At 33.4% G+C, this 141,554-nt stretch overlaps 16 protein-coding genes, 2 long non-coding RNA genes, 1 other non-coding gene and 1 pseudogene across 21 annotated transcripts in view; 10 read left to right on the plus strand and 10 right to left on the minus strand.

Moving 5' to 3' along the window:
* The first annotated feature begins 3,726 nt into the window (after nt 1–3,726).
* Nucleotides 3,727–9,107, plus strand: LOC118048500 (chlorophyll synthase, chloroplastic). The gene is made up of 15 exons (XM_035058197.2): nt 3,727–3,997; nt 4,103–4,147; nt 4,276–4,361; nt 5,031–5,118; nt 5,336–5,421; nt 5,520–5,606; nt 5,690–5,755; nt 5,833–5,916; nt 6,092–6,153; nt 6,697–6,772; nt 6,860–6,922; nt 7,041–7,122; nt 7,477–7,553; nt 8,225–8,272; nt 8,693–9,107. Exons 1-15 carry the CDS (start codon nt 3,892–3,894, stop codon nt 8,753–8,755), a joined length of 1,119 nt encoding a protein of 372 aa, XP_034914088.1. The 5' UTR covers nt 3,727–3,891; the 3' UTR covers nt 8,756–9,107.
* Nucleotides 9,108–13,473: 4,366 nt separating this feature from the next.
* LOC118048279 (ERBB-3 BINDING PROTEIN 1) lies at nt 13,474–20,010 on the plus strand. Its single transcript, XM_035057886.2, has 10 exons — nt 13,474–13,690; nt 13,786–13,913; nt 13,998–14,082; nt 14,183–14,332; nt 14,420–14,573; nt 18,693–18,908; nt 19,001–19,137; nt 19,229–19,320; nt 19,429–19,608; nt 19,726–20,010. Exons 2-10 carry the CDS (start codon nt 13,820–13,822, stop codon nt 19,806–19,808), a joined length of 1,191 nt encoding a protein of 396 aa, XP_034913777.1. The 5' UTR covers nt 13,474–13,690; nt 13,786–13,819; the 3' UTR covers nt 19,809–20,010.
* Nucleotides 20,011–22,589: 2,579 nt separating this feature from the next.
* LOC118048424 (pyruvate decarboxylase 2) lies at nt 22,590–25,866 on the plus strand. 2 transcript variants are annotated; one of them, XR_012170239.1, is made up of 7 exons: nt 22,590–23,220; nt 23,300–23,463; nt 23,576–24,226; nt 24,307–24,424; nt 24,627–24,815; nt 24,913–25,191; nt 25,493–25,866. XR_012170239.1 is itself a non-coding variant. In XM_035058085.2 (6 exons), the coding sequence occupies exons 1-6, from the start codon at nt 22,747–22,749 to the stop codon at nt 25,081–25,083; spliced, it is 1,767 nt and encodes a 588-aa protein (XP_034913976.1). In that variant the 5' UTR covers nt 22,590–22,746; the 3' UTR covers nt 25,084–25,301. The 2 variants fall into 2 exon arrangements, 1 of the variants encoding a protein (XP_034913976.1); XM_035058085.2 differs by lacking the exon at nt 25,493–25,866 and having other exon boundaries at nt 24,913–25,301.
* A 2,252-nt stretch (nt 25,867–28,118) lies between these two features.
* LOC118048464 (transcription factor bHLH87) lies at nt 28,119–28,872 on the minus strand. The gene has a single exon (XM_035058150.2). It carries the CDS (start codon nt 28,824–28,826, stop codon nt 28,329–28,331), a length of 498 nt encoding a protein of 165 aa, XP_034914041.1. The 5' UTR covers nt 28,827–28,872; the 3' UTR covers nt 28,119–28,328.
* An 11,569-nt stretch (nt 28,873–40,441) lies between these two features.
* On the plus strand, nt 40,442–43,347 carry LOC118048179 (diaminopimelate epimerase, chloroplastic). Its single transcript, XM_035057759.2, has 6 exons — nt 40,442–40,804; nt 40,882–41,361; nt 41,472–41,556; nt 42,234–42,293; nt 42,404–42,477; nt 42,642–43,347. Exons 1-6 carry the CDS (start codon nt 40,457–40,459, stop codon nt 42,756–42,758), a joined length of 1,164 nt encoding a protein of 387 aa, XP_034913650.1. The 5' UTR covers nt 40,442–40,456; the 3' UTR covers nt 42,759–43,347.
* A 323-nt stretch (nt 43,348–43,670) lies between these two features.
* LOC118048178 (ammonium transporter 2) lies at nt 43,671–47,036 on the minus strand. The gene is made up of 4 exons (XM_035057757.2): nt 46,126–47,036; nt 45,743–46,028; nt 45,556–45,659; nt 43,671–44,281 (listed from the first exon to the last, which is right to left on the minus strand). Exons 1-4 carry the CDS (start codon nt 46,759–46,761, stop codon nt 43,847–43,849), a joined length of 1,461 nt encoding a protein of 486 aa, XP_034913648.1. The 5' UTR covers nt 46,762–47,036; the 3' UTR covers nt 43,671–43,846.
* A 3,242-nt stretch (nt 47,037–50,278) lies between these two features.
* LOC140955694 (uncharacterized) lies at nt 50,279–52,808 on the minus strand. Its single transcript, XR_012170110.1, has 2 exons — nt 52,030–52,808; nt 50,279–50,461 (listed from the first exon to the last, which is right to left on the minus strand). It is a non-coding gene; the product is annotated as an uncharacterized lncRNA (long non-coding RNA).
* A 3,684-nt stretch (nt 52,809–56,492) lies between these two features.
* On the plus strand, nt 56,493–58,701 carry LOC118048177 (gamma-interferon-responsive lysosomal thiol protein). Of its 2 annotated transcripts, XM_035057756.2 has the most exons (6): nt 56,493–56,833; nt 57,279–57,344; nt 57,492–57,632; nt 57,766–57,858; nt 57,928–58,063; nt 58,194–58,701. In XM_035057756.2, exons 1-6 carry the CDS (start codon nt 56,522–56,524, stop codon nt 58,205–58,207), a joined length of 762 nt encoding a protein of 253 aa, XP_034913647.2. In that variant the 5' UTR covers nt 56,493–56,521; the 3' UTR covers nt 58,208–58,701. The 2 variants fall into 2 exon arrangements, with proteins under 2 accessions (XP_034913647.2, XP_034913646.2); XM_035057755.2 differs by having other exon boundaries at nt 57,928–58,700.
* Nucleotides 58,702–64,845: 6,144 nt separating this feature from the next.
* On the minus strand, nt 64,846–65,818 carry LOC140955698 (uncharacterized). The gene is made up of 2 exons (XR_012170117.1): nt 65,447–65,818; nt 64,846–65,162 (listed from the first exon to the last, which is right to left on the minus strand). It is a non-coding gene; the product is annotated as an uncharacterized lncRNA (long non-coding RNA).
* Nucleotides 65,819–71,119: 5,301 nt separating this feature from the next.
* LOC118048175 (probable L-type lectin-domain containing receptor kinase VI.1) lies at nt 71,120–73,366 on the plus strand. Its single transcript, XM_035057754.2, is given in 5 exon segments — nt 71,120–71,887; nt 71,890–72,254; nt 72,256–72,907; nt 72,910–72,974; nt 72,976–73,366. Coding segments are annotated over 5 exon segments (2,022 nt in total). The 5' UTR covers nt 71,120–71,256; the 3' UTR covers nt 73,285–73,366.
* Nucleotides 73,367–74,195: 829 nt separating this feature from the next.
* Nucleotides 74,196–79,429, minus strand: LOC118048174 (importin subunit beta-1-like; annotated as a pseudogene).
* On the minus strand, nt 78,799–79,960 carry LOC118048288 (uncharacterized). The gene is made up of 2 exons (XM_035057893.1): nt 79,943–79,960; nt 78,799–79,431 (listed from the first exon to the last, which is right to left on the minus strand). Exons 1-2 carry the CDS (start codon nt 79,958–79,960, stop codon nt 78,799–78,801), a joined length of 651 nt encoding a protein of 216 aa, XP_034913784.1.
* LOC118048173 (ethylene-overproduction protein 1) lies at nt 79,856–86,370 on the minus strand. Its single transcript, XM_035057753.2, has 5 exons — nt 86,194–86,370; nt 84,062–86,127; nt 82,080–82,371; nt 81,688–81,997; nt 79,856–80,512 (listed from the first exon to the last, which is right to left on the minus strand). Exons 2-5 carry the CDS (start codon nt 86,101–86,103, stop codon nt 80,283–80,285), a joined length of 2,874 nt encoding a protein of 957 aa, XP_034913644.1. The 5' UTR covers nt 86,104–86,127; nt 86,194–86,370; the 3' UTR covers nt 79,856–80,282.
* A 5,506-nt stretch (nt 86,371–91,876) lies between these two features.
* On the plus strand, nt 91,877–93,109 carry LOC118048172 (uncharacterized). Its single transcript, XM_035057752.2, has 2 exons — nt 91,877–92,397; nt 92,630–93,109. The coding sequence occupies exons 1-2, from the start codon at nt 91,959–91,961 to the stop codon at nt 92,689–92,691; spliced, it is 501 nt and encodes a 166-aa protein (XP_034913643.1). The 5' UTR covers nt 91,877–91,958; the 3' UTR covers nt 92,692–93,109.
* A 789-nt stretch (nt 93,110–93,898) lies between these two features.
* LOC118048171 (small ribosomal subunit protein eS4x) lies at nt 93,899–96,309 on the plus strand. The gene is made up of 5 exons (XM_035057751.2): nt 93,899–94,059; nt 94,556–94,633; nt 94,744–94,924; nt 95,416–95,513; nt 95,686–96,309. The coding sequence occupies exons 1-5, from the start codon at nt 94,057–94,059 to the stop codon at nt 96,115–96,117; spliced, it is 792 nt and encodes a 263-aa protein (XP_034913642.1). The 5' UTR covers nt 93,899–94,056; the 3' UTR covers nt 96,118–96,309.
* A 4,553-nt stretch (nt 96,310–100,862) lies between these two features.
* On the minus strand, nt 100,863–103,234 carry LOC118048170 (ferritin, chloroplastic). The gene is made up of 8 exons (XM_035057750.2): nt 102,823–103,234; nt 102,634–102,717; nt 102,462–102,522; nt 102,256–102,343; nt 101,930–101,991; nt 101,735–101,800; nt 101,288–101,351; nt 100,863–101,167 (listed from the first exon to the last, which is right to left on the minus strand). The coding sequence occupies exons 1-8, from the start codon at nt 103,146–103,148 to the stop codon at nt 101,133–101,135; spliced, it is 786 nt and encodes a 261-aa protein (XP_034913641.1). The 5' UTR covers nt 103,149–103,234; the 3' UTR covers nt 100,863–101,132.
* A 3,816-nt stretch (nt 103,235–107,050) lies between these two features.
* On the minus strand, nt 107,051–109,309 carry LOC118048169 (uncharacterized protein At5g01610). The gene is made up of 3 exons (XM_035057749.2): nt 109,081–109,309; nt 108,215–108,269; nt 107,051–107,558 (listed from the first exon to the last, which is right to left on the minus strand). Exons 1-3 carry the CDS (start codon nt 109,165–109,167, stop codon nt 107,188–107,190), a joined length of 513 nt encoding a protein of 170 aa, XP_034913640.1. The 5' UTR covers nt 109,168–109,309; the 3' UTR covers nt 107,051–107,187.
* Nucleotides 109,310–115,363: 6,054 nt separating this feature from the next.
* On the plus strand, nt 115,364–116,491 carry LOC118048168 (abscisic acid receptor PYL4). Its single transcript, XM_035057747.2, has one exon. It carries the CDS (start codon nt 115,618–115,620, stop codon nt 116,281–116,283), a length of 666 nt encoding a protein of 221 aa, XP_034913638.1. The 5' UTR covers nt 115,364–115,617; the 3' UTR covers nt 116,284–116,491.
* A 3,994-nt stretch (nt 116,492–120,485) lies between these two features.
* Nucleotides 120,486–120,566, plus strand: TRNAL-AAG (transfer RNA leucine (anticodon AAG)). Its single transcript has one exon. It is a non-coding gene; the product is annotated as a tRNA-Leu (tRNA).
* A 20,981-nt stretch (nt 120,567–141,547) lies between these two features.
* The window catches only part of LOC118048167 (uncharacterized), a 1,893-nt gene continuing 1,886 nt past the window's right edge, over nt 141,548–141,554 (minus strand). Inside the window, exon 1 of the mRNA XM_035057746.2 lies at nt 141,548–141,554. This exon is cut by the window's right edge and continues 1,886 nt beyond it. The gene's annotated coding sequence lies outside the window, so the exon portion shown is untranslated.

The raw sequence follows: 141,554 nt of genomic DNA on the forward strand, positions 1-141,554 counted from the left end.
CAAATTGGGCTTAAAACCTCAAACTTAGCCTGCTACAGTACTATCCAGAATCCATGTAAATTGCACCTTGTGGAGGCTTGTTCATTCAGGGGAGCTAGGAATTTGAAGTTGAAGGAGCTAAAAACATATTGAGGTGTCAAAATCATTTCTATGCATAAAAAACATATACAAAAACTGTAGATTGTAGATTAAAATGTAACTCTTTTTTTTTAAAAAAAAAAACATTAAAACTTATATGAAATAACTATTGAATTTTAAGGATTGTTTTTAACTTTGAAAGGTCATGGCTTCCCCTTCCACTCCATACTCCAACCTGTGTTCATTTCTTCTTGATGCTAGGAACATGTACGTAATTGAGATTTTACATATTTGGTTTAGGTTGGATTTTTTAGGTTTTGGATTAGGTTGTAAATTGATTTGTATAAACAATTTCTTCTTATTGCAAATGTTTGAAAGTAAATTTCATGTTTAACATCCAATAAAAATAATTTAGATTATGTTCGATATGATTTTTGCAAATTACTTTTACTTGTTTTTAATTTTTGACTCCTAAAAAATCATAAATATATTATGTTAAAAATAATTTTTATTTTAAAAAATATTACAAATTTAAATTTTGATTTAATCAAAAGTTTTAACTTTTAATTTATCAAAAAAATTACTCTAGCCTTCCTATAGTTCGGTCATTTCACTTTATAATTAATTTTTTTAAAATTACACATTACATCCCGACCTTTGAAAGTATGCAACCCTCAGTTGTTATAAAACAATTAATAAAAAAATATTATTTATTAACAAGATTGTTATTATATTTTAAATAATGACCAAAGAGCTCTTCAAGCCTAAAGATAACAAAAATAATACTAAAAGCCATTTCTTTATTTTTGTAAAGAAGAGTTGTTGCTCAATGTTTCAATATTTACATAAATGCGATGAAGTTTAGTTTTTAACAACCAGCTCTGGCTACAATCAACCATTCTTTACAAAGTAAAAAATATAGCAACCTTCCCACCAACAGACATATCCTTTCCTCTTTTCACCATAATTCTATCAAATAAACCTCCACACAACCAATTTTCACCATAACTCGTCAACAACTCTTTTTTTTTTTCATTATAATTCCATCAAATAAACTTGCCAAAATTCTACAAACCACGTAAGCAAAATTCCACAATATAAACTTATTATGAACATTGCATCATCTACATCAAGTGCTAATAACATACAAAGTTGCTACAACTTGGATAAATTAAGATTAAAGAATAGAAAGTGCATGAAATATAGAAGAAGAGTTGTAGTTAAAATATCATAAATAAAAGCTAGTAAGAACAAGTTATTTTATAAATGTGATGGAAAATTATGCGACAAAACCTTTATTGATTTGTGCGAACATATAAATGGAATTGAATTCACTACGAGAGGAGAATAAAATGATAATAATGTTGAGTGAATAGTAGATAAAGTTATGAAAATAAAAAATGAATTACATAAAATCTATATACAAAATCATAATATATAAGATAGCTTAACAAATGTAAAGTCTTACTAGCTAAATTGGTGTGTACAATACTAATGTTTGTATGAGCTATATTGTTTATATTAAAGAAATACAATATAGTAAATGTATTTTATAATATAGTTAAAATGCATACAAATAAATATCAATTATATCAAAAGTATGCAAATAACAATCTTGGACACAATAAGCATCCACAAATACTTAAACATGTCATACTACTTAACATAACAAAGCACAAATACTTAAACACTCACATAATAAACATAATTAATAATTTCATAAAAATCACAATCATCCACGATATAACATCAATTCATATCTATAACAATAATGTAACATTTAAGAATCACTAGTCTTCAAACACGTAGCTTATTTGGATAGATCATTAAGAGAAAGTACCAGCAACACTTATGTGTTGTCTTTTGAAAAACTTTCATAAACCTTGCAAAGTATATTAATAACAATTAGAGAATACATAGAAAAAAAATGCAAGAATCTAGAAAAAAAATTCAGGTTTTAATTGAAATTTACCTACGAGTCTTATTTAAGTTTGAAAAGTTTACAACAACCTATAAATCTTTTTTTTAGGGTTTTAATCAACTTAAATTATTGATATGGTTTAACTTGTATTCAAATACAAAGGTAGCTAGCTATCTTAACATGTAATTTAAATCAAATTAATCAATTACTGGAAAAAACTTGTTCAATATTTGTATGATGATTTGGTCAAGGTAGAAAGTTGCGTTGACTTATATTGAATGTATCAACTACGACTGCCTAATTCAATCCTAAATTCTAAAGACTAAAGCATCATCTTTTTTCTTTACCATATATCATATCTTTTCCGTATTTATTTGTTTAAAGCCTTCTTTTTAGCAATTATATTTCTTACTATACAAAATCTGTGATCAATACATATTCATCTTTAAAAAATCCAATTAATTTGCTTCCCACTCTTTATGCATATTTAGGAGTCTATTTATCGATTGAACAAAAAAATAAAAAGGAAAATATATTTGTTAATCTTTTGTTAAATCAAGGAAACAAAACCTATAATCTAATGATTTAACAATTACTAAACTTACTCCCAACATATTTTGAAATATCAATTCAAGAAAAGAATTGAAACATATCTTTTGTAGTTGAGTTCTATACGAGAAATCAATCCCAACACCAACATACAAGAAAAGAAGAAGGCGTGTAAAGGAAAATTCTTGTTTGATTTTATCTAAAACGATGGATTTGTGTTTGGTTTTTGCTTCTGAAACCCAAGTCTATTAATTATCTTCTGTAAATTCATAATGCATAGCGAATGGAAGACAAGTTTGCGTGCAATTAGATCATGTTGATTCGACGTCGTTATGAGAGTGCTCCTCGTTTCCATTCTCATGTGCTTCAATATTTCATTTCTTTCTGATCAAGAAGTTTTGGGATTAATTCTGGCGCCGTTCTTTTTATATTATTCACGTAATGAAATTAAGAAATAATTATATAACCATTTTATCATGTTAATATTCACAAATTTATAAACTTCACATAAATAAAAAATTAATTACTACTTTGCAGCAACCCTGTGAGCAAATTAGCCGAATTATTTGAAATAACTACAAAAACTAACTTAAATCTACTAAATCTAACAATTTTTTTTGATAATTTCAGTTATGTTTTTTTTTGTTTGATTTATGTTTGGTAAAGCAATCAAACCAAAACAAATAAAAAAACTCATTATAAATTATAAGCTTAATGCACACTAAAGATCCATTAAATAAAGTTAATAAAAAATAGTAAATTAAAAAGTTCATAAAATAAATTTAACTTATTTAATATTTAAAAATATAAAACCAATTAGTATTCAACATAGCTCAATTCAAAATTTTTTAAAGATTTTGATAAAACAAATTTAATTAATTATTATTTTATAAAAAATTAAACAATTTAAACCAATTAGATCTGGATAAATCTCTCATGGATAAAATTTATTTATTTTTTGTATTTTAAAAGCGTTTTTAAGAGAAATAAATTTTTTATTTACTTTAAATTATTTTTTTATTTATAAATTATTTTAATATATTTTTTAAAAATAATAATCACTCTCAAACAAACTCCGAAATCAGAAGCCGACCATCACACAAAACACTGTCCGAGATTCTTTGGTCGAAACAAGATAGGGTCCCGATCAAGCTCAGAAGTCAAGGAATTAAAAAGCACCACATCACAGACAGACTCACTTGAACTACAACCAACAACACTGTAACCAAACTCCCTCCTTGTTCTTCTTTCCTTGAACCAGAGTATTCTCTTTATCAGCAAAAAACTAATCGCACCCACTTCACTTCTCTAAAAGCTAGCCAGCTTTTGTCATCTTCTGGAAAATGGCCTCCGTACTTAACTCTGCTTTGTCCTTGAATTTATCCAATTTTAAAAGTAAACGAGTTCGAACTCACTCACTCGTCTCTCCGTTTTCTCTTCCTCTAACAAGTGAGGGAATTTTACTAGTTGGTCACTTAGCAAAAGATTTTTAAAAATGACCATTCAACTTCCGCCTGGCCTTTTATTTTTCAACTAATTTATGGTGTTTTTCAGGGCGGAGAGTTACGATAAGAGCAGCAGATACGGATACAAATGAAGGTTTTCTTTCTTTCTTTGGTGTTTTTTTTTTTTAGATTTTGTGATTTAATTTAAGCGAGTGAATAGCGTTTCTCTTTTAAAAGAGGAATTTGAATAATTGTTATTAAGTTTGCGTGTAAAAATTGCAGCGAAACCTCAGGCGCCGGTTAGTGGTGGTGCTGGTGGTTCCAGCTTTAACCAGCTTCTTGGCATTAAAGGAGCTGCTCAAGAAACTGTCAGTACTCGATGCTCTTTTTTTAAAAAAAAAAATTATTTATTGCAAGATTGGATACTAAGGACTTGTTTTTGCGGTTGTATAGTGTTTTTGTAAATATTTGAGTTTTTTTTTTTCCTTCAAATTAATTTTTTTTTATGTGTTTTAAAATTGTTTTAGTGCGTTGTTAATTTTTTTTTTAAATAAAAAAAAATATTGTTGCAAGTGAAAATTACTTTGAAAAATAACCACCACCACATTGCCCAATAGGCTCTAATCTTCAAATTAACTTTTGATATCCATTTTTTTAGTGCTTATTTGGTATTTTAATCGGATGTGCATATGTAAACAGATTATATGATGTATTATCATGTGCTAACTAAAAGGTAGGAGATTTTGATCCTGAGAGGATCTAAATTGAGATTTGGCGTAGAGGACATGTAAAGTTAGTTGAATAAATGTTCCCTTTGAGAATTTATAGTTGATCAATAGACATCCAAGTATAGTTGTTGCAATTGGAAGATTGTAATATAAGTTCTGTTCGGAAGATTTTGGGGCTTAAGCCTAGCTTTTGGGATTTCTTGCTCTCTTCCATTGGCTAATTGTATCTGTAGCTTCGAATGATGTTGCATGAGGGAAGAGTGAAAAAGGTATTATGGAATGAGTTGATTTTGTAATTTTATCCTGCAGAATAAATGGAAGATTCGTCTTCAGCTTACAAAACCTGTTACTTGGCCTCCATTGGTTTGGGGAGTAGTTTGTGGAGCTGCTGCATCAGGTACTCCCTTTCAAAGCAGCACACATTCTAGATTTATGGGTATCTCTAAAATTACGTGCTAAGGGTCTCACCCTTTGTATCATGCCTCTATGGGGTATGTGGATGGCGACCTGTAGATTCTAAATGTTAAATGCTTATTTACATCTTTCATTTTATATTTGAGACAATACCAAATTATGCATCCACTCGCATATGATATAATTTTCTTACTCAACAGGAAACTTTAACTGGACTTTGGAGGATGTTGCTAAATCAATTGTTTGCATGCTTATGTCTGGCCCATTTCTTACTGGCTACACACAGGTACCCTTTCATGCACGTGGAATTGGCTTCTGGAGCTTCACTGAATTTAAATATCCAAACTCAATTTTGCTAGGTTTTCTCACGTTTGACTTTCACAGACGATTAATGATTACTATGACCGAGAGATCGATGCAATTAATGAGCCTTATCGTCCAATTCCATCAGGGGCTATTTCTGAGAATGAGGTCTGCAATATAAGAAAAATATACTTTTATGCAAAAAGCAATGGACAATCATTTCTGTATTCTTGTCTTGCAACTCTCTGTAGGTTATTACCCAAATCTGGGTGCTGCTTCTGGGAGGCCTTGGCTTGGCTGGTCTATTGGATGTGTGGGTACGCAATATAAATGCTTGATACTGCTTTTCTGTGTGTAGTATTATACTGGTTTTTGAATTCTTGTTATTTAACAGGCAGGGCATGACTTTCCGGTAGTTTTTTACCTTGCTTTGGGTGGATCCTTGCTGTCATACATATACTCTGCTCCGCCTTTGAAGGTACACTTTTATTTTGCTCTATCATTGATAAAGGATAGCAGAATATTCAATCATGATTCACGTGAACCATGATTGAAGATTCTGCTATCCATATCAGTCATCAACTCAAACCATCAAACATTTATGTTATGCAAGATGTGATTAAGCGCTGACTTGGTTCCAAATATCATTGTAGCTAAAACAAAATGGATGGATTGGGAATTTCGCCCTTGGAGCAAGTTATATCAGTTTGCCATGGTGTGTAATCTTCGTTATACTGTTCCTCGTAAAATTGAAGCGGACATATTCAAATACTGCCTTGTGTTGTTGAAAATTGCCTTTCAATTTACGCATTCATTCAGTTAACATCTGGAACCCATGAAGAAAAAAGTGTAAAGTATTCTGTGGTTGTCCAAATTGTCCAGACGACACACATGAGGCCAGGAAACATTCGGTGGGCTATGAGTTATGACCAGAAGATTCTTTTGTGCTATTACAAATTGAATCAATAGAAAATGATTTATAACCAGCCTTTTCTCATGAGATTTTACCAATTTTATTCATCATAAAGCATCTGTGGAGAGTGATAAATTGGATGTTACCATGTTGCTTGTTAATGTGTTAAGGAGGACATATGTGCTTGCGGTTTTGTGGCTCTCTATGCATCTCACCAATTTGAAGTTGATAGTGAACAACACCCGTGAAAAATTCTGACTTAATTTTTTCGATGTTATTGAAACTAAAACGCCGTTTTATGAACTACACAGTAAGAAAGCTTTGACTTTAATCTCTTATTGATAGGTGGGCTGGTCAAGCTTTGTTTGGGACCCTTACACCTGACATAATTGTCCTGACACTCTTGTACAGCATAGCTGGGGTATGTTTGACTAAAGTGCCAGGATATGTGAAGTGTTATTTCCTATCTAACCATTGCTAATTCACAGTCCTTGTTCAATATTTTCAGCTAGGTATTGCTATTGTAAACGACTTTAAAAGCATTGAAGGAGATCGGGCACTTGGGCTTCAGGTTAATACAGCCTCTCATACATGCTTGTGATGTGAAGCTCTTGCTTCATCAAATGAATTGTTACTCACCATTGGCTGTCTATTTTGCAACCTTTCATGTGGTAATGCAATTTGAGCAGTCACTACCGGTAGCTTTTGGTGCTGAAACTGCAAAATGGATTTGTGTTGGTGCTATTGACATAACTCAGTTATCTATAGCTGGTATGCTGTTGCTTATACTTTCAGATACCATTTACCTATGATACTGGCGATATCTAACTTTAAAACTTAAAATTGTTGATAATTAATGGAACTATTTTTGCTTCAAACTTAAGAGATTGACCACTATGGATCAAACAAGATAAAAGCTGTGAAGTCTCCATGTTTCTTTTATCCACATGAAATAAAAAATGATTATTAAAGAGTTGTTTTTTTCAAAGAACAGAATCACGAATCTAGAAAACCATAGGAATCTCTGTATTCTGTAGTTTTGATGGAAACAGAGTTGATTTTTATGCATTTCAAATTTATCTTTGTGAAGGCATATCTGATTTCAGTCCTCTTTCATAAATGCAGGTTATTTGCTAGGAGATGGTAAACCCTATTATGCTTTAGCCCTAGTCGGTTTGATAATCCCACAGATTGTTTTCCAGGTGAAGAATACTTCTTGAAATATAATGAGCTTATAGTTTACACAAACTGTTTTGGGTTAACACTTTTCTTTCTCATGATTAATGGTGTGGTTTCAGCGACACCCCAAATGGCATCTAATTGTCATACATTTACCTTTATTCTTCCCGGTTGAATTTCTGCTCCCTTAAGCTGCATTTTACTTTATTTTGAATAACTCTTGCTATATCCATCTCATTTTCTACCACGTCATTGCTTTTCTTTCTTCTCAAATAGCCACACTAGCCTTTTATTTGATGTGGGCTGTTATCTGCTCATCCCACCGACATTCCCCAGCCTGTTTCCAATGCAGTTAAATTATTATGTTCTTCTCTGGAGCCAATCTTAGCTATGTTCAAGGATTTTTTTTTTGTTTTTTTGGTGTGGCGGGGTTTTATACCTTCAACAGAGGTTGTGAAACCCCATTAGGAGTACTGCTTGAAAAGTTTCATCTTTCCGCGTGCATTGTATTTAGGTGACCATATATGATACTATCCTCGTAAACATATTCAACATTACGTTTCAATGAGTAATAATATATTTTCTTTTTCCTTCTCCGAATGATATCTGGCATTTCTCAAAAAGAAACAAGAAATGATAGTTTGTACTGAGAATGAACACTGCTAATTCTCTTGCAAAAATTCATGCATTGCAGTTTCAATACTTCCTGAAGGACCCTGTGAAGTACGATGTTAAATATCAGGTACCACAAATTTATCTTCTTCGAAACTTCTGTTCTTTGAGATTTTCATCAGGTGTGAAGTGGAAATTAACTCGAGAACTGCCTAAATGTAAATGTCTTGCACAACATAAATAGGACAAGATGGACTAGTATTACCTGTAATTTACTAAGAAATAATGTCAGGCCCTCGAATCTCAATCATATAGTGGTCGCATTAAATCACAATTTACAGGAAAATCTATGTGACAAATAACAGGAGTATTTATCACTCGTTGTCTTTTTCAACAGGTAGAACACTAGAACATAACACTCGGTATTTTTAAACAACTGTTTAGTATTTATGGCATCAAACAAATCCATGAGTAGTTTAGCTTCCATATCATGGTGAATTTAGCAATTATAATGCATCGTAGTTCTCACGCTCTGGCATTTGTATCTCAGGCCAGCGCGCAACCTTTTCTTGTGCTTGGTCTGTTGGTGACTGCTTTGGCAACTAGTCACTAATTCTCTTAAATGGGACAATCGCCGCGGTGACTCTGGGTGAAGATGAAGCTGCGGAGGTGAACTATCAAATAGGCTCGCTCTTGCTGCAAAATGATGTCAAAGCCAGCACGGTAGATTTCCTTGTGATCCGCTGTCTGTAAAATAATCGATGGCCTTTGCTTAGCCCTGTAAAAAAAGCCAACATGTCATTATCCAAGGCATGGCTCCTTCGCACAAGAATAGGACTGTTCATCTATGGTCTCCTCACCCTTTTGTCTTTTCTCAACTTGGTTTCTTTTGAGAGTTAGGATTTGAACACAAGGCTTTTGTCGTAAATTTTAATGTTTAATTCTGAGGTCGTTCATTCTTGAAATCTCTCTTTTCACTCTGCGAACGTTCAGGAAATTTCCTCAGAGCTCCAAACCTCATAACGTCCCTTAATTAGCTAAGAGAAAAATCTGGATCGAAATAATGAAAGAGATTACAAAATGAATTATGACTTGTATTTATAACAGGTGATATATAAAGAAACGAAAATAAATTTAATATATTATTACACAAGAAGTTATTCAATTCCTTGATTTGCTTCAAGAAATCTCATGATTTATCTCCATAAATTTCTAAGTTGATTTTTTATAATTTTTTAAAAGTACACTTCTAACAACACTCCCCCGAGACGAGTATGGATTATAACGAAATAATTATCTTGCAATTGATTCCATTATGATATTTTTAATCCTTTATTTTTGAAAAAAAAAAAGGTATATTAGGGCTCAAGCATGTTTCTAAATTAATTTATTTTATTTTAATTTTTAGGGAGATAATGGTTGATTTGAGGGTTATTAAATAGGTTTGTTGAGGATTAGAGTATTTTAGAGGTGTTTTTAAGTGAAAAAAATAGTTAAAAATAAGTTTTTTTTTTTATCAAAAGGGTTTAATGGTCGCAGATCCAAATGCTCTTGGTTATGTAATGGCCGCTAGATTCAAAGCTCTTGGGTCTAGTATAGTCACCATTCCTAAGAGCCTATAAAAAATAAAAAAAATAAAAAATTAATTAGAATTTTCTGTTTAGGATATTTAATGATAGTTTAAATGTTTTTTTAATAAAAAAAATTATAAAAATATTATTTAGGACACTTCAAATGATAGTTTTAATATTATTTTTATATAATAATAATAATGATTTCTATTTATAATACTTTTATGATAGTTTGAAATGTTTTTTTTAGAAAAAATAAAAAACATTTATAAAAAAAATTAATTAGAATTTCTGTTTAGAACACTTTGAGAATAATTTCAATGATTTTTTTAGAATAAATAAAAAAAAAATTATAGAAAAAATTAATTAGTATTTATATTTGGGACACTTCAAAAATAGTTTAAATATTTTTATAATAATAATAATAATAATAAGGATTTTTTAAAGATATTTTAAGGATAGTTTAATTTTTTATATAAAAAATAAAAAATAATAATTAGTATTTCAGTTCAGGATACTTAAGATTATTTTAAATATTTTTTATAACAAATAAAAAAAATTAAATAAAATTAATTAGACATATGGGCGGCAAACCCGATACTCTTGAGTATGTAATAGCTACTAGACCCACAACTCCTGGGTCTGGTATAATCCCACACCCAAGAGCCTATAAAAATAAAAATAAAATAATTAGAATTTTTGTTTAAGTTATTTCAAGAATAGTTTAATTTTTTATATATAAAAATAAAAAATATTTATAAAAAAAATTGATTAGAATTTCTATTTAAAATACTTTAAGGATAATTTAAGTTTTTTTTTTTATATATATAAACAATAGAAAAATATTATAAAACAAAAGTGTATGATGCTTCAATGGTAGTTTAAAATATTTTTTTATAAAAAATAAAAAAATTAATTAGTATTTATATTTAGAATATTTTAAAGGTAATTTAAATGTTTTTATATAATACTTCAAGGTTAAGCTATTGAGTCTAGCTTGATCTTTAAATTTAAAAAATTTGGGTCTGGATTGATCTGTAAAACCCAACTATTTTAAGAATATTATTAGCCTGTTATGAGAATAATAATAATATAAAAAAATAACACTTTCTGGCTTCTGTCATATTTCAAATGGGAGCGACTCTTCCCTTTTTATTGTGCATTAACTAAATAATGATATTCTTAATCACCGGATGCTCAAAATAAATATCCATCTCAAAGTATTTATGCGTTAGAAGTCGTCATGTTTTCTTTTTAACAAGATATTATTTTAACAAAAAAAAACCTCTAACACTGAAAAAACAAGGGTTTCTTCTATTACTTTACTATTTATATAATCAGTGAAGTAATTTTTATATATATATATTAGAACAAATTCGAGTCTCACTCGATCAGTTAGTCATGGGAGACAACCTCGAGATCTCATGTTTATTATTTTAAAATTTAAAATATATAAACATACTATAAGATTGTTTGTCAAATTACCTTACCAATTATTTTTTTTTTCCAAATAGAAACAATGATTTCAACTAAAAATATTGTGTTGACTAAAATAAACAAGAGATGTGTTAATAACAAAAAATATCTGATGAAGAAAATATTTTAAAAAATTATATTTTTTAGTTTAATGATAATGTAAAAAAAAATTAAGATCTATATATATTTTTTTATGATTAAAAACATCTGGGTCTCCCAGCAACGTATTGCGAGCATACAAACTAGTCTTGAGCTAAACAATAAAAATCAATCATCCTCGTTTATAAAGTTACTAGCCATGGGCCTGTGCTTCGCTCGCCACGAGTCCATATTATTTTAGTATAAAAGTGACATCTAGGCGTTGCCTGCACATTTCAAAAAATAAGAAAATGAAATGACTCGACTTATAGCTTTGTCCGGGTTAAATAAATCAGTTTTATTTTAATGGGACGATAAAGAAAATTAGCAATGATAATAATAAAAAAAATAGCACGTTAACTTGAGAGGAAAACCTCTAGAAGTATGTAATTTGATAAAAAAAGATAAAAACTAGTTTGAGTAAATATATAATCTGAACAATAAAAAGCAAGTCAATTCGAATTAACTTATAAAACTCATGAATAAAGTAATAAATCATAATAACTCAACAAATTACTATTTTAAAACCTGACTCTGCAATTTGACTCGTGACCTAGGTGATTCAATACCCAGGATGGATTGTGTGTCAACAAAAATAGGGAAAATATACCTAATATGATTCGATAAAAAACTCAGGTTGACCCACAACCCAATTAGTCTACGGAAAACCCATTAAAAGTTGTTGACCTTTTTATTATTTTTTTTCCCTCAAAATGATGTCATCTCTACATTTTTATAAAATAATAAAAAATTAGTTGATTTAGGTTAATCTGGGACAACTCACCTAGCATGTGATACGAGCTCGTGACTCGGGACCTATCCCAAATTGATTCCCGAGTCAAGTTTAAAAACTACGTGATAAATAACTTTTGAAAACCATGACACATGTGAGTAGACCACAAGTATCATATATAAAAAAAATTGAGAAGTTCAACCCTCAACAAATCAAATGCTGAAAAATAAAATGAGAAAAGAAATTACACGAAAGAATCTAAAATAAAAAATAGCAATTAAAAGAATGATGATAAAGATTCAACATAAAAAAATAAATTAGAGGAGCAAAACATTTTTTTTTATAAGAGGGTTAAATTGAAAATAAAAAAAAATTTATCTAAAAGAAAAAAATAAAAAAATAAGGATCAAATTAGAAAAAACAAAACACTACAGAATTAGATTGAAAATAAAATTAAAAACCACCAAAACCTTAATAAAAGAGCTCAAGAAAAAAATTAGAATGTAAAAGACAAAGGATGGCATTGAAAAACATTATATATGAAAGATTAGAATTGATAATTAATTTGGAAAAAAATAAAATTTTAATAAAAACATAAAAAAAAATAAAAAAATAAAGATTAAAATTGAAATACTAAAAAGTTTCTTTTAAATGTATATATAAAAAATCAATTAATGAGAAATCGCTCAACAGCCATCACCGTATGTCACGCTGGGAGGAAGATGATGCAATGCAAATAGCATTTTATATCACTGGGAGGAGAAGCACGAGACGCTTAAAGTGCATTGGTGCCTTCTAAGTGCTGATACATGCATAATACACACCAATAATTTTTTAAAGTTAATTAATACAAAAAGGACACATATGCCCTTGATTACTCTAATAGCTACAAGAAAATCAACGTAAAAAGACCTAAAGCCTCTGATACTATGGTTTAATTTTTTTGACATCACCGGTATCCTTTTCAGTTCTTTGCACAATAGCAATTGAAAAGACTTATTCACCCCTTCTTGGTAGGTTTATAATTTTTTTGATTTTGAGGATAATTATATCATTTTTATTGTGTTAAAAAGACGGAAAATACAACTATACCCCTGAATAATTTTTTTATAATCAATGCACCATATAGAAATGCTAAAATACCCTATAACACATGGATATTTTTTTAAAATAAAGAAATAATCATTTCACTATTGTAGTAAATAAAAACGTGTTCAGTGAAATTTCCTTCCCTTGAGCTTTATTTTTTTTTCTTTATAACTAAAAGTTATAATAATCAAGGCATGAATCTTGTTTTATTAAAAAATAAAAAATAAAAACTGTTAAGATGCACAGTATCTAAGGGCACATTGGTCAATTAATACAAGGCATAATTATAAACGAAAGAAAGGAAGAAAGAAATAACCCAACTGAGAAGCAAGAGTGTGTGTAGAAAATTCCTATATAATGCAAACGCTGCGGTAAAGACCCAAAACCCTAGCTCTTCACGAACCACCTCACACTATCCTCATCCATTTATACATTACTGCTCTTCTCTCTCTTTCTCTCTCTCCCTCTGCTTTCAAACCAAAAACCCTAGTTAGCTTCCTTATCCCCTTCTCTCCGCCGCCGCCAATTTATTTTCACCACCGTGTGTTCTCTCTTCTCTTATCTTATCCAATCAATTTCTCTTATAGCAATAATAATAAATAAATAAATAATACTAGTATTCTTTTTATGCTGTAGAAGTCAGTGATTGACATAAAAAAGCTCCAATACGATGTCGTCAGACGACGAGAGAGAGGAGAGAGAGTTGGATCTCACATCCCCTGAAGTCGTCACCAAATACAAAAGCGCCGCAGAAATTGTCAACAGTAAGTAATCAACCCCTCCCTCCTTGACAATCTGCTAATTATTTAATATTAATTATTTTTGTTTTGTTTTGGTAATTATTGCAGAGGCATTGCAGTTAGTGATATCAGAATGCAAGCCAAAGGCTAAGATTGTTGATATTTGTGAAAAAGGCGATTCGTTTATAAGAGAGTAAGCACTCGCTAATCCCTATTTCTTTAAATTCATAGCTTTTTTAAGAATTAAATTGATAAAAAATAATAGGTTTTGATTTTTATGTTTGAATGTGTAGGCAAACTGGTAACATGTATAAAAATGTGAAGAAGAAGATTGAAAGGGGAGTTGCTTTTCCAACTTGTGTTTCTGTCAACAACACTATTTGCCATTTTTCTCCACTTGCTAGTGATGAATTGGTCTTGGAAGAAGGAGATATTGTCAAGATGTAAGTTTTCAATCTATGTGAGGCTATCACGTGGTTTGTTTTTTGTATGTTTTATGTTAATGGGTTTTGGCTTTTATTGGCGTGTAGTGATTTGGGCTGTCATATAGATGGATTCATTGCTGTTGTTGGACATACCCATGCTCTTCAGTCAGGGCCAATTACAGGCAGGGCAGCTGATGTTATTGCAGCTGCAAATACTGCTGCTGAAGTTGCCTTGAGGCTTGTAAGGCCTGGAAAGAAGGTAATTTGTTTGTTTGTATCGTGTTAGCTTTTTCTATGTATTTCTTGCATTCCATTCATATGCTGATTGTTCTGTGATGTTTACTTGAGATGGTTATTTGTTTATATAGTGAAATTGAATTGCAAATTTTTAATATGCACTAGCTTTTTCTAAATCATGAAGCAACTTTTAATCTCATCAGTTCTTGATGACTTTTTTTGTTTTGCAATCATATCTTCCTCACATATTGAGGTGACTTATATTGTCACTTGAACAGTTTTTTCTTTCATGCCACTGTGTAATAGCCCTTCTTTTCATGGAGGCTATTCCCTAATGATGAACTGTTTTGATAAGCTATGGACCCACGTCCAGATGAAGCTTTTGTCATAGTTACTCTGACAGGGATGTCTTTTTGTGAACCCAGGATGTGTTATTTTTGTTGCATGGACAATTCATCCTAGAAAGTATTAGGGAAGGCGATTTTATAGTGCTGTGATCATCTTTTATTTGTTCTTTGTATGTTGTGCTAGACAGTGTTGCAAATGGTTTGGCTGCTTCTGTAGTTGCTGCTCATTAGTCTTCAGTAAGGGAGTTGACAAATTCAAAATAGAATGGCTAGAGCATCTGTAAAATTAAGAACTGGAAATATAGGCAACTTTGCCGAGGTGATCATTTGCAAGATGATTTCCTCTTTTCCATGTTGCTGATATTATCATTATTATATGTGGACTGCTTTAGTTTCATGCTTTTGGATAATACCTCATTCTTGCACAGACTAAATTTTACTCTCTTGCAAGTTGATTTCCTCTTTTCCCTTTTAATGACATCATCATGACTGTAATTAGACTGCTTTAGTTTAATGCTTTTGCATCTCACCTCTTACTTGTACAGATTAAATCTTTACTCTTATCTTTACACATTATTTTAGTAGCGTTGTTAGCCTTTGCTTGAGCAAAAATGGAACTTGTAAATTATAAGTAGTTTATCCGTGAAAAATGAAACAAAAACTGGCAACTTTGCCGAGGTGATCGTTTGCTTGTTGATTTCCTCTTTTCCCTGTTGCCTATATTATCACGGCTGTACTTGACTACTTAAGGTTGATGTAATTAGATCATACCTGATTCTTGTATGGACCAACATCTGTACACTCTCAAACACGTTATTTGAGTAGTGCTGTTAGTTTAGCTTAAGCTAAAATGGAACTTGGTATTTGTTTAAATATTATTTTGGTAGTGTTGTTAGCCTTTGCTTGAGCAAAAATGGAACTTGTAAATTATAAGTAGTTTATCCATGAAAAATGAAATAAAAACTGGCAACTTTGCCGAGGTGATCGTTTGCTTGTTGATTTCCTCTTTTCCCTGTTGCCTATAGTATCGCGGCTGTACTTGACTACTTAAGGTTGATATAATTAGATGATACCTGATTCTTGTATGGACCAACATCTGTACACTCTCAAACATGTTATTTGAGTAGTGCTGTTAGTTTAGTTAAGCTAAAATGGAACTTGGTATTTGTATAAACAATATTTTAGTAGCGTTGTTAGCCTTTGCTTGAGCATAAATGGAACTTGTAAATTATAAGTAGTTTATCCGTGAAGAATGAAATAAAAACTGGCAACTTTGCCGAGGTGATCGTTTGCTTGTTGATTTCCTCTTTTCCCTGTTGCCTATAGTATCACGGCTGTACTTGACTACTTAAGGGTGATATAATTAGATCATACCTGATTCTTGTATGGACCAACATCTGTACACTTCAAACACGTTATTTGAGTAGTGCTGCTAGTTTAGCTTAAGCTAAAATGGAACTTGGTATTTGTATAAATATTATTTTAGTAGTGTTGTTAGCCTTTGCTTGAGCAAAAATGGAACTTGTAAATTATAAGTAGTTTATCCGTGAAAAATGAAATAAAAACTGGCAACTTTGCCGAGGTGATCGTTTGCTTGTTGATTTCCTCTTTTCCCTGTTGCCTATAGTATCATGGCTGTACTTGACTACTTAAGGTTGATGTAATTAGATCATACCTGATTCTTGTATGGACCAACATCTGTACACTCTCAAACACGTTATTTAAGTAGTGCTGTTAGTTTAGCTTAAGCTAAAATGGAACTTGGTATTTGTTTAAATATTATTTTAGTAGCGTTGTTAGCCTTTGCTTGAGCAAAAATGGAACTTGTAAATTATAAGTAGTTTATCCATGAAAAATGAAATAAAAACTGGCAACTTTGCCGAGGTGATCGTTTGCTTGTTGATTTCCTCTTTTCCCTGTTGCCTATAGTATCGCGGCTGTACTTGACTACTTAAGGTTGATATAATTAGATGATACCTGATTCTTGTATGGACCAACATCTGTACACTCTTAAACACATTATTTGAGTAGTGTGTTAGTTTAGCTTAAGCTAAAATGGAACTTGGTATTTGTATAAGATTATTAATTAGCAACTTGCTCGTGAAAATAATAAAAGCTGGCAACTTTGCAGAGGTGATCAATTGCCTGTTGATTTCTTCTTTTCCCTGTTAGTCTAGCTTAAAAAAAAAATGGAACATGGTATTTGTACAAAATTATTAATTAGCAACTTGCTCATGAAAATTATAAAAAGCTGGCAACTCTGCCGAGATGATCAATCGCCTATTGAATTCCTCTTTTCCCTGTTGCTGATATGATTCATGGTCCTACTTGATGATTTTTGGATGATCTATGTAGATTATACCCATAACTTGTAATGGACTGCATCCTACTTTTGGTCGGCCCTATATAAGTAGCATTTTTAATAATAATATGGTGCTGGTTCATACTGATTTTTTTGTCAAGTATCTAAACCTCTTGAAATTACCACATTCAGTAGCATTTTTTGCCCAATTGTTTCTTGGTTCTGCAGTTCTTTTTTGATGCGAGTTTTTGGTAAGTAAACACTTCTAGTACTATCCTTCTGTTGATGATCTCTACATGATGAAAACTATAATCAGCTAAGGATTAAGGTCCAATGAAGCATCTTATAGTCATAGTTACACTGATAGAGCATTGTTTTGTTCTTTCTTACTTGAAAAAAAGAGTGCTCATGCACGACTGCTAGTGAACAATTGTGGTGTATCTGCATAACAGTCTGATTAGGAATTACTTGTTCTTTCATTGTTTTTTTTTTTTTTTCAATTTTCTTTACCCTTTTATTACTGTTTTCTTGAAAAATGTCAATTGTCCCTAAATGATGAATAATTTTCAAAAGCTATAGACCAACATTCAAGTGAGGCTTTAGTTGTCATAGTTGCTCTTATAGGGCAACCTTATTTTCCTTTTGTTATTTGTAGTTGTTTTGCATTTAGGCTTTACTTCAAATGGTGAAATAGTGGAGCGGTAGGGCTGGGATCGGGGTCGTCTACAGATTTCATTTGGGTAGAAAAAAACATACATGGACTTTGCTTCATTTATCTGTCATCTAGATTCATGATTAAGGGAAATTGTGCCTTGGTGGCTATGTTGATTGAAATCAATATGAGCTTTGCAAGGCAACTTCGTCGAGTTTATTGATGCTAAATATCAATATACTGCTTTTCCTGTTGCCCATATTGAATATGGTTCCTATTGATTGCATTGGACCTGTTTATTTATTGTCAGTTTACGTTTATCATCTTTAGCCTATATCTTCGCGTGTGTAAGATATCTACCATTGTGGAAATGCACCAGGTTCAACGTGTACAGCTGATTTTTTTAGTCTATCTACCATTGTGGAAATGCACAAGGTTCAACTTGTACAGCTGATTTTTTTAGTCTACTTTTCTTTTGACTGTGGAATATGTTGTTTCCTAATTTTTTCCTTCATAAATTGTAGTGAGATCGTTTTTCTTTTTTTCCTTCTCCTCTGCAATTTTGAGGTTCTTGCTTCATTGTCTCCTCACGTGTTTGGAAAACAGTGTTACATATTCAATGTGATCTGTCTGGATTTTCATTTTTTTTCAAAATTTTAATATAATTTTGATGTAAATATAAAAAGACAGATAATAAAACTGAATTGGATGGGTGAGTTGTGTGGTCAATATCTGCTTCTTATTATTGATTTTGCTGCTGTTGTCACTGTTACTATGTTCTTAATTTTTTCAGCAGCTTTTATTCTATATTTTTGTTCATCGAACTTCCTTTTTCTTCAGAATAAAGATGTAACAGAAGCTATCCAGAAGGTTGCTGCTGCTTATGACTGCAAAATTGTTGAAGGTGTTCTCAGCCACCAATTGAAGCAGTTTGTGATAGATGGAAACAAGGTAATTCTGAGTGTCTCTAATCCCGACACAAGAGTTGATGATGCAGAATTTGAGGAAAACGAAGTGTATGCTGTGGATATTGTCACAAGTACAGGGGATGGCAAGGTAATAATTGAGTGACATGTGAATCAATTTATATGCCATTGTTATTAATTTTGTGCTCTTATATGCTCATTTCTGTTGCTTTGATTTTGCAGCCAAAGCTGTTGGATGAGAAGAATACTACTATATACAAGAGAGCTGTGGACAAGAATTATCACTTGAAAATGAAATCTTCGAGATTTATTTTCAGTGAAATTAATCAGAAATTTCCAATCATGCCATTCACTGCAAGGTTTATATCTTATGTTGTAACTCAACTGTTTGGGAGTCCTTTTTCTCTTTGCCTTTAATTTAGATTCTTGTTTAAATTTTCTTTGTGATAGAGCTCTCGAAGATAAAAGGGCTCGGCTGGGTTTAGTAGAATGTGTGAATCACGATCTTCTGCAGCCCTATCCTGTTCTTCATGAGAAGCCTGGTAAGAGGTGCCTTGTATCTCATTTGTTTCATTGCATCGTGTTTTTTTTTCCTAGTGATTCCTTATTGCTATAATATTTATTTGAGGCTTTGGTTGGTAACATTGCAGGTGATTATGTTGCTCATATCAAGTTTACAGTACTGCTAATGCCAAATGGATCAGATCGGATCACTTCACATTCACTGCAAGAATTGCAGCCTAGCAAGACGATAGATGATCCTGAAATCAAGGCCTGGTTAGCTTTGGGTACAAAGACAAAGAAGAAGGGTGGTGGGAAGAAGAAGAAAGGTAAAATGGGTGAATTAACATTAAAAAAAAAAGCCTTTGGGCACATGAAACTTATCATTTTATCTGCAGAGCATGGTTATTATTGATGTGTGATCTCTGCATTCTTGAATGTTGCAGCTAAGAAGTCTGGTGAAAAAGCTGAGTCAACAGAAGCTGAACCCGTCGATGCAACAACAAATGGGGCTGCTGCGCAAGAATGAATCTTCATATAGATTTTGCCCATTTGTCAAGTTTTGGAACTCTATTCACCTTCTTGTATCTGGTTGGTTGAGAAATTTTTTAATATAGTGTCCAGACATTGATCCTAATTGGATTTTCCTTGCATACGCGTTCTCATGACGATCCATATCCTGTACCTTCCCCCATTTTAAAAGTTCAGACGGCAAAAGGTTTTCTTCATTATACTATGTCTAGTATTAAACTAGTTTGCATGCCCATGTTTCCAAAATTTGTTCGAATTTTAAAGAGATGTTTCATTTTAAAAAATGATTGTTTTAAAAATTCTGTGAAGGTAATTTTTCATTTCCAAAAAAAAAAAAATCGTTTTGGGGAGAATTGGGTCGATAAATATAGTCACTTATCTGAATCAATGAAGATATATTATCTTTTTTTCAATTTTTGTTGTCTAATTATTGAATAATAGTTGTTTTTAGTTTTATTTTATGATTGTTAACGTTAACAAAATTATAAATGTGACTATTGTTTTCAAAATTATTTGAAAGTGTTAAAAACAAAAAACTATTTCAATCTAATTTTTATAAAAAAATTATTATTAGTATTATTACTTTCTTATCATGGTAATGAAAAAAGAATTATTAAAATTTAAATAAAAATTATAATATTAATTAAAAATGAAGTCAACTAAAAAGCGAATGAATTGCAGGATATATATATATATATATATATATATATATTTTTTTTTTTTAAGTGTCAAATAAAGTGCAAGTGGGTCTAAATACAAGGCCGGCACATTATACCTTGCTTTAATTTTTTTTTATTCCTTTTTTTTTTTAAATAAATTAAATCAGATCACATATTCCTTTACCGTAGAAGAATGACATGTTTATTTTATTTTTTTGCAGTCAAAATAGATGAAATGGGATAGAAAAGAGATTTTTTTTTTATTATTTTTATTTTTCTAACAACTTATTTTCAACCAGTTTTGATCAAAAACATATGAAAAACACCCAATAAATATCAATAAATCAAAAAGTCAAATTGAGATTACAATTTTTTTCAAGCCTTAATCTTTTATTTTTGTTTGCAATATAAGGATAAAAAACTATCACCATCAAATTCTTATTGTCGAATGAAATATTTTGACACAAAACTTAACATTTTGGTTGTTAGAATTGTGAAAACCAAATACTCTCTTTGTCAGGAATGGTGCTTGTTTTTTTTAATTGTAATTTTCAAAATAGACTGATTTCAGCAGTAATATTGTATTTTTTAAGATCTTGGTGACTTGTAGTAAGAAAATGAGATGCTGAGTATTTAAATCCTACATGAGAAATGCTAGAAGTCTGAACATTATTATCTTTGGCCTGACTTCCATTTTTGTGTCTAGTCAAATGTGGTGAAGCTGTTCTCGGTTTATGTTGCATATGAAACATGAATATTAATTATGCAATTGTCACGTGTTCTCTCGTGATCTGCCATGCATGAAGCAAGTGAATTCTTGAGTGTGGGTTTGTAATATCTGGCGTGATGCGTTGATTTTTATTAGATTGCAAAACTTTCAAGTGGACTGTTGAAGAGGTGGCAGAAAGTCAGGGAAAGAAAGAGGAGACTAAAGATGCTGCCGATGCTGCAGGACTCCTTGAGAAGTTGAGTGCTGGGGATGGTAGAACCGAAGAAAAAGAAAAGCAAGCCAAAGAGGTTAGCCAAACCGTAGCTGATAAAGCAAAGGAAGATGGAGAGAAGGAGGACGAGCCTGCTGCATCTCCATAGCGCGTTCACATGCACTTGGGTCTTTTCAAGTTATTGGTCCAAGTTTTTGCCCCACAGGTTTAGACGATAATTAATAGATTTTTAGTCTTAGGACCCTTTTTGTTGGAAAAAGCCTTGGTACATAGTCTGAACGACACAGTGAGTGCTTCATCTGTGGCCTCTCTTGTTTCACTTCTCTAAATTGAGTTTTCATCTATGTTTTCTGATGTTTAAATTTAGAGGTCCTACCTATATAAACTGATGCTTGTATTTGACCTTGCTATTTTGCGGGTCAGATTATTTTTCTTAATGCAAAAGGAATATATAGGCATTGCTAACTTGACTAATATTGGATGCTGGTTTTTGAAATATTGACACATGGATTTCTTTCTGAAATATTGGATTAATTTTTTTTGGATGAATTTTTTTTTTGAAATATTGGATGATTTTTTTTTGAAATATTAAAATGATAATATAAAAAATTGACTTAAATTAATTTTTGTTAATTAATTAAACTCTTGATTCAGGCTATAAAATTATAATAATTTTATAAAAAATAAATTGAAATAAATTATATTTTTAATTATGTGTGCGTGGTGGTTTTTTTTTTTTTTTTTTTTGTATCAAATAACAATTTTTTTCATTAAATAACAAAAAAAGGTTAGGCACTTGAGACTAAAATAAAAAATAAAAGAAGCAAGCTTAATTTTTTAAATTAAGGAGTTATTTAAATAACAAATGATGAATTATTATTATTATTATTATTTAAGTTTAAAGGACTAAAAATGCATAAAAAAACAAGTTAGGTACATGGGACTGAAATAATAAAAGCATGGTTAAATACTTAAATTTGTTGTCAGTTAAATAAAAAAAATAAAGGAAAGTCCAGGGGAAAATTCATTGAAAACCAGAAAGACGAAAAGGTAAGGTGCTTGGGCCTCCCAGCGAAGACCCAACGTTTAGGCCTCAATAGAAAAAAGCCCAGGCCCCAGTTCTTGGGTATTCTTTCAACAGAAACACCGAACTTCATTCAAAACAAATTTTGACTTTAAATTCTTCAAACAAAAAAAACTTCATGTTGTTTCTTCTTCCTTCAGACACTTGTCTATTTATTTCTCTCCCACTATGCCATTGTAATTCCACCAAAAACAGAAACGAGTGGACACCAAGATAGGATCTCTTAACACTTGCAAACCAACAAGCGACGACATGATCAACCCAACTAACGCCACCGTATCAACCGTCCGAAACTCAGTCTCATCCACCATTATCAACCCATCCCAGTCAACACTGGGTCGCCACCTCGCTCGCCGACTCGTCCAAATCGGTGTCACTGACGTTTTCTCTGTCCCTGGTGACTTCAATCTCACCCTCCTTGATCACTTGATCGCCGAGCCTGGGCTCAACCTTATCGGTTGCTGTAACGAGCTCAACGCGGGCTATGCTGCTGATGGATACGCACGGTCGCGTGGTGTTGGCGCGTGTGTTGTCACGTTCACTGTTGGTGGACTCAGTGTGCTAAATGCTATTGCTGGTGCTAATAGTGAGAATTTGCCTGTCATATGCATTGTTGGCGGGCCCAACTCGAATGATTATGGGACTAACAGGATTTTACACCATACCATTGGCTTGCCTGATTTTAGCCAGGAACTAAGATGTTTCCAGACCGTTACTTGCTATCAGGTGATTGGAAATTGCTATTGGTTTTTTCTATTAACAAGTTAATTATATCGATTAATGGTATGTGGGGGTTTGTTGATAGGCCGTGGTGAATAACTTGGAGGACGCACATGAGCAGATAGATACTGCTATTTCAACTGCTTTGAAAGAAAACAAGCCTGTTTACATCAGTGTTAGCTGTAACTTGTCAGCAATCCCTCATCCTACTTTTAGTCGCGAGCCAGTTCCATTTTCGCTCTCCCCCAAGTACTTTTTTTTTTTTTTTGGATTCTTGATTGATCCTTGCTTTTAAATTTCTTTGGTCATTAGCCAAAATCATGGTGATTAGACACTTGTTCTATTAATTTTTCTTGTACAGAATGAGTAATGAATTGGGCTTAGAGGCTGCGGTGGAAGCGGCTGCCGAGTTCTTGAACAAGGCAGTGAAACCTGTTTTGGTGGGTGGCCCTAAACTAAGACCTGCACATGCAAGTGAGGCATTTGTGGAGTTAGCTGATGCATGTGGTTATGCGCTCGCTATTATGCCATCGGCTAAGGGGCTTGTGCCAGAGCATCATCCACGTTTCGTTGGGACTTATTGGGGTGCAGTGAGCTCTGCATTCTGTGCTGAGATTGTGGAGTCCGCGGATGCTTACTTGTTTGCCGGGCCTATTTTCAATGATTATAGCTCCGTTGGGTATTCTCTTCTTCTCAAGAAGGAGAAGGCGATTATCGTGCAGCCTGATCTTGTGGTGATTGCAAATGGACCTGCATTTGGCTGTGTTCTGATGAAAGATTTCTTCGTGGCTCTTGCGAAGAAGATCAAGCCCAACACCACTGCTTATGATAATTACCGAAGAATATTTGTTCCTGAGGGGGAACCATTGAGAAATGCACCCCAAGAACCTTTGAGGGTTAATGTTCTGTTCCAACATATACAGAAGATGCTGTCTAGTGAAACTGCTGTGATTGCTGAGACTGGAGACTCATGGTTTAACTGCCAGAAGCTGAAATTGCCAAGGGGATGCGGGTAAGCAATTGAGAGTTTGATATACGATGTCATGGCTGTTTAATTTGAGTTGAAAGATATAATATTGTTTGGATTTGTAGGTATGAGTTCCAAATGCAGTATGGATCAATTGGTTGGTCAGTTGGTGCTACTCTTGGGTATGCTCAGGCTGTGCCAGAGAAGCGTGTGATTGCTTGCATAGGTGATGGTAGCTTTCAGGTAGACAACCAGTTACACTACACTGAACTTTGTGTTCTACTCCATGGCTGACATTTCAGATTTTGACATATTCAAGTCCTCATCTATCCATGAAATCATTATTTGTAGTTTGTGAAAAAAAAATGGTTATGAATTACATATGCTTTTTTCTTCTGAAATTTTATATTTAATCCATTACTTATGCTCTTTGAATTTCTTACAGGTAACTGCTCAAGATGTGTCTACAATGCTACGATGTAGACAGAAGACCATCATCTTCCTCATCAACAATGGTGGATACACAATTGAAGTCGAGATCCATGACGGTCCTTATAATGTGATTAAGAACTGGAACTACACTAGCTTGGTTGATGCCATCCACAATGGTGAAGGCAAGTGCTGGACAGCCAAGGTGAGCTTGTAACTAAGTAGTTCATTTGCTTCAATGCATGAATATCAATGTAGTAAAATCAAGCATCTGACATCATTTTCTGAACTTGACATTTCAGGTGTTCTGTGAGGAAGAGCTGGTTGAAGCGATTGAGACAGCAACAGGACCGGAGAAGGATAGCTTGTGCTTCATTGAGGTTATTGTTCACAAGGATGATACCAGTAAAGAACTGTTGGAATGGGGCTCTAGGGTCTCTGCTGCCAATAGCCGCCAACCAAACCCTCAGTAGACTTTGAACCTGTTTGGGAATGCAACCAATTCCCAAACGAAGCCTTCAGCCACAATGGCAAATATGTGATGCTATGGCGTGATGTTTATTGTTTCCTTGAGTACTAGAGTTTGTGATCTTTATCTACTCTGTTGATTTCGGTGTTTATTCTCTTTCAATTAAACTGTCTATTACAGCATCTAATGCCTCATTTCTATTTAATGTTTTCCTTTTGACAAGTTCTCTCCTTTTCATCTTTCTTGTCTCTATGTGATTGCCTTGACAAGTTAGAGAGAGAGAGAGGGAGAGAAAGCAAGAGGCATGAAATAAACATAAATGAACATGCCCTGCACCTTTCAGAAACTGTAGATTGTGGATCGTGGACCATACACCTTGCCCGCTGCTGATGCAAACACCCTCTAAAATGCAGGTGATGATGGAACTTAGAACTTGAAAGGATCATATTTACAACCCTTCATTTTTACCAGTTGTTGGTCTCACTGCAGCAGAGATGGAGTAACTCAGAAGGGATTTTCTTTTTCCTGGCCTGGGTTGAAAGGGGACTTCTGAAAGCATCGTGATGCAACGTATCCTGGACAGAACTTGGCCTGTCAAAATTGAAGTCGGAGATGACAAGTTCTTTTGCTACTTTGTTAGTAATCTTGGTCAAAGTTGTATCATTTTTACTAGTGAAATGGTTTCCCGATCAGGCAACATATGCCCCCAATCCGCTATCTGATAGAATCATCCATGTTCATTAGCAATATCATAATAATGAGTAATGTTGCTTTAGAACATCTTAAATTCCCTCGAAATTCTTTGACGGAGTGAACGAGTGATTTTATCACTGGACCAACACTATGTTGTGATAAAATCAACATTTTTGCGAAAATACTAAAATCCAAACGCTCAATTCTGAGGCGAGGAGTGTCTCCCGTCCGAGGAATGCAATTTTTTTCCTCAACAATTCGGCCTGTCAGGATGGATATCTGATCCACGTTAGTGGGCAGAAGAAAGTGGCATCAGCAAAACCTAATTCCGGTACCCTCCGTGGATATTATTGGTCAAATTTCAAGTTACTTTGCCAGAATTAAGAATACTAAATCTCCTAGTCGTAGTATGAACTAATCTAAAATTTTCATTGGATCATAAATATAACTTAAAAAATCACTTTGGTATCTGAAGTTTTACACTTTTACTTTTCAATCTACAAATATCATTTTCGTCATATTTCAATATTTGTGTTATGAAGATGAGAGAGGAAGACACTTGAAAATAGAAGGAAAGAGAGAATTCATCAGGCCATAAAAAAAATTAATCTTAATATTAATGAGTTCAACTTAGAGCAGAGAGTCTTGTGATAGTAATTTTGCCCATCAACCATGTAAAAAAAATGAACCCACTCATAAAGCTTTTTTAAATTTGATATGATTTATAGTTTTTAGGATGATTTTAGGGTTAGAAATGGAGTAATTTAGGCTTTAAGATATTTTAAAGGTGTTTTCTATGCAAAATAAATTAAAAATTCAGCTTTGATTGAAAAATTATTGCAACAGATAATATTTGTCTTAATCTTTTTAAATATTGAGCGAATGACCAATATAACAAAAATAGAAGTGCTTGGTAAGCAGGCTTGACATTCTAGGCATAAAAAACTTTGTTTTTAGAATTTGCAATGAAGTTATATTTAAATTAATAATTGCAATTCTATTAAAAAATTATTCGATTATGTCATTTAAAAAAAAAACAAGATTAAAGCTTTTATGGTTATTTTTTATGGCCTGATATATAATTGGGCCATGCTGACCCCATAGAGTTGAGTCTTGCTGCTTAGCATGACCCAATAGTATTGAGTTCGGCTGCTCAACCAAATCCAGTAGCTTTTGGATTTCTTGGTTGTCAAACCCAATAATATTGGTTCTGGTTTGGCAATTAGACTCAAAACTCTTAAGTCTGACTTAACCGTTAGATTCAATACTATTGGGTTGGTCTTTGCAACTAGACCTAATATTATTTTGGGTTTGACTTGGCCACCAGATCCAATAGTATTGAGTTTGACATTACTGTTAGACTCATGACATTTAATATATTCTCTATATTTTTATTATATTTTAAAAAAAATTATTATTAACCCATTATGAAACAAGGACCAATATGCTAATACCATATAAATTATTAATACAAGGTAATTATATTTATTTATTAATTTGGTTCGACAATAAAGGTAATTTTTTTTAATTAGCTTGCATGTCAACTAAGATTAAATCTCTGTCTGGACAATGTTAAATATAAACTTCGAGAAATTTAATATTTTTCTATATGCTAACCCTAAAATTTAAACCAATGTATTTAAAAAATTATTTTGAGCCAAGAAAGAAAGTAAATATTCTTAGCTATCAGGTTAACTTATTAAAGTTATTAGAATATTATTTTATATTGTTTGTTGGTGCTAATCAATCTTGTCTAAAAAGTTACTAGTAAATATTAAGACTAGTTTATCTTCTTTGATCAGCTAATTAAAGTGGGCATCACAAACCTTATTTAGTTATTAGTTAATGGGTAAATTTTAAATCTGTCTCTCTCAAGTTTCAAGTTTACATGTTTTCTCAATTTTATCCAAAACTTTTGATTTTTCTCAACCAGCCCTCATATTTTTATTTCAATCAGATCTTACATCTTTTATTTTTACTCCAGTTTTTTTTTCTCCATCCGTTTCCAAGCAACAGAAAACATGTTCAAGTTTCAATGCCATCCCTGAAGTTTATGAAATATCTCAATATCAGCTAAAAAGTAAAGAAAAAAAGAGAGCTGAGATTGACAAAAATAAAAACAGAAAATTAATTGGAAAAGCATTTTTCTAGTAAAATAAATACTGTAAAACCTGAGAAGATTGGTTACTCAAGAAACATCCTAATCCTACCATCTTTAATTTCAATTTATTCATTTTTACTTTTTGGATTATATTGATATATTTCATTAATGTTAGGGATTAAATTGAACACACATTTTTCATTTCTACTCTAATAAAAACGTACGAAAATGAAAAGTCGAACAAATATTAAAGTTAGGGGATCTAATTGAAACGAATAAAAGATTTTAGATAAAATCGAAACTACACATAAATTAAATTCACGAAGAACAGTACAGCAAGTAACCCTGGACTAATTACTGCGACTAATACTTGAAGGTCAATGATACCACCAGCAAGCCAGCCCATCTGCGCCACAACTCAAGCGTGCTTTTAACCAAATAGACACAGAGAAGCACTAAAAGTAATAATTCTTACTATCAAATGCATCATAATGCGTGTAATTTTCATCAGCTTGGAAGTAAGAATCTGGGCATGGCAGTGAAGACGAAGGATGCACTACGGATGCGAGGTTGCTGTCCAAGTATGAAGGTTGCTCAGGAGGAAGAGAAGCAGAACCAGCAGGAAGATGATAATCAAGAGATTGTTCATCATCCACAGAGTTCATTATAGTTTGGTGAAGCAATATTTGATTCTTTAAGAACTTAACATAATTAATGGCCTCCTCTAACATGGAAACCGTGTCCATCTTTGTCCCACCAGGAACCAAGCTTTGCAAAATCTTGAACCTGTCACTAATACGATGCCTCCTTTCCCTCGCAGCCACACTTTGAGGGTCAGTTGATAACTTCACCCCGCCATTGCTTTTCTTGCCACCCGTCCTTTTCTCTCTGCCATTCTTGGGTGCAGAAGACGACCCAGATGAGCTAGGGTTTGTAGTGGAATGGTAGTCCATAGTATAGCTAGCTAGATCTAACTTATTACATATGGAAGCAATGAAGTCTTGTTTTGGACATGGTAGGGAGGCTTTGAACATGGAACATATTTATAGAGGGAGCAGCATGTGGTCCGTACCATTTCAAATAATTAAAATAAAGAAGGTGTCGTCATGTGAATCAGCTAATCTTTGGCGCAGGATACGGGTGTCCACACTGCAACCAGGACCCGAGTCCACGCAAAAGGTAATATTTGCTTCACCTTTTTCTTAGTACCTTGTCTGCTTAAGCCATGGTACCTTTGTATTTGCATATTAATTTACATTTTAATCGCCATATAATCAGATCTAGTTATAGTTTCACTGGTCACTCATAAAACCCATTGATGATCTGAAATTGCTCTCGTTAGATGCTCTTGTTCACCGGCTAAGCGACCGGAAAAGTATTGTATCTCGTATTATAATGTATCCGTATATGTCCTGTAACGTATTGCATTTCAAGTATCTGTGGACAGAAACTATATATTTTTTAAGAGATTTATACAGAAAATGCACGATCATCAGTAGGAGTTTCTCTACGAGATCTGTGGCCCAGGGACCCCCCATAAGACAATCACAAGTTGAGTGGGCAACCGAGAGAGAAAGAGGGAGAATTGTCTATGGGACTGGGTCAGGTGTGAAGAGAGGGGCTAAAAAGAAAGGAAGGAGGTGGGGGTCCTGCATCTGAAATCGAAGTGGACTTATCATGGTAGCATGGTGGGTCTTCATAATGTACGAACGATGCCATTTTTTCCCAAGGTTTCACACTGTTCATTCAGAGAGAACAGCTATTCATGCTCTCTTGAATCGGTACTTTTTTATAAGAAAAGAAAAGATCAGCTTGGGCTCTTCTTTTCTAGAGAATTTTGGAACAAAGTTGTTTCAAACGGGTACTAAGATTCAAGTAGATCCATCTTAAAAGCATCGTTGAGATCCCACCCTCTGGGAATAGTAAGTCTAATAGAAAAGGAAAAGGTTCAATTTGTTGAGGGGGTGCGCTCTTCGTAGGCACCCCACCACCAAAATGTTGAGATAAACTGTGCGTGTATCTAAATTTTTGTATATAAATGCTAGCTATCACTTCCTTTTCTATCAATTAGAGCGAAAACAAAGAAAATAGTGAGCAGAGTCCTGTAGAACAAACACAAATGTAGATCCCACTAGATTAGATTTGCGCTATGTCGTGGGCCGACAGTGTTTTGAAAAAAGTAAGGAGAACTCATACTTAGTTCATTAACTTGACTATACGCAATAAGATCGATTAATTTAATAATCTAATTTAAATTAAAAGCAATAATAGAAAACATGCAGTAAAAGAACACCTGACAATATTAAACAAAAAAAAATGTCTTCGATATCATATATACCTATAAAGAGAAGAAAGAAAAGATCGCTAGAGGCTTGCCACAACTCGATTGTGAACATTGCCCACAACCAAAAGAGCTTGTTGGGTTAGTTCAAACTTCACAGCAAAAGGATGCAAGAGGACATTAAAAGAAGTTGCATGGTTTGCTAGAGCAATGCCATGTAAAAGCAAAGTGAACAAAACACAATGAAGTAAGTATATATATGTCTATATTCAATCAATATATTCTATTTGATTAAAGAAAAAATATTTTGAGAAAATATATCTAACAAAGAACAAAACATAAAAAGACCCTAGATAACCCAACAAAAAAAAATACAAAGGATGTAGAAAGCATATAAAAAAACTTAATCTTTGATAAACTAAATATTTAAGGTTGAAATAAGAAAAAAAAATTGCTTAAAAGAATGATAAAAAGAAAAGGCAACCCTAGCGAACATCCTTAAGTTGGGTTAATTTTCCAAACTAGAATCCATGAAATTTCAAAATGGAGTTAACCAAGAAACCTAAATTCAAATCAACTTAACGTTGAAGAATGAAATTGAGTGTAAAAAAACACAAAACTAAAAAATTTAGCAAAGCAAAAAAAAAGAAAAAAGAATAAGGAAAAAATTTGATAGGAAAAAAAAATGATCGAAGGTGAAATCATCAAATGACATAAATAGAAATTAAAAGAAAAGGGATTAAATAAAACAAATTTTAAAAAGTCAAATGAGGATGAAATTGAAAAAAAAAATTCAATTTTCATGAGTTATTTCAAATAAAAAAAAATATCAGCCAAAAGATCATGGACTAAATAAAAAATAAAGAAAAATAAAAAAAAATCAAATGAGGATGAAATTGAACCAAATTTTGATTTTCATAAGTTATTTGAAATAAAATAGATATCAACCAAAAGATTAAGGATGAAATTGAAAACAAAAAGAAGCTAAGGGGTTGATTTAAGAAATTGCAGGGCAGGGTGCAAGAATCAAGGGGCAGAGAAGGAAAAAAAAAGGAAAAAAATGAAATGGCAACTGAAGTCAAACTAGAGCTCTATTTTCTAGACATGCCACTTCTACATGGAGGAGACACCAAGATGACTTTAATGATGCCACAAAATGGCATTTTTGGTTGCCAAAATCAACCATGCATGTCGTCCATAGACAACAGAGTGGTTAACGTGTGTCCAACACTAGCCAATGTTTTTTAAAAATTCCTTTAATTTATTAAAAGACAAAACTAACCCTCACTTCATTCAATAAAAACAAAAAAATAATAGTACAATAACCAAAATACCCTCATATCATAGGTATAAAAAATTAAAACCCAAGGGCAAAAAGGTATTTTTACAATAAAAATAAAAAAGGATAAGATGAAAACACCCCTCCTAGCCAACCAAACTATTTTTGTATATAATGTTAAATTGATTATTTTATTGAGCACTTTATAAATAAAAATAAAAATCCACCTCTTAATGTAACCAAATGATGTATTAATCTTAAAGGTATTTATAATAATTTACTGTGCAATTTTAAAGTAAATACCCATCTTGCTCCCGGTTAATTTAGAAATACCAAAATATCCCCATTGAAAAGACATTCATGCCCTCAACCTCTAACTAAAAGGTTTTTTTAAGGGTAAAGTGGTAACGCTAATATTATCCATGGTAAATTGTGTTTAGGTGAACAATGAATTCATCATATCTTAGAGTTTTTTTTTTTAAAAAATTTGGTTTCGAGCTCTCTCTCTCTCTATATATATATATTAAATAAACAATTCTTATTAATTGTTTCTTAATGTCATGTTTAAGTTGTAATTATACAAGTTTTCATTGTTACTTTCTTTATATAACAAGTAACTATTTTATTGTTGCTATTGATTTAGCATTCAAGTTATTTACTTGTTATTAAATAAATATGAAGTGAATTGTGATTTTATATCAATTAATTTATGGAAAAATTTATTAAGAAAACCAAACCCATTATACAATTCATTTTCTAATAAAAAAAAATGTTATAATCATGCTCAACAATTTTTTTTTAAAATATCCTTATGGATTTAAATTTGATTTATTAAGAATAATTAATATAATTCTCAAAAAAAATTTATCACTTATAACTTGTCTAAAAAAATTTCTTGACGACACCATTTTGTATGCTTTCTACATGATAATGTTAAAATGTATGGATAAAATAGAAAATTAGCACACAAAATTAAAATAAATGGCAAAACGACACAAAAGCAAAAAGTCTTGGCAAAAAAGTAAAATTTTGGATATAGCAATTCCAAACCATGACATCTTAATTTTTCAAGAAATACATAAGATTATATCATGAGATGACAAATAATTGCTTAATTTCTAGCCCCATGATTCCTTGATTCTAGTTTTGGAACAAAAGCTTTTCTTTTTATCTGTGTGCTATCAGTGTAGAAAGAGAAGCATATAATCTAACATGAAAACATACATTATGCAAAGTCAATTATTTTTGATCCTTTTTAATCATTGAGAAAATAACATACATGGTACAAAGTCAATTATTTCTGCTTCTCTTTAATCATAAAAAAATAAAGTCTTTCATGGAAAATTAATAGCTACCGCGGTTTGGAGCCGTGACATCAATTAAAATTATGTCATTATTCCTAATCGCGACACAAATTAAATGTTATAATTTCCAAGTGCAACATCTAAAAATATATTATTTCACCAAAATTTTTTATTTTTATGTCATTTCTCTATTTATTTTAATTTTGTGTACTAATTTTCCAATTTATCCAAAATTTCTACACTATGTAAGTGCACACAAACTTTTGATTACATAAAAAAAAAAGATGAAATAGTTTATTGGTTGAAATAATTAAATTGTTGGTCATAAAAATAATCTCCAATCTGATGAGGCTGGAAAAATTCTCAATAGAGATTGTGTGTGTTTTCTATAGGTTGATAAAACTAGATCAGGAGAATTTAGTGAGTCCAACGATACCTTCTAAAAAAACACTCTAAAGCTTAAACTAATACAGTATTAACAAATATTTTATAGGCTTAAATGTTTCTTAAACCTTGTTTAAATCTTATATTGGACTTGGAAATTTTTTAGACATATGTTATGAGAGATAGAGTATAGAGAAATGAGATTTGATAGACTTTTATTTAGATAGATAAAACTTTGTTTATATAGATTTTTTTAATATAAATATTTTAAGAAATATCTAAAATATTTAATAATTAATATAAATATCTTATAAATATCTTGGAATATTTATAAAGAGATTTACAAAGAATTGTATATTATATAAAATATCTATTTATTTTTTTCATGCATCTTCACAATCCATTTGCAAGAGTGAAGCTAGGTAGTCTCCCCTGTGATGGTCAAGTACAGATTATAAGCTGAAATTTAATGAAGAAGCAATCAGTGTGACCTATTTTGTTGGCAAACAAGGAGAGAACCTTTTTTACTCGACACATAGTTCAGTTTGTTACGAAGATGAAACTGAACTGTCCTGATGAAATTCCATGGAAAGGGCAAAAAAAGCTGAAAATGAGCTAATCCAAAGAGATGGTGATGGCGAAAGAAGACAAGAAGAAGCAGCAAAAGCACGTTTGAGGGTAGGTAGGTAGATAGATAGAAAACCCTATACTTCCTATACTTGTTATTATGATTCTTACTTGTCCACTGAAATAACCTCTGCTGGCAGCTAGCCCTCCCTGTCCACTCAAAATCTTCACTTTGCTTTTGTCAACCCCTACATCAGTCTTAACACTGATATAACACTGCATTGTGATGGATCATAGCCATAAATTAGCACAAATAAAGGAGTTTACGACAGCTTTTGACTAGACTGATTGCCCTCAGCAGTCAGCACACAGAGAAATAATCATTCGAGGTTTCACGTTCCAGTTCTGCCATTAATTCTTTTGAAGAGCAAGCGTATCTTTGTTCGTCTAACTTTACTTTTAGAAGAAGTATTCTGAGCTTGAAGTCTGATATAAATGTACTGAGATAGAACCCTTTGGACAAGCGTCGACATAAGAGATGCAATAATAATAATAATAATGTTCACCGTAAAATGTACGAGCAGACGATGAACAGAAATGAAAAACAAATACAGAGACTTGACTGATTGACAGTAGAATCATATCAAAAGAAGATAAAACTAGAACAAGTCCCAGCACTGTGTGTTGCGATAGGATTAGGTTACTTTTGAAAGAAACTATATAATTTGACTTGACGTAAAGATTCACGGCCAGGCCCCGCGGCCACGGATGGTGGAAAAAACATGGCCTGTAGCAAGGAAATGAACAAATGTCCATGTTTTCGTCCTTTTTTGTTGTTGAAAGGCAATGTTTCAGTCAAGTTAACGCATCCATGTTCTATAAAGCACCACAGGCTGGCCTGGTGGTAAGGAGTGATTGAGATTGCGGCTCGATTGTGTTTTTAAATTAACTTGAATTTTGTTTAGTTTTAACTTAATTTTTTACTTTTAAATTGCTTTAACATACTAAATAAAAAAGTATTTTAAAAAAGTAATATTTAATATATTTTCAAAACACAAATAGTATGTTTTTGCGTTCAAAAAATTTACTTGAATATTAAATATAAATAAAAAAAAAAAACTATTCTAATTCTTTACTGTGTACACAGGGGTAGCTGTTGTCGCAGTTTCTGAATAACAGAAACGTTACGAAACACGCATGTGATTGTTTTTGTTTCAGCGGTTCATGCCCCAGTTTATGTATACCAACTACCAAGAGGTTAAAGACCACTTTCCTCTCCCTCTTGTAAATAAAATAAATTAAAAAAAAGGGGGGAAGAATTTGTGCTTATTGTGCCTTTTGAGCGAACATTTATCTAGTTCGGTCCATCGGATCCAATGTTTAGACTCTATCTGGTTTTTTATTTATTTATTGGAACTTAAACTAACTACAGTTGTAGTGACTTCTTGTATATAATATAATATTAATAGCGTATTCAGAAATTTTTCTAAATGGGATCAATGAACAAGTGTAGACCAGATTTTTGTCGCGGGTCTCCATTATTTACTTAATATCAAGGAAATTATAAATTCCTTGTTTTTCCTTCAAATTTTGTATGCATTCATAACTATAAAGATCAATAAAATCTCGCATATCCTACAATATATAATCAATTTGAAGGAAATATTCCTCCCTTTTCTTTTCTTGGTATCTAAAGGCCGACACCAACATTAAGGAAAAATGAACAATTAATTTTCTTAGTTGCTTAATTTCCCACTTGTCCAACATTTGTTTATGCTTGTTGATAACATAATTTCAATGTAAATTAAACAATTCAAGCAATAATTCTTTAAATTCCTAATTTTCTTTATGAACCAATTATGTTTACCTACTCAACATATTCAATTTACATCAATTGATTAAAAAACAAGGGTTATTACCTTATAATATGAAGGATTAAAAAAAAATAAAAATGAGAAGGAATGCTTAGTTTTTTCCCTCCTTTCCTTTCCCCTTCACTTTTTCGGGGTGAGCATTTCTGGTTTAGTCCGGTTTTGGACTAAAATAATTAACCAAACCGAACCAAAAACCTGTTCGAATCGACCATATTCGGTTCGATTTTTTTCCCTTCCAAACTAATTTAAACCGAAATTATTTCAATTGAGTTTTTATTCTAAGTTTTTTTATTGACCATATTTTTCAGGAATTCTATCTTCGTCTTGTTTTTAATTTCATAGATCTGGGCTTATTTTATGAGAAATCTTGGCTTTCTCAACATGGTTTTTTCTTAAAATGATTGGGCACGCATGACAAAACAAAAGGAAAGAACAAAGGTCATTTGACCAAAAAATAATAATAAAAAAAAAGATCAAAAGATAGTTTACATAGATCCTCATTTGTTCATTATCCATCGAGTGCCAAACTTGATTTTGAATTGTTATCCTCACAATACCAACATCAAGGAGAGCATAGAAAAACCTTTTACTGGTTCAATATAATAATCTTTTTTGGTTACATGTGCATGGAAAATTATATAATAATTATACGATTATGTGAGAAATAAAAAGAAGAAGGATAACAAAATTAAAAGAAAAAATAAAGAGGGGTATTTATTTTATAGGAGGAAAAAAACAATTAAAAGTAAAAATTGCAAAAGTAAAAAGGGTGGCATGCCTTTGATAGGAGTATGGAGCAAAGCTTAACAAATAACAGGAGCATGAAGGAGAATAAAAAAGTAAAGATACATGGAGTAAAGGGAGAGGAGATATGGAGGGATGCAGGAGCAAGGAAGAGGGCGGCTAGTTTTGTTTTTAGAAGAAAGCTAATTTAAGTTTAGGGTTAGGAAGACATCCTATTTATACCTGTTTCTTTTTTTAAGTGAAGGCTTGGTTGAATCGGTTCAGTTCGATTCGGTTCAATCGATTTTAGACTTTAGAAATCGAAACCAAACCGAATCAGAATTTTTTTGTAAGTTTTTAATTGGTTAATTTGGTATTTTTTTGGTTTTTTTTTCATTTAAATAATAATTGGTCCTTATTAAATGCTTGAATGGCCCTCGATGAACCTCGCAATAACAAAAAACCTGAGTGAAAAGACCAAAAAGTCCTTGGATGCATGACTTATTTTTTCTATTTAAAGGCTAAACTTTTCATTTTACTGTACTTAAAATAAACATAAATACCCCTATGTGATAGTTTTTTTTTTAAATTGATTTGACAAGTATTGAGTCATTTTTAATGTTCTTGAAAAAATAGAAAAGACATTTATTCCTCTGGTCAATTCTTTAATGACTAATAAGCCATGAAAAAAGATTGAAATAACCCTAAAATCAAGGCATTTTATTTTTCTTGTAAGGAAAAAAGAGTAATTACAATGTAGCAATGAATAGTAAAATGTGTCTAAGGCTATAATAAATTTGTCTTTTGTTTTAGCTTTTTCGTTATTTCATATTTTCATTGCCACTATAGTTTTAAACATAAATTATACAAATACTCACATTTCAATTATGATTTGGATACTAAAATATAAGTTATAAAGAAAATAAATTTGATATAATTAACAATTAAATTTATATAAGGAGTAAAAGTAAATGAAAATAGTTGACAATATATATATATATATATATATATATATATATAGAGAGAGAGAGAGAGAGAGAGAGAGTTAACAATAGACATAATTGATGATAAATAAAAATAATATAGTTTTATTATTTTGATAAAAAGAATGACTGATATGTTAAAATGATGTTTACAAGTACAAATGTATTCAATTAAAATAAATAAAGTTAAGAAAGTACATAATTATGGTAAGATTATTTTTTTACCTTGTCTATTAATAAGGAGAAAAATTTGAAATAAAATTGTACTACTGTTTTTATTTCCATAAAAAATATTAAAACAGTAGATATTGTGAGATATTTTAATTAAAAAGCACTCAAATGATTTATGTGAGTTTCATAATAATCTGTTAGCAGGGTCAACTCAGTAAGAGTCTTTTTATGTTTTTATGAAAACAATTGAGTAATTTATTTCTTAACTTATATTCCAGAAATAATTCAAATTTCAGTGGTGTCAGGTTCTTGGGAGCATCTCAGGGTATTGCTACTTTTCAGGATTATGACACTATGATCTATGATGATAGATTTGAAGCAAAGATAGATGTTTGGGCTCTATATTTTAATGACTTGCGCCAATGAAGTCCAACTGATGCATCTCTTGACTGGTTTCCTTGGATTATATATTTATCTCAACGATTCTGAGCTCGGTTGGCAGAATAATATGATATATATATATAATAAGGTGCCTCTTCGTTTTACATCTCTGAACACTCTACATATCCTGATTGCTACTATATTGCTTGAGCCCATAAAGATTGGAACTTAGTTAGATGGTTCAAATTACTTTATTTATGCTGCTAAAATCGACTCTCAGCATCATCCAGACATGGAATCTATTTTCTATTACATAAATGATTTTTCAGCTTTCCTTTGCCAGGATGCTATCGAAGAGTTAATCACACTGATGACTGGTCTAGTGATACCGATGCTGATAAAGTGAAAATTATTGGGCTTGAATATTATATAATAAAAAATTATAAAATAAAATTATTTGAGAATTTCTAGGATTTTGTTAAATAAATCTATAATTATTCAGAGATTTATTATCTGAAAATTTGATTTTCTTTCGGCTTTGAATAATTCATTAAAAGTTGGGTTGTTGCAAACTACATGCTATCTAATTGTTTGGACTCCAATTATAATAATCCATACAAACCACCTGCAAGAAATGAAAGATTGCTATGCCTATAATGTTAGCTTTAAATTATGTTTACGTAATTTTTACAAGTGTAAAGAATAAATGATTAATTTAACACTGTAATGTTAATTTTTTTTTGATACCCTCTAGTTTATATTTTATTTTTATTCTCGGACTTTTGATGCCCTTATTCTTTTCAATTATAATTGTTTTTATTATAGTTTTTTTTTTAGTTTTATTTTCAACATTTGATTTGTTAGAGATTGAATTTTGTTGTTTTTTCCACTTATCAAGCTTCCGATCTAATGGTCGACACGGGTTACGAGTTTTAAGAGTTATACAATTAGGAATTCCTTTTTTCTTCATTTGCTGTTACCATCTTATCAATCTGCATTATTTTTCTTAAAAAAAAGATTGGTTTTGTGGTTATTTTTTTTTTCTATCGGTTTATCCTTGTATTTTTTTAATAGAGTTTTTTTTAAAAAAGAATGTTATTTTATATTTAATTTTTGAATGCTTTTTTTTTTTTTTAATGGTGATAAGCTTTATTTTATAAAATAATAATTATTTTGAAATAATATTTCTGGTATGTACACCTTTCATATATTTTTTTCTTTTATTTTATCAATTCAAGTTTCATTTGTGTTTTTATTTCTATTATTCCTTTATTGATTTTAATAAATACATTTGATTGACACAAATAGATAAATATTTTATTTTACGAGATTAAATATTTAGATATTTATCTATATTTTATCTTTTTCAGTTTTTTTTAGTTGTTGTTAATAACTTTTATGTTTATTTACATTAATAGTTATTGATTTATTTCATTATATGTTTAGATATAGGCTTTTTAATTTACACCCTGAATTTTTAATGTAAAACATATGTTAAAATAACCTATATAACAAAGGTTTTTTTTTTTTTTTAAGTTACAGCCCATGAAAAATCACGCGGGTGGAGTATCTATTTTATATTTAATCACATAATTTATTAACTCAATTGATATAATTTATACATAATTAACATAATTTATAACTAATTGATCTTAAAAAACTAAATCCTAACGTAATCCTCAAAACACAAGAAATTTCACAAAATTGGGTGACAAATATAGTGCTGACCTTAAATTATTGAAGTGGAGGTGACGGATTTTCCAGAGGTGGAGGTGGTGGCAGTGGTGGGTGAATGAGAAAAGGGCGATGTTGTGGTGGAATGGGGTGCAAGTAAGTGGAAGGAGGGAGGGAAAACGAAGGGTGAGGAGGCCATGGAAGAGAAAACCTTGACACAAAGATGGGGAAAAAGCTATTCTGATGATGGAGAAGGAGAAGCAAAACAAGAGAAATAAGGGGGAAAGGAGCTGTTTGTATTTTAGCTCGGAAGGTTGCGCTTTTAGAAGGAGCACAACATTTGAAATTTTAAAGGTTTAGCTACTTCTAGTTGTGTCACAAAAAATAAAATATGTGAATAAAAAAAATTACATCTAAAAATATATTTTTTACTCCAAAAGATAAATTATAAAATTATTATAAATATTTATTTTAATTATTACAAACTATATAAAAATAGGTTTTGGCGAGGGCCTTGTGGCATCTCTCGGGCAAAACACTAGTATATAACTATAAAGAATCTTATTTTGATATAATCTTATTTTATTCAATATTACTCTCTGATTATTAAAATTTAAAATCAATTCAAATAAGACTATAAATATATAAGAATTCAAGTTTCAAAATTTTAATTATTCTATTGTATGTCTTGGAATAAATATTTTATTGATAAATAATATTTAAAAATAAAAAAATAGTTTTGAACAAAAATATTTTATTTGTTTTTACACTTAACTTGTTAATTAAAACAGGACTTTACTTCTTTGTAAAGGACTTTACTTAAACCTCCTTTAAAAAACAAAAAACAATCAAGGGTTAAGATTACAATGAAAAATATTCAACAGTTGTTAATCCACGGTTGAAAATCATTAAGCTGAAAAATTCACCGCCCCCACCAAAGGAAAAAAAAAAATGACATTGAAATGGCAGACAGAGAAAACATCGTCCGTAACTCCTCTCTTTTGTCCCCAAGAACTACTGCAGCCATGGCCGACACTATTGCAGCCGCCACCGTTTCCCTATTTCTAAAACCCTCAACTCGCTACTCCCAACTCTTCCTCACTCTCACCACTTCTCTTCCTGTTCTTCGATTCAACTCTCTAAAGAACCCGAAGTTCCGGCCGTTAGTAGTTTCCTCGTCAATGAGCATCGAATCAGCAGCAGCCCCCCAGGAAACTTCATCAAAATCACCCTCCTTTCTTGATCACAGAGAAGGCAGCAGATTCCTTCACTTTGTCAAATACCACGGCCTCGGCAATGACTTCATTGTGGTAATCCCTTTTTTCATATGATTTATTATTTTTATTTATTTTTCATTTTTTAAAGCTTCTTCATTTGTTTGAATTAGTTTGATAATAGGGACTCTAGCGAGCCCAAGATAAGACCAGAGCAAGCAGTGAAGTTATGTGATAGGAATTTTGGGATTGGGGCAGATGGGGTGATTTTTGCTTTGCCTGGGGTTAATGGAACTGATTATACAATGAGGATATTTAATTCCGATGGGAGCGAGCCGGAGATGTGTGGCAATGGGGTGCGGTGTTTTGCCAGGTTTATTGCCGAGTTGGAGAATTTTCATGGGAAGAGACAGAGTTTTACTGTGCATACTGGTGCTGGTTTGATTGTTCCTGAGATTCAAGAAGATGGGCAAGTTAAGGTTGATATGGGGGAGCCGGTGCTTAAAGCAGCTAACGTGCCAACGAAATTGGCTTCGAATAAGAATGATGCTGTTGTTAAGTCGGAATTGGTTGTGGATGGAGTGACTTGGAATGTGACTTGTGTTAGCATGGGAAATCCTCATTGTGTAACTTTCGGTACCAAAGGAGGGGAGGTATGCATTTTGGATTAAAGCACTGGCATTTGCGTGTTGTCTAATTAGTAAATGATTAATAAGACTGGTATTTCTTTGTTGGTTATTGATGCTCCTCCTTGTAATTACAGGATTTGCAGGTTGATGCATTAAATCTGGCTCAAATGGGTCCTAAGTTTGAACATCATGATGTGTTCCCAGCTCGAACTAACACTGGTTAGTTCGTATTTTGTGATGATTTTTGGACATTTACAAGTTCCAGAGCTTGACTTTGTTTTCTGCTCATGGTTGTTGCAATTTATTCTCATGTTGCTTTGGCGTTGTTATATGGAAGTAGTGCCCAATATGACATAGGATTTTGATTTGAACTTTGGAGTTTTTAGTCTCATACATTCTTTGGATTGTACTGAACCACGCCATTGTGTGCAAACATGACCATGTCTATGTTGTCCTTGAGGATTTCTACAAATTCAAATTCATTTTAGCCTGCATGTACCGAACAACGCCATTGTGTGCAAGCATGACCATGTCTATGTGCCTGACAAGGCAGGCATACCTGATATTGATGCCTCCATCCTCGAACAATAATACTTGTCCGGTGAACTTATTAATGCCTTATTTTGTGCTTTTACATCACTACTACTTTTACTGTCTGTCTAGCTCTTGATAAATTACTAGGAAACTTGGAATTTTTATATGATAGGCGGTGGCAGAAGGGATGGTATTAGAGACTTCAAATGTTATAAATGCAGTGCTATTTAAAATAGCCTAGTAAAGATTCAGCACCCACAACTAATTGGAACTGTACTACTCTTTCGAACATTCTCTGTGGAATGCCATCTCACATAAGTATTGATGTCATGTTTTGATTTTATATTTAACATGACTTGCAGAGTTTGTGCAAGTTTATTCACCTTCACATCTCAAAATGCGTGTCTGGGAGCGTGGGGCAGGTGAGTTTCTATTGCCATGGACATCTCCATGTATCTTGCTACCTTGTGGTTGTGTATCAAATAATCCTTATTCCTTGACTGGAAAACTCACCATTGTTCTGTGACTGTAGGAGCAACACTGGCCTGCGGAACGGGCGCTTGTGCAACAGTGGTTGCAGCAGTTCTTGAGGGTCGTGCTGGGAGGGTAAGTTTCAGATTGGAAGTTTAACAGTGCCTATGGAATGTATAGCAAGCCTTTTAACACCTTTCATTTCCAAATGAATATCATTTGTTGCAAGTTTAGAGTTTTCCCACTAAATGTCCAATCGGTTAATCTTCTTATGCCTCACCAATGTTATTGTGAAACAGAATTGCACGGTTGACCTACCTGGAGGTCCACTGGAGATTGAGTGGAGGGAGGAAGACAACCATGTGTACATGACTGGCCCAGCTGAAGTGGTGTTTTATGGATCAGTTCGCCTATGATATCTCCTAGAATGAAGATCCATTATATAGAGCCCGTTAGCAGAGATATAATTAGAGTTTCTTGAATTTTTATTTTTTTATTTTTTTTATTTTTGTATCGTGTTTATATAAAAACTAAATTTTAAAAAATAAAAAAAATAATAAATTAATGCATTTCCAAATAAAAATATTATAAAAAAACTACCCTACTACTATATCAAATACCCTCTAGTTTCTCTTACCTGAAGTTAACTGTCAGAATAATGTTTTTGTTTCCTACTGGATCACTAACTTGTACGAATGCCCAATTGTGTTTCTGGTAACTGATACGAGTATTGAGTTAGGCCCGAGGTGCACTCGTTATTCGAAGTTAACCAGCTAAAGCGTTTCATCACAAAAAGTCAATTGTACCCCTGTTGGTCCTCCTTCTGAAGGTCTATGGCAAACTATTTCAGCTGCTGTTGTGCTTGGACACGAAAGCTGCACTTGGCCCTGTTTATGTGAGATTGCTGTGTTATGGACTCTTTTTCAGGATACTGTTTCACATTAATATTTCTATCTGTGTTTTGGTTGTCTAATGATCCATTGCCGTTTTGACGCTCTGCATGTATTTTCTCTGCCTCTCTACATCTCATCTCTGGATCAATTTCATTGTTTTTCTTCCCTAAATACAGCGCCCTTTGGTCCATGACCATGACCATGAAACATGCTTATGTTTTATTATTGAAAAAATTAAAAAGATAATTATACTCATAATTAATTCTTTAATGACTAATGAGTCATGTAAAGAGATACCTCTAATCCAAGGCTTTTGATATTTTTTTTACATGGATAAAAGCATTACTGCACTGTAGTGCTGAATAAAAAAAATGTGTCCGTAGCTATAATAATTATGCCTTCATTTTAGTTATTTTGCTATTCTCTTCTCAAATCAGGAAGAACAATTTATAATTCAATATTACATGCGTCAAGATTCTACTTACAAATCAAACTATGTGGCTATGTGCTAATTAATATATATCAAGAAATCAAAAACTGCTATAATTATGCGCGCGCGCGCGCGCGCAGTCATCTAGCTTTCAAAATGATGGTTTTTGTTTCTGCATTGCTTACAAATTGATGGTGACACCTCTTGCACCATTAACATACGGAGACTGTGCTATTTCCTCTCCATACATTGAGGTGTTCCGACCGTGCTTAGTCGGGTCGTATTTTTCTCCATCACCCCATAAAGCATAAGCTTCCTCTCCATGAACTGCATCATCTCCGATAGCAAGTTGCTCCTCAGGCATCCTCAATGGTATAAACAGCCTTATAAACAGAAGGATTATGGTTGTGGACACCACGTTCCAACCTATAACAAAAAGGGCTGCCACCACTTGCTTCAGGAATTGCACCCCACCACTTCCACCATAAAACGCACCCCTTGTATTCACCGGCAGTATAAGGTCACACAGTTCCGGCTCCGCTAAAAGTCCGGTCAGAAGTCCACCCAAGAGCCCAGCCACTGCATGTGTGTGAAAGACACCCAGTGTATCATCCACCTGTTTTACCACACAAAAGAAAAACACACACCTGGTATTTAGTCTACTATATATTATCCTTGCTACCTTAACAATCAAACATAAAAAAAAACAGACATGAATTGCTTTTTCTACTTATTTATAGCTAAAGAGTGTTCAATGTCATGCTCTCATCTTTGACTGTAATTAATTTTAATGGAGAGTACTAGGGGAGTTTTAATGGTGGGACTTGCTCGCCTGATCATAAGGGTAGATAGTTCAGGATGAATAATAAAATCCAAAACAACGGGGATGGGAAATTAATCAAGTGACTTGTTGAAGTATGGTAGTGGCAGGCATTCATGACTTGATGGAAAGGTTTAGAGATATGATTTGATATGTTTTAGTGGCTGAGCACCCCGTTTTGATGGTGAAAACACAAGCATTATAAAGTAAAATATACTGGACAAAGAAGATAAGGATAGAAAAATAGTATTTGATGAAGACTGCTAAGTTCCTTGTCTGAAAAAAGCTCCATGTTTTAAGACAGTGTTTGGGCCTGGGATGAGGACATGGTCATGGAGTAGTCATCATCCTCGAAAAAACCTATGGAGAAAACAAAAATTGTTTTCTGAAAAAAAAGATTTTTTTTTATTGGTCCAATTACTATGAGCAAGATGGATAAAACCAAAATTCAATTTATCTCGTATTTCTATAATTTCTTATGCATACATCTTCCACTGATCTTTCATGAAGTTCTCACTGGTTTTGTTATTGGCCTCGTTCTTTCTTGAAATGGGCAGCTAGCCCCTCATTCAATCATTTTCTTTCCTAGCTTCATATTAGATCTTTTGAAAACGCGTTTGAAACAACATTTCATTAAAATTTAATTATTTTTGTTTAAAATTAATTTTTTTTAATGTTTTTATTAAATATAATTTTTAAAAAATTAAAATATATTATTTTAATATATTTCTAAATAAAAATACTTTAAATCACGACAACTTTGAACCTTCACATTCTCGAACCTTCACTAAGTCTTGATTTTTGGCCGATAAATCCGAGCAACTTGCTATTATATACGACGCAAAACTTGATAGTCTACTCTTGCGTGCTACTGGAGAACTACCTAACATCTTTATTATTATTATTATTATTATTATTTTAATCTTTCCTTAAGTCTCGTCTTAGATGGGCCAGAACCACAAAGCTTTCATTAGATTGGAGGTGGGAGAGGTTGTAAAGATGGATTAGCAATTTGTCAAGACTTCAATTTTTAAGGACTCGTGCATATCCAGGAGAAGCAAAAGAAATACCTTTTGAAGCAGGGCAGATTTCTTATGCAGTATCATCATAGACACCCATGGAATGCTGCCAGAAAGTATTCCCATCACTATAGCCGCCCAAGATTGAACCAGTCCTGCAAGCATTAAGACCATCCATAGTTTTAACAGCTAAAATAATGCTAATATCACTGGAACACAGAACCAGAAACACACTAACCTGCTCCTGGAGTGATGCAAACTAGGCCAGTCATCATGCCCTGAACAGCTCCTATCACTGATGGTTTACCAAAGTATACAACATCCAGAGATGTCCATACAAGCAGACTTGTTGCTGCGCAAACATTAGTGTTCAGCACCGCAATCGAAGCGTCGATATTTGCTGCGTAGGGTGCTCCTCCATTGAATCCTGACCAGCCCATCCACAACAGACCAGCACCCGCAAGCATTAGCAACACATTGTTAGGGGGGAATCTCTCCCTGTCACTTTTTAGCCTTGGTCCAACCTGTGTCACTTTTAACAAGTGAGCATCATGGCAGCAAGAGTGAAACACAGAATCTAATAAAAACCAGAATTTGGTTAAAAGGACTTGATTTACGCACCCAATAAGCTGCTGTCAACCCAGCAATTCCTGAGGAGAGGTGAATGACATAGCCACCAGAGTAATCGATGACACCCCAATGATAAAGAAATCCGCCTCCCCATAGGCTAAAAGCACCAACAGTGTAGGAGAATATGAGCCACAGAGGCACAAAAGCCATCCAAGCTTTAATATTCATCCGGCCAAGAACAGAACCAGCAAGCAAAATAAGGGTAATAGCAGCGAAAGTAAATTGAAAGTACACAAGCGAGGCCATTGGATACCAAGGCTCAACAGTTTCCCTAGTGCCATCTTCGAGTGTATGCGTACTTTCAGGGACCCTCGCTCTGGTTAAAAGGTACTTTTGGCCTAAAGCCGGTGCACCCTTTCCCCAAAAGGGAAGGAGTTCATCGCCAAAAGCCATGCGGTAGCCTAAAAGCACCCAGCAAATGAGGACAGCAGCAAAGGCATAGAGGGCCATGAAGGCAGAGTTTACAGCCCATTTCTTCTTGACTATGCTGGCGTAGAGTATGACAAGCCCTGGCATGCTCTGGAGGGCAACCAGAGTTGACGCTGTCATTTGCCATGCATTGTCTCCTTTGTTTAGCCACGAAGGGACTGCCGGTGAAACCTGTTCATAAGCTGTTGAGGCATTCATTGCTGCAGCAAGCTCTTAATTCCCTGTAAGATATATTTAAATCTCTTAGCCTCTCTGTGTTTCTGTCAACACGTGTGTGTGTTTGGCTCGGAAGTACGATGGTTTTTCTTCAAAAAAACACAACCACATCTCTAAAACCTAAACATACATGGTTTTTGTATATGGTTTGGTCAAGCAATGTGAAGTCATTGTTTTTCACTGTTACAGCAGCAGCGCCTACTTTTGTGAAAAGCGAATGGCATTTGGCCGAATTTTCACTTGTTTAGGTTACGCATTCACATGTATAGTAATTGAACTTGATATATAAATTCAGATTCTTATGATACTGTGTAAAATTTAACATGTCTCTTTCTTAGACAATCATCCTCACCTTGAAGTTGCTATGAACTTGCCGTGCTTGCCCGGTCAAGATGTGGGGCACTTGGTATAGATAGTAGGTGAAAGATTGACTAATATACGGTTTCTTTTTTCCTAAAAACGAGAATTGTGTGGTGACCATGTCTGATGATTAAATCAACGCAGATTCATACCTTAGTTATTCAAATAGGAACATATATGTTGACCATCTCTGATGGCTTCATCAAGGTATTTATTTATAGGATAAAAGAAGGTGCTTAATTAAAATGAGATGAATCCAACGAGAAAACGAGACGAATTTTCTTCGAAATTAGCTGTGTAATGTATCCGTACACGGTGGGTGGTGGGTTTTGAATAAAGTCTTCTCTGGTTGCATTGCATGTTAAGAAGAATTCCATCAAATTAATCGCAAGGATACATTTTGATTGCCTAGATTGAACGATTGATCATATATACTGGTCCAAGTCTTGTGTGTTTGAGCAAAAACTTGGAAGAGCAATTATAAGCATTCAAGGTGGTCGGTCAGTCTCTTGGTGATGGAGATCCTGAGAATGACGCGGAAGGAAGAATCATAGCAACCATTAAATTAAAAATAATAATCTGGAACGTGTTAGGCACTTGCAATGTGGACCGGAAAGAATGCTCCTATTATCTTGCCCTTCAAAGGGGGGGAAAAAAAAACCCTCAAAGGTTACAACTTGAGAGTACAATTGTCTTTGCATTAGGACAACTTAGGCATTCTAAAATTGACCGACCATTCTATAGTTCTTATCCTCCATGCTTTAAGAAAATAAAATTTATATACTATAGTTTGTTGCGTGAGTGACCATTTATATCCTAAATCATTCTATGGTTTAATTTATTTTATACTCACTAAGAATATAAATTGTAATTTTTCAAAACACAACACAAAGATTAAGTGCAAAACCAACTAAATTATAGAATAATTAGGATAATTTTTTCTTTTAAAACATTTATTACACTTAAAAGTAAAAATATTATAAGGGAAAGGTTTTTTTTCATATATTTCATTAAAAGTGCATAGTAAAATAACTTTTTTAGTCTTTAAATAAAAAAAACCTTTAACTTGCAATGAGTGGTGTTTTTGTCTTTTTAGTTTCAAACTCATAGTAAAAAGGCTTGATTGCCCTTAAACTTTAGATTTTGATACCTTGAGTCTGAGAGCATTCTTGTTATTTTTTTTGTTATTATCAGGTTCAGTTAGGGGCAATTTACTAATTTGATAAATGAAAAATATTAAAAAATATAGCAAACATGTGCATTGCATGCTATGCATGCGACTGATTCTGGTTGACAAAAATATGGTTTCGGGGTGGCGTCTAATTCATCTTAATGACCCTTTATGATTTGGCGACGCATAGAACCAAAAAACCTTTGGTGTGGAGCCAATGACTGTTTCCTTTTTTGCCCCATTCTTTTCTTTTTTCTTTTTATTTTTGCACCCAACCTACCAATGTTTTAGATTAGCCGTTCAATTTTTCTATCTAGCTTTGAGAGATTCATTTGATTTTGCTTGAGTTTTTTTAAATCTTTTTAAGCTATATTTTTTTAATTTTATCATTTAATATTTATTTTATTTGAAATTGAGCTTTGTTTTTCTTTATATACTTTCTACATCCTTTGTTTTATTTTATTTTTTTTAAATTGGGTTATCTTGAGTCTTTTTATTTATCGTTCTTTTTTAAATTTATTTGTTTTGAAATAAATTTTATTCTTTAATTATATAGAATTAATTGATTGAATATAGACATGAGATGCTCATTTCATGATTTTTGTTTTGTTTGCTTTTTGGGTTGGTGCTTTAGCGGGCTATGCAATTTTTTTCGGTATTGTCGTGCAACCTTTTGTATGGTAGGGTTTGAACCATTTAGGCAAACTCTTCTGGTGGTGGGCAGTGTCAACATTGGAGTGATGAAAAGTCTCCAATAGGTTTTTCTTTCTTCTTCTTCCGGGTATGATATTGACTGCTTATTTTTTATAGTTAATTATTGTCAAATTTTTATTTTTTTACGATTCGTCTGCTATCATTGTTTGTTTTTAAATCTAATTATTAAATTATCCAATTTTATTGAATTCAATCAATTTAATAATCCGAGTAATGATTTTTTTTCTTTTTAAAAAATACTATCATTTCATCACTTTTTAATATTAAAGAAAATTTAGACCGGCCCACGGCATGACATGGCCATGAACCTAGTAAAGGTCTAAATCAAGAGGGAAAACATTACTGTTTATACCTGGGAAATAAAAGTCTCTAAGTTGGCAACAACTTGAACAAGATGAGGATCCAAGCCTATCTCTTCCAAGACTTCTCTTGATGCAGTTGTCGAGTCATCTACATCTCCTTCCATCTTAATTTTCCACCTGGCAACGCTGCATCTTCTGCTTCTTCCAAGTAATAATAATTGAGGACTCCATTACTTTTTTTTTTACCAAAAATAAAATCTAGATAATGTTCTTGGAACTTCAGGCTATAATTTTAGAGCCTGTTTCAGAAACCTATGAAAAAAAAAAGAGAGTCAAAGGAGGGCAAAGAGGCAGTGCATTATGTCTAGAGTACTCCCGGTAAGGAGACGGGGTGGGTTTGCAATGCATGGGGCATGAACCTATGATCAGGTTTATATGAACATTTCTTCATTTCTCTTTTGCTGAAATGTTTTGTTGGGCTCGTATGTTTAATTATTAGGTTCATTAGCCATTTTCCAGTTTGCTATTTTGTAGCTTTTTTATCGTCTGGTTCTGTTCTACTAATTAATTATTCATAGAAATAAAAATAAACAGAATTCATATATTAATATATTCTGGAATCTTAATTTTTCTTCTTCTCAAATCGTTGTGTTGGAGCAAATAAGTAAGTACCTTATATATAATTTTGGTGTTGATTAACACTTCCCTGCCGGTCGTGATACTTAATCACTAGCCATGCAAAATTATGTTAATTATTTTATATATGAAATACTCTCCCTCCTATAATCCTTTCCCCCCTAGCAATTGAATTGTTCTATTGTGTTGAATCCTCTTGTGAAGGGACACACCCGATGTGATTAGAATCCCACCAATAATTAGACAGCATAATTAAATTCTGTCAATTTCCAATCTTTATCTTTGAATATACCATGTCAATATTATAAACAAAACGTAAAAAGTAATTTGAAGATTTTCTTAACGTAAAAAAAAAAAAGAACAAAGAAAGAAACTCTATTTGCCCCCAATCTATTACAGTTGAGAACATCGATGTGAAAAAATAATTGCCAACAAAAGCTGCCAAGTGCTTTGCTGATATTTTACAGATGTCTTCAATTCGTTCTACACATTTCATTACCTGGACGAGAAAGATTAATAGATCTCTTAGTAAAAACTATACATTTGTGATGATGAAAACTTAATTTGAGATAAAATTAAAGGGGAGAAGGTGTTGTTTTCTACCAAAAAAGTAAAGAAAAAGAAATGGAGGAGGAGGAAAGAAGGTGTCGTATAATAGGTTACTTCAATATTATTGAAGGATTCACTAATAAATATTAATCACGATTATATTTTATCTGTAATACTGATGATATTTTTACCAATAATATTTTTTATAAGAAATTATCATATCTCAATATTTGTTCAGTTTTCTCTTTTTAACTTTACCCACTTTATTATCACACAACATTTGTCTTGAAATTCATATATTTTATAACGAGCATCTTGTTAAAGAAAAAAAAAACTTTAAATAAACTCACGATTATGGAGAAAAATAAAGAAATTGTAATCATATCTTTTATCATAATAATTTGTGGTTTTCTTTTATTGGATGATAAATGATATTTTTATACCAATTTTCATGTCGAACAAAACTGTGTTTCGCTTCCTATAATAATTTAATACATTCAGAAAAATTTGATAAAATCTTCTCAATATTAACCTCAATATTTGACTACTTTGGGTAAGTTGAGGTAATATTGGTGCTATTAGGAAGAGAACAACCGAATCAAAACCGATGATTTTTATATTGATGATTTGTTTTTGTTGTGAACACCGACATAAACAATGACATTATTATATATTGTTAAATATCACTTGTAATTTTATTGATGATATTTTTTTGTTGGTATTTCTTTTTGTATTTAAAAATTTTCTAATATTGTATTTTTTTCTACTTATTTTAAATACACTACCAATACAAAATATTTTGATAAAAAACTCATATATTAAAAAATAATAATTTGTTTAATAAAAAATATTTTTTAAATTTATATCATAGCTTTTTGTATAATATCTATTTTAATTATAAGAAAGTCCAAGTAATAATAAAATTTGAAAACCATCCCTCGACATCGTGGGGTAAGTGCATAGTTCATAAAGGAATCTTACTTTATTGGTGGAAGCTGCTTAATTACAATCATTAGACTTCACCTAATTATGTCGATCTAGCTGCACAGTAGATTTCTATAACATGCCAATACCTCTCTTGGTTAAAGAGAGAGAGGATATGTCACAGGAAGCAGGAGCAAAGCTAGAAAGGGCAAAATTAGAGAGAAAAAATCTAAAGGAGGTCTAAATTTAAGATTTTTAATTTATTCAAGGACGGGGCTGAAAAATTTTTTCCTCGCAGGTCTGCCAGCCTTCCCAATTCCACCCCTGATAGTAAGACTTTTGATTAAGGAGAAAAAATCTTGACATGTATATTTCCCATGAAAAACACAGGTGTTGAAAAGAAAAGGAGTGGTTGTAGATTAAATTAGGAAGAACATAAATTTCTGATCTGTTGACATCGATTTGATGAAAAACTTCATTATATGAACTTGGATCATGCGTATCAATCAAATTACGAGAATCCATCGCAACCAAATCAAGAACTACTCATAAAATATACTAGAGAACTGGAAATTGTAAAGAGAAGATACGTACATTCATATATATGGATTGTATTGCAGCAGTTTGAAAGTTATTCTGAACATAAATATAGAATCAAGCTGATAGCTCCGTCATCTCCTTGGCCGTCATCAGGGAAAAAACATTTCAGGCGCCGTGCTAGCCGTCTCCCTATTTGCCTCTCATAATTTGAAATGAGACCAGGCATATTTTATGCACGATGCAGATGCAGTGTCCCTATGTATTTCTACGCTGGTTGCTGGGTTGTCTTGGACTCCATAGATTGATGCATCAAGTGCCCTTCTGATCTAATCTGACCCTTGAAATTGGAAAACGTAAAATTCCTCGGCGAAATAAGCTCCGATTGGGTGACTCTTGAGGCATCCTTTAACCGCTTTGCACACACAAGGTAGAGGATAAACAGAAAAAATAAAGTGAAAAGCAAGAGCAGAACTAGCATCATAATCTCACCGTGGACAGCGAAGTTACGGTCACCGGATAAAAGAAGCTCATCGTTATCAGGGGCCAATGTGACTGGTGGTAAATCACTAACATTAGCCATAGAAATGACTGGTGACTTGTTTCTTGCTAGCTTAGCTAAAAGTTGCAAAGGTCGGCTAGAGAAAGGTTCCAGTGTTTCAATTTACTTGGATGGTGCCAAGAAAACGAGGAGTTACTTGTTATGGGTTCGATGGTGACAACAGGATTGAGCGGCCAGTAATTTTTATATATATAAATGTGCTCCTTCAAAAATATTTTACATAAATTAAAGAAAATTAAATTATTTTTTTATATTATAATATCATTTTAATAAGTTGTCAAAAATAAATTTTAAAAATTAAAAAAATATTTAAATAAAAAATATTTTAAAATTAACGTTTTCTTCAACCGTAGATAAGCATCTTCTCTCAATAAAAAAAAAAAAAGACAATGAGCAGGTCTTTTTCATGTTTGGCAAAGCTTAATTATTTGTCATTTCAACAAGGGAATTACGCAAGATTTGGATGTCCTTTGTTTTTTTTAATAAGATGCGAGCCGAAGAATGCCCCACTCCTTCGAAATTAGGCTTGCTTTGTCGTTCTCAAGAATTGATACAAGAAATTGTCCCTTCTGCATTATTCCAATCTCTGATCTCGCAAGATCCCTTGTTCTCCTTTCAAGTTACTCATCCTTATCTAGTCAAATAGTAAGCCCAGGGCTCCATGTTCTATGAACCCAGACCATTTGATTGAATAAAATAGTGCATTAAGCTGTTCACAAGGGCCGGCTTCATCCCTCTCTCGCCGGAATCTCAGATATGGAAACCTCTTACAGAGCCGCCAGCTCCGACTATCATCCATGTATGAAGAGAACTGGATTGAGGTGGCCCAGAAAGAATCACAAGAATTAACACATGAAACATTCTAAAACTCTTGTAGCATCACATGTTTACAGAAGAGCTTAAACCACCATTAATCAATGAAGGAATGGGCAACGTTAATATACCTCGTTGATTGAAAATTCGCATCTGTTAATAAAAGGGAGGAAACCCTCGATAAAAAGGAGGGATATCAGAAAAAAAATGCATGATCAAATAGCTTTACACAAATATCTATATCCTCCTATAATATAAAAAGGATCTAGTCCAAATTGGATATCTTTATTACAACAAATCTAGAAAAAAATGAACTCTAGATTTGCAAAACAAAACAAAAGAGCAAAAGATATAAAAGGAAAAATTATTAAAAATTAAGTTGTGCATCTTTTTACCTGGAAACTTAAGTTTTAACTTATTTTCACAAAAACAGAACACCTGAAGAAACTCTTATAACCTCAAGAAATTAATTCCCTAACTCAAAATTCCCTCAAATCTATTAAAAAATACAAAATCAAATTATAAAAAAGTCTTTCCAAACTCTTATCTATTTTTTCAAGTGATATGAAAGTCTCAGAATACCTTAACGACACTCGTCTTATCAAGAGTCTTTGACATGAAATACGGCTATTTTTATCAATAGAATCAAACCAATTGACCTCTTTAGCTCCTTTTTTATTGTTTTCTAAGAACTTCTTTTCTCCTCTTTCACGCTTAAAGAGTAAAAATAAAATAAAGTCTTAAACTAAATTGTATGATTTTCAAAACTAAAAGGATCAAAATAAAAATTGGACTAGATATTAAGGCTAATTTTTAAAAAAATAATATTGACACCAATTTTTTTCATAAAGAAAGACCAAACTTCTAATTTTGATCCATTTATTTTTAATTTTTTGCAAACAATCATTTTTTCTTTGTTTTTTTTTTTTTGCAAAGTCAAGAACTCATCTAATATTAAAAAGTTTTTGAAAACCGCAATAACTTAAAAAAAATGATGATAAATAAAACATCAAGCCAAATCATAAATAAATATAACATACAAGGATGAAATTAAAAAAATTAGATGATTGGAGTAAAAAACAAAGTAAAGACCAAGAAAGAAATTGTTTTTTTTTTTTAATAAAAGGCAGCCATTTCACCTTACATTCAATTTTAATCCTTTTATTTTTATTTTTTTGCAAATAATTAAACCAAATTTTTGTTTTAGCAAAATCAAGAATCAACTTAATGCTCATAATTTTCTTGACACCATGAAAAGCTAAAAGAAAGCTATAAGAAACAAATTATAAAATTCATTCATCAATCATGAAAATGTGAAAAAAAAATTCAACAACCAAAGTAAAAATAAAGTTGAAGGAAATAAAAATAAAAAAATTATGCGAAATCATAATGTTTTCCCTCACAGTCTATGCTAAAACATTAAGACATTTTAGTTTTTCTTTTAATTTATCAAAAAAATACATATCGATCATTGTGATAATATTATTATAAATTTCAGTTAACTCTACCTCCACCTTCTTCTTACACTTTTATCCTCTTCATATTTGTTTCATTCCGTTTCAACTTCTCTGTATACTCAATTGATGACAAGATGCTTCATATTTTCGTCCTCACAATCACATTCTTGTAGCCTCCTTTTTTTTTTTTTTTTTTTCTTTTGAAAATGTAGTTGCGGTTTTTTTTTAAGTATTTTTTATATTATAATACATCAAAATAATATTTTTTTTATTTTTTAAAAAAATATTTTTGAGATCAAAGCTTTAAAATGATTCAAAATATTAAAAAAAAAATTTAATTTTTAGTTAACAAAAATAAAATTTAAAATTTTTTAAGAAACACGGGTTGACCTGTGTTTCCAAACACTCTCAAAGTATGCATCTCTCTCCATTGTTAATTCAATTTCTTCTTTGTATCCAACATTTTGAGTAGCGTTTAGCTTGCTCAATGAGCTTGGCAAAGTAAACGAAGTTTTCATGATCTTTGAATGAATCTATGGCTATTGTTGATCTCTCTCCTAATTTTAGATATCAAAATCAAATTCGGATGACTATTTCAAAAAGCTATGAATTTTTTAGATTTCTTTATCTTTTTCTATAGAAAATCACACACAAACATAATATATTTCTCTCAAGATATCAAAGAGAGAATGATTTGTTATGTTTGTTTATTTTTTATTTTTCCTTACAGATGATACAAAAGACTTAAAAAAACCAGACAATAATAGAGGAAAATCAGGGGACTCAAGGATTTCAAAAACCTGACATTGATACCATGTTTTCAAAATAGAAAGAAAATACTCTCTTGATTTTCTTATTGAAAGAATGAGAAAGGTATAGTATGATACAATACTAATTATGCTTGCTCAAGAACTAATTATATTAAAAAAAATAGGGAAATAATTATTAAAAGAAACTGCTCTAAATTTGGAAACCATACAACCTATAAAATCTCCAAGAAATCTCAATATTCAAGAAAGTCAAGATTCTTATTTACCTTCAGTAGCTTTTGTAGAAAGTTCAAAGCACGCGGTTCATAACTGCTGCAGTTATTATTCGACTTGAAATGCAGTGCACAGAGAGCCTCATCACAGAGATGTCCTGTCCTTCGACTCTTGTCATTTTAGTCATAAAGTCTTGTGCGCCTCATCTGCTACAATTTGCAAGAGGTTACTGTGCCTGTACGATATTGTGTTGGGAAACAAAATTATGGAAAATAATGTGATCAATGAGTAATGTTTTGTTTGCTTTAGGTCATCTTGCTACTCCTCGAAACATTCTTTATACGTAGCAGTGGACTCCAAGTCCTTCCACTTCGAAGATTGATGAGAAAGAAAAGAAACCATAGCTTTAGATCAGAAAGTCGAAGGAAAACAAACCTGCAGAATTCATTAAATCATGAAATCCGTTGGCCCCAGAAGCTCATTTTATACAAGCTAAAATGATTATAAGCTAATAGCATTAATTATTAGTATTCCTTGTCCCTGTCAAGTTCATTTGTAATTCGAAAAGGATAGGGAAAATACAAAGATCGTAAACATTAAAATTGATGGTCATTTGTCTTTTACGAAAGCATGGATATGAGTGTAATTAAGGGCGTTGTTGTCGGTTTACCATCGTCAAAATTACCACCCTTTTATAAGTTGACACGCTGTGGAAAAGCATCTATATACGTGCTATGCTTACAAAAATGGCTTCTGGGAAACTAGTCTTCTCGTTCATCATTACTCTCATGTTGATCTTCCTTCTACCTCCATCTCATGTTGTTTCTCATTCAAATCCTGGTGATATCAAGGATTCATCATCTATCAATCCTCAAAAGGTTAACCTCTCGGTTTATTATGAAGCTTTATGCCCATCCTGTGCAAACTTCATTGTCAAAAGTCTTGGTAGGGTCTTCAACGATGATCTCATCAACATCATCAATCTCAGGATGGTACCATGGGGTAATGCTCATTTCAACAAAACTGACAGCACCATCATCTGTCAGGTGACATCCATCTTCTACATCTTCATTTGCTTTTGAATTGCCATCTGCCCTTACCACACACACACACACACACACACACACCCACGAAAGAGCCAAAAGCTGCTAGATCATGCACTAAAAACGAGGGTCCATTTTCTCTTTTTCCAGTGTTAAGTATCTGATCTTGTCGAGTCTATAATTAACAAAGAATACTCGCTTAACTCTGTATTAGATATGATCTTTTAAGTTTTCGATTGTGTGTTTTTTATCTGCTTTAGGCCTTCATATTGTTCCATTGAAGAACGGCAACCGGTAATTCCAGGCTAGCTAATGTCAGAGTGATATTGACAAAGATGTGCCACTACCATACAAGTTTTCAACTCTCTTCTTTTCTAGTAGAGTATTTTGTTTTTTTTTGTTTTTTTTTTTTTGTCTTATGCAACCATGAATTTTCCAAAATTTTCAGAATGGTCTTGATGAATGTGTTCTGAATACAATACAAGCCTGCGCCATCAATGTCTGGCATGATGTGGTAGGACCTCCTTTTTATTCTTCCATAAGCTATAATCAATCACCGTGTGCATATATTCATATTAACTAGAAGCAAAATTATTGTTATATGTTTTTATAATAAATTATTTTAAAATAGACATATTCATCTATATATTCTGTAATGCAGAACAAATATTATGCACTGATTTACTGCATTGAGTTCCTCGCTATTGAGGGAAGGCATTCAAATTGGCAATCTTGTTTCAGCTCACTTGGATTGCCTGAAAAACCTATTTTGGACTGTTACAACAATGGAACGGGAGCGAAGGTAGCACCAAAATACTTTTTAACTTTCTGATTTCCCAGTTCTAACATTTCTTCTATAGTATTCCGTAATTCGACACTATCAATTGTTCTTTGCTTTGATTATAGCTTAACATTTGAACCAAATTCATATGCAGCTTCAAGCTCTATATGGTTATGAAACTGCACATCTTAGCCCGCCTCAGACGTTTGTGCCTTGGGTTGTCGTGGATAGCAAACAACTCGGAAATGTTAGTCCCTAATCCTTGGTTTCTATCGTCTTTTCTCGTGTGCTAGTGATAACCGTGCTTTCAATGCAGGACTATGAAAAATTTACCACCTACATCTGCAATGCATACAAAAGCAATGTCATACCAAATGCCTGCAAATCACTTCCACCGAATAATGTCAGCTCAAGTAAGGAGGAAAATCCTATCCATCCAGTTTGCTACCGAGGTGAAGCTAAGAACATGACATCTCTGGCACCAATAAAGAGAATTCTAGTGCATTTTGGCTAGCTGACTGTGGTATTAATATGCGAACACTTTCCTAGCTTATACTTGATGGTGCTATTGAAATGTTGCAGTTTTCAATGCCTGAGTTTTGCAATGTTGGACTGTTGGCTCTTTTTATGTCACATTAATCTGGCATTGGCAATCATTCTGATTGTGAGCTCCAAAACCAGCATTGACACGGATGGCCTTCCAGTGTAAAGGGGAGAAATTGGGATAAGATGTTATAAATCTGATGGTGTTAGTGTCCATTATTCAATCAATTTACTCAATCCTTTTATTCCGATAGTGCAAATTTAGGCCTAGAGGGGCATTTAGGAGTGTTAGCTGCCTTAAACTTGGCCTGCCAACCCCTCGAACTTGTCCTAAAAGCTCTGTAGGACTCTGAAGATGATTATAGAATTAGAAAAGGGAATCAGCTTCCCGCTGAAATACAGCTTCAGCTCCAAGCTTTATAATCTCATACCGTGATTATGTCATTCTAAAATTATACCGTTTTCAAACTCTACTGCTTATTTCTGTAACATAATTATAGATCAAGAAAATGATCTGTGTAAACCTTGCTTCCAAAAATTCATCATTAGTGGCAGCAAATATTTTCTGAAGTTTTCGGTCGCATTCACACTACGCCAGCACCAATAATTAAATACTTAACGCGATTCCAGGTTGGAATCACTTTACCTTAAACATCTTTTTTTTACGGATAGACTTAATGTTGAAAGGAACAATTTCCAGGATTTGGCATTCATATTAGAGGATAATTTACATGTTCCTGGTGTCACCACAAATTTGTCATCTTCTTAAATGGGTCAGACATTGAGCTTCATAAAGTTCATCCAGCTAATTTCTGTATCGAAGTACAAGAAAGTTGTTTCCAAAATGGATGGAAGTTAGATTCCTTTGTCATGGTTCTTACATTAACATGGCAGGCCTTCCTCTCAAAAAACTAGGGTTCCTGTGGAATAAATTTCAGGATATTATCCTCCATTGTTCTCATCATTTCCTTGCTTTTCATGTTCATATCCTCATCGCAATCATATGATATCCATTACAGTGAAAAGCTTAATGCATCTATCTATTAGGAAACACTATGCCCAGCTTCTGCTGATTTAATTGTAAATGAACTACGACACGCGTGCTTCTCAACAAGTCTCTCATCAGCATAGTCAACCTCAGGATTTAATTGTAATTTTTATCACAATAAGTTTCTTCTCTGAGTTTATTTTAATTATCACTGCAACATTTTGCAGCATGGTCCTCATGAAATCTTCTTCAACACGATACATGCCTGTGCTATCAAGTCCTATGGTTGTTCTGTCCTGGTAAATATTTCAAGTTTTATTCACTTTATATGATAAAAAAAATAATTAAGAAAAAGTACAAGAGAGATGATAGAAGTGAGCTTTCTTTTCGAGCTATTTAAACGATTAGGGATGATATTTAAACTATAGAAAACTTTTTTTTTAATTCACGTGGGGGTGTTTGGGTCAGTTTGCGAACACCTTGACTAATCCTCATTTGTCATGAAGTTAACAATTTAGGTAAGTCTCTAATAACCATCAATATTAACAAGTTCAGGGCTTGAACCTAAGATTAAAAAGAGAGCAAACTCCTTGATCCCAAACTCATACCACTTGGTCACCCACTAGATAGTTCTATAGAAAACTTTTAAATTATAGTGATCAAGGTGTAAAATTATTGAATCTATAAGGATAAAAATAAATTTTACCTTAAAATCCCAATTCTGAGTTAAAAGTAAGAAATTTTAAACCAAAATAAAAGAGAAGATCAAGGAAAAGACTATGAATAAAGCTGATAAAAAAAGATTTTTTTTTTTATTATCTAGTAGGTGGTCCAATAATAAAAGCTTAGAACTAAGAGATTTACTTCTTTATGATCTCAAGTTTGAACCCTGTTATTAATAATATGATAACCACTAGATATTTATATGATCGTTAATTTTAGGACCGTGAAATTAATCAATGTATGCACAAATTGATCCGGATACCTATGTTAAATAAAAAAATAAGAAGATAAGGGGGGGAAGGGGTGGATAAAATAAACGAGAATTTGCTTGAGCTGGGGAATGTTGACAAATGAATTCTGTCGCCTACATTTCTCGATTTTTCTTAATTAAATATATAAAATAAAATAAAATAACAAATGATAGGGAAAAGCCGCTGAGGAGCTGGCCTCTGGGTTGGAGCGAGGCACTGGTTTATCATTTATGCATACAGTGCGGTACCAAACATACTTTTTATTATGGATTTTGGAAGAGCTTTCGACTGTGACTTCAATGTGCATATAGTTATGCTGGCGACGGGTCTGTTTTCTAACACAACAAGAGGATAGGTACCATGGAATGTGCTGTTGTCTGTGTTCTGACTTCTAAGGATTTTTTGAATATCGTGTGCTTTGATCAATTCTATCTGACTGGTTTTGAAGTTGACCAAGTCTTAACAACTGAAGCAAACGACTACTTGTCTTTCACCCTACAATTTACAGCCGTATTTATCACTCATGTAGGCCACGGACTGGTCACTCCCCACTCAAAGCAGCAATGCTTGCCGCTGATTTCTGCTCTCTTAACATTCTCTCCCAGGGAAAAATTGCAAATGAATCCTTCCGTCCTTATCCAACCCAGCCTCCGTTTTCCTTTCTCTTTCTTACCTTCCACTGCTCCCACTTTCCTCGTAGCAGAGCTGAGGGAGACAGACACCACTGTTTCTCACATTCTCCCTGTCTCTATCGTTTCCTGTCTGGGATTGACAGGAGAGTAAATGTACTAGGTTATTATGGTAAACTCATGAAGACTTGAAGACCATTCACTTTTTCAATCTCTAACTTGTGCTGAACCATTAAGAATGGCTTGACATACCATAAACTCAATGGATGAAATCACTTTCATGGCATCACCACCAGCCATTGAATGCAAAAGGGGACACTTAAATGTTGATCATTTGCTCATCTCTAGTTTGCTTAGCACGACATTCCATTGTTGATTTCATCAAATGATTTGGCAAGGCTTTTACCTCAAATGATAGAATATCAGGTTGGTCGGTGGCTAAAGTATTTGCGGACATTAATCCCATGTCAAAACTCTGAACTTTCTATCAACTGCCTGCAGGTCCTTAAGGAATGCTTGATGTCTCCGTTTTACTAAAGCTGATAAAAATGAAGAGGAGAAATCAAAACATACAAAGAACTTTTTAAAAACCACGAATGAGTCGTTAATGCTTCAATAAATCAAGCCCATTTGAGGGGTATCAGATTATTATGCTCGAGTAGTTAAGCCACATTAGAGCTGTTAAAAAGGAAAAATATTAGATGGGTTTCAACAACTACTAACAGAACATTAAGGGTAGGCATTATGTGTCCCATTTCTGACAGGGACAGAAATATTATTGATCACTTGCCACACCTATAAATACCCCACACGACATTGAAGCTTCAATGTACTAAACTATAAAAAAAGAAACGGTTTCTTCTCCATTACTCTCTTTCCTTGTTCTCCCTTCTCTGCTATTCTTGTTTGTCACCCCCTCCGATTCTTCTGAGTATTGTATTCCTAAGTCACCAGATCCTCCTGTTAGGTCCAGGAGAATTTCCCGCAATTCTGAGAAAGTCACAATGTCTCTGTGTTATGAATTTCTGTGTCCATATTGCAACAGTTTCATAGCAGACCCTCTAGCTCAGGTCCTGGAGACTGATCTCTTGACCATTCTCAATCTCAGACTGGTTCCCTTGGGAAAAGCTATTCTAGATTCTAACAATACCATAGAGTGTCAAGTTGCATTTCCATCTTCAGATTTTGTTTCTTTTTTCTTCTTTAAGAATGTTCTTTCAAAGTTTCGATGTGATCACCTTTTACTTTGGTTTTTTGGGAGCATGGGGAAGAGGAATGCTATCTGAATATCATCCATGCTTGCAGCATCAACCTCAAAGTTACAAGATTCAAGATTCGCAAAGAGACGATGAATATCATTGCATTTAAATTTGTGAAACTAATTGAGATCAAACACAAAAAGGAGGCTAGAATTCTGAATAAACTGTATATTATGAATGCATAGTCTTAACCTAATTACAAATAAAGTATATATAGGTTAAACTGAAAGTACTATTCTACCCTTAATAAATAAGACAACATAAATATTATTTAACATCTCCCCTCAAACTCACGATGCGGCAGCTACAAGCATCGAGAGTTTGCCAACTAGAAAACGAAAACGAGATATGGAATGCGCCTTGGTAAAGAAATCTGCAATCTGCAATGAAGAAGGAACAAAGGGCAAAGTAATGGTTCCATGCTTGAGATGATGACGAGTAAGATGACAATCGATTTCAATGTGCTTAGTCCGCTCATGAAAAACCGAGTTGTGAGCAATCTGAATAGAACTCTGGTTGTCACAATACATAGGAGTAGGATGGGAAAAGGAAACTCCCATATCAGCAAGTAACCAACGTAACCAAATAATCTCTTTGGTAGTAGATGCCATGGCACGATATTCTGCTTCGGTGGATGATTGAGAAACAATAGATTGTTTCTTACTCTTCCAAGAAATAAGAGAATCACCTAAAAAGATACAAAACCCGGTAACAGACTTGCGATCTGTGGGATCACTACCATGATCAGCATCAGAGTATGCACGTAACTCCAAGGAAGAGGTGGATGAAAGTAAAAGACTTTGAAAAACTGTACCCCGAAGATATCGCAAAATACGAAGAACAGCTGCCCAATGAACAGTAGTAGGAGAAGCAACAAACTGACTAACAACATGAACAGCATATGCAATATCTGGACGAGTAATGGTGAGATATACCAAACTCCCAACAATAGTGCGGTATAAAGTAGGATCTATCAAAGGTAAACCATCAGAAGAAGAGTACCTTGCGTTAACCTCAATAGGAGTATCCACAGTCTTGTTATCAGTAAGTCTAGCCCGCTCAAGAATATCTGCAACATATTTCGACTGAGAAAGAAGGTAACCTCTAGGTGAGTACGCTACCTCAATACCCAGGAAATATCGAAGATAACCCAAATCCTTCATCTCAAATCGTCTAGCCAACTCTGTCTTCAAAACTGAAATACCATCAATGTCATCACCAGTAATAATCATGTCATCAACATATAAAGACAGAATGATACGACCTGCATCAGTGCACTTAATAAAAAGAGCAGAATCATGACTGCTAGAAACAAAGCCAAGTGACGAGATCACAATAGAGAATTTCTCAAACCAAGCACGGGGTGCTTGTTTGAGACCATATAATGCTTTCTTAAGCTTACAAACATATCCAGAGTCATGTGAAATACCAGGAGGGGGTGCCATATAAACTTCTTCTTGAAGATCTCCATTCAAGAAGGCATTTTTAACATCAAGTTGAGAAATATGCCATTGACGAATCGAAGCTACGGCAATAAGAGTACGAATAGTAGTCATTTTTGCAACCGGAGCAAATGTCTCCTCATAGTCCATACCATACTGTTGAGAGTATCCTTTGGCAACCAACCTAGCTTTATATCGCTCAATAGACCCATCAGAATTAGTCTTGATCTTATACACCCAACGACAACCAACAACACTCTTACCAGGAGGTAGAGGAACCAGATCCCAAGTATCTGTCTTATGCAATGTAGAAAGTTCCTCATCCATAGCTTGCTGCCAAAGCGGATCAAGAATTGCCTCTTTATAGGAAGAGGGCTCAACAAGACAATGAATAGAGGCTAAAAAGGAAGTAAATGATGAAGAATAACAAGAATAAGCAAAATCTGGTAGTTTTGTGGACTTACGAATACGGATGGACTGACGTGGAGGTGGATCCACAATCTCAGATGAAGCTTGAGGGGCTGTAGATGAGAATGGAGCTTCAGGTGTGCCAGAGAGTAAAGTACCAGTACCTGCAGAGTTATGAGTACAAATTGATCGAACATGGGGAGAGCTATCATTACCAGAATCCTCAGAAAATGGATCTATACTAATAAGATCAGATTTAGTCAGGTTATGAGTAGTGGATGGAATAGAAAAGAAAGGTATATGCTCAAGGAAGACAACATGACGAGACACATAAAGTTTCTGAGTGATTGGATCAAAACAACGATAACCCTTTTTACCTTCACCATAGCCCAAGAAGACACAAATAGCGGATCGAGAGGATAGCTTACTTCGTTCTACATGAGGACGAAGAACGAAACAAGTACAACCAAAGACTCTAAATGAGGAATAATCAGGGACATACCCATATAACTTTTCAAAAGGAGATAGACCCGAACTATGAGAAGATGGAATTGTATTAATCAAGCTTACAGCAGTAAGAACAGCTTCTCCCCAAAACTCACTAAGAACAAAAGCAGACAACAAGAGAGAACGAGCAGTTTCGACAATGTGCCTATGTTTTCTTTCAGCAACACCATTTTGCTCAGGAGTATCTGTACATGAAGTTTGGTGGATGGTTCCATCTAGGGCAAGCAATTGGCAAAATTTATTAGAAGTGTATTCCCCACCTAAATCACACCTAAAGCATTTGATCACAGTAGAATATTGAGTTTTGATAAGAGCTCGAAAAGCTGCATATATCTCAAAGAATTCAGAACGATGTTTCATTAAATAAACCCAACAATAACGAGTATGATCATCAATAAAAGAGACATAATATCGAGACCCTCCTTTTGTGGCAACAGGAGAAGGTCCCCATACATCAGAATGAATCAAATCAAACGGTGAAAAAGAAACAGAAATACTTCGATTAAAAGGTAAGGCGGAAAATTTTGCCAATTTACATCCACTACAATCAGAAATGTCACAAGTTTTCAAATTTCCTAAAGCTCCTGTGGATGCCAAAAATCTCAAACGAGAAGACGAAACATGACCTAGACGGGAATGCCATAAATAAAAACTAGAAGATGAAATACTCAAACGAAAGGAAGACAAATCAACTGTAGTAGTAGCAGCGGCAGCAGCAGCAACTGGCACTTTTAACTCATCCAAAATATATAGTCCATTCTCCCTACGGCCTGTCCCAATCAGCTTCTGAGACTGCAGATCCTGTATACAACAAAAGGAACCAGAAAACATGACTAAATAATCACCAGAATCACATATTTGACCAATAGACGCAAGATTCAATTTGAGTTGTGGAATAAGATAAACATTAGGGAGAGACATGTGAGGTGTGACAACAGAACCAACACCTGCTAAGGGCATTTGAGTGCCATCAGCAGTCATAACAGGAATGGAGGATAAAGGGGATACAGAGGTAAAAGATGAGGAATCTGGAGACATATGATGAGAAGCACCAGAATCCAAGACCCATTCAGAATGTGACATACCTGAGGAACTATGAGGCAACTGACCTATGGAAGAAGAAGCGGACATTGCTTGTGGCTGCAAGGAGAGAAACTTCTGAAATTGCTCAGCCAAAATATTAGGATCGGTAATAGAACTCGAGGAAGCTACTGCTGCAGTATTGTGGTGTTGTGGTTTATAACCCTGAGGTGGTCTATGAGCATTAGATTGTGACTGATTTCCAGGCTTCCAAGCTTGATTCTGATGTCTCAACTTAGGACACTGAGCCTTCCAATGACCTTTCTGCTTACAGAAGCTGCACTCATCGAAGCCAACCCTTGTGTGAGACTTATTCTGATGATTAGAGAATGACCTAGAAGGTACTGCTAGTACTGAAGGATTTGAAGCAGAAAGAATTCCTTTTCAGAATAAGACTGAAAACGTATTTCTTCAGCCAATAACTCACTGACAACAGAGTCAACAGAAGGCAGTGGAGAACGATGCAGAATTGAACCTCTAAGTCCTTCGAAATCACTGCGAAGTGCTGTTAAAAACTGTACCAATCTTTGCTGCTCTCTACGCTCAATATAGGCACCACATGCCTTTAATTCTGTCGATTCAGTAAGAGCCAATTGATCCCAAAGATCTGTCATAGCAGAATAAAACTCCTGAATACTCATATTCTTCTGATGAAGAGCTCGTATGTCATTCTCTAATTGATACTGTTTTGCAAAATTTGATTGTGTGAATAACCTTTGCAGGTGATCCCAAACCTCTTTTGCTGTCTCATATTTCGCCAACTGCGTACCTATTGAATGCTCAACAGAATTGTTGATCCAAGTAATGATCTTTGCATTATTTGCTTCCCATGTATCTATCAAACCAGCATCCCCCTCCTCAATATTCTTAGGTATCACATAAGTTCCACTAACATACCCCCACATCTTCTTACCCTTAAGGAAATTTCTCATTACATAACTCCAATATGAATAGTTCTTCCCATCCAACCTCACACTCACAGACTGAAGCGAATCATCTCTTTCAGTAGCCATAATCAACAATCACAAAATAACCAGAATGCAAAAGCAGCGGAAGACAAAATACTCAATTGCAGAAACTAAACAAATATCTTCTCGAAATTATACGATTACTCCCAAAACACAAAACAAATTTGCAAAAACTGAACGCAGATACCAAATTACAGAAGCTGAAGGGAAGACGAAATACCAAAATAATTGCAGAAACTGTCGAAATACCAAAATAATTGCAGAGACTGTCGAAATACCTAATTTTGCAGAAGCGGAAGACAAAATATCACTCCAAAAAAAAATTGTCTTAACCCCCAGCCAACTCACCGCAGAGTTGGATCCGCGAAGCTGTATTTGGGATTAAGCTTCGTTCCATAAAACCAGCTCTGATACCATGTGAAACTAATTGAGATCAAACACAAAAAGGAGGCTAGAATTCTGAATAAACTGTATATTATGAATGCATAGTCTTAACCTAATTACAAATAAAGTATATATAGGTTAAACTGAAAGTACTATTCTACCCTTAATAAATAAGACAACATAAATATTATTTAACAAAATTGACCATATCCAAGACATGTAAATCTTTCATAAAGATCATATCTTCAATCTCTATTCCACAATCTATATACACATACTCCATAATGCTAACTCATCTAAAGGAGTGGAGATTAAAAAGAAGGATCCTACCAGAGTTGGTTGTCTATCTAATATCATAAAAAAATATGAGGACACAAACAAATGAATTGCACTCTAATCAAACAAGACTTTTTGTTTCAAAAGAGCAAATAGAAAAATTACTTGAAACAACTATATTGGATACTTAAGCGTTCTATTGAGTTAAGGCAAAGATTTTAACATGCCTTTAGCCTTGTTGTATCTAGCCTCTATCACCTGCACCTCGTCCTCTTTAACCATAACCACCAAAATCTCTATCATCATGATCCACAGACCAGCTTGTTGATAATGTCTGAAAGGAGGTTGAATTGAAGTAGATGCTCTTGAAGCTGACATCCAACTCCTAGGGCACTCGTGAATCTTATGACCTATTTGGGCACAACTGAAACAAGCATTGGTCCTCCTATAGCATTCTATGCTAGTATGGCCTCCTTTACAGTTTTAATATGAAGAACTGTCTCCAAATAAAACAAAAGAGTTGCAATTTAAACTAAACTCTAATTATAGCTTTGACCACTACTACTGCCACTATAACTTGAGTCATTGACTAAAGATCTCTATCTAAACCTACTCGGATGCTACAAACTTATTCTCGAGTTGGATGTGTTGGGATGGTGGTGTAGGTTTGTCCACAAATATCTTAGACCTATCCACAAGATGAGGTGATATTAATCCTGACCCCTACACGGATGCTATAGACTCGTCTCGAGTTAGATAAGTTAGGATGGTGCTTCAAACCTTTCCACAATCTAAGGTGATTATTAGATGTAGTTGCTTTATATTTTATGAGAATTATAAAAATATAAGTATATATAATTATTTTAATTTTAATAAAATGTTACGTTATATTGATCATTTAAATAATTATATTAATTATAACTAAAGTTATATGTTAGTTATGTGAATTGTGTTTTAAGATTGGAAAAACTAGTTATTTGAATTGTGAATTTTTCTTTATTTTTTTTAGAGTTAATGGTTGGAAAAATCTTCTCATTAAATGTTTTTTTAATCAAATCATAGATGTTATCTGCAACTTACTTGCTATACATGTTAAGTGCAACACGAGAATCATAGACAAAACATATAATTCAAACAATATGTTAGAACCCTAAGTAATTTTTGGGTTGTGCTATTTTACCCTTTTTTTTTTTTTTTTTACTATGTTAGGGTTCATTATTATTATGTATTGCATATGCCAAATTTATTTTTGAAATGGTTTTTGTCCACTAATGGGCCTAACACTAAGTTGTGTATTGCTATATCCCGAACCGAGGGAAATATTATGTTTCAAAATGACAAATATAAAGCCTAGCCTTGGCCCTTGGATCTAGCCAAAGTGTATACGCGTTTCAGGGTTGTTAATAGCTCAACATTTTCTTGGTTAAGGTCAACGTCTAATAATGATGCTGACATGATAATAATAATAATAATAATAATAATAATAATAATACTAAATTAAAGGCTAGTATAGTATTATTGTAATGATTGTTTTTATATTGTTTTGTATAAATTATATTAAAATAATATATTTTTTATTTTTTAAAATGAATGTATTAAAATAATCTAAAAACACATAAAAATAATTTAAAATAAATAAAAATTTGAATTTTAAAAAAAATAAAAACACAAAACAAAGAGAATCTAAAGAAAAAAATATACAATATTTTAAGAAAAAATTCAACATAATTAGGCTTAATTCAATTTTGATTTATCATAATTCAACGCTGTACGACATCATTCTCATCAAATTTATTGCTAGGAATTGATTCTATTGGGACCACAAATAAATAAATAAAAAACTAAGAAAAAACTACAAAACCTTATTCAATTTTGATTTATCATAATTCAACGCTGTACGACATCATTCTCATCAAATTTATTGCTAGGAATTGATTCTATTGGGACCACAAATAAATAAATAAAAAACTAAGAAAAACTACAAAACCTTTCAGAAGTCAAAGATAGGAGGATGATTGTACAACCAGCTAGGAAACGTAGCCCGACAATGCTAGTCGATGAAAGGGAAGCATGTGATCGCTAAGCGATGAATAATATCTATGCATTAGCGGTCAAATAGGCTCACATAAACATATTTATTTCCTACAAAGACTTTATGTTGTGGCTTATATGTAAAGCCTATATAATAACAAATCCTAAAACAGTTCACATTTTATTGTGATTCCCACATTAAAATTACTAATTTGTCTTTGGTTTGCCAATTTATTTAACTTTGTTTTAGGGTATAGAGGTATTTTACAACGACGTGCCAGTCATTACAATAATAAACAAGTTAAATAATTTTTTTATATTTTTTTTTTCTTATAGTTCAATTACTTTGTTATTATTGAAAACAAGAAGGTTTGGACAACACATGTGGTGTTGTCTGATACCTAGAATCTTACTTTGAGGACATCGGTTGAAGCGTCTCAATCTTCTTTTTAATTTCATGAACAAGTTGTGTGTGTGGTATAATTGTTGTTGATTTAGCATATGTGGCATTTTTTTTTCTCCTCTCTCCTACTCGATTTTCTTGCTGGCCTTTAAAAAAATCAAATCAACCTCCGAGGTTTGTTCTCCTTAAGATTTTTTGTTTATTCTCTTTATTACAATTTTTTTTTTAATTTTATGAAATTAAGGTTTTTTTTATTCATCCCCAATAGATTTTTATTATGTCAGATTTAGTTTCTATTATTTTAATTACTATTTGTTTTATTTAAGATGGGGTTTTAATTTTTTTTATACAATTTGATCCTTCTTGAGTTTTTTCCCTACCTTTTTTATTATTGTTATTTTTTCATCTTGCAAGATTCTTTTAGAATTATTTTTTATTATTTAATCCTATAATATTGTGTTTTTTGGTTTCCTGGTCATTGCTCTAACAGCAAATTAATGTGACCTTTTTTGGTTACCACATTCTTAGATTTTTCGTATTCCTTTTCAAACGTTGATATCGCATGAGCATCTTTTTTTATATTGGCAAGAATTAACCTTACCCACAGCGTGGCGCGAACCAATTATCTAGTCATAACTCTAGAAAGAATCGTATTTATTAAACTCGGTTTGGGGTTAACCCAAGAAAGTGGCCAGGTCTCGAGTCACACGAGTTGACTCAGATCAACCCGGAAAAATAGAAAAGAAATTATGTTTGATGTTTTAATATTTCACATGAAAAGATTTTGAAATAATTCATGTGAATGTAGGTTATAAAAAAATAAAATTAAGTCATGAAGTGTAGTATATAGTTATATTATATTAAAAAGTTAAGAAACAATCTATGTGAATATAAGCTATAAAAAAATAAATGAAGCATGAAGTAGTATATGAATTATAGTATAGATATCTCACGTCAAAAAGTTATAAAACAGTCCATATAAACGTAAACTAGAATATATAATATAGTTATCATAAGTTAAAATGTTAAGAAACAATTCATGAGTTGTAGTTGATAAAAATAAAATGTGAGGCTAAGTATTTATAAATTAATAATATATTTTTAGAATTTATTAAAAAATGAAAATATATATATGTTAAAAAAAAAATAAATTAATACACCCGGATTGGATTACCTGGGTTTCAAGTTATTCGATCGAATCATCCAGATTTGATCAACCAGTTACATCTTCTAGTTTTTTCGGATTCATATCTCTGAAAAGGATGATTGATTTTTCCTGTACGCAAGGAAAGGGAAAAAAAAGTCAAAATTACGGGCATCTAGAAACCATGCGTACTGGGCAATAAATTAAGCATCAAGTCCACAACATTATATTCTTTGGTGTAATATTAGCGAGTCAACCAACCGTGTAAAGCTTTTTATAGAGTATCTTCACAGGTCTCAGCATCACTATGCATTTCCTACACTACCTCGCCTGTCCTAATTAAGATTGACTTTGACAATTTCAAGTCTTTCCATGAATAATTTTCTTTGGGGTTTATACATTGCATCATCTTGTTTAGGCATATATAAGACTTGTTTTCATTCCTTGCACTTGCTACGCCACATGCTCTTGAGATAAGATAGAATTGAAAACTTTTTAGCCTTTCTAGCCAAACTTCTTGGGGGTTTTACGTCCCATCTCTTTGTTTAAGCAATATACTTGTTTAAGCTAATTATTTTCGAGTTGCAAGTTCTTAGCTCTCAAAATTCCATGGCCTCGACGATCTATTTAGTTTTGTTGTTCTTATTCTTTTGTATGGTTGCTGAGGCTCAAGATGTAGAATTCCTCTTCAATGGATTCAATGGAAGTGAAGCAAACTTCACACTTGATAAAGTTTCCATTACCAAGCCTAGTGGTTTACTAAGGCTCACCAACAAAACGCAAAATGCTGTAGGACATGCATTTTATTCCGAAAAAGTACGGATGCTTAACAGAAGTTCATCTTCGTCTATGAATGCTTCTTCCTTCAGCACAGCTTTTGTCTTTCAGATTATCTCTCCATCCAAAGGTGAGGGAGGATTCGGCTTTGCTTTCACCTTATCTCCCTCCGATCGGCTTCCTGAGGCTGAGGCAGGGCATTACCTTGGTCTTTTCAACTCTACAAACGATGGTTTCTCCTCCAACTATATTTTTGCTGTTGAATTCGACACAGTTAATGGATTCAACAAGAGTACAGACTCTGTAGGCAATCATGTCGGAATCAACATCAACAGCGTGGATTCAAAAGCAGGAAAACCAGCTGCTTATAACGACGACGTAAACCGGCTTGATTCATCTGAAGAATTGATGTTGGACAGTGGTAAACCTATTCAAGCTTGGGTCGAATATAATGGTGTGACTAACGTATTAACGTAACAATAGCTCCCATGGACCATGACAAACCGATTCAACCACTCATTTCCTTCCAACAAGATCTAAGCACTTATGTTAAGGAGGATATGTATGTTGGTTTCTCCGCCTCTACTGGAAATAAGGCGAGCTCTCATTACATACTGGGATGGAGTTTTTCCACCAAGGGAGAAGCCCCTCTACTAAATCTTTCTCGGCTTCCTATCGCACTGCAGGAGAAAAATTCATCGTCTTTCCGACCCTCAGTGATTGTTATTATCGCATCTTTATGCGGTGTGACCACTCTTCTGTTTGTACTACTGTTCTTTCTTACGGTGTATAAAATAAAGTGGCGGCAATCTGAGGCTCTTGAAGACTGGGGAATTGGAGTGTCCGCACAGGTTTCGCTATCAAGATCTTTATACAGCAACTCAGGGTTTTAAAAAGAGTGAGATCATCGGAGTTGGTGGGTTTGGCGCAGTGTACAAAGGTAGATTGCCTACAAATGGAAATGAAGTTGCTGTTAAGAAGATCAATCACAACTCAATCCAGGGTTTGAGAGAATTCACTGCAGAGATTGAAAGCCTGGGACGTTTACGGCACAAGAACTTGGTGAATCTCCAAGGATGGTGCAAGACAAAAAATGACCTCCTCCTAGTTTATGAGTTCATCCCAAATGGAAGCCTGGCCGGTCTCCTCTTCAGTCGGAGAAACAACTTTGTATTGAGCTGGGAGCAAAGATTGAATATTGTTAAAGGCGTTGCAGCAGGGCTTTTGTATTTGCATGAGGAATGGGAGCAAGTGGTGATTCACAGAGATGTCAAGTCAGGCAATGTCTTGATAGATGCAGAAATGAACGGGCAGCTAGGAGACTTTGGTCTAGCCAGGTTGTATGATCATGGCACGATGTCGCACACCACAAATATTGTTGGCACGATAGGGTATCTTGCACCTGAACTGACACGCACCGGTCAGTCTTCTACCGGCTCCGATGTGTATGCATACGGTATTTTGCTTCTTGAAGTGGCTTGTGGCAGAAACCCGTTGAAACTAGCAACTTCATTCTGATAGATTCAGTGATTGAATACCATCGAATGGGTTAGAATTATCGATGCAGCTGATCCAAAGCTGAACTCTGCATTCGTGGTCAAAGAAATGGAGTTGGTGCTGGGGTTGGGTCTTCTTTGCTCTCATCGCAAACCTAAAGCCAGGCCAACCATGAGACAAGTTATACGGTATCTTAACTGGGAAGATAAGCTTCCTGTATTTGATGATTTGGGCTCTCCTGATTCTCTGCGTGGGAGCACAAAATCTATGGAAGTTTCGGTTTCCAGTAACACGATCACAGGATCATTTCCTTCATCTTCTATCGGTCACATGACTTCTAGTTTTATAGATGCCGGCAGGTAGCGGAATCCATCTTCCTTTTATAGATCGGCTTTTTTAGCTTATAGTTTGTAGTTCCATACTAGCAGCTTATAGTTCTAGTTCTATTCTAGAAAGTATATTTATTTTATGTTTTTGGATAGTTTTGATGTATTAATATTAAAATTAATTTTTTAAAAAATAAAAAAAATTATTTTAATATACTTTTAAATTAAAAACCATTTTGAATTATTATTGTTACCCCCAACCAAAGTAGATAATGTACACTGAAAAGGGTTATTTAATTTTCTTTCTTTTCCCAATCGTGCAGAACAGGAAATTGATTCTTGACTGTGTTATGCATCAATCTCATGATTTTTGTTCTCAACTGAACTTGCAAGGCTTTACCAAAAGTGCTAGATGTGGTTATCTCATAGTTTGATTTTTAAAATAACTGTCCACCCGTGAATTGTGTGTGTGTGTAGAAAAAAATACAAAATATAACGTCACTTAAAATAATATCACTTAAACTTGCCCTACCACATAAATTAATAACAATAAATGAGTGTTTGAACTATTTTATAAAAAATTTAGAAATTTTTTTATTTAAAATAAAATTTTATTTTATATTTTTAAATCATTTTGATATATTAATGTTAAAAATAATTTTTAAAAAATAAAAAAATTATTTTAATATATTTCTAAATAAAAAAAAAACATTCTAAATCACTAGTAAAACCCAATCAAACCCTAACGTTCTAAAAGAAGCCTTAGCTCCATAATTTTAATTTATCCCATTTGATTCTGCCCTACCATATACTGCACTGGTCTATGTTGTGAATTATTCACTGTTTTAGAATCACTGAAAACCCAACATATATATGTTCACCAAATCAAATTTCAATTTGAAAATAACCCTAAAATCTCAATTTTAAGTAATTTTTAGAGATTGCTGAAACCCACAACACCACGTTGATTCAAACTCGGAGTGCATTGCATACAAGAATGAAGCAATTAGAGAATGATTCGTGAGCATGTAGCTGGAGAAAAAGGACTTTAAAATGACTCAATAGACCACCGATTAGTGGATACATTAAAGGAACCAGAGTTCTACCATGCTTGCACATGGGTAGATGACGTAATTTCTTTCTGGGATCCCTCACAGCCTACCAAAACTAGAAGAGGAGAGAGCGGGGAAAAAAGGTGCCTATTCTCTAGATGAAGCAATCAATGACCGTAAACAACTTCAGCTCCATCTCATGAAACAACACGAGCAATCATCACTTGGGTCCAATTTGCAGTCTCTTTGAGATGTTCATCTTCAGATTGGAGACACTCGCCGAGGAATTGAACGCAGAATGCTTTGTCTTTAAACAGTATTTTCGTGTTTGGACCAAGAGCATCTGCCAGATCACCCATAACCGCAACTGCTGCTTTTGTAACACTCTCATCCCTGCACAACAAGGAACAGAATATTAGATGTGAACAAATAAATGCAGTGTCTGTGTGTGTGTGTGTGTGAGAGAGAGAGAGAGAGTGAAGGGGAAGGAAGCAGCGGAAGCAAAGAAATGAAAGAAGACAAGATACCTATATTTCTCTCTGAAAACCAATTCTATGAACTGGAAAAGGTGACCAGCATGCGGCAGCATCAACTCAGGCTTGGAATCTTTGAATCCCTGAAGAATACCAGAATAAGCTTCAAATATGCTACGCTTAAGCTGGTTGCCATAATCCATCAACTCCTCATCACTATTATCCATCTGAGCACAGACCTCAGCAGCACTTCGCATCATTGCTACTGTAGGCTCAATGTACTTAGAGAATTGCTCGCCTATAGCAAGAGCAATGTCCCCAAAGCAGGAGAAAATGGGAGGCTTGACCGACCGGTTGAGTTCAGCACTCTGGAGATTGCAGACAAGGTGGTTCATGATCCCATCACAGTATGGTAAAACTTTGTCCTCCAGTGCACGGCAAATGTCACCAATCACCCCAACTGTGATGGCACAAACCTCGTACTCCTCAAAATTCTGTAGCCCCATCTCTAGGTATTTGTATAACTCAGGCATATACTTCTCGAATTCTGGACCAGAGGCGTGAGCCAGTGCACCGATTGCAAGCATTGCTTCCTCATGCACAGTAGAGCTGCGGCAAGCAAAAACCCTGAGGAACAGAAACATAATTGGATCTGCTGCCTGAAGTATACTGGGCTTGGTCTCATCAGTGCTGCTAAGCTTTTGGATGATCACCTGGATAACAGCACAAAGGGAAGCTTGCAAGTCCCCTTGCTTCTCTCTATCATCTGATGAGACAATTTGAAGCTCTAGTGTCTGCCCCAACTTATGCAAGATGCTTTTGAGCAGCTCCAAAATAATTAGTGATGTTTCCACAACATTGGAAGACCTAACAACCTCGTTCAATGTCTCATAAGCAGAAGTCCTGAGCTTAAAGTCGCTCCCATCTGTCCGCTCAGCAGTTTTGAGAAGTTCAGAGATTATCCTAGGGATGTGTTGAGTTAGATGCGAGGAACTTGTTCCAGCATCTTCATATCCCTGTGCAAGGTAATAGATTGCCCCACAAACCTTTTCAGCTACATTTGGAGCATCATTAATACTCTCCAGCAAGACAGCTACAATTCTTTCCAGCTTCTCCTGGGAAATCACAGAAAAATCCACTGGCAGACAGTGCAAAAAACTCAAATATACGACTAAGCGTCCAGGCAGTTGTGTCCTTGACATTATTATTTTCATCCCTCATTGCATTAAGCAGAAAATCCAAGCCATTAGTAACAAGTGGACGCAATGTTTCAACGCTAGGGCCTTCTAGAATTGAGCCAAATGCATATGTGGCTGCCTCGCGACAATGCCAATCTGGCTTAAGAATATTACCCTCGACAAAGGGCATTACAAGTTTCACAATAGAATCCCCAACAGTTCTAGCAACAAGACCAAGACAGGTGCCCCCCGCCATGGATACATTCCAAATGCTATCATCCTGATCCTGATCCTCCTGTTTCAACATAGTATCCAACAACAAAGGAACAAGATATGGGAGGGCCTTTTCTATGAAGCGTGAATGAGCAGACCCAGAATCTCCACCTTCAACAGTCCCATATTCTTGAAGCTCTATCTCTTCATCGCAGATGGAGCCTCCAGAATTCAATTGCTTGGAGGGCAACACTCTCTTCATCCCCTTTTACAGCATTGATGTTAGCTGGAAGAGGGTCTGCATATAAGGTTCAAGCACCTCATAGTATGTTTGATGCTATAGAAACAAGACACTCGAAAGCAGCCTGCCTGATATCCGCCTCTTTGGAAATTGCAGTTTCACATACCACCTTCATGATGTAATTGCGCTCCATTTCATTGTCAAAGTTGGTCTGGGCAAAATCTAAGCATTATACAAGGCCTTTGTTGCTGCAAGACGTACTTCATGACTGTTGTTCAGCAAGGTTCATGCCTTGGACAACAGCAGTGAGAACAGAGTTAAACTTCATCCTGCACAAGATCCTGATGCGATTATCACCTCACAAACATATCCAAGAGTTTCCAGGGTCGCCTGTTTCAAAGCTGCAGCGACTATCTTGCTGGTCATATTATTAAGTAATGATCCGATGAGCTCAGGCCACTGCTTCCGTGGAATCTCAATGGAAGCAACTTTTGCCAATTACTTGGGCAGAAGTGTGTCTTGCTTCCGATGCAGATGACCCAAGCGTTCTCAAGAAGTGAGTCTTTGATTTGTGATTTGATAGAAATTTCAATTAGTCATCCATTGTTGAACAAGATGTTCCTTTCTCACAGAATCTTTAGCATCTAAAGAGTTTTTAAGAACAAATACCAGCCAATCTACGTGATTCTAAAGGCTTTACATTGTTTGCAAGCTCCACTGCCAAGGATAGAAGGAAAAAGGGGCAAGTTCTGCTCTTGAACTGCCTAAGACTGCCTCTGCCTGAGTACGGATATTTGCATCCGGTGATTGGGCAGCCAATAGAAACTGAGTGATCTCCAATGCCATTGCTTTCAACACTGCAAGAGAAAACAACACAAAGTCCTATCAGTGAAAGTAGTAACAATAAATCAAACAGCAGCAAAATGAATAATTGAAGAACTTGGTAAACAACAGAATGGAATGAGAAAAGAAAGATAAAAACATTAAATACAATCAAACCCTGAGAGTCATAAAAACGGGTGAAACCAAATTATTGTATACCATGACAGTATATGCACATGGTAGAATCTATATCAATAAACATCAACGGATCCATCAACAAGATAACACATTCAGTTCCATCTATATGATACCATAATAATTTCAATAACTTATAAATTATATTGAAAATCGAGCTAATAAACAGATAAAATCATAACCAGAATCAAACCATAAACAAATGAAATGTTTAGAAGAGATTTAGAGAAACAGATTGAAAAAACATTAATTACAGGAATGCCCCATAACCTGTAAAAAACAAAGCAGTACAAAATCCTAAATCCATTACAAAATATGCACGCATTCATTACATATAAAATATGATTGTAGATCCTGCATATCTAAATATCAACAAGATTAATCAAGCAGTCCCAACAATATCTTACTTCAATTACCACAAAAAAAAAAAAATATATATATATATATATAGATTCTACCAGATTTAGGTAAGTAATCATGACAGTCCAGATGAACTGATTTGGCAAAATCAGATCAAATAACAGAAAGTCACAGCCTTCTTCAACCATATACAAATTCATAAACTGGGTTTTTATTTTAAAAAAAAAATGCGAAATCGACAATCTTCTTCGAAGAGCAAATGCTTGATCAAATAATAAAATTACTCAACAAAAAAAACTCTTAACTACTTTTTTAATCTCAGTCATTCAATTAAAACACTAAATATGAAACAACATTGATTTCTCCAAAATTACACACTCAAATACTGCAAAAAAAAATGCACGAAACAAGAAAAAATGTACAGTCGACTAAAGAAAAACAGAAAAGGAGCCCTCACAGTAACACCATAAAAAATCCCTTACAGAAGAACTAGTGATTAGAATAAAAACAGAAACAAAAATAAAGTACCTTAAATCAGAGGGAAACCGTCGGCACTAAAAAAGCGTGACCTGCTCTTTCGTTGTTGAAGATGGAGAGAAGTGTAAACAGAGAGAGGGAAGGGAGAGACGGACTTCAATGAAGAAACTGTTCGATTGATTGATTTCAGGGTTTTGGAAGAAATGTTATTGCTGTTGTCGTTGTTATTTTCGAATGGAATGAAGAAGCGGGAGCCAGGAGGTAAATGAATTAGCGTGGAAAAAGGAAAAAACACAACGGGCAGGGGTTTTTTGGATGCCCCACTGCTGCCCGACTTCAAAAACCCTAGCTTTTTTAATTCTCTCATGTGTGAGTCATGTCGCACGCGTGTCAACGTTTAAATTCAATGGGCTTGATTGGGCTTTCCTTTTGGGGATGGAAAGTGGCCACCTCATGAACTGCTTAACATTTTTTTTGGGGTTTCTGTTTGATTTGGAGATTTTTTCTTTCTTTCTTTTCTGGGTTAGTACCCTTTCTATTTTATTTTGTAGAACAATACTGAGGATGAACTTTTGGTGAGACCTGTCTCAAGAAACTCTTTACACCACAGAGCTTGTGCTCCATGCACCATGGGAGTAGAACTTCTAGGCCACAGCCTTTATGTGAAGGATATGATCGTCCGACTGTTCTTGAAACGTACTCCTCTGAATAATTGTATGGATAGGGAAGCTTCTTATCAGAATTATTCAACGCGCAAAGCGCAGATGATGCAGCTAATGCAGTGATATCTGGAAGAAACCGCTCCATCGTGAAATTTAGAGACCGGTTTTCAGCTGAGTCCACACTCTCTAAATTTAGCCTGTCTAATCCGTGCCCTTCCACAGATTTCTGTGCAATATCTATTGCTTCTGTCGATGATAATAGCATTTGAAAACACATCAACCTCTCCACCATCATCGCCGTCATCAACATCAGCATCACATCCATCATCACGATCATCAAGTTGACGATACAACTGTGATCACCGTTTTTTGCTGCTGCCTTTTGTAGATGACAACTGCATGGTGGGAGCGTCCGCAGAGGAGTTTCTGCTTCCTGGATATCATCTCTATCCCTATCCCTGGGGTTGCCAGGAGATTGTTCCCAACAAAATCGGATCCTATCACTCGTATCCTGCAAAGCAGCTTGTGAATTTGTTGCACAATAAATTTCTCCATTACTAGTGTGACCGCCTAGTCGATAAGAGTGGCAGGTTTAAGTTCAGCTTTCTGGGACGATTAACATCAACACGTTGCTCCCTCATCTCCACCTTATGAAATGCTCACAGGCAAAAGGTAGGAAAGATCCTTTCTCGCCAAGTGATTAAAGTAGTAGTTCAGCACCATTTGTGTTAATTTCAACAATTAGGGATCCTAACTGGCATAGCAAACTTTATGGCTACTGAGTTTTGAGAAACAATTTATCTAGCAATGATTTCTAGATGTTCTAGAGTCTAAAATCTGATATATGCCATGAAAAGTACAAAGAAAAAGGAAGTAAACAAGTCCTGAAACAGAGACGTGGAAAATTGGGTATGAATTTTATGACAAAATTGTGAAGCACAAAGAACAATAGACACTACAGTATGAATTCAGCAAAAATCAGTCAAAATCAGTTAATCTGTAAGCCTCTTAACAAGGCAGACCTCAGCATAAGCTGCCATTCATACACATGTTTCTTTCAACAATGATACATTCATTTCAATCTTTGCTGAAGTGAAATATAGGGCAGTGGCAGGATATCACATACATTTACAAGCTATCCCACTTTTTGTACAATCCCTTTCTTGTCAAATTCAAATTATCCCTTTCTCCCTCTGAAATTCCTTTCACGAAAAGGCCACCAGGATGTCTGCGTCACTATGGAGAAAATCCAAAAAAAAATTCCTAGGAAAACTGGCCTTTCTAGTACCAAATATAAGAAAATGTGGTGGCAATGATGTGATTGCCCAGATACTAAAGATAACAAGCATGGACTTCTGGTTCTCATTTTTCTTGTTCATTACCCTGCCGTATTCTCTTATAGAGCTCGATGGTACCTTTGTGGTTGGGATCAAGACAGAGAGCTGCTTCACAGTCTCGAAGGGTGGAGCCATTATCACCCATTGAATCATAAAATGCTGCTCGAAGATGCAGCAGCTGTAAGTCTGGCTTGAAAGCTATGACCCTTGTAAGCTCTTTTATGGCTTCCACTTCTTTGTGGTCATCCATTAAAACTGAAATGGCACAGAATTAGTCTTAGTATTTTAAAATTAAATGTGTATTCACTCACATAATCCACACTGAATTCCAACTACACAAAATGCAATGATAATCCCAATAGTTTAATATAGAAGTGTTTTTCAGTTAGATCATTAGCCTGAAGCCAAAATATGACCAGCTGAACTTTAAAGTCAACAGAAAACATGTATTCTGAAAGAAGAAGAAACAAAAACCAAACTAACTTTCTTCTAATAACTTTGAAGCAAAAATCAAGTGCTTTTCATCTGATTATGCTAATATTAATCAAGACGACCTGAAAATGTAGCATGGAATAAACAAAAAACAAGGAACGTGGCCATGCATACTTCAGAAGCATATCAGAGCAGCAGTCAAGAGCATGCATTCTTCAATACAAACAAATAGTGTACTTCCTTTGCCTAGAAGAAGTCCATCATTCAATTAATCTGACGTTTAACTATAGATGTAATCTCATCTAATGAGACAACTTTGAACCCCGGTCATTCTAGTCAAACACCCTGCAGTTAGATCAATAAGCACAATTTATGCAGGAGGATGTCAGGGGTGCTTTGAAGCCAACCATTTATTAAAGCTCAGAGTAGGAGACTGGATTTTAAATAATTAAGGAGCCACAAAGGTCTATTTATATGACAAGATCATAGATAAAACAAATGTCTCAACAAGGTGAAAACAGTTTTTTAGTTGAAAAGGCTCTTTAATAAGGATCTCGAGATGCAGATCTCTTCAAACAAAAATTGAGAGCTATTAAACCTCTAGCAAACTACACAAGCAACTGATCTTTTATCAAATGCCGACATATTTCTCCAACGAAATCAGCCTAACAGTGGTGACTATTTCTCTGTTCTTTCTTCTTCTTTTTTAATGAAAACTAGTTTCAAGATGACCAGAGGGAATACTTCAACAGGAGGCTGAAAGGTTACCATGAAGACCACTCTATCAGGCAAAGAATCTCTAACAGGACTACATTCAGTCCTCCAGTCAATGATGTTTAACAATTTTCAGTTAAGAATTAGAATATCTCTGCAACTTCAACACCCAAAGTTTCATAGTTTCAGTGGTTAGTTCACATTTCCAAGATTTATAGCATAATCATTGATGAATGATTGTGAATAACAATCTCAAAGAAAGTAGATGTTGTCATGGAGCTTACCTGCTGCCCTGTGCCTGTATGGATATGTTCTTAGTGGATCTAGTTGTGTTGCCATGCTAAGATCACTTTTTGCCATGTCACGATCACAATACTCTGAACGCTTCTCATAAGCTGAAGCATTATTCCTAGCTTTTTCTATCAGTTTTGTCATCTCATCATATGCTGCTTTCCTTTGATTTTTTAGATGATGTACACGTGCCAGACCCTGATGTGCTCTTGTATGCTTGATCTCAAGTGCACTCATGTAACAGTCAGCAGCAAGATCCAACTTCTCACAATCAACATATACACTCCCAAGATTGTTCAGTGCCTGGAGGATGGCAAAATTACCCAACTTAAACAATATTGAGGTGCATTCAGAGCAATAGAATTGCATCAAAGTTGTTACTCACTTGTCCTTTCCGAAGGCCATCTGAAGGGCACCTAAGAGCTTCCTCCAAAAGTTGAATAACATACTTTGAGGACTCAGGATCAAGACTTGAATCTGCTAAAGCATATGCTTTAAGGAAAAAAGCTTCAAACGATCTCTGAATTGAAATAGACTCCCCGGCCTTGGATAGTGCTTCTTCATGATTTCCAGTGTCATACAAGATCCATCCTTCATAGACAAGTCTTTCATGGTCGGAAGTAGAATAATTTCTAGCCAACCGCAAACTACGCATTGCAGCCTTTTGACAATTTAGCCTATACCATTGAGAAACAAAAGGTTCCATTAATATAGATATAATAAAATATTTAGAATGGTCCAAAAAGAATAAGGTTTGGGGGATAAGAAACTCTTCTGTATCCTAGACTCAGTTATCCACATTAATAGCAATTGTGAATATATCACAGAGACATTGTCTTTTATATTTCCTTTTTTCCTAGATACTTAGCATCCATGACAAAGGGACCAGGAGATGGAAAAAAGTGACAAAGCAAAAGGACCAGAAGAGCACTCAATGCTTGAATACGAAAACATTAACTTGTAACCAAACCATTAATATATACTAGCATGAAAACCTTACTCATAAAAAGTAATGATTAATGCTTTAGATGTCAAGAGAAAGGAAAAGTTTCCATCACATTGTTACAGGTTCTAAACTCTGACGATAGATCTTATTCCAACCTTTCATGACAAAGAAATACTTCTTTCCATAAATCTTCTGTCTTTGCTTTTGCAGTTTCAGCAAAAATTTGGAATCCTTTCCTAGCTTCTAACTGAGGTCAGTGGTCCAGGACCGCTTCATTAAAAACAGATAAGGATTTCAATAATGAAATTATGAAAATATTGATTTGATTTTGGAAGGTATGCAGGAGTAGAGCATTTTCACTTCTCTTTTCTCTAGGTTGCCTTTTCTTGTTTTTCCTTCACTACAGCACTTCAGATATTGTTCTTGTTCATAGGGAATCAGAATAGCCACCAATTTCCCTTCTTTTTTCTCTATAATTAGCCTCTAAACTCGTCCCATCATTAAATCAGTGTTAACCTATATTCCTACATATTTTTCGAACTCTTTCCATGCTAATTAAACCATTTAAGGAAAACCTTGATCTCTGTGTTAAGCTGCTGCCCAGAAATTCCAATAATGTTATTACCGTCCAGACCCCTTTCTCTTATGAACTCTGAGCTCCAGAATCCTACACTTTTTAAACGTTGGCTCATCACAAAGTGCTTCTTTGAATAGAAATTCAATCTTCCCTACATCAACACAGACAACTGAGTGCACATCATAAGATGATAGAATAAAATATTAAGCAAGAGCTTCCAGTAGCAACCACTATTGCATTAGCTGTATCCTCCTCCATGACCATAATTACTTGTAAACATTATCTTGTTTTTTTTTCTTCATTGCTTTTCCACCTTATATACACCTACTTTATGTTATGTTGGACTGTAGGGGAGTCATGGAAGGAAAGCAGGTATGGAGGAGATGGGACAGTGGTTGATGTTTTGAATTACATCTACCAATTATATCATCACAGTTCCATGCATGACCATTGGAGTCCATTCTATGGATATGAATGCTAGACCACCTTGATGCTTGTGTGTAAAGTTTGCAGTACAATGTTTCAATTATTTAATTAAAAAAAATGTTGCATCAAACAATTTAAGTCAATATAAGTTATGCACATAACATATGCAATAGAAGTCTACCAACAATTTCTGTAATTGCAAGATTGAATACAAGTATTATGGAAATATAAGATGGAATTAAGTTCAAGGCCAGTGCATTGACATGAACTTGTAGCTAGAATGATGACAGTACATGATGTCAATTAGAAAACTTCAAATAGCATGTCTTACTAGGGCACAAAATGCATTATGAACAGAAAGAATTAGAACTGATTAATACAGTTAAGCAAAGCATTGGTAAGATTTATGAATTATCACCGTAAGAGGAGGAGAGATTGTCGGAACCGTAGAAGGCTCTTCCAGGGGCCATTTGACAGCATTTGGTGTACGACAGCTAGGGAGCCTATATCATCAACAGAGGACCATCTATCATGCAGTTGCATCCAGCAGTCTGCCTGACTGTATTGCTGAACAAGGGGACGGAGGAGTTCTACTAGTTGGTCACCATGCTTCTTCCCATAAAACATCATGTGATTTGGATCCATAGTCAAAAGTGCCCGGACATCTCTGAGAGCCCCTTCAAAATCCTCCAATGCCATAGAAATCCAGGCCCGTAATTCAAGGCAATCAGGAGAGACCTTGAAACCAATAATTTTATTGAGTTCTGAGATGGCTGATTCAAGTTTGTTCTCCTGCACCAACAAAACAGCCCGACACTTGTATGGGAATGGAAGTGTTGGATCCAATTCAGTTGCTGTGTTCAAATCCATCAATTTTTCCTTCCCAGTACAATACAAAGACCTCTCTTGATACATCCAACCAACTGGTGAATGAACAGATATCAGCGAGTTCATCATCTTGTATGCTGAATACTTGTGGCCTCGATGGTATTTAGCCCTTGCAACACCCACCGACGAGTATATATGACCTGCTTCAACTGCTTCTTCAAACCAGTTCTGGGCATCTTTGTACTCTTTTCTTTCGAGCATAACAACACCTAAGAGGTGATAGGCAAGCTGTTTCTGCCAATCTTCGGTTGCACACTCTCCCAGTCTCTCCAAAAGCATCACAGTGTTGTTAGATTTCATCTCTTCCTCCATAGCAATCTGGCTCAGAAAATAATACAACAAAAATGAAGAATGGCCAACCGAAGCCAATCTCTCCCTACCCTCAGATCCACACAACAGTCGCATCACATAAGGATTGTTCATTGAAAATGGAAGCTCTCTCAAAAACAACTGTAAACAAGCTGCCACCAAAAGGTTTGCACCCTCCTCCAATCCATACTCAATTAGAATCACGGCACTCTCCATATCACAAACCAAGGATGCCAAATGAGCATCGCAAGCTGACTTCAATTCCTCACAGCAAAACCTGTTTGCCAAAGAAAGAAGCTCCAAAACAATCTTTGGATCAAACGTGCCCAATCTTTTCGTCTGGCTAAACACCATCGCCCCTCTCATTCCCTCTGCCGATATCCCATTCTGCGTAAAATTTATCTTCTCCCTCCAGGATTCCTTAAACTCCCCATACAACATTGCTCTAAAAGGTCTAGAAAGTGATGCCACATTATATCTTACACACCTAATTTCATCATCACCAATGCAAAATGACATATCACATTCATCATCACCACCACCATCCTCATCAGCATCAAAAGTCAAGTATTCTTCATCCCCCATCGAAACATCCTCCTCCGGCTGCCATCTCAAACACACGCAAGGATCCTTCACTGAGTCGGGATCATATCCCGACATCAAACAGGCCCTAGGACATTCTAAATTTCTTCCACAGCAATCCATAGCCGACAAACCAATCAATTCATCCTCCCTCCTCTCAAACTTCAACCACGAAGCCAAAACAACCTTGGAATGCACATCCACAGCATGCTGCCTCGCACTCCTTAGACTATTCCGAAACAATTTCGGATCAGACAAGCCCTTAAACACCGCACATTGCTCAAGAAATCTGTCTGATTTCTCCAGTTGCGAAGAATTCTCGACTTTTGTATAGACATCAGCTAATGATTCGACGAAATCCACAGATTTAAGACAAGGCTCAATCTTTGGCTCGATGAGATCAACGGTCGGAAGACCACCTGGCAATAAACTTTCGGCAGAGACATTTGTTCTTGTCGTTTGGTTATGGTTAGTCGGTGGATGGGAATTTCGACTCGATTTCGTCCGAATTGAATTAGCTCTTAGATCTTGTAGATGTTGTAAGAACTTCCCTCCGACTTTACCGCCATAACCACCGCCATCGGCTTCTCCGCCGGTTGGATTGAAAGCATAAACTTGAGTTGCTTTACATCCTTCCGAGAGTTTTAAGCTACGCATTGTTGTGAATATATTGTGTTGCATTTTTATAAAAAATTCACCATAAAACTGCCAAGAATATCAGAAATAAATAAAAGATGAGGGAATTTAAGAGCAAAATTGTATCTAGATTACCTCGTTTTAGCCTGCAAAACCACCGTATATACAGAAAATGGATGCCCAAAAAATGTGAAAAAAGGAGAGATGATGGAAGATGCAGGCTAATGGGATTTGATTTTCCCAATAAAGTGGAATTAGAACCCAAAAAAAAAAAATTGTGTAATTGAATTGGATTTTCTTTTTCTTTTTTGTGCTCTTCTATATGATAATAGTGTTGGCGGCCTACCAGATTTTGATGAGGTGGAGGAAACGGTCACTCTCTATTTTTTTTATTTTTATTTTTTTTGTATTCAATGTGCAAAACTGTGTGTTTTAACTTTTACGTTGTTTGCTAGTGCCACGTGTTTTTTTTTTTTTTTCTAATTTTGTACTTGTTATTTTATCTTGACCCCGAGAATGGCAGGAAGAGAGTACTGGCCTTGTTTGGCTTGGGTCTTCTTTTTGTCATCACCGTTGATGGTTGTGTCCTCAAATCAATTTTAGTATAACGAGATTAAATTTCCCATCTTAATACAGTTGAATCAAGTCGATGATTTTTACTTCTAAAAAACAATTCTTTAAAGTATTAATATCTGAAAAAATAAAAATTAAAAAATAAACCATTTAGTAAATTTAACTAGCCTGCTTGTTTAATTCATCTTTTTTAACTAATAGTTTTAATTATTATGTATTTTTATAGTGTCTCAAAAATATTACCGGAATTTATCTTTAAGTTTTTTTTATATTTGATATAAATAAATTATGATATATTTATAAAAATAAAAATTATTTATTCTTGATAAGAAAAATAACCTCTAAGATAAAATAAAAATAAAAATGTATAAACTAAAAAGAAAATTTGAGATTAAGTATTTGCATACTTATTGATGTATTTTTAGAAAAAAAGGTTATCTTTTCATTTAGTATTTAATTAGTAATAATAACTTTTTTCTTTATTTATTGATTCATGTATTTTTTTTAATTTATTTTATTAAAAGTAAACAGCATCTTTGTGTTTCCTATTAAAAATATTATGACATAATAAAACACATTTATAATATTGATATATTTTTTATTGCATTAAAAATCATATACATGGCCTAGTGCGTATTACAAGGCTAGTTAAAAATTAAATTAAAAAAAAATTATTAGATAAATATAAATCAAGATATATTATTTCATATCTAGTAGAGCTATTTAATTTTTTTATTTAATTATATAATGATAAATTTTATATAAGAAAAATAATATTTAAATTCTATAAAAATTAGTTTTCTATTATATTTCTCATTTATTAATTTATTTTTCTCGACCTATTTTTTAAACATTTCCCATTAACTTTTTTACCGATTACTATCGCTAAAATGAACTTTTTGCTAAAGAAAACCTATAAATGAATGAATGAATGAACAAAAGAATTCCAGCAGAAGAGTCCTCCTATGTTCAATCTCCAGCCATGGGTAAAATAAACTCCATATTTATAGTTATTAAATTGTTGTTATCACGTCCACCGTATTTATAGTCAAGCTACAGCTCCCGAATTGCAAGGTTCTTTCAAAAAATCAATATGCATCAGCTAAGCTTTTAATTTTTTAATTAATTATATGTTTAGAGACCTGGTTAAAATTGTATTTAAAAAAATTAAAAATATTTTTTTTAAAAAATTAATTTTGTTTTATATTTTTAAATTATTTTAATATGATAATATCAAAAACAATTTAAAAAAAAATAAAAAAATATATTTTTTAATATATTTTTAAACAAAATATACTTTAAAACGCAACATCTATCATATTTTTAAATATATTTTATTTCATTAAACAAAGTTTTCTAAGTAAATCAACATCACAATAGTATCATCACAAGAGCCTCGTGAAACAGAGAGATTATCGGGCTTTTTATTTTAAAATGGTGTTTATATTAAGTCAGTAAAAACCCTAATCCTTTTTCTAGGCAGGATTTATTTAGGTTATCTCAGCTAGTGAAATTGCTTTAATGACTTCATATAAACACCATTTTATTTGGAAGAGTAAATATTCCTAGTCAATACATTAGCTCAAAACTTAATTCTAATCATTTTTTTATAATTATTTTTATTGCGATTATAATTATTTTTTAAAGTGATTTTCATTCATAAATTTATTAAAAATAATATTTTTTATTTTTAAAAATTATTTTTGATATCAACACATCAAAATAATTTTAAAACACCAAAAACATATTAATTTATAATAAAAAAAAACTTTAAATTTTTTAAAAATACTTTTAAAATATAGAAATAAACAAAAAATTTGTGACAAGCTCAACTATTGCTCACTGTTTAAGATAAACCAAGAAACTAATGAAAAAGAAATGAGAGAAAAAAAAAAAAAAAGACAAAACTAATGTTAAAGAGTCTTTTGTTCTTTTCTACATAACTAGCTAAAGATGACACAAAAATATGTGCAATAAAAAGTAGAGAATCACTTATTAAATGCAAAAAAAGTACTGAAAATAAGGATAACGACAACCGCATACAATTGAGTAGAAAGTCTTAGATGTGCATCTACAATCTCTTGTCACTGCCATCATTATGATTCAGTTGTCTACCGCTACTATATTCCATTCGTTTAAGATGTTGTAAATTCATATTCTATAGAAATTTGATGGAAGTTTTATAAATATATAAATTTCTTATATAATGGATAATGAGTTGAGTATAAATATTAAAAAATCTGACTTATGAGTATTTATTTTAATCCCTACTTGATATTTAATTTCAATTTATTTTTATATCAAATTTTATTATTATTTTTTATTACTCTTTGTGTTGTTTTAATTTCTTTTTTTATTTTATTTTTTCAATTTTATTACTCAATGTTTTGTAATTGAGATTTTACTTCATTAATTTTTGGAGTTTGGCCACAATGGAGTTAGTATTTGGCTCATAACTAGGTTCACCGGTTTTGAATATTAACATGAATTTACTTCAATATTGTTTTTGTTAATTATTTATTAAATTTTAATTTTTTTCAATCTCATTTTTTCAATGTTTGATTATTGAGAATTGATCTTTGTATTTTTTTTTATATTTTTCTTTTTATAAAGTTATTCCAATCATATGCTCATTACGGGGTTAATGGATTAACCTAGTTTGACTAAAATCTCTTTTTCATTGCTTTTTAATTATTATTTTTCTAGTTTCCCATTCAACCTTGGGTTATTGAGCTTTCATTTTTTTTTTTTATTCCAATCATATGCCTATGCAATTTTTGCATATTAATCTGGATTGGCTCAAGTCGTTCTTTTATCTCTTTTTATTTTTCATTTTTTTTACTTTTATATTTATACTATCAAAATTGTGTAAGCTTGTTAAATCGGATCAAGTCAATAATTTGAGTCTTAATTTTGTTTTTATTTTTTTTATCTCTTTGTGAATATTTGCTCCTCCATTTTTATAATGAAAAAAAATTAGGTCAGCTTACGATGTAGCGCAAGCCACCCATTTCGTATTCAACCATCTAGAAAATTTATGATTTATGGACATGATATATTCTATTTCATTGGTAATCCTTGCTTCTATCCTAATATTTTATTGTATTGAGACTAGAAGCAATTGAGTGCCTTTCTTTTTATCAACAAGATATTTTCAATGCCATTATTACTATTATTCCTCTTAATTATTATTTTTTTTGTTTACAAGAGACTTGAACTCAAGTCTCTCAAGGAATGATGCAATGGGTATGAGACTATGTATTGGAGGGTTTTTCTCCCCTCTAATTACAAAGGATTTGGACTTAAAATCAGTTTTTTTCGAGAGATGATTGATTGAGCTACAAATTCATTTACCGTCCGTTGATAACATTTTCATCGTTGTTTTTCGTGAGATGATTGATTGAGCTACAAATTCATTGATAGGAAATATAGGTGAGAAAAAAATTGCTAAATGAGTTACTGTAACGACAAATAATTTATCTCAGTGATTTAACTATATATAATGCCACATCCATCTCATTGATGCAATGGGCACGAGACCATGTCTCGCTTGTTTGCTTTGGGGATAAATATTTTTAGTTTGGTTTGGATTTTATTAAAAAAAATAATTAGATTAATTTTTTTTTAAAAAATAAAATTAGTTCAAACTGATTAGTTTTCATTCTGTTTTTTTAGAACAAAAACCAATTTAAACTGATTTGGTTTAGTTTTTCTAATTTGGCTCGAACCAAACTGTAAAATGGTTGGACAAACGAGATAATCTTCTTCTTGTTTTTTTTTTTTTTTTTTGAGATGAGGGTAAAGAAATTACAACTTATTTGCCCAGCAAGTAATTAACATAATATCAATATACTATGAAACACGGTGTTAAAATATTTTAAAATCAAAATTTATAGTTTTAATAAAATAAAATAAAAAATACAACAACTAAATCGAAATTGATATCCTTGCAACTAACTACATCAACAAACACTATTTATATCCTTCTTTTCTAACCTCCATTTCCTTTCTCTTAACATCCAAAATCTTCAACCCTGAAATCTCATCAAGTTTTTCAAGTTTTTTCTCTCTCTCTAATTAAAATGGCTTCAATTAGCTTTAACAATTGAGTATATTTATTTTTATATTTCAAAAATGTTTTTGATTTTTTTTAATTTTTATGTTTGTTTCAAGTTAATATGTTTTGATATTTTCATATTGTTTTGATATGCCGATATAAAAAATAAATTTTAAAAAATAAAAAATATATCATTTCGATATATTTTCAAATAAAAAATACTTTAAAAAAACAACAACTATTACAATACCAAACAATATCAGTAACTTCTTTATAATTGGTTCAAGAAACCCCCAAATGCTCTCCCTTTCATTAATTGTCTTTCTGTAATCTCCTTCAATGACAGCAACAAAACCCCAAATTTATTTTCCCTGTTGAATGTGTTTAAGATTGTAATAGTGATGGCGGTTTAAAGTATTTTTCATTTAAAAATATATTAAAATAAAAATTTTTTATTTTTAAAAAAATTAATTTTGATATCAGTACATCAAAATGATTTAAAAATATAAAAAATAAATTATTTTAAATAAAACAAATAAAATTTTAAAAAACACAGTTTGCACGTCCCAAACACACCCTTAAGTGTCAAACCCATTTAGAAAACCCAAAATACCCGACCTGGATCCAACCGAAGAAAATCTGGTTACCACACACAAATGCTTGACCTTTTATTTGGATTTTGGAATATGAGAACATGCCATGTTACCGTCACACCACATAAGTCGAAAAGATCCTACACAAAGACTCCATTTTCAAAAAGAAAGAAAACCCCATAAGAAATTGAGGAGAAGGAGAAATGGTGGGCTAAGTTTTGGGCCAGCCCGGCTGTTAAGTTTATGAACAGAGCCCATCAAATTTCTGATAAAATTAATGAAATGGAATCGAAACCGAATTCGATTCCGTATCGATTGGAAGATCGGAAATCTTGGCAGGCATTGTACAGAAGTCATAGATATGTGTAAACTTAAATTTTACGGAAGGCAAAAGCTGCGAAACCGAAAACAGGGGATTATTTCCCACCGGCGACCGACCTAGTGTACAGAAATCAACTAGAAAAACACCTGGTAAGGCTACAAGAGGTGCCACTTGTTTGCTACCAATTGGAGACAAGCTTCATCAGACAACAGCTTCGAAGTACGTGTAAAGTAACCATAGCTTCTTTATTAAACAACTCCCCAAAGCCTGTACATAAATCAGTCGGTTGGAACTTGTAATGGAGCTGAACTGAAAGGGAGTCGAGCGACCACTTGAAACAAAAAAAAGAAAAATTATGGAAGATGGTGTGCCAGAAGCTGAAAGCTTGTTGCATCCTAAAGAGGGAGATGATGATGATGAGAAAGATAATCATCAAGAAAGTGGAGAAGAAAGGCCAAGTGGGTCGTTCATAAACCATATCTTCTCTAACTTGGTCTCTAGAGGAGAAGCTGAACACCGTGAAGAAGAAGGTAAAGAAGAAGAGAATGAAGAGAAGGGAGGTGGACTGCTGGACAGTATCATCCCCAACTTGATCTCTCCTTTGAGTAAAAAAGAAGAACAAAATGAAGCTTTCCAAGTTAGAGATGGTGAAGGAACAAGTGAAGATCAAGTTAAAAAGAAACAGAAGGTAACAACAGGAGTTGATGAAGCAAATGAACGAGCAAAGGCTGAAGAGGAGGGCGGTGGAGGTATCATCGATCACATTGTTTCCCACTTTCCTACATCGCTTCCAGGTATACATGTTCTTTACTTTCACCTCCCCAGAATTTGATGGCTCCCTTGTCCTTCCCTTCCGTTTTTTCTTCTTTTTTCTTCTTTTTCTTCTTAATCTCCGCCTAGTTTTTAATGAATTTGATGTCTCTACACTCGTGTTGTTTAGGAGAATTAAGAAACGAGCGTTTTCAAGCTCTGTGAATACTGATTAAATAGCCTTTTATACATTATATATGTGCTTTTTATAAACAGATGATGCTGTTCCAACAACTGACGAAGCAGCCATCCTCATTCACTCCATCATCCATGATTAAGGAGAGTGAGCTTATTATAATCAAGGATTTGCAGGGGGGGGTCTGTCACTTGATATATTTCCTAGTGATTTTTTTTTCCTTTAGCTTTTCTCATTGTATAATGTGTTTTCTGCTTGTTCATTTATTGACTTGGAATTCCAATGTTTAAAACTACAGAGGTTGTTCCTCTTTTTTCTTTCTTCAGAAATGGAACAGTGTGCCTTTTATATGAAAGATTGAAGGTAGGCTTGCTGAAGGGATGTGGTATTCTTTAATGAGAAATTACTCTGAGACATTTGTTCGTGTGCGGTGATATAATGGAAACAAATAAAGAATACAATCAGTTGGCTTAAAGTGTGATTTATTATTTATTTGTTCCACATATATACAATATAGAAGATATAGCTAAACTATTTAAAACTTTAAATAAATAAGAAAAAAAAGAAGGAGAATACGTTGTTTTTTATGGTTTCTCTTTGGTTAATAACAAGTCTATATAAACCTAAAATATTTTTAATAAAACTACAATAATAATAACACAATTATATTTTGAATTAAATTAAATAATTAATATTTAATTTTATCTCAATAATTATAAATATATAAAAAATTAAAAATAAAAAAAATAATTTTTTTCAAAAAAAAAAGAGATACAATTTAACTAGAATCAATAACGTGGTTTGGCATGTTAGCTCAGATTAATTATTCAGTTTATAGATTTGACAAGTTCACTTACTAGTTGTATATTTTTTTTTTGTTGGCTTTTTAAATTTTTTAATATTTTTTCTTGATTTGATTTTATTATGATTAAGAAATAAACTGGGAATATAATTTTAAATTTTTTTAAAAAAATATTATTAAATTTAATAAAATTTAAGAAATAAAATGTTTGAGAACTGAGATTGAGTTAATTTGTTATTTTCTCAATAATGTTTTTTTAAAAAAAATTATCTTGAATTTATTTTAAAAGCTAAATGATATTTTTAACTTATAAAATTAATTAATTTAATTCAGATTAGTTTCCACTTAATTTAGTTAAAAACTTAATTTAAATAAAGAGATAAATTACAAGTTTTTTAAAAATTTATTTTAATCCGCGCGCGTATCAATTAACTAGTAATAATTAAAAAAGAACTTTTAGGACAAGTAGTGGATAAATAGTTGGGCCCAAACCGTAGTCCATAACCCAATAAAATGACCCCGACCCGGTTAAATTAGGGATCCAATAATAATAATACTAAGAAGAAGAACCCTAATACTATAGTACTGTTTTTTCATCTCTCTCAACCAGTGTAGGCTTTGAAGCTCGCAACAGAGGAGGAGACTCAAGAGAGGCTCAGCTCAGCTCAGCAGAGTTACTTGCCTCTTGATCTTTACGTTTATAAAATGGTTAGATTTTTTTTTTTTGTATCTTGAGTTATGTGCCTTTTTGGTTTTGGATTGGGTAGCTCATAGGATGTGAGCTTGTCTCAGTGATGCTTAATTGTGTTGTGTAGTTGATGCTTTACAAGAAAAAATGGGCTTACATTTTTTCTTGTTGGTTTTGATATTGTGGGATATAAATGTTTCTTTGTTTTGTAGAATGGAGTGAAAGTTGATTAAGTGTTCTCATTCTGTTGGTTTTGACGATTGCTAACCTTAGCCCATGTTTTTGTTTGTTTTGTGTAAGATCTGTGATTGATTTTTGTTACGTTGGATTTTGAAATAATGGCATTTCCTGATTTATTACACCTTTATGCCTTTGTTCATTTGTTTTCCTTATTTTTCTTCTTGTTGTTTTATTCTGTGGATGATATGACGATAGCATTGATATTTTTCTAGAATTTTTAGATGTTTTTCTTCGTACTCTGGCTTAACTGATCTCTGCTTTTATGTTGCATTACAGGCTAGAGGGTTGAAGAAACACTTGAAGAGGCTCAATGCTCCTAAACATTGGATGCTTGACAAACTTGGTGGTGCATTTGTATGTTTGCAATCTCTGACTATATGCTGCAATGTCAATGCATTCCTTGTACTAGCTTCTTTCCTGGTATTCTTCGTTGAATGTAATTAGTTTTATCTTGTGTTGTGAAGGCACCCAAACCCTCATCTGGACCCCACAAATCAAGGGAATGCTTGCCTCTGATTCTCATTCTGCGAAACAGGCTGAAGTATGCTTTGACGTACCGTGAAGTGATTGCTATTTTGATGCAGAGACATGTTCTGGTTGATGGGAAGGTTAGGACAGATAAAACTTACCCATCTGGTTTCATGGGTACGTGTAATTCTTTCTTTACCCCTACAAGTTTTAAGATTTTTTCATGTGCATCTTCTGGATGGGAGTGGGATATTTTTTTTCCAATGCTTTAGTATTGGTTCCAGATGGGTCAGTAGATGTTTTCATCATTATTATATCTGGATGAAAGTAATGGATGAACTTGCTATTATTTTGATTTTTCACCTGTTGGTGGGCATGGTATGATTAAGAAACAGCAAAATAGGTGGTGGAAAGTGATCATATGTGTGATATAGGTTATAAGAGCCCTTCTCTGCCAGAAGTTAATGCTTGTTTTAAGTTGTCACTGTGTAATGAGATCTTTTTCCTGCTAGCTTACTGTCATGCTTGATTGGAAGCGTTTATTATGTGTGATAATCTATTAGAGTTTCTGCTCTTTTTCACTTATATGATCATTTCCTTTTCATTGTTCTCCCGCAAATTCTATAATTTCATTCAGGCTGCTCACTTTGTTTTGCTTTCTGTTAAAGATGTTGTGTCAATCCCAAAGACAAATGAGAGCTTCCGTCTGCTCTATGACACCAAAGGTCGCTTCCGGCTTCACTCCCTTAGAGATGACGAGGCCAAGGTTTGTGATACATTTGGCTATGTGGTTTTGTTGCTTTTATTTTTGATATTTTTTTGTTTTTCTGGACTATGCACTAATTTGATAGGTCAATGAGTTGTGTTTGTGTAATTTCATATCTTTGAATGGAATCAGTGCAGCTATTGATTTCATTTGTTGTTTAATGCTTTTGCAGTTTAAGCTTTGCAAAGTTCGGTCTATTCAGTTTGGGCAGAAAGGGATCCCTTACCTGAACACCTATGATGGACGCACCATCCGCTACCCAGATCCCCTGATTAAGGCCAATGACACCATCAAGCTGGACCTAGAGAGCAACAAAATAGTTGACTTCATCAAGTTTGATGTGGGAAATGTTGTCATGGTCACTGGAGGAAGGAACAGAGGCCGAGTTGGAGTAATTAAGAACAGGGAGAAGCATAAGGGAAGCTTTGAGACGATCCACGTTCAAGATGCCACTGGCCATGAGTTCGCAACTCGTTTGGGCAATGTGTTCACAATTGGAAAGGGCTCCAAGCCATGGATTTCACTTCCCAAGGGCAAGGGTATTAAATTGTCTATCATTGAGGAGGCTAGAAAGAGGCAGGCAGCATCCCAAACTGCTGCATGAAGCTCATGATTTTTCCTTGAATACTGGGTTTAGTCTTTAGTTTTGCTGATGCTATAATGGATGTTTGTTTGTGTAATTTAGTGCACAATTTTGAGCATTGTTTTTACATTTCAATTTTAACTTTTGCGATATGCATTGACAAAGGAGGCACGAGATTTTTCGGTAGCCAATTTCAGAACTCATTCTGAGTAATCTTTTTTGCCTGTTTGGTCAAGAAAAAATTCTATTAATATTGTTACGCTCCTTTGGGAAATGCTTTCAAAACTCTATGAAAGTGTTCTTTGTTTGGCTTGTAGAAGTGATGGAGTGCAATGAATTTCAGCCTTGCTTGTCCTCGCAATATCCCTAGGTGTTTACCAGCATGATCTCGAGTGGGCAGCTATAGGCAATCTTGATCATCTTGAAAGGTTTCATCCTTTCAGATTACTTGTGTGTACTCTTTTGAGTTTTGACCCGCGTCCTTGTAGTTCCCGTGCATTTACCAGCAGGTGACCTCTCTAGGTTTTGATTTAGTTAGTCCGATGAATATTTGGTATTGAAAGCATGCATGGCCTAAGCCAAACTTGAGAGAAACAAACCCTGAAATAAAGCCGTTTTCAGGTTCAATTCCGTACGAACACAGAACATCTGATAGATGTGGTGATGTCTCGGACTAGTTTACCAAGTGTTGCACTGAGAAAATAAAGAAAAATTATTTTTGGAGTGTACGATACACAAGAGAATAAGTTTGGTTAGAGGAATAGAGTTGATAAAATGTAAATGAAGACATTGTGACTGGTAGATTAAAACTCTTTACATTGAAAGTGATTCAAATTGTTGAAAAGAAGAAAATAAAAAACAAGAAGAAAGCGATGCAAAGAGAACCCATTAATAATCAAAGCATATCCTAAAGTGGTGTCTTGTGTTTGCCTGCTTCACTGTTTCAGGGGCTGGATTTTGTGTATTTAGTAAGCACCAAACTTGGTTAAAATGGCAAGTCTTGAAGGAATAAGCGAGCAAAGCCTTGCTTTAGCCAAACTTGAGAAAAACAGAATAAAAAGAAAGTACGATTATAAGCTGCTAGAGAAACCAATCCATGCAGCAATTTCCAGGCCATGCTCGGTCCCTTGAGCTTAGGAGATAGGATACAGGTGAAGATCTTTTGGAATGTACTTGTCTATCTGAAAAGAAAGAAAGAAAAAGAAAAAAATTCGCTTCTGTAGTGAAACAATACACAAGATAACAAGTTTGGGTAGAGGAATAGAGTTGGTAACATGTCAATGAAGGCAGTTAGGGACTACACTGCCGGGAACGGTTGCAAAGCACATGCATGCTTCAGTATTCTTACTGGTATGCGGTGAGGAAGAAAGGTCCCCAGTAGTCGGTAGATTAAGCTTAACATTGAAAGCTATACAAAGAGAACCCAATAACACCAAGCACAATCTTCCAAGTACGTTCTTTCCATCAGAATTCTTTGGATACTCAAAACTTCATTAATATTCTAATAGATTCAGTAATGGACAGTGCTTTCCTGTCTCTGTGTGTGTGGGAAAGAGAGAGGGACGTGTGCAGACACGACACAAAGGAACTGAAGGAAACACCAACCAACCGTTTGACCAGGGCCCCATCACTGCCTCACTTCATTACAATAGAAATAAGAATCTTGGATGAGAGGAAAAGTGGATCGGGAAACTCCAAAATTTGTCCATTTCTTCCCAGTAAGTTCTTTCATCTCTACCACATCATCATCATCATTGTTCTGCATTAGAGGGGTTAAGAATGCCAATTTTGTAGATGAGAAGTATTGCTTCATATCAAAGGCTGCCTTTTCATCCACGTTTTAGCTCTAGCTTGATTAATATCATTCGCCTAATTCCTAGATAATAAGCTATGTGATGTTGATCTTGATGGGATAAACATCATCAAGTGAAGTACTTGAGAGCAGTTGAATCAAGCTTTAAAGTAAAATAATGCAAAACACAGTATTATTTAAAAGAACCAAGAAAAGTTAGTAACCATTAGAAAAACATAACTACTACAGAGAGGCCCTCATGTCTTTACAAATGTTGCTTCGTGATGTGTCGGATTCATTTCTTTGCTTCCCTCGATTTAAATTATTAGTAAGAGAGAGTAGGGACAAAAAAGTAGATATAAAATAGAAGTCAAGAATAAGCAGAACCCAAGTGAAGATGGAGAAGTGGAGGAGCTGGCTGTGGTTCAAACAAACATTTGTCTTCTCTCCGAAGTGTATTCTTTTGAAGCTTGCTTCAAGCTTAAGACACAAAACCAGAGGTAAGATTGAGTTCATTAGAATCTACCCCTTTGTCAAATGGAAGACATTTGTGCTCAGCAATCACATGGGAAGAATGATTTTGGTTTTATCTGGTTTTCTTATATTCATATGATGGCAGGAAACGATCATGGGCTCATGAATCTGTACAAGGACATGGAAAGTTGTGGAGAGTATACAGACATACAAGTGATGTGGAAGATGGTTCATTCTTGTCATCCAATTGCTCAAAACACTAGAAGGAAGAGACCTTGCAGGAATTTCTGTTTCAGGCCAATTTGAATCATGTCAATCCTCCAAACTATAAACTTGATGCAGCAGTAATCTTTAAGTTTTGATGTTGGTACTGTGTATTTGACAAGTACTAGTCTTTTCGTCTAGCCTATCGCGTGTAGACATCCATGATGAACTTGCTGGTTTCTCTTCAAACTATTACATCCTGAATAAGGGGAAAAAATTGACTAGAAAACGACTTTTATATATGCGAATTCAAAAGACAAAAAGCATCCATTACTTAATGTTTTCTAAGAGTCCTGTTGGAGATGATGGTGTGTTAATGAATCATTGCATTACCTTGAATCTAAAACTTGCATTAAGAATACATTGCATTTGGCCTCCTACTTCAACACCAACTAATAGGTTTCTGTTCTGCACTGCTGACATTTCTCAGAGCCATACGCTCAAAATTAGCTATAAAGGTGGTAACATCTCTCTCCCTGCCAAATAATTGCATCGTTTCACATTCACATTGAGAGGGGGGGGGGTGGATTTCAATGAAGTAGCTGATAAACCTCATGCTGTTTGCGTACCTTTCCCATCTCAGGGTCACACAACCCCGATGCTAAAGCTATCTAAACTCCTACATTTTAAAGGCTTCCAAATAACCTTTGTCAACACTGAGTATAGCCACAAACGACTACTCAAATCCAGAGGTTCCGACTCTCTGGATGGCTTGCCGGACTTCCAGTTTGAAGCTATACCTGATGGTCTCCTACAGACAGAATATTCTGATGCCACTCGGGACATTGCTTCTGTCTGTGAATCCATTCCGCAATTTACTTCACTGGCTCAATGACAGTACTTTTGTCTTCCAAAGTCCCACTGGAGACCTGTGTTGTTTCTGATGGTGGTATGTCCTTTACACTTCTGCCAAAGAATCTGAAATTCCTGAAGTATTGTTTCATACTCATAGTGCCTGTGGTTGTTTAGGCTACACATAGTTCCAGCCTTCCAGGTTCTTGTTGAAGAAGGCTTTAACACCTAGCAAAAGGTTTAAAAACTCCTTCATATTCAAAATTTAAGATTCATCTTGTGAGATCAGAACCGCACTAATTTTCTATGATTTGCAGATGCCTATCTAACATTTGGGTACCTAGAAACTACAATAGATTAGATTCCAAGTATGAAAAATATTTTCCTGAAGGATCTCCCAACTTTCATTAGAACTACGTACCCCAACGATATCATGGTCAGCTACCTCACAAGGGAAATCAAGAGCTTCTGCTATCGTTTTGAAAATATTTACTCCTTCGTACTGGAGGTTTTGGATGCTCTTTCAACAATGTTTCCTCCTATTTCCTATCCACTTGCTTGCTAATAATCATATAACAGATAATAAACTGAACTATATGGGTTCAAATCCATGGAAAGAACAATCAGACTTCACTGATTGACTTGATTTGAAAGAACCAAATTCTGTGGTGTATGTAAATTTTGGAAGCATCACTGTGCAAACACCACAGCAAATGCTACAATTTGCTTGGGGTCTAGCTAACAGCAAGAACCTTTCTTATGGATAATAAGGCCTGCTAATGGTGGTTGCGAGTCGACAATTTTGCCACCTAAATTCCTTGTAGAAACTAAGGATAGAGGCCATTTAGCAAGTTGGTGTCCGCAAGAGCAGATTTTAAAGCACCCTTCAACAGGAGGTTTTGCAAGTCACATGGGATGGAATTCGATGCTTGAAATCGTTAGTTGTGGAGTTCCATTTCTTTGTTGACCATTTTTTGTGGAGCAGCAAACCAACTGTTGGTTTGCTAGCAGCAATTGGGTTATTGGCATGGAGATAAATAGTGATGTAAAGAGAGAGATCAAGTTGAGAAGCTTGTTAGAGAGTTAATGGAGGGAGAAAGGGCAAAAGAAGGCGATGGAATGGAAGAAAAGGCATAAGAAGCTGCCTGCCCGGTGGTTCTTGTAGCCGGAACCTCGAAATATTGCCAGTAGACATTCTTCAGGTGCAAAAAAGAACGAAATTTGAGAACGGTAATTACGATACTAGTTTCGCCAGAATGCTTGTATCAAAGAAATAAATCAATGAAATGTTTTTTTTTCCTTAACAAGAAATCAATGGAATGATCGTTATTTAACAAATAAAATTAGCTCTATCTAATATGATTTAACTAGGTCAACCATCTTCATATTTATAGATAAATCAATAGAAGTGGTTCTGCACTCAAATAGCACCTGGCCCGAAAGCTGGTCAAAAGGAAATACTACTACATTCCACCTCCAAGTCAATCATAAGGCAAATTTGTGCATCAAATCATAAGAGTCAATATCTGTTCTTAAATTGTTGCCTCGTTTTATTGAAAGCAAAGTAGCTACCAGCCTTTCACTACATTAATTCATCTACACTGACAATTTATTATCCTCAACAGCTCCAGAGAGGATAGCCTCGACCTGCGATAGCGACGGACTTGAACCAAGAACAGGTGCAGATTGTATTTCCACATCATGCAGCATGACCCTAATTGAGGAGCATCTGATCAAAGTGCCATACTCCTGCAAGACCATAAACACTAGTCTTAAAACCCAAAATTATAAATATGTGGAGAATCAAAGAGTAAGTTGGCTAGCTTAGTGAAAGTAACAAGATACTGAAAATGTGAGTTATATGCATACCATGGCCTTTCCCAACCATCCGCAGTTGAGCGACATATTCTGCTATCTTCTTAATGGATTCAACCTGATGAAAAAAAAAGTTGTATTAATCACAAAATGAGGCAAAAAGTACTACAAGTTTAACAAAGAATGTTACCAATTACGATATGATACTTCTTCTCCCTGTTAAATTTATAGATTTTGTCTCAGTTTTGGACAGAACAAATGTGTAACAGGTTAAAGACAGCAGGAAAAAGGTAAAATGTGGCATCCACATCTTTTTCTGGACATCAATGAATAATTATTCAAACTGTTCTTCATCAGAATTATTGGCACTTCATAAAACTCAATGCGTTTAGACGCGTAATCTGAAAATCTTAATTTGTACATCACAGGATTAGATCATACAAGAGTTCAAAGTCTTGTGTCAAATCCAGGGGAAAGAAATAAAATTTATTTCGAGCTCACCTGTTCGGTTAAAAATTCGCTCTCGACGAAATCTGCCATTTGTGGATCATTGTTCTCGTCTGCCACCTAATATTTATCAAGAACATAGCATAGCTCATGAGCACAATTGAAAAAACCATTGACAATTCCAGTTATTCATTGCAAGAAAGTGCTTACTATTTCCTATTTACAAAAGGAAAAACTAGGAAACATCACCTTGTGCAAGCTCAGCAGTTTCTCATTTGTCAACTTCTCCAAAGACAATGCTAATTCCATTGCTGGATCAAAGGATCAAAGACAGCCCAAGTTAATTATCTCAAAAGAACTGCAATCATCATCCATTACAGAAGCATGCCTTGACACCTCTATATAACGGAAAGCATAACAAAGATCCCAGAAGTAGAAGAAATGACAAACAAGATTGTACTCTTACAATGTCATTTGTCACTACATTAAAATATGGATGGAATTGTAGGCAAAGTCCAAAAAAAAAAAAAAAGTAAAAGCAATTTCTAACAATGAACATGAGTCTAGACACACACCATATAATGCATCTCCTTTCTCAACATGCTCAAATTCAGAAGGGGGTGTCAGTATAGAGTGAAGTACTACTTTCCCTCCTCGTATATTCTGATTACATATAAATGGAGAATGATTAGACAAAATAATAAAAAAAAATACCCAAAATGAAAGAGATAAACCAAGATATTTTAATCAGGGCATATTTGAGTTTCAAAGTAAGTGGTGCCTGATATTCCATGAGCTTTTCAGCATGTTCTCTTTCTTCTTCACTTGACTCCTTGAAGAATCTGGTTACAAGTCACAACATGACCATACCATACCTCAGTTCATATAATTCAAAACTTAAAAGAAAGAAAAGAAAATACTCAAGAATAAACGTATGGATTTTGTTTGGTTACTTGGCTAGGCCTTTGAGAGCAATGTTATCCCTGTCAAAATAGGCAAACATGGCATGGTATACATAGGAAGCTGTGTACTCCACACTGTTAACACAGAGAAAAAAAAACATATCAATAACACTAATCTGCAATGAGTCCACAAGATTCTATCTTTTATGAAAAAATGGAAAGAGAAAAGTTATCACTGACTTGATCTGCTCATTAATGGCAGCTTCACAGTCATCCACAAAGTACTGACGAGCAAGAGAAACTTGAGGAGAATTAGGTACAACAAAGACCTCCTTCTTCACCTCTTCAAATGGCTGGAAAACAACACCAGTAAGAGTTTCTCCAGTGGCAGAAACTACAAGACTGGTGTTTCTTTTCTTTCTTGAAGCCGAAGGAAAGGCTGAAACAGAAGAACAAGAAATGCCATGCCCATCACTAGTAGGACTAGTGATTAGGACACGAGCAGTATCCCCTTGCTTTGCTGCAAGAGACAAGGCTGGAACAGGGCTCAAAAACGTTGCTGCCATAGCCTTAATAAGAGAAAAATAGAGATGGGTTTCAGAATTCAGAGAGGTTTTTTGCAATGGAAATGGAGAATGGTGGCTGCTGAAGTTGGAGTTGCAGAGGATAGTTAAATACAGAGAGGAGGGTGTTCCAGGCTGGATGGGCTTTTTGTATACCGTTGGATTAAGTTGGACATGGAGGGTTTAGATTTAGCCACGGGTTTAGGGCGTGTGGAAGGCTCGTGGTCTATCCAGTGTGAATGGTATCTAACCTAATAATTCGTCCCACGTTGCCAACTTACAATCCTCAAAAAGTTATCTTTTCTTTACACTCGCTCGACTGTATTATTTGATTCTACTCGCGGTCTGAGATCGAGAATGGTATGAATTTTGACTTTCCCTTTAGATTTGAAAACTCGAGTAGTCTCGTGTCCTAACAAGAGAGGTCTGAGAGAGTAGGTTATTGTTCTCGCACACTGCCCCGAAACTTTGAATTTGGACGTGTTTCGTTGCCCTTTAGTGCCGGCAACTCTTTTTGGGAGAAATCCCCCAATTTAGCTCCTATGTTTGTGACAATGCTTCAACAAAGCCCCTGAAAACATCATTTGATCAATTTCACCCTTAATCGTCACATTTTGTCAATTCACCGAATTGAAAACATTTGATAGTTTAAACTCCACCGAATTGGAAACATGGATTCGAAGGCGAACACAGCATACACACATTACGTGGGCTGTGTAAAGAAACTTTTTTTAACATAACATATACAATGGCTAAATTTGTCCACACAGACTGAAGTAAAAAACTCCCGTTGGATATATTTTTCAAAAAGTAATAACTAAATTTGGCAGTGGAGATAATAAGATATTTTTGCTCCTGTTTTTTTTTTTTCACAAGTGAAATAATTAAAATATCGTTAAAGCCAAAAAAAAAAATTAAACGGAAATTCAAATGGTTGTTTGGATTTTTTATTTACAAACTTAATTATCTTTGATTTTAAATTTTCTTAAGCTTATGTAGGTTTCTTTGATCTTTTCGTTATTATTTTTTTTGCAATTTTGCAGTTGAACTACTATCAATTTGATATTTCAACAAAGATAAGATATTATTAAATATTAAAAAATAGAGTATGTACTTTTTGAACAGCACAGGTAAAATCGTGTGTTGACCAAATATATGATTTTATTGTGGCGTTTCAATCTCCACGGCAGCCCCTCTATCATTGGGCAACACTTGTGACCAAATTCCCTTTAGGTTTGTGCCGATGATTTTTTTTTTTCGTTTTCTTTTCTCTTTCCCTCCTTAATTTTCATGCATGTTCCTACAAAATTTTAAAATTACCCTATGATTTTTATTACTATGTGTTTTATTCTAAATAATTCATGGAACTTGAATTTTCTTTCAATTTCATTTTTTTTTTATTTTTTTTAATTGTTTTTTTTTTATTATTTTCTTGATTGAATTTGTTTGCATTATCAAAGTTTTTTTTTTGTTTTAGATCATTTTTAATTGAAATTTTTTTTTTCAATTTCATCACTTAGTAATTTATTGATCAAGAATTTGGCTTCATGATTTCTTCATGTTTGTCTTTTATGGGATAATTGTGACCTCATGGCCTGGGTTATAAGTCTGAAAGGTTGGCTTGAGTTGACCAATGTTTTTTTAGATTATTTTTTTAAAAAAAATTTTATTTCATCCTTTTATGGGGTTATCTCAATATTTTGTATCGAGTCATTAGTTTCGTGACATAACCCAACTTGACTCGAGTCAAGTTTGTTTTGTTTGATTTATCCGTTGTTGTTTAAGGCCAAGTTTATTTAATTTAAGATGGTTTTATATAGCCTCAATGCAAAGAACTAACAAACAACTTTAGCAGGCACATATATCGGGGAATAAGGTCTTTTATTTGTATGTTCAAATAAAGATAATTCTTTCTTTTGTCAAGGTTTGCACAAAGTTTATTTCATCATTATAATCTATATGCTAATCAGCTACACTCAAATGAGTCAACCATTTTGGTTATTTTCTAGTAGAAATATATGAGGCAATATGAGGATGAACCATCTCTAATCGCGTTCACATGTCCTTACAAGCTATCCAATAATAGATGAAGTTTTAAGAAACTATCAAGTAGTATCGCTTAAAGAGATAAGTGTTATGTTGGAAAAGTTTTAATATAGTTGTCTTTCTAAACACCCTAATTTCATATCCTCTATGTTTGACATCCAACATGTCATAGATTTTGAGCAGCCTCTTGAGGTTCTCGATTCCTCGTCTTCTATACTCAACATCCAACATATCATAGATTTTGAGTATACTAAGTTTTATGAATCCTTACCTCTTATTTGTAATAAAGAAGGTAAGGATAATTCTAATTTACTAGGTTATGTTCGATCTACATCAAATCAAGTTTTGAATTGTGTTTGTTTCATTCTACACCCTCATTCATATAATGTTTATGATCATAAACCTAAAATGCATGTAGATCTTTTTCTTGTGTCTGCTCACGCTCAAATATCCAAGTTAGCTGAGTTTTTTATATATAGAGTTTCTGATTTAAATGTTGAGATTATAAAATGAATTCTAACAAATAATAAACAATACAAACTTCAAGCTAATTTATATAAGTACTATGATGCATTTAATATTGGAGATTATTTCATAATATAGATTAGACTTCAATAATATCCTTTGGAAACCAATCAAAAATTACATGTGACTAGTTCTAAAACATCTAAAATGTTGCAAATGATTGAGTCAAATATTTATGTCATTAACCTACCATCAAACTTTAGTATTGGCTCTACTAATATAAAGAACTTGGTTATATATAAATGACAACTTCATGATGATCTTTTTAAAACCTCAATCCCGTCACCTTTTTCATTTGCACAAAAAGAATATAATAATGTTATTTTGAATATATAAGTTATTTTCACTAGAGGATGAGGTTTTGCAGATCTAATTTTGTGAGCGGAATGATATGCTTGAAACTATAGTTTGATTACTAGAAAAAACATCACAACAGCTTAAATCTTTGAGAGTATTATTGAAATTGTCTTGAACTCTACTCGACGAGATCAAGTTCTTCCCAATTTCAGGAGAGTTGATGAAGACACTTCCAGTATGAGTGTAGTTTAAGATGACAACCCCTATTTGTTTGAATTTATTTACTAAGCAATGTTTTTCAGTGGCAATTTCAATGAGTCTTGCCACTCGATGTACAGATTCAGGCCACCAGAATGCTCTGCGGAGAGGCAATTGAACTATAAGTTTTGCCTAGGTCAGGTCCGGATGCTGGCCATCCATACGAATCACGAATGCAAGTTGCGCAGCCCATCATGCATGATTTGTACCGATGGTTAGAATCCGTGGTTACATGCAGCTGCAGTAGTCTGTAGCAAACCTCTTACAATATCTAGCTGTGTGAGCGACACGAGTGGCAGGTTTGTGAACTGTAACATCTGCCTTGACTGTTCGAGGAATTTTTTATTCTTCTTTCATTACCACTATCGTGTCAATGCTGCCAGATGATAAGCTTTTAGCTTTAGACAATAACAGCTCATTTTTCTAAAACAGAAACATTCAACTCAAAATTTATAGAATATCGAATGTGCAAAACAGACAATTCACATACCCTATAGCCTCTCGCACCCCCTGTTTTGGAAAATATCTCCATACGCATGGCTCCAAGCCTAATTTCAGCATATGATACGCCATGACTAGTATCTTAGCTCAAGGGCTGCAACTCCATATTACAATAAACGAGCAATTATTGGATTTACCATTCTGAAAGCGACATTTTTAGTTTTGACGACAGCAATTCCTTCTCAAACCTTTCTTTCATCAAGGAAGGAATACATAAAAGGTAAGGGTGGCTACGATTAATCAATCATAGAACAAAGAAAATTCACGCATCACATCCATGACCAAAGGAAGCACATGAAATTTAATCCAACCCGTCATTGTAATTACAGTAGATGAAGGCAAGGGGGGTCTAGCAGCAATGACAAAGGAGTAACAGCTCATAAAAGTATAATACCTTAGAAGTATTATGACCACTTCAGAACTTATCTATGCCCACTCCATCTCGAAGAACCTCATAAGCCCCTCTATCTCTGGTTTTCTTCATCCCAGCTGTGAAGTTGAGCTTTGATCCAGTAGATGCAATACAGGTCACTTTAACCCAAATCATCACTTTAGTCTTCATCCCCTCTATATCAGCTATTTTTCCTTTCTCCAGGTACCCAGTTACGGTGGTCGAAAAGCGCACAACAGATGAGTCCTTGTAGCCGACTTCACAGATTGAGGGAATAAAGACAGTAAGCTTTCTCGTCTCTTCATTGAACTCATAGTTGGTGGCATCACGAGGGAAGATTCCTATTGGCAGGTCATACTCCTTAAGCAAATCTGGTAACGGCTTTTGCATTTTTCCTATATAAATAGTGGCATAATGATCAAAGTAGCAGATAAAGATGCATTTAAGAGTTCTAAGTAGGAGATTGCTGCAAAAATAGAACTTTCAACAAAAGGGATCTTCAGAATATCATAATTTAGATAACAATGGCTCTGCATGATGATGGGATCTAGATTGGAAACTTCCTGGACATCTACTCAATTTAATCAACTGACTCATTCCGAATTCCAGCAGATTAAAGCAACATCACAGCAGAATTTTAACTTAGCCTTCAATCAGTAGCAAATAATTCATATTAAACAGAACAGTCGCAAATTTACTTACATTCAAGTTATAGATGTGTCATTTTAATGAGCTTCTAAATTCTAGTCAAGCTATTAAATCAGAGTTTTTCTCGTTGCATTAATTGGCCTCCAACTTCAAGGTCCCAAATAGTTAGAAAACTTCAGAACTTCCCAAAAGGGAATTGGATTTAAATCTATGGGAACATTTTTGACATGGGAATCTTGAGAGAAACTTGGAGCTATAGTGCATTTGTTTGAGCACAAATGCACTACAGAACTGCAGAATCATTAGGAATGTGGGAAAGAAATACGAACAAAATAAACAAACTAACTACAAAACACCATGTGGCAAAACAGGAAAAATAAAGCAAATGAACAAGTCAACAAACCTTTGAGTTTGTTTACCAACCATTTGGTTCCACCTTCAATGCTCGTTGACAATGACTGGTTAAGAAGAGAAGGATATCAGCACGCAAAATGTGTTAGTAACTGAGGTAATGACAGCAGAGTTCAGAGGAAAGCAGAACGCACAAAAGCAATAAGCTCATATGAATCAATGATTGTTATGAAGGATAAACTTAATTAGATTACGGTCCCACCTAGGAGTACAAAGAAAAATCATTTCCAGTATGTCTAACTAAAACCTGATAAAAACCCATATTCCATTTCATTCTGCGAAATATTATAAACATACAAGATCATTTAACACTTCATAAAGTCCAGCTTCTACTCATGAACTCTAGTCAATATTCCAGCTCTAGTAACTTTGAGAATCGCAAGGATACAAGTCATGCTGTCAATTGCTAAGTAAAAATGTGATAAGATTAGACATATTTGCCTAGACTAGTTCTTTGATCTTTAATTCAGCAACATCATTGAGAATCCCACATACCCGATCATTCCTTTAGCTGCTAATCAAAACATTAAGAGCAATTATGAGTAATCTCAAGCATTATAAAAACAGGAACCAAACCAACTCAGCCATCTTCAATTTCCATCAAAAGCTACCATCTTAATCTGCTCTAGTAAAAATCAAAACCCTTTATTTCTTCTATTAATATATTTCCAAACAAACCCTAAATTCTTTTTTTATGTTTCTGATAATTAATTGCAACAATCATTATCTTAATTCCATTCTCACACCTGGAAATTATAATTAATCTTCAAATCATAACCTAATCAACAAAGGAAGCAACTTGGACGAACTTGTTAATCATCAAAATGAATTTAAGAAAACAAGAGGGAAAACGTATACGTTGAAGTCGTCGCCAACAGAATTGAACTCCTTGCTAGCTTTCTGACCGAGCCAATAAGAGCCAACCTTGTTCAATACCGCATCCATTTGTGCTTTATCTGTTCTTAGGATCTCACACTGTTTTACGATATCTATTAGAGACCGTAGCCAAGACTTCTCCCCCCCTCTCTCTCTCTGAAAAGCGGGAATTTTTCTAGAGAGAGCAGGAATTAAAGAGAGAGACGTGCTGTTATCGTTGTTGCGAAGTAATCTATTATCTTTTAGCCGCTAAGAGTTTGCCACGTCAACATCGTGCCATTCTTCCAACTGCCTAGTTTTGTCAAAGTATTTTACCACATCGCCGTTTGATTTAGGCCTTATCTGTTTTTCGGAAAATAGTTTTTGAAAAATCATTTTTTAAATTTTCTTGTGTTTGTTTGTCATTAAAAAAGTTAGTCAACGGAAAACAATTTCCGGTCAGCGAAAAACACTTTCCAGTCAATTTTAGTCCAAAAAAAAAATTGACTTGGTTTTCAGGAAAGTGTTTTCCTTTTAGCTGTGTTTGTTTTCTGAAAAGTGGTTTCCGGGAAAGCATTTTCCAAACTTTCTTGTGTTTGTTTGCCAGTAGAAAAGTTGGTCAATGGAAAACACTTTCCAGTAAATTTGGCTTGGTTTTCAGGAAAGTGTTTTCCTGAAAAATTTGAGGGGAAAACACTTTCCAGAAGTTGTGAAAAATTTAGAAATGTCATTATTTGCTGATTATATCAAATTTGATTCTCAAACTTTTGATTGCTATATATATTTTGTTTTGAATATTTATTTTTCAATTTCATCTCTTAAAATTTTATTTTTATATTAACTTTGGTCCTTATTTTTATAATTGCTATTTGCTTTTTTCTTATCATTTTTTTATTGAAATTTTTTATTTATCAAATTTGATCCTCATTCTTTTGATTGTTACTTATTTTACTTGAAATAATTTATGAAATGTTGATTATTATTATTTTAATTTCTTTATTTTTCATTTTTTAAAATTTTTTAAATTTGATCCCTATTATTTTGATTATTATTTGTTTTATTTGAGATAATTTATGAAATTATATTTTTTTTTCAATTTCATTCTCATTCAACTTTTTAATTTGTAAGATTTGTTCCTCATTATTTTAATAAACTTGAGAAAAATAAAATATTAATAAATTATTTTCCAGCTCATTTTCCATGACATAACCAAACACTGGAAAGTGTTTTCCAGTTCATTTTCCATAACACTACCAAACATCAAAATATACTTTCCCGGAATTCACTTTCCAAAAGAAATTCACTTTCCTGCAAACAAACGGAGCCTTAGGGTAATTGATTTCACTGTTTAACCGTGTTTTTTTAAAAATTAATTTTTTATATTTTGCATTATTTTTATATGCAAATATTAAAAAATATATTTTAATATATTTTTAAATAAAAAATAATTCTCAATGTTGCCTTATTAAAAAAGAAAAATTTGAATGGATCAAAACGGTACAAGGTAAATTACTACATAATAATTGTAAAACCGCCATAAAGTAGCCATTTGCCTAAGCCTTACTTATTGATTCCTTCAACTTAATATCTGATCACACAAAAACTAAAAACAACAAATTAAACTCAATTTAAAATAAATTCATTTTGAATCTAAAAAAATCCAGATATAAAGAAATTGTAGGTTTAATTATGATATCATGGAGTTAATATAAAAAAAAATCACAAAATTAAACATAATAAATAACTGTACCATGCTTTAAAAGAAATATTGCATTTTAATCTTCTTAAAATATCAACAACCAAACATAGATTGAGAAAAAAGCCAAATAAATTTAAATCGTACAAGGACGAGTGTTTGTAAAGAAAATTAATTTTTGTTTTCGCTAAAAGAAAATGCAGCCTTCATATAATGAAAAGGATGGATAATATAGAAAAGATGTCCTCCAAGCCAAAGAATAAAAATAGAGAGATTGGAATGGAGAACTTAATATACGATCTATGATGCGGAATTTAATATATAAGTTCTATGATGTGAAATAAACATGTTTATAATAGAACCATAAAGTTTGATAACAATACAATAATATTTCTAATTATTGATTTTCCTTACATATTTGTGCTCTCTTTGATATATATTTAGCACTTTTAAATTTTACTCACTCTATATAGATAGTGTAAAAGTTAAATTAAGTAACACTTTTCTAGCCACCAAAGCTTCTATCAAGCTTTCATGCTTATGTGTTCCACATATTTAGTATATCATAGGATGGTTACAATTTTAAAGTGTACTACTTTAAGAGTTCATTGGTATAAAGATTATAATCTTTGAGTGGATCACTTTAAGAGCTTATAAATATAAAAATTATAAATTTTAGGTAACCTATTTTAAGAGTTTATGAGTATGAAAGTTATAACCTTTAGAGTGAACCATTTTAAGAGCTAAGAAGTATGAAAGAAAGTTGGAGAAGTTATAAATATGGATCAAGTGAGAGAAAATTGATTATTTCTCACAAAGTTATAACCATTTTAGAGTGATCCATATTTGTAATCTAATGTTTCATTTTAAATTCATTGACAATCTGTTTTTTTTTTTTTTTTTGAAAACAAAAGAAAAAAAAAATTGTTTTATTTTGTTTTAAACAACTGTAAGCATTTGTCATCCCTTTCCATTTAAACTTGTGATAAATTAATGTTTGAACGAATTTGATATTTATTGTGTTATTATTCGATGTTGTGCTAATATGCCTATTGTATTAAGATATAACCTTAAACAACTTTGAGGGGTATGACTCAAGTAATCATATTTTGGATTTGCTTTTCAAAAAATATCAATTCGAGTGCCACAAATTTCAGAACCATTAAATATTTACATGATCGTTAATTTTAAGATTTTAAAGAATTAGTCAAAATACATATAAGTCAATCCAGACCCTCACAATTAAAATTAAACATTACAAGACTTGTCATGGGTTCCAAATAGAAGCCCAATGAGCTAAGGTTTACGTGGGCATGTCCCACTTCATATCATTGGAAAACTTTTTTGAGTTTTTGTTTGTGAAAATCAAATATAGTAAAATTAAGCTTATTAAAAAATGTCTAAATTAATGTTATCAAAACTTGAAAAAAAAAATTATAAGCACTATATCTCATCTCAATCTTATTATATTTGAGAAAAAATTTATCCAAATCTACAATGTGTTATCGTGTAGTGCTGAATTAGATAAAATGAATTGATATTAAAAAAAAAAAAAAAAACTTACGCATTGTTTGTTTCATATAAAATAACTTGTTTTTCAAAAAATATTTTACACGCTGTCCTATGTACTCAGGGTCTCTATCCTGGTGTGGGCTATAGTTTGTATGGACCTTGTCTCGTGTCTCATGCTTGTGTCGAGACCATATAAAGGACAAAGAATATCATAGGCCTGCTCATGGACCCCAACCTGGGTCTAATTTTGGGTTGATCAATCGTATGCATGGGATGGCCCAAACATTGAGGGTGCTGGATATATATATATATATATATATATTCTTTTTTGTTAACCACATGTTGAAATATAAACGATAATGACGTTAATGACGTGTATTGCATGTGCATGACTATAGAGACTGTAGAATACCTGGGAAATTGAATTTTACGGATAAATAATTTTACATTAAGTTGGTATTTACATAAATGAATTAATATAAAACCATAAAATGTTAAATACATAACATAAAATTAATAAAAAGGATATTAGTTATTTAGAAAAAAAAAAAAAAATAAATAAATTTATCAATGTGCATGTAGTAACCGCCATTGTCATGACCGTGTTGACCATATTATAATATTTTTTAAGAACCATATTTTATCGAAGCATCTTGTTTTATCTTTAAAATAACCTCTGCTATTTTTATTTTTCCATAGGAAGATTTGGGGTTTACAAACAAAAATAAAAACAACAAAAAATGCTTATCAAGACAAAGCTCAATAAGATTGAAGAGATTAAGTTATAGGTTTTCAAATATAAAGGCCTGAGTTATGACTGAATTTAAAATATAGGGACTAGATAAAAATAATTTGCTCACAATTAGCAGCGACTCCTCGTCATTTAACAAAATCACCGGTTATGGGGTCCATTCATACCGAGCATCATCGTACCTTCTCTTCAATGATGCTATGTAATGTCATATATAGTATGTTTTATTCTCTCTCTTTTTTCTTTTTTTCTTTTTTTTGGGTTTGTTTCCGAAAGAAATCCCTGAATTATGCACGCATTCTCCTTTCAATAGTGCTGGATACAATGTATCAATGCCAAGCATATAATAAATAAGTATACATACCAATAAATTATAATCAACAGATTCAATTTTCTTTAGTTGTATGATTCTCTAAGTACGTATAAATATTTATTGATATTACCTACACCACGTATGCACTTACGTAAACTTTTATATATAGATAAATATTTATCTATATATGCCAAACATGTATAAATACTTCTTCTATACATTTATTGATATTACCTACACCACTTACGTAAACTTTTTGTATGATTCTCTGAAAGGAAGTATTTCATAATATTGCCTCTCCACGCGAAAATGAAATGAAAAACAGTTTGAAGGCACGCCAAAATTAATCTAATAACTTTCATCGGAAGCTCATATCCCCATGATTAATTAACGTATCGAACAATGAATATATAGGGCAGTGGACTTCTCAGGTTGTTTATTGGTTTGAATTTAATTTTGATTGCAACAAAATAGCTAGCTAGACCTTGAGGGGTCTCATCGTTTTATATACAAGAACAACTAGCAACCACCGTAGTTGCAGGTGCTTTATAAATATCAAGTGGGAAGAAGCCGGTGAGATTAGGGAATATCTAGAGAGGGATAAGATTAAATAACCCTAGAAGAAATTAATTAACAAATCTTGGTACTTATCGGAAAGAAAAACAAGAGAAAAGAAGGAAGAAAAAAAACAAGTGGGCTAAAGTTAATTTGGAAGAGAGTGAAGTGGGGAGATAATTAAGGAGGGACATATGATAATTAATGGACGAGAAGGTTCAAATTAATCTCTAATCACCCATGATCAGGCATAGTGCCACTATGCCAATCCCACGACCCAGATATTCATGGGTCCCAGACCACTAGCATGCATGCATGGCATGGTAGCTGAGGATCATGTGCTAAAGGGGTCCAACTTGTTCTTGTTTACCAGCAGAAAAAGACGTCCAAGCTTGGTTCTTTTTGTGTTTGAAAACAAGACACAAGATACAATGATACATAGAGTCACGTTAAAGCATCATAAAGTTATAAAAGAAACGGTAAAACATATTTGGCGGGGCATGGAATAGTAAGCAGAGCTACGAGTCTAGAGGTTTTGATTATTTTTTAGAATATATTAAAATAATATAATTTTTAATTTTTAAAAATTATTTTTAATACCAACTCATCCAAATAATATTAAAAAATACAATTTGAAATAATCAAATTAAAAAAATTAAAATTTGTAAATAATATAAACGGCAAAACATCCGCAGCTTATTGGCCCCGAAGTCTGCTGTGTCTGTACAAAAGAAAAAGGCCAATCCTATCGTTGCAGCAAGTGGATCGTCCATTTGAAGCGAGTTTGGCAATTTGTACTTGAATATCTACTAGATTCACAAAGCTGCCATATTCTTTGGCGAGAATAAAAAATAGCGAGGGAGTGAAGATGACTAGAGCCCTTGTGCATGGAAAGATGGCTCCTTGCTTGCCCCCTCGCCTGGTCATTGTTAGCAGAGCTAGCTAGCTGGTAGGGCTCTGTTTTCTATACGGAGAAACAGCATCCTGAACCAGCTTGAAACTTTTGATCAACTATCAGTTTCAAATGGACCACTTCCCACTTAAAAGCTCTTCATGGCATTGGTTTCGATTAAACTATGGCTATTTGTTGCCCCTATTGGTGCCAAATATGGACCATTTCATCGGTCTATGAGTCCCACAATGGCTAGGCCAATTCGAGACAAATAATCGCATTGTAAAAAATACACTCGATAATGAAGATTTTAGGTGAAAAATTATATATATATATATATATATATATATATATATATATATATATATCATACCCGTGTGCCATCAAGCAATTATTGTTAAAAAAGAAAAAAAACATACGAGTATTAATTTGGATTCATATAATGTTTTATCATAATTTTAGGACATGCTAGTGATTCGATTCAATTTAAAATTATGGTTACTTTAGTAATTTAAACACACCAAGTAGGCACTATTTTATTTCTCACAGCAAGACATTTTTTATTAAACCACCTTCTCCATGAGAAAATCCAACGCAATGATCAGCCCTTCACCTCTCCCGAACCATTTGCATAACATCACCAGTAACCTCCCGCCTCTCTCAGAGTTGGAAAAGTGATCGATAACTTCTCCTTCTACATCTCCTCTCTCCTCCGACTCTCGATATATACGCACACAAACCCTCCAAGAAACCAAAAACCTAAAAAACCACACCTCTTATAGATATCATCACTACAAAAACTTCAAACAAGAAATCAAAAAATGCCTGCTAATCCTCCAAAATCATCTCTTTTAATCCATAGAATCAACAACAACACCACAACTAACACAACCCTAAACACCACTAATACAACCACCCCAACTTCATGCCAGAAACGGTGGTCCCCTCTAACATGCGCCACCACCCCAGTTCCAGAAACCGTTTCACGCTACCACGCCCGCGCTGTAGGCCCCAACCAGTGCTGCTCTGCCGTGGTACAACAAATCGCTGCCCCGGTCTCCACTGTATGGTCTGTCGTTCGACACTTCGACAACCCACAAGCTTATAAACATTTCGTCAAGAGCTGCCACGTCATCCTCGGAGACGGTGACGTGGGTACTCTCCGTGAGGTCCACGTCATCTCGGGTCTCCCAGCTGCAAAAAGCACCGAACGCCTCGAGATCCTTGACCATGAACGACATGTCATTAGTTTTAGTGTTGTGGGTGGGGACCATAGACTTGCGAACTACAGGTCGGTTACAACTCTCCATGCGTCACCCACAGGTAACGGCACCGTCGTCGTGGAGTCTTACGTGGTAGATATTCCGCCGGGAAATACTAAAGAGGACACGTGTGTGTTTGTAGATACCATAGTTCGGTGCAACCTCCAGTCACTGGCACAGATCGCGGAGAACAAGAATAGACGCAATAATAAATCATCATCGTGAGTGATGATAAAGTATTTACTGTTACTCTTGTTGCTATAAATACATTTAGGGTTTTTCTTCTTTTTTTTATTTTTTACAAATGGAAATGTATGATTTGGTGAAAACACCTTTTTTTTTTTGTGAGAATCCGATGTGGGTTTGCCAATGATAATTTCAACACCCCCAGTTTGTTGATTTGTATTGTTATTATTGTTATTGTTATTGTTATTGATAATCATAGATTTAATTTTTGTTTAGCCCTATTTTGTGTGAAATAATTTATGTTTTTTATATAATACATTTCATGAAATATTCTATCAATGTTGACATAATCACCAATATTAGCTCCGCCATCAATATTGGTGCTTGTGTCAAGTGTCATTATAAAAATAAAATAAAACAATAATAAATAGAATTTGCTTTCATTGCTGTATTTTTTTGGCTGCCATTAACGCCGATGATAGATGTGTAATAATTAAATATCATTGTTGTTCTTGGTGGGATTAATATAATAGTGAAAATGGCTTTGGTGCGTGTAGGGATAATTTTTCTTCAATCCTGATCAGGTGGATCGTGATCGTGATGTGTAAAATCCAATAAAAAAAAATATCACTTGTAAAAGATAATGTAGAGAGATGACAATATTATTAGTGTTGGACAATTTTATGCGAAGACTGTAAAATCTGTCAGGGATTAGAGAAGAAATAAAATAGCTTGCTTTGTTTAGAACAGATAAGAACCGGAAATCTGAATTCCCATTTGCCGACAGCCGTAAAAGGAGCAGCAACTTCCTTAATATTTTATAGTGTAGATGCTAAACCTCGTCTGAGCAGCAAAAACAAGATGCTAGTTGTGATAGCACGCATGATTCTGTTCTAATTATGAAGCTGCGTTTGCACGGTACATGGCGCGCACATGCTTAGCTGGGATTCTTATTGTTTAAACTGGGAAAATGGGTGGTTTGGGTTAATACGAGGGACACCATTTTAGTTAAAATGGGATCTATTAGAGCTTGATGAAGATCTAATTTACGAGGAAAACGTGCATGGTGCCAGTTAATCAAGGAAAGGGGCCAGCAGCCAGCATGGGGTAAGTTACAAATATATGTGTAACCTAACCAGTTAATTAAGGGATTAATACCTTAATCAATAGTTATCAAACTTAATATCTTAATCAATAGTTAATTGGGATCCAATGAGCAAATTAACCAATTTCTCGGGGTCGATTACCAAAGAAACCGACGGGTTTTGAGAGAGAGAGAGGGTCTTGATGGGTTTTGCTTCCATTGCTATCCAGGATAGAAATCTCCATTTCCAAGGGGTTGGAAGCTAGCATGATGCAATAAAATAATAGTAACTTGAAGCAGGGAATCAACCATCATGAGCTGCTGCCCTGTCAAGCTGCAACTTGACTTTGATAACTCAACAAGATGTTCAAAGATTCAAGCAAGTTGCAAGTTGTTTTTGCTGAGAGAGAGAGAGAGAGATGGGTACAGCCTGCATGTGATGAGAGGGTTTTTTTTCTTTCTGTGTTTTTTTTTCTGCAAGTTGGAATGCAAGTGGGGGCCGGGAGGGGCTTGCTTTTAATGTTCTCATGTACTATTGTCTACTTTTGAATGGCCTCTCCCTCTCCCTCTCCCTCTCCCTCTCCCTCGCTTAACTGATCGCATCACCACTCCAGAAAAACCTTGACTGCCATTGGGCCGTTAAAAGTTTGTCCATTCATTTACTGGACTTTTCCATCGCTGTCGCTATCAAACGATGGACCGAAAGAAATTGCTTAAGGGACACGTCGTCCTCATAACGGATCCTTGTATTATTTGTGCTCGTTTGTATGTACATAGGGCAGCAAGGGTGATTTTTTTTATTTGAGTTTGATTTTTATATAAAAAAATAATTAAATTGAGTTTTTTTTAAAATTAAAACCATATTAGAATAGATTCAAACCAATCAATTTCGATTCGGTTATTTTAGAATAAAAACTTGTTCAAACCAGTTTGACTCGATTTTTCAGTTTGGCTCTATTTTTCTGGTTTAGATTGGTTTTTTATGGTTTTTACTTTGTTTTGGTTCGGTTTGATTTTTTTATTTAAAACTTATAAAACGGAAACCAAACCTATCAATTTTTTTAAAATTATAATCGGTTTAATTAGTTTTTTTTTATGATTCGGTTTTTTTTTGTTATTTTTTTATATATTTTCTTGGTTTAGTTAATTTTTAAGTTTTTTAGCTCACCCCTATATACCAAGGAGACACACACACATATATAATAGAGAATTATTCAATATTATTGTTAACCTAAGAAATATGGTTGTTTTGAAAATAAAATTTCAATTAAGATAAATCTTTTTATTAATGTACCTTTAGTTTATCTAAAGCGATTGAAATATTTTGTAGTGAAATTATTTTTTATGTTAAAAAACATATTTCTTATAGCAATTTAACAATAAAAAAATCAATGTAGCATGTCTATATTTTGTGTGATTAAAAGTTAAAAATCCATAAATGTAATAAAATTATGTTCAAAATCTATTTAAAAATTTTAAAAATAAAAAAAATAATATGTATTCATTAATAATTTATTAGCAGTATTGTTATTTTCATATCATATATAATAATTAAAAAAAATATTAAATATATAATTTATAATAGTAATTAAAACCATATCAAAACTAAAAAGTAAATGAATGTAGATTTTTTTTTTTAAGTTCCAAAAAACCCAAAGAAAAAAAGAAAGAAAGAAAAGTGCCCTGCCTAGCTTCTTTTTAAATAAAAACAAATAATAAGTAGCCTATCATCTTAAAGAAAATATTCTCCCTCAACTCTCCAACCTATTGCAACCTCCAAAGTTATATATACATGTTAACCAACCGAGTTACAACAAAATAAATATACCAACCGGCTTTATTATTTTAAAAAATAAATTAAAATCACTTATTTTTTTTTTTTTAAAAAAAAAAACCATCCTAACATGGTTTACATGAGATTCAGGAAACAATTTAATGTGTTTGGTATTGTGATAGTTTTTATGGTTGTGGCTTGAAAAAAAATATCTTATAAAAAGTATTTTGGATTAAGGTTGGTTTGGTATTTATATAAATTTTGTTAAAACTGTGGTTCAAATTGAGATTGAATAAAAAAGTAGTTTAATGTGTTTGGTTAAAAATATTTTTCAAATTGAGGTTGTAAAATAATTTTAAAAAATATATATTAATATTAATGATTTTTAATTTAAATATTGTAGATTTAACTACTGCTATTACAACATGAAATAAATAATACTTTATATAAAATATTTTTTATTATTTTATTAAACTATCTACAATTCCATCACGTATGAAATACATCCGACAAAGATTACAGTTTTCTTGGTTTCTTAAGTACACAACAACATCAGGTAAAATATTATCAGGAATAAAATTGGGATTGCGATCTCCGTCTAATTTATATAGTGTCATTGAATAATGTTAAACACTAATTTTTTAAATAAAACACAATTAAAATAAAAAATAAATTTTTTTATTTTTTTTACTAGATTGGACGGTTCAATCTATTTAGCTTTAAACCGACCGGTTCAATCAGAATAGTGAAAGACGTTCCAGTGGAGCATAAGCAAGACGTTCCAGACAGTTTTACTTGTTCGAAGGAATCAATCATCAACCTCATTTCCAGCACCTTGCAGAGTAGAAATATTACCAGAAATATCTATGATGTTCTTGGTGCCGATAGATTTTACATGAATTAATAAATAATTACAAATATTTTACAAGTACATGGCAAAAAATGAGGGGTATTTTGGCAATCGAAGGGAGACCACCCTTCTGTCTATTGCTTTCAGGAGACTACCCAAAAATCAGATCCCACTTCTCCTAATATTTGAAAAAGATTCACAACATTCGATTTTCAACAGCCCTGCCCTTAAAAAACTTCAAAAGGGAGAAGGGGAAAAGAGAGAGATTCTAAAACGAAGCTGAAGATGGCAAAGAAGCAGCTGAATGTTGTTTTTTTTGTCTCATGTTATAAGCTAGGATCCATGCTACAGTATTGCTGGAAAGGCTAAGGAACAAAAGGCTTATGCTCGTAGGGGATTCAGGCCGGCCAATGGGTTCTGTCCTGTGGACTCAGTGATTCCTTCTGGGCTCAAATCCATGCACCGTTACCACAATGGGTCAAAGCCACTGTGAGTTTATATTATATAACATTTGATTTACCACGACAACAACGGTTGAGATGGCCGAGTTGGTCTAAGGCGCCAGATTAAGGTTCTGGTCCGAAAGGGCGTGGGTTCAAATCCCACTCTCAACAAGTCTTTTTAAGTTTTAAAAGAGCTAGGCAGTCTTTTTGGGCTTAAGAAGTTTGGTTTTATTATTGATCATAATGGCCTTGGGCTGGATTTAAAAGAGTCCTTTGTTTTTTAATTTCAAAATTCCTACTCTTAAACTAAAATATTGCATTTTCATCTCATGGGATAGTTAGGCCTTGTTTGTTTCAAGGAAACTGAATTTCAGGAATTCAGTTTCCTCATTTTCCAGTGTTTGGGAACCATCCGGAAAGTTAGTCAAAGGAAATTTAATTCCAGTCAAAGGAAAATGTTAAGTTTAACATAAGGAAAGTGTTTTCCGTTTTTAATTCTCGGAAAACACTTTCCTGAGCCAATGCTGCGTGTTTTTCTGTAACTGTTCATGGTAATTGCACTGTTCATTGAACAGTGCAATTAACATGAACAGTGTATTGCATACACTGTTCACTAAAAAAGAGTGAACAATGCAGTTTTAGTGCATTGTTCCGTTTTTTTTTTTTTTTTTTTTTTTATAATATAAGTGTGCTATTTTTTTAACATTAAAAAAAAATAGTTTAGAGTGAATTTTATACCTTAATATTTTATCCAATTTTATTACATGCTAAAAATATTATTAAAACTATAGTTTTTGTCGGATGTATTTCGTACGTAATGAAATTATAAATGGTTTCATAGAATAGTAAAAAATATTTCACAAGCTTATTTCTTTATAATATAATATGATATATATATAGTTATATTTTATAAAATAAGCTATGTATGAATATAGAATATTATAAAAAAAAATTCATCATTATACATTTTAGATTTTATTTTTTTTTATTGTAAGTGATTAAATATTTTATATTAAATATTATATATATATATTAGATAAATTTGAAAAAAATAATAATTTATTAATAAATTATTTTCCAATTCATTTTTCATAACACAACCAAACACTGGAAAGTGTTTTCCATAACACTACCAAACATCGGAAAATACTTTCTCGGAATTCACTTTCCAGGAATTCACTTTCCCCGGAATTCATTTTCCAAAAAGAATTCACTTTCCTACAAACAAACGGGGCCTTAATGTGAAGCAGGAATATAAAGCACCTCGTAAAATGTAATATTCTTAAAGTCTTCTCTTCTATTTTTTGGATTAATGGATGACTGGACATGGTTTGCTGATGATTCAAGAGGCGAAATGAAAGTTCTTGAGATATGTTTAATCTTCGAAGCTCTAGCATACGGGTGAAAGCAGAGTAAAAATCATTTTCCTTGTTTGATGAAGCATCACCAAATCTACCATCTTCAAAAACTGAGAGGCCCTGATCAACTGCATCTCCCTCGTTTAAGAAAGTTCCTATGTCTTCTGGGTCACCATGAAGACTCCTTGCTCGTTCCATCTCCTCACTGGAAACAGTTAAGCATCTTCTGGCACGTCATCACCGATAACCCCATTATTTTTCATTCCCACTTTCGTCCCTGAAAGCAATAAATCCTGCCACCCAAAATTCCCCAGATTTTAGGTATGAAACAAAGTGGTTGGGGTTTATAAATAATTATGGAGAAAGACGCTCCTTCATCGTCTCCGAGGACAGATAACGCTTTCGCAATCGAAGATCGTTTTAACGCAACCGATTTCCCTAATCCTGTGCGGAAAATCGGTGCATTTCCTTTCTCTAGAATCTTCGAGCATCCTTCACGCACACAAAAACAGGCATGTAATGTGCGCGTGTTTTATGCACATACTGATACAGGTATATATATCCATATCGAAATAACTTGGAGTAAGAGATCGATCGGCCATGGAAGGGGGTGAGTTTTGGAGCTGGGAGGGGGGGTTAGGGCTCCGCTTGGTTTAGGTTCGGGTTTCGCGTTGATGATTTGCAGGGAGACTTCCCATCGGAAATCTTTCCTACGCGGGAGAGTATTGCCACGTCGACATTTTCCGTGTGAAATTAGGGATTCTTTTTTTTTTCTGTTGGGAGAAATGATGTTTTCAGAGGATGTGGTAGCGGTTGCTTTTCAAATAGCTTTTTGTGCTAAAAAACATGTCAATAATATTTTTTTATTTTTTAAAAATTATTTTTGATATCAGCACATCAAAACGATCCAGAAAGTACAAATCGCACTCAATTTTAGTAAAAAAAAAAAATTAAAATTTTTCAACAAACAAGTTGAACTGCAGTGCCAAACGGACACTAAGTGTGTGTGTATGTTAAGAAGGCGGGAAAAACTAAAAGTGAATTTGCATTGATGACACACTTGGGTTTCTTAGATTGAGTTGTAGTGGGCTTAGATTGTCGACTGGGGCTGAATTTCGAAGCAATTTCATGATTCTTAAAGATATAATTATTAATATTTATAGCATAAGAAAGAGATAAATTCTTATGCCTTATTTGTTTTCAGAAAACCAATTCATGGAATTTATTTTCCTTAGTTTTCCATGTTTGGCACCAATATAAAAAGCTAGTCAACGGAAACTTAATTCCGGTCAAAACTGAAAACGTTACTTTAGCGGAGGAAAGTGTTTTACACTTTCCTTTCTTTCTCATTCCACATATTTTTCTCAAAAAAATATCATCATGGTCTCTCTGTTTTCTTTGTAAACAACTGTGAAGCAAGAAAAAATTATCATTTCTCTAGAAAAATTGCACCTGTAGCAGCCTCCACCACTGCCTTCGCTGCAGCCAGTTCACTATCGGCTGCCACTTGAGGTGGTCTCTAACCCCGTCTGATGCAAGGACAATGAACTGATCCTTGGAAGTTACTCGGTGATAAGAGATGTCTGCTAATGCGATTATGCCACTTTTTTACTTGGTCCTTGTAATTCTGCCTTTGACTTGAGAAGAAAGGGTTTCTTACTTGGTACTCCAGGCTTCAAATCTGTAGTTAATTGAACAGGCACGATTCCATTCTTATCATTGATTCTGCCCAAACGCTAGCTAGCTGCTCTTAAGTCTTGATCCAAGACTTGCTATAATAAGATCGTCACCTGTTTTCATAAGCCCAGCTCGTGGGTTTGATGATTTAAGGATTAGGGTGGCTCGAGCGGCAGCTTCTGGTAGTTGTTGAGGTTATAAAGTGAGGTTGGTTGTTGTGATCATAAAGGGGTAGGGTTTTAGCGGCTGTGATTTTTTGAGAGTTGAAAGAAGTAAAGAATAAGCATGTACCATAAAATTCAATCACTCATACTGATGACATAACTTCCATAAACACAATCTTAATTTGTACAAATTGCGCAAACGAATAAATAAAAAAGTATTTAATATATATTAAAGGGATACTAAAGGGATAATTGTCTTTACCCGTAAAAAAAAAATATTTATCTAAGAAACCATAAAAATATTTTTGTATGTATTTATCTTTTAAAAATATTTCACAAGTTTACTTCTTTATAATATGATATGATATATATAGTTATATTTTATAAAATAAGCTATGTATGAATATAGGATATAATAAAAAAAATTCATTATTATACTTTTTAGATTTTATTTTTTTATTGTAAATGAGTAAATATTTTTATATATATTAGATAAACTTGAAAAAAAATTAATTCATTAATAAATTATTTTTCAGTTCGTTTTCCATAACACAACCAAACACTGGAAAGTGTTTTCCAGTTCATTTTCCATAACACTACCAAATACCGGAAAATACTTTTTCGGAATTCACTTTCCCCAGAATTCACTTTCCAAAAGGAATTCACTTTCCTGCAAACAAACGGAGCCTTAAAGAGAAAAGGAGAGGGAATTACAAATTTAATTTTTAAAATATATATTAAATTTCATGGGTCTAAATGTGATTTTTTTTTTCATCTTAAAATTACAAAGGATTTTTTTTATTTTACTTTTGATAATTTGCATGTAATATTCATGAGTCTAGTGTAATTTAAATATTCAACTACAAATATTTATAGCCATAATGTTGGTAAATATTACATAAAAGAGTATGATATTTCTGACTTTGACTTCAATGAATAATTTTCAATTCTAGTATTTTGATTTTTAATTCTAGAATTAGTGAACATAATAATATTGTTAATTTTAACATTACTGAATATGAATATTCTCAACCCTAGTGCCAATGAATAAACAAGTAAAATTTAAATTCAAAACAAAATATATTTTTTTTTTGTAATTTTGCAATCACAGATCCTTCCTTTTAATTATTTATTTTAAAGAATAATAAAAAAAAGTATATTTTATATCAGATTCATATGAACGTAGTATAAGTCTATAACCCAATAAGTAAAGACGTAAAAAAGAATCCCTGAATTTTTTTGAAATTTTAAAATATCTTGTTAATTTAGATATTAAAATAAAAAAAGGAAAAGGGTATAAAGCCCAAAAAATAGGTTGGATGGGCCTCAGGCTCAGGCCCAATCCGTCTCAACAGTTTCTTTTTTTGTGGACTGGTTCTAACCCAGCCAATAAGGCTGAGATTGATGCAGCCTAACCAGCTTGGTCACTGGCCCAGCCCAGTGACCAAAATAGCCACAGTCGGCAAGCATGCGTGAATTCACGCACGCTTGCTACAAGAAGATGGTAATGAAACTATCAAGTGGGGGGAAGGGACGCTTACCTAGCGTATCAGTTGGAGATGAAGACTTGAGGCGACCGTGCCTAGTTATGCAATCCGCCTCTCCTCCCCTCCCCTCTGTTTCTGTTAGCTTTGTCTCTCTTTGGTCTCTCTCCTCTCCTATGGTTTCTGTTTCTCTGGTTTGTCCTCTGTTTTCTCATGGTTTTTCGTCTCTGTTTTTTCTTTGGTTGGATCGGGCGAGTCAACACCAGATCCTTGCTTCTGTTTTGTTGCTTTTTTCTGTTCTTTCCCTCTCTGGTTTTTAGGTTTTCTTCCTCTGCTCTCTGGGTTTTCTTCCTTTTCTATCTCTCCGTTTTTTCTCTATTTTTTTTCATCCCCCTTGTTCCTTGGGCTCCTCTGCTTTTACAGGCCACCCTGAGTGAAATTCGATCCTTATCTTCCTGGGATCATGATCTTGTATGAAGATGAAATTGGCCCTGTGTTTGGTGGGATTAGGGCACCAACAGTCCTGCCATTGTTGGACTGGTGGTGATGGGTTTCCTTAATGCCAGAGGCGCATTGTGGGGGCGAAGAAGACTGAATCAATTTTGGGATTTCTGGTAGACCACTTGGTCTACATTCTGGTTTGGATTTGGTGAGATGATGGGGTCTAAGTCTAACAAATGCCATCGTTTTTTTGTTCAGACAACTTCCACTGTTCCAGAGGAGGAACAGGATGAATAATCCTCCATGGAACGACGTCATTTCTTCAACCGAAATGGGCATCTTCAATTTGCCTCCTGAAGTTCTGATGTTTTCCAATCAAGTCTTTGCTTTTGAAAATCTTCTGGATCAATGAAATTGGACCCCTGTATTTCTGCGTTATTTACAAAATGGTTATTAGTTTCAAATTTAATCAATCCTTAATTAACTTCACAAACTTTTAAAATCAATTAACCCCTGCAATATCAGAGTCTATTTACTTCGATTTTTAGAATTTAATTTCTTATAATTTTAACTTAAATTGATCCTATATGCTGCTATTTTTTCAATTAAACCCTTGAATGTATTAATAAAACTAATTTATAGTTTATTTAAGTCCCTAAATTTATCAATTCTTATAATTTTTGGTCAAATTGACTTCCAACTTTATAATTTCATTCTTATTAGTCCGCAAACCTTCCTTTAATTTTGTGTTGTCTTGATAAATTTCCCAAATTATTTTTATTATCTTTTGAAAAATTTAAAATTGATTATGACAAAGATCTATTATAATTTCATTCCTCAGCTTTATCTAACAAATCTGTTGAGATATTAAATTAAAGTATTAGTGAATCGTTCATTAAAAAAACATTAATGTTAGAATTCTTATTTAACAAGTAAATTAAAATTTTTAAGAAAATTATAATAGATAAAGATTGTAATCTCTTTATAAATATAAGAGCCAATATATATAATTGTGAATGTTTTGAAAAGTGTATGATCAATCAATAAGAGTATGGGAGGTTCAAATGTTTTATTCAAAGAAGCAAGAAAACTTCTTCGCAACAACAAGAAAAACTCTTTTGCAGTTGCAGAATTTCAGCAAACAAGGCAACAAGTTAGCTTCCAATACAGTAAAAAAGCCTCAAATTGTTGTGGCAGCAACTTCAAAATCACAGCAAAAAATCTTCCCTTTATGGAGGCAATAGCAACTCTAACAAATTAAATAATGGATTCCGATAATTTTGTTCAACTTGTCATTTCACTCTTTAATGGTCATTTTATTCATTGAAGTATGTTAATGGGGAATTTTTTAAGGTTATAAAATGTTGATAAAATTATTTTTTAATAAATAATTGAATCATGTTTGATCAATAATAATAATAGATATTTTTAAAAAAATAAAATTGAAGTGCAATGATTGAAAGGTTTTAAAGCAAAGAATTATCTTTTCTAGTTGATGGACCAATCAATCTTAAAAACTATATTTTGCAAGGAAAAGTCCAAGGATAATTGAGATTCGATAATAAAGAAGTACCAATGAACAACTAAAACAAAAAAACAATAACTTTAAACACTTTGAATGAAATTTGAATTACACATACTATTTCTCATGAATGATGACAGTTATTTTGAATTTTGTGATGGACGACCAATATAAAAAGATTATTCATTTCTCTAATATCAATCAAATCATTTTTTTAAGTAAAGTTTTAGATACATTTCTCTCATATATATAGAAAATTCATGAATTGAAATCCTATTATATTCACATGATGTATCATGTTTTTGAACTTAAACACTTGATTTCTAAAGCTTTTTATTCATGCTAGTTAAAGATGATAGTCGATATAAGTAATAACTAATTAGATGGTCCGTATTATGCCAGGGGCTAAGCCAATGCCTTTTACAATGTAAAAAAAAAAAATATTTGTATATCATTAATGTTTTCAAATAAGTTAAAAAAAAATTAAGATTAAGGTAATAGAGAAAAACCGTCTGCGTTATTAGAACAATAACTCGGAAAGCAAACTAAAAAAAATAGCATAAAGCAAATATCTCATGTTTTTATTCAATCAACTGATTTAATTTAATTCAAAAACAAATTTCTTATAAAAAAACTAAATTCAACAAAGATAAAAAAAAAAGTCCAAGGTAACCTGTGTTTTATTTAGAACAAATAAAAAATTTCCATAGGAAGTTAAAAAAATAGCAAGAGAACATTGGAGGATGAGACTAAAAAAAAAAGGGAAGGGGGGAGGGATCAAGCAAATTTTGGTGAACCTTTTAAAATCAAGTTAATCTTTCAAACTCATAACTCTTTAAATTCAACATCCGGTCTCAACAAAGAAACTCAATATCCGATCAATTTAATGTTGAAGAATGTAATTAATTAATTTAATTAAAAAACAAAATTCATCTTAAAAAAGAAAGATCTAACAAACACAGAAAAAAATAAGGCAGTACTAGACTAATTTAATGTTAAATGATGAAATAAATTAATTTAATTTAATTAAAAAGAATTACTTTAAAAAAAACTAGATCTTGAAAAGATAGAAGAAAAAAAATTTAAGGTGACCTGTGTTATTCTCAAAATGACTAAAAAATCTTGTAGAAAGAAAAAGAAAATATTGGAGGGTGAAACAAAAACTTGCAATCCTTTAAGCTCTAGATCCATGTTAAATTAGGAAGCTCAACACTTGATAAATTTAATGTCAAATGATAAAATTGTACAAAAAAAAAACTAAACAAACTTCAAGGTAAAAAAATAGCAATAAAGAAACAAGGACCAAATTTTATAGGAAACAAAAACTAAAGAATTATGAAAATAAAAAAAAAATCAATTTTTAAAACCATTTCAAATAAAATAAATAGCAATTAAAATAATATGGGCCACATTTAACATAGGATAAAAATTAATGGGAGATGAAATTGAAAATAAATTTTATTTTAATAAATTATTTCAAATAAAACAAATATAACTAAAAAGAATAGAAACTAAATTAAAAAAAAAACAACTAATTAAAGAGTTGCATTGATTATTTTTAAGGTCAACATTATTCTTTAGGATAAGAGAGAAAAAAAAAAAAAACAATAAAGAAATGGCCACTGCAAATTGAAGGTGATTAGGTTACATATGTTATTTTTTTTTTATTAACGTGGGTATCCGGGTCAGCTTGCACGCACCACGACTAATCTCACGGCTCACTGAACATCCTGCAAACCCAGTGAGCATGTAAGGCACCACGGGGGTGACAGGTATGTACAGTGAGGTTTGAACCCAGAATGCAGAGGAAGAAAACAAGTCCTTTCAACTGCTGGGCCAAGACCTCAAGTGCTGATTAGGTTACATATGTTGTATGGGCAAGTAGAGACCATAGAGAGGATTCTATCATGATCTTGAAAGCCACTGTTTAACCAAGTAGACTCGTCACACACGCCGCCGCAACATTTTGAGATCTCCCACGTGTCTTCTTATAAATTATGTAAATAATATTATGTATGTTTCAATCTTGAGTATTTTGAGTCTTGTCAAACGTAAATAGCAGATCTCTTTTAGTTTTTTTTTTTTAAAAAAAAATTATGTTGTTAAATAAAATACAATCGTTAATTATGATTTCAACGTTTTCAAGTGAATGATCATGAAACTTTGTTTTTAGTAACATTAGTAGAGCCAGACGACCCGTTACAATATACAATGGGTATCACGACTAGAGGAGAGAAAAAGGAATGCACTTGAGGATTCGTTTCAATAATTTGTTTTCCCAATTAGAATCGGTGGCTTAGTCACAATCAGTGAGAGGTCCATTAAAACACAAGGACAGTAGGTAGACCATATAATCACAAGATCCCGTGCGCAGATTAAAAGATTTGGGCGTCTGATCCGGTTCTGGGACTACTCCTACTCGGACAAGATGAAAATAAAAACGAAAGATATGTCGGGGCCTACGGGCCCAACATGGCTATGAAAATCATATCTACACAGTAAGACGACACATCACCTTGACTTTTCTACTCTTCAGGCATGGTCAGCTTGACTTACTAGTTTTGTCCCGTCGGTCAGGGAATAAATTATATCGGACGGTCGAAATTCCGGAATTCTTTATTGTTCTCAAGGCATCAATCAGCTATCCAATTTCCGATGTGTCCTGTTCGTTTTTTATTTATTTGTATAAATGCTACGAGAAAACAAATGATTATCGGTTAATTAACTAGTGATTATTAGATCACGAGATGAATTACGTCGTACATTGAACATAAGATAACAAATTGTAATGTTTCCTGCTCTTCAAAACTTGAACTGCTGTCCAAACAATCAGATTTCGCTTGTTTTAACCTTTTTCGTTTGTTGAGCTTATATAATTAGTAATTAAACATTGCATAGGTGCTAGCCAATAGCCATTAAGCGTGCAGCTAAGGCTCGAGAGGCAAACCTCCGGCCCCCACGTGGTGTCTTTAGAATGAATCAAAGGAGCTGTGATGTGACCACCACGATCACATAATCTTTCAGAGAGACTGGCCTTGCCGTCTCCGGCTGGGCTTCGGCTTGCCCATCATCACAAATGCTTGGTTTCCTTCTTTTTATAATGCTCACCCAACTCCACTATTATAATTTATGCTATTGAATAACGAAAAGGGAGGAATCTCTCCTCCATGATATTGGAAGAACATGGGAGCAACAAAACTTTTTCTCAACTTGACTGGAAACAATAAACATGTGAACAATGGGTGTTTAACAGCGGCACTGGCTTCGGTCCTCCAAGATTATCGAATAAGCTAGTGTATAAGAAAAGGATTCGAGATCAATCATGGCGGATTTGCAACTTCCAACCAAAACAGAAATCCTGGCGAGAAGCATGTTTTTGTGTCAATTTTAATTTTAATTTTAATTTGTCCGATTGAAACCGGGACGGTGTTGATTGATTGTTTCCAAATGCTGCCGAGAAATTATTATCACTTCTTGCATTATGCTCATCACTAAGAATATTATCATGTCTTAGTAATTATTCGAGGGTTCGTCAATTTATATAATCATTAATTTTAAAATTTATAAAATTAATTGAATTATATATGAATTGATTTGAATATCTATATTAATAATAAAAAAAACTTATTATATCAATTTTTTTATGGGTTTAACATTAGCTGGTAATGGTTAAGATAACCGCCATCTTGGTGATATGATTACAATTTAATTTTTAATCTAAAAAAATAACGCTAGTGTTATAGATGTGTTTTATAGAATCATCAATTTTATTAACCGATAAATAAAAAGATAGTGCATGTGCTTGATAAAATGAATTCAAGAATACATAAACTAACAAATCATGCTGTGTAAATATTTTATAATTGTATACCATAGAGAATCATGCTAGTTAATGATAACATGGTTGCAATAAACTGTGCAACAGAGAAAAGAGCGAAGGCAACATGACCACGCACATGAAAATAAAAACCTTAAAGGATCAAATTGAACTTTTACATAAACTTCAAGGACCATCATGCTTGTTTTGCAGGTGTTTTAGTGAGCGCGATCATCTTTCTTCATTGTCAATCACCTCAATTCAACCTTCTGAAGAGTCATTTCATCATAGTAGATTTTCCAACCGCTTCAAACCAATTTCCTTTAAAAAATATATTATAAACTCACTTGAGTTTAGGCTAATATATTATTAAAGAAAACTAGCTTCGTGTTGCAGCATTAAAAGTTTCACTCTCGTACGGAGTTTGTGTGTTAATTGCAAAAAAAAAAAAAACAATTATGGAAGCTTAATTTAAACAATTAAATAGAAAAATAAATATTGCTTACATAATATTTTTTTAAAAAATTAAAGAACTTGTCGTATGCACCTTATCGTGACAAAAATAAATCCATTATAATTGCAAGTTTCTTGAAAATATGTATATGAAAAGGAGAGGTATCATAACTTTTTTCCAGGTTTTTCTTAAGTAAATTCCAAGACTTCAAGTTAAAAAAATACATTACAAGGTTTGATATTTACTAACTTGATTCTCGCTCTACATAGCGAGATGAATTTTTTTTTTCTCACCACAAAAATAAAAAATATTGACGTTGTTAACAATCTTTTAACCATAAAAAAATTTAAATGAAAACTGAAGAGTTTATACTTGCATTTAATAAATTGAATTGAAAATTATATGTGCCAATAAATAAATGATAATAAATTTGTTAATTCTAATCAAAGATTGAGATAGAAAAATAAAATAACGATGTTACTTGTTAAAAAAACACAAAATAAATATTTGTTTGGATTTGAAATTAGATATTTAATTTCAAGTTAACTTATTATAAAAGAATTAAATTAATAAAAAAAAACACTACAAGTAACTATAGCAACATAGGAGGTTGTCCTTTCTCATATGTTATTTTTATATATTTTTTAATGTTTTTATCATTTCATATTATTTCATGTTCATGATTTTAAATATTATTATATGGTTTACACGGTGTTAAATATGTAAAATTAAATTACAATTATTAAATGAAGCAAAAAAAATCAATATATGAAAAAAAAAGCTATGAATGAAAAAAAAGACTCAATAGAAAAAATAAAAATATGAATTGAAAAATAGAAAGATTGGAAGTGGTACAATGTTCATATGAAAACTGTTTTCACCTCAAATATTTTAATGTTTTTCTTATAATAATTTATGAGAATATCAATTATAAATATTACTTCCCAGTTCCGAACCTGATCAATGTACTATACATTAAATATTATCCGGTCCAATTGAAACCGGGATAGTGTAATTAATGTTTGTTTTCAACTATGGTGGATTTTTGAAAAGAAAAATAATAAAAAGGATATCGTAACAGAATACAGTATAGAAAATATTACGCGTGGATTTTTTTTTTTTTTACAACAGTAGAGTATTATTATTACTGAAGAATGATTTTTATATCTTATGAATTCTAAACTATCTATATATTAACTTATAATAAACTTTAGTATATTAAACACTTAGTATAATTAAGAAGTAATGGAATGAAGAGTAAGTGTTTTATTATAAAATCAATATTAAAGGAATGTTGTTTGACAATCCCTTCTACCAACCTGATAGCTGTAACCCTTGAGATGGGTTTTGCCGTCAGACTTTTCTTTCAAGTTAGCATTCCAAATTTTCTCTATCGAAGGATTAGCAAGTGGCAATTAATCTTTCTTTTTTGTTTTTTTTATTTTTTGTCCTTTTATAAATTTGAAAGAGAAGTGCAATGATCTGGATCCCATGGCCAAGAATTCTCTAACGCATGCCCCAGGAATCATTGTCAAGGGGTGCCCAAGAGTTCTGCAAATTCAGCTACCATTTGTGCGTCATCAATCGGTTTGGCAGATCGTGTCATAAATATGAAACCCTAGAGGCATGATGGCTCCAGCTCGGATTGGATTGGATTTTCATGGGAGAGGAGGGCGATGCACCCAGATAACCTTTCGGACTACTATGCCCCCCTTTTTTTTAAGAAAAAATTTATACATTTTTACTTTTTAGACGTAAATATTACAGCACATGCAAAGTAAATTTTCAAGAACACACGTATGCATGTGTGAATACTCTACATCAGGGTGGTGAGGCTGAACTTTTACATCATCCATTTAAAAAAAACTATTTTAATTTAATAATTTAAATTATTAAATTAAATTTCAAAATATAATTTATATTATTTTTTAATATATTCTCTCAAGTAAAAAAATTTTGGGTTTGAAATTTGTATAGGCACATATTACTTCATGCTTAATTTTTATCAAATAAATATATATGATGAGATTTGAAATTGTGACTACTTGGTCATCAATACTCTGATAACAAGTTAAAGAAACATCTCAATCTAATAATTTAAGTTATTAAATTAAATTTTAAAATATAATTTATATTATTCTCTAACAACTCACAGTGAACTTCTACAATAATTTATTACACTTTAGCTATCTTATTTCACCAAAAATGTGATTGCACTGAAAAAGTATTGCCTTTAGAAAATATATACTTTAGCATTCATCTGCAAAAAAAGGGCACTTGCAAAGGCATGAATGAGAAAGCCTTTGTATCAACGAACCTGCAGGTGCCCACCTTGAGCTCCTCCACCACCCACACGGACGTGATCCTTTGCCTGCGTTGATTAATCTGGCATCTTGCAAACTCTTAAAAGAGGCGGTCGAAAACTATCACTTCAAATATCAATCTTTAGTATTTTCATTAATCATATGCACTCTCCCAGGGCTTGCAATAAGAGGACGAACCACACCTCAATGACAAGAGGCATCACCCCACCGACTTGTTTGTCTCGTATATATATGTTTGGTGTAGAATCTCCCAATCAATAAGCATGTAGCTTAATAATATCTTGAATAAATCATAACTTGTGGCTCTGTATTTCTTAATAAATATATATCTTAACCCCTATATCTTTAAAAATAGTATAAATTAATCATTTTATTTCTAAACTTCTTTGTAAATCCAGTTCCTTTATTAATACTCCGTACGTGGTGATACTTAGATTTGTCACTAAAAAAAAACTCATCATGTGGTTAAAAAATGAGCGACAAAGGCCTGGGGAGTGGAAAATCAGCCTCGAAGAGAAGCTGGTTCAATTTCCAAGGCACCACTATAAGAGTTAGGGAAAAGTTTTATTTTGCTCCGTGTTGAGTCTGAAGAAGAGAGATTTGAACGGAATTGCTGGATTTCCCCGAATTTCAAGACATGCATCTAGCCAGCGGTCGATAGAGGGTTCGGAAAGGGCATCATTGCGAATCGCATCAATCATATGGCGAACATCTCATGAACGGGCCAAGCTAGACCGAATAGTTTTTTGGCGGTATTTGTTTGATTTTTTATTCCGAGGGGGCATGCATTGCTGGTTGTGGAGGCCGCAGGAGTTTCGAGATTTGTCGAGTGCTGAGGAATGAAAAGTAAAGTCGATGATAGTAGTTGGGCATTGTCAGATTGAATGTTTCCGAGTAATATACGGAGCTAAAAATTCGAAACATGAGGGGAGGGGCGTGTTGTCATGTCAAGGTACAAGAGAATGTGTGGATGCGATGGATGCAATGTGGCGGTGGACGGTATTATTAGCACCGGAAGCAGTGGTTATAATGACTGTTTGCAGGTGTATTGAATAGGCATGCGATGCATCTTATACTACAATGTAGATGTTGACCATGCGGTTAAAGCAATGTCTCGAGGAGATGTTACAGGCCTTGCGCCCAAAAGGCAGCTTAGCTTTTGAGCCATCCATGACTGACGCTTGAGTCTCGTCTGTCGAATATTAATTTCGGGTGCATTCATCTCTTCTCTTGAAAGAGGTTGGGGGGAAGAATCATCTTCCCCTTTTAGCTTGAACTGGTTCATTGGAGAGCGCGGATTTTTTTTTTTAAATAACTCAATAAAAAATAAAAATAATTATAAAGTTTTTTTTTTTTAAAATCATGTTAAATTTTTAAACTTGATCCAAGTCATTAAACCTGAAACATCCAATAAAAAAAAACTATGAAGTTCAATTCTCAATTAAATATCTAAGCATGAAATAGAAAAAAAGAATTTTAATTACACAAAATGATTTAAAAAATAGAAATTAAAAGATCAAAAATTAAAATTAAAATATAAAATAAAATTTATATTTAATTGAAAGGTGAAATTAAAAATATAATTCAATTTAGTATAATTTTTTTTTTAAAAAAAATAAGGATCAAAATTTAATTGGGTGTAAATTAGATAAAACACTCCATGTAATGTAATGAGATGGATTGGTATATTATTTTAAAATTCTTACTTATGTAATGAAGACTTTTTATAAAGTTCTGTTCTAATCTAATTGTTTTTCATAAAAAAAAATCTATATATTTTATTTTTATTTATAAATTGGTCTTTATTTAAAAGTTTTTGGTCTTTATATTGTTTTAAATTGTAATTTAGTATTTGAAAGTTTTTTTACATTTAAATCTCTACATGATTTTTTTTTATTAACGTGGGTGTCCGGGTCAGTTTGTGCGTATCTCAACTAATCTCACGAATCCTGAAATTAATGACATGTAAGCTTTTAGTGGTCCTAATAAGACTCGAACTTATGACTGTAGGGGAGCAAATTCAAGACTTTACCAGTTAAAGTAACCCTTAGGATTTTCTACATGATTATTCTTAATCAAGTTCATGATCAAATAACTTTTTTTATGCAATATGTATAATGTAATAAGGTAATTTTTTATTAAATTATAATTTTAGAAATTACAAAACTAGACATGGAAATGAAACGGACCACCACCTCCGATGAAACAGGTTAATAATAGCTAGATTGGAGTGATTGCAAATTAAAATGGAGCATATAGACAGGAAGGTGATAAATGGGGTTTTTTTTGCACACTTAACTTAAGTCTTATCTTGAAGTATTTGCGTGCTTTCTTGTAATTTTGTAATGGTTTATTTCAAGTCATGAGGCTAGCACGTGGGTATATATTGTTAAAAGAAAAATGTTGTAAGAAAATTCACATCCACATTACATCAAATGTTCACCTCCTTCACATTACAACTTAATCTAGGATTATCGAGGACTTAAAACCTGTTTATTTCTACATTTTAAAAATATTTTAAAAAAATTAAATTTTTTTTATTAACTTCAAATTAATATGTTTTTAGTGTTTTCAAATCATTTTGATGTGCTGATATTAAAAATAATTTTTTAAAAAATAAAAAAATATTATTAACATATATTTTAGTATGAAAATTTATTTAAAAAACAATAGCAACTACACTGTCAGACTCGCAATCAGATGATAAACACCCTTGTCCTTCTTTTTTCTCTTGTTGATTTTGTTGTTGTTGTTTCTGAATTTTTGAGAGGTTGTAACAAAAAGATAATTTCAAGGAATTTAAGAAAGAACTTTGTTTTTTTGATACACGAAAACTATCTCGAGGAAGCTATAAATGTAAGAAATTATAAATTAGTACATAGCTTGGATACACACGCACACACATACTTTTAAGTTTTAACTAGTGTAAAGTTTTGATGGTTAGAAAAGGGGCAGAGCCTCCTTAATGGTTAAATTTACTTGGTAGAATATGACCATAAAGAAACGCAAGATTCTTCTCCCCACTTGTGTTTTCCTTTATAGACTTTGCATTAGGAAGGCGTCATGATCTACTTGAAACAGAGCTCGGTAAGGTAATTGTCAATGGTAAAGCATGGCTTATCATGGGGACAAGAAGTACAGGGAACCCAAACCTGTTCGGTCAACGAAATTATCATCATCGAACAAACTTTCCCAATCGACGAAAAAGTTTTTAAGCCGACACCAAACAATTAGGAAGAAAGAGTACTTTCAGGCGCAATAAATTTTCATTATTGCTGTTTTTTATGTGTTTTATTTAATTTAAAAAATATAGTAATAATTGTTTTTTTATTTAAAAATATATTAAAATAATTTTTATTTTATTTTTAAAATTTATCCTTTATATTAGCATATCAAAATCATTCAAAAATATTATAATTTTTTTTTTAACAAAGCATAGCACGATTATATTTTTTATTTTTTAAATTTATTCTTCATATTCGTAAATTAAAATAATTTAAAAATATTATATTTTTTTATTATTAAAAAACGATTAAACCCGCAACACCTTGATGTGATATTATCAACGCAGATCTTGCGATTGATGAAGATGGCAATGATGAAATAATTTGAGACAAAGTTGTGAAACATGATTTGGAGTTCAGAAAGGTTAGGTGAAGACATTTCACCCTCCGCTCATTTCATTTGTCGAGGTGCCATCGGCCTCGCCACTTCCGATTAGTGGACGATCCATCAATTCTACGTAACATTCGTCACGCACACGAAAACCTGGGAATGACTCCTCGTTTTACCTCACTGTGAACTCCTTACAAAGTACATTTTCTGAGCGATTGACTGACTAGCTTTGATTGGTAAATTTTGTTTTTTTAATTGAGATAAGTTTAGAGGGCATTTCCCCTCGTTAATCTGATATAAATTAATAAATAAATGGCTTCAGAATCTTACTTCTCAACCCGAACTCAAAAAATCAGAAGAAGATAGCACCACCTTTAAGTTGTTTGAGCCCTACTCCATGAATGAAGAAGAATCATGCTAAGAGATATGAAAGTTCGTTCTCTGTTTCTGCTACTACTGGGCGTTAAAAAAAAAAGCACTGAAATTGGAACCACAGCTGCTTTCACTATGATTGACCATAAATATTATTTTATGCAGGAGAAAGAGAAGTGAGAAGAATGACCTAATTGCGCCAACAAGGAGGTAGCTACAGTGGTGGCAGTTCATAATTAAGCAAGCTATAAACTCCCACACCAGGGTCCTGCCTCTTGAAAATTTAAGTGATTAACACTATATTATGTACGATGGTAATCATTAACCAGAAGATTAACTAAAAAGGAGGAGTAATCATGAAGCAAGGGAAGAGTGGGGTACAGTATTTCACCGAAGAAGAAAAGGAAATCTTAAAAGTATCAACAGTACATACACAGTATAAACCTTTCCATATGTCATTATACCTGTACCGTAGTCGGCAGAGACATTAATAAATAACCATTGAGATTCAACAACAACAACAACAACACCAAAATAGAAAAAGAAAAAAGAAAAAAGAAAAATCGTCCTTCTAATTTGCCAGACACTGTCATTTGTCAAAAAATGAGGGTTTTTAGTCAAGTTCTCATGGTACTCCAGAAATGACATGTGGCTTCAGTTCCCCACGTTGTGTAATCGGTTTCTGCTATAAATACAGCTCCCCCTCCGTCGAACTTTCTCCACCATTACTAGCTAAAGCATCGGTTTAGGTCCCTCGGAAGCTAAATAGCTGCAAGGCTTGATGCATAGAAAAGTATGGAAGAATCTGTTAAGCTCAGGAGGGATAGCGCCCCAAGGTAATCATGGGCTCTTTTTATGTGGTCTTCGATTCTCAGTGGCGCTATCCATCCTGAGTTTCATTGCTTCTTCTTGCTGTCAGCTCCTGGCTTTTCTCTGTTGGTTCTTGAAGAGCCATTAATTCCAGCTTTTTTGAGAAGGTGATTTGTTACTGGTATGCACTAGCGTTTGCTTTTAAATTCATTTCTTATCGGATTGCTCATGTTTCTTGCTGTAGTTGCCATGGTTATTGAGGGGAATTTCCTTTGAAAAAGTTGAGCATTAATGATAGTTTCTGTTCGAAAGCCATTATGAGTTCTGCGCTCATGCTTGGAAACCATCATGGCTTGATCTTAATTCAGAAATATGCCATTAATGGAAGTTAAATGGGTAGTCCATATTGAACTATTTATGTACATAAATTGATAATGTTTTTCCTTCTTGTCATGCTAATTACGGTTGTGGAGGGAGTTAATCGTTTGCTCTGCACATGGATGGATGGATTATGATAGCGATTGTGTGATTGTGATGGCGATGATTATAATATCAACACAAAACTCCAAAATAAAAGTAACAGTTTGTAGTAATAATACTACAGAGACAAAATAATGCAGGGCTAGCTTATCCATTTATCAATTTTGGTCTGGGAGGATGAACTTGAAGATGTTGACTGCTTCCCTTCTTCGTTTAAGCCCCGGTCCTCAGTCATGTTCTTTCGAGTCGTTTCCTTTGCTTTAATTATATATATATAAAAAAATTAAGGCAAAGGTTTGTGCAATTAATTAATATCTTCACTCATTTACAGCTTTAATTCTGATATTTTACCCCCTTTCCAGGCGACCGTGTTTCCACGCTGCCTCCGTTGCTTCCACTGAAAGATCTCCGGTGGTTGATAGCTTTAGACCAGTTTCCTATATAATAGTAGAATCTTCTCAGATTTTAATTTTCTTCACGGAATTAATTTACAGTGAAGTAATTATAAAATGATGTTACCAGCTCATAGTCTAAAGAGCCACCCCATCAAGTTCGAGGTGAACAAAGGTATTGCCTTTACTAATAAAATCCCCTTGAACTGGGCAGTACAGATGGAAGCGAACGAGTTCGAATATAAATGGAACAACTTAATGTGATTTTTCCTTCTTACCAATGACTTAAATTTCAATTGTAAGTAGTCAAATTAAACAAAAATTGCTGAAGAGATACCAGCTAGGAGCTAACAATCTGAAAGATTTTCCTCGTAGATATAACATCTTTTACATTTGGAACGAGACGCTTGAAGGAGCACAAGAACTAGGTATCTTTTCCTCGGAGATACCACATTGTCATGCTCAACCCAGGCAATGGGGGCTAGGAGCATTACTTGTTCTAGTTGTGTAAGAACAAGATTTTAGGTATTCATCAATTCTATCGTTTGTTTATAGTTTGAAATTATCCTCATCATGCGAATAATCGCAGGTTGCCACTACAATGGGATCGTGGCATGATATTTAGGAAGAGTCGCAATAATTACACGAAGCTGAAGGGAAACAAAGCTTTAGCCAAGACAATAGAGGAGACAATATCAGTTGGAGGGGCCGGGAGATTTCCAATATTTCACCTTTTTTCGCCTGTTCTGTTTGTACTCGGACCATTTTTCACCTGCTCTTTTTCACCTGTTCTTTTTGTACTTGAAACTACCCTCCCCGACGTTTTCAGAGTTTGAGATCTGGTTTTTTTTTTTTTTTTAATTGAGCGAACCTCAAATATACCTTTCTATTATTGAGGTAATATCAGTTTTGCCCTCGAGTATATATTTTATCTATATTGTTGAGGTTTGCCCTTTCTCTATTTTATGTAGGTTCTTTTTGAGATCTTGCAACCTGGGGCCTAAATGGAGGCTCTTTCTTTAAAATTATTTTATTTTATCTTTTTTGATTGTTTATATTATTTATTTTTTAATTTTTTAATATGCTGATAATAAAAATAATTTTAAAAAAATAAAAAAAATATTTTTTAAATATTTTAAAAAATAACAATTATTAACACTATCAAACACACTAATAATGTTAGTATAAAATCAGAACCATAGAATTCCCTTTTTAATTCAATCTTTTTTCGTGAGTTGATTACTTTGTATATGAGGAGCTATAGCTAAATTTATATCCAACGCTTAAATCCCTAATAAAAAGAGACGTGCAAAGATTTGATAAATCTGGAGCTCCTCAAATGAGCCTAAAAGCTAAAGCCCAAACAGCCAAATCTGTAGTGGGCTAAACCCACTAAGGTTAGGTGGTCTCCATAAGCCCTTTTGGAGAGCACAGTTTGATGCCCTTGCAAAGCCTAAACAAGGAAGCACTAAAAAATGAAGCAACGTGAACTGTATATATTTCCTTCTTCCTACTACAAAGAGAGGTTATTTGAGTTTTGAGGTGCCACCGCCATTCCCATCACCACCAATTAGAGGCACAACCACTTATTTATTTTACAGTTCACCAACGTTAACTGTCCTCATGGTGCTTGAAACGGAGAGCGTGTTTGGCAGTATGGTAGCGGTTGCTTTTCAAATAGTTTTTCTTGTCAAAATATATGTTAATGATATTTTTTTATTTTTTAAAAATTATTTTTGACATCACCATATCAAAACGATTTAAAAAGTACAAACCGCACTCAATTTTAACAAAAAAAAAATTTAAAATTTGATGAAACGCAATTACAAACACAATGCCAAATAGTGTCTGAATCTATCGTCAAAGCTATCTAGATCGGTGAAAGTGGCTATTAAAGGGTCGATTATTGCTGGCTTACAACAGTGGCTGACATTAGAACTCGAGAGCGAGAACACAAGTATACGCAAAATTGCAGCTCGGAGTTCGAGGGCCAAATGTTTTTCCCTGAAGTCTTTTCCTCTATATGATTTCATGTAATTCCCTTGCTGTGAGAAAATGTAAATCGATAACTGTCCTCTCTCCGTATAAACATGTATTCTACCTGGAGGACAGTTAGTTTTTGGGACAGACTGTCGCCCCCATTTTGGAAGAATTTCTCTGTCAATATCTGGAGAGTGATTGTCAGCATATAGATTGCGCAACCCCCTTGTCGATGGAACTATATATTCTATAGAGAATTACATGCATAT

This window comes from Populus alba, chromosome 6 (assembly GCF_005239225.2).
Source record: "Populus alba chromosome 6, ASM523922v2, whole genome shotgun sequence".
In the NCBI taxonomy this organism is placed as follows: domain Eukaryota; kingdom Viridiplantae; phylum Streptophyta; class Magnoliopsida; order Malpighiales; family Salicaceae; genus Populus; species Populus alba.

Excerpts from the sequence above, each read along its gene's own strand:
- LOC118048173 (XM_035057753.2), bottom strand. The coding sequence starts at position 86,103 with ATGCAACACAATATATTCACAACAATGCGTAGCTTAAAACTCTCGGAA. Across the intron at positions 82,372-84,061 it reads CAATCTCTCCTCCTCTTACG|GCTAAATTGTCAAAAGGCTG; the intron begins GTGATAATTCAT and ends TCAATGGTATAG. Across the intron at positions 81,998-82,079 it reads ATGGCCTTCGGAAAGGACAA|GCACTGAACAATCTTGGGAG; the intron begins GTGAGTAACAAC and ends GCCATCCTCCAG.
- LOC118048172 (XM_035057752.2), top strand. The coding sequence starts at position 91,959 with ATGGAAGATGGTGTGCCAGAAGCTGAAAGCTTGTTGCATCCTAAAGAG. Across the intron at positions 92,398-92,629 it reads CTTTCCTACATCGCTTCCAG|ATGATGCTGTTCCAACAACT; the intron begins GTATACATGTTC and ends TTTTATAAACAG.
- LOC118048170 (XM_035057750.2), bottom strand. The coding sequence starts at position 103,148 with ATGGCAGCAACGTTTTTGAGCCCTGTTCCAGCCTTGTCTCTTGCAGCA. Across the intron at positions 102,718-102,822 it reads GCCATTAATGAGCAGATCAA|TGTGGAGTACACAGCTTCCT; the intron begins GTCAGTGATAAC and ends CTGTGTTAACAG. Across the intron at positions 101,168-101,287 it reads GATGGTTGGGAAAGGCCATG|GAGTATGGCACTTTGATCAG; the intron begins GTATGCATATAA and ends ATGGTCTTGCAG.
- LOC118048177 (XM_035057755.2), top strand. The coding sequence starts at position 56,522 with ATGCTTACAAAAATGGCTTCTGGGAAACTAGTCTTCTCGTTCATCATT. Across the intron at positions 57,345-57,491 it reads TCAATGTCTGGCATGATGTG|AACAAATATTATGCACTGAT; the intron begins GTAGGACCTCCT and ends TCTGTAATGCAG. Across the intron at positions 57,859-57,927 it reads ATAGCAAACAACTCGGAAAT|GACTATGAAAAATTTACCAC; the intron begins GTTAGTCCCTAA and ends CTTTCAATGCAG.
- LOC118048171 (XM_035057751.2), top strand. Across the intron at positions 94,925-95,415 it reads TTACCCATCTGGTTTCATGG|ATGTTGTGTCAATCCCAAAG; the intron begins GTACGTGTAATT and ends TTTCTGTTAAAG. Across the intron at positions 95,514-95,685 it reads TTAGAGATGACGAGGCCAAG|TTTAAGCTTTGCAAAGTTCG; the intron begins GTTTGTGATACA and ends ATGCTTTTGCAG.
- LOC118048178 (XM_035057757.2), bottom strand. The coding sequence starts at position 46,761 with ATGAATGCCTCAACAGCTTATGAACAGGTTTCACCGGCAGTCCCTTCG. Across the intron at positions 46,029-46,125 it reads GGTTGACAGCAGCTTATTGG|GTTGGACCAAGGCTAAAAAG; the intron begins GTGCGTAAATCA and ends AAAGTGACACAG. Across the intron at positions 44,282-45,555 it reads AATCTGCCCTGCTTCAAAAG|GTGGATGATACACTGGGTGT; the intron begins GTATTTCTTTTG and ends GTGGTAAAACAG.
- LOC118048424 (XM_035058085.2), top strand. The coding sequence starts at position 22,747 with ATGATCAACCCAACTAACGCCACCGTATCAACCGTCCGAAACTCAGTC. Across the intron at positions 23,464-23,575 it reads CCATTTTCGCTCTCCCCCAA|AATGAGTAATGAATTGGGCT; the intron begins GTACTTTTTTTT and ends TTTCTTGTACAG. Across the intron at positions 24,425-24,626 it reads TAGGTGATGGTAGCTTTCAG|GTAACTGCTCAAGATGTGTC; the intron begins GTAGACAACCAG and ends AATTTCTTACAG.
- LOC118048279 (XM_035057886.2), top strand. The coding sequence starts at position 13,820 with ATGTCGTCAGACGACGAGAGAGAGGAGAGAGAGTTGGATCTCACATCC. Across the intron at positions 19,138-19,228 it reads ATCATGCCATTCACTGCAAG|AGCTCTCGAAGATAAAAGGG; the intron begins GTTTATATCTTA and ends TCTTTGTGATAG. Across the intron at positions 19,609-19,725 it reads TGGTGGGAAGAAGAAGAAAG|CTAAGAAGTCTGGTGAAAAA; the intron begins GTAAAATGGGTG and ends TGAATGTTGCAG.
- LOC118048464 (XM_035058150.2), bottom strand. The coding sequence starts at position 28,826 with ATGGACTACCATTCCACTACAAACCCTAGCTCATCTGGGTCGTCTTCT.
- LOC118048169 (XM_035057749.2), bottom strand. The coding sequence starts at position 109,167 with ATGGATGCGGTATTGAACAAGGTTGGCTCTTATTGGCTCGGTCAGAAA. Across the intron at positions 108,270-109,080 it reads CTGTTGGCGACGACTTCAAC|TCATTGTCAACGAGCATTGA; the intron begins GTATACGTTTTC and ends CTTCTTAACCAG. Across the intron at positions 107,559-108,214 it reads GTTGGTAAACAAACTCAAAG|GAAAAATGCAAAAGCCGTTA; the intron begins GTTTGTTGACTT and ends CTATTTATATAG.
- LOC118048179 (XM_035057759.2), top strand. The coding sequence starts at position 40,457 with ATGGCAGACAGAGAAAACATCGTCCGTAACTCCTCTCTTTTGTCCCCA. Across the intron at positions 41,557-42,233 it reads CCCAGCTCGAACTAACACTG|AGTTTGTGCAAGTTTATTCA; the intron begins GTTAGTTCGTAT and ends CATGACTTGCAG. Across the intron at positions 42,294-42,403 it reads TGTCTGGGAGCGTGGGGCAG|GAGCAACACTGGCCTGCGGA; the intron begins GTGAGTTTCTAT and ends CTGTGACTGTAG.
- LOC118048168 (XM_035057747.2), top strand. The coding sequence starts at position 115,618 with ATGCCTGCTAATCCTCCAAAATCATCTCTTTTAATCCATAGAATCAAC.
- LOC118048500 (XM_035058197.2), top strand. The coding sequence starts at position 3,892 with ATGGCCTCCGTACTTAACTCTGCTTTGTCCTTGAATTTATCCAATTTT. Across the intron at positions 6,773-6,859 it reads TCTTGTACAGCATAGCTGGG|CTAGGTATTGCTATTGTAAA; the intron begins GTATGTTTGACT and ends CAATATTTTCAG. Across the intron at positions 7,554-8,224 it reads TCCCACAGATTGTTTTCCAG|TTTCAATACTTCCTGAAGGA; the intron begins GTGAAGAATACT and ends CATGCATTGCAG.